The following is a 142066-nucleotide window of genomic DNA, read 5'->3' on the forward strand; positions in this document are numbered from 1 at the left end:
CCCCTCCATCACTTTCCCTCTCCTTCTCTTACCCCCCCCCTCTCTTCCCCCTCCCTCTCTCTCCCTCTCTCTCTTCCTCCACCCTCTCTCTCTGTTCCCCACCACATTCCTCTTCCCCATCCGCTCTTCTACCGCCCTCACTCTCTCTTCCCCCATCCCTCTCCTCCTCTCCCTCTCTCACCTCTCCCTTTCTCTCCACTCCCTCCCTCTCATTTCCCCCACCCGCTCCTCTCTTTCCACTGCCTCTCTACCCCATCCCTCTTTGCCCCCCCTTCATTTCCTCCCGCTCAACTCTCTTTCCCCTCCCTCCCTCTCGTCCCGTCCCCACGCCTCTCTTCCCCCTCCCCACTCTGTTTCTCCCACCCCTCTCTTCCCCCTCTCTTTCCCCTCCCTTCATTTCCTCCCGCTCCCTCTCTTTCGCCTCCCTCCCTCACTTCCCCTCCACCTACTCTCCCACCTCCCTCTCTTTTCCCTCTTACCTCTCTTTCACCCTTACCTCTCTTAGCCTCCTCTCTTCCTCTCCTCTCTTCCTCCTCACTTCCACCCTCCCTCTCTTCACCTGCCCTCGCACTCTCTCTCGTCCCCCACTTTCCCTCTCTTCACCCCCTCTCTCTTTCTTGCACCCCTTCTCTCCCTCTTCCCCACGCTCTCTCTCTCTCTTCCCCCTTTCTCTCTCTTCATCCTCTCTCTCTTTCTTTCCCCATCTCTCTTCCCCCCTCTCTCTCCCCTCTCTCTCTCACTTCCCCCTCTCTCTCACTGTCCCTCTCTTTTTTGCTTCTCTCTCTTCCCCTCTCTCTCATCCCCTCTCTTCCCCCTTTATTCTCCCTCTCTTCTCTCTTCCCCCTCTCTTCTCCCCTCCCTTTTCTCTTCCCCCTCTTTCCTTCCCCTCCCTCTCTCTCCTCCCCTCCCCCCAACTCTCTCTCTCTCTTCCCCCTCTCTATTTCTTTCTTCCCCCCTATCTCCCTTCCCCCCACTCTCTCTCTTCCTCCCCCTCGCTCTCCCCTACCTCTCTCCCCACCCACTTCCTCTCTTTTCCCCCTCCATCTCTTTTCCCCCACCCCCTCCCTCTCATTTCCCCCACCCATTCCCTCTCTTTCCACCACCCAGTGCCTCTCTTCTGCATCCCTCTCTTTCCCTCTCACTCCATTTCCTACCACTCCCTCTCTTTCCCCTCCCTCTCGCTCATCCCTCTCTTCCCCCCACTCCCTTTCTCACACACCTCTCTTCCCTCTCTCTTCCCCTTCCTCTATTTCCTCCCGCTCCCTCTCTTTCCCCTCCCTCTCTCTCTTCCCCTCCCTCCACTCTCTTCCCCCTCCCTCTCTTTCCCCTCCGACCTTTCTTTCACCCTCCCTCTCTTCCCCCCCTCTTTCCCCCTCACTCCCTCTCTAAGCCTCCTCTCTTCCCCCTCCTCTCTTCCCCTCCTCACTTCCACCCTCCATCTCTTTACCCACTCTCTTTCTCTCTCTTCCCCCACTCTCTCCCTCTTCACGCCTCTCTCTCTTCACCCCCTCTGTTTTTCTTACACCCCTTCTCACCCTCTTCCCCCCATGCTCTCTCTTCCCCCTCTCTCTCTCTTCACCCTCACTCTCTCTCTTTACCCATCTCTCTTACCTCTCTCTCTTCCCCTCTCTCTCTCCCTTCCCCTCCTCTCTCTCACCCTCCATCTCTCTTCCCCTCTCTCTCACCCACCTCTCCTCTCCCTTTTTTCTCTATTCCCCCTCTCTTCCCTCTTCCGCCCTGTCTTCTCCCCCCCTCTCTCTTCCACCCTCTCTTTCTTCCCCTATCCTCTCCTCCCCTTCCTCTCTTCTCCCCCTCTCTCTCCTCCCCTCCCCCTCCCCCTCCCCCTCTCTATTTCTTTCTTATCCCTTCTCTCTATTTCCCCCACTCTCTTCCCTCCTCCACCTCTCCCTCTTCCCACCCTCTCTCTCGCTCCCCTCTCTCTATTACCCCTCTCCCTCTCTTCCACCCTCCCTCTCTTCCCCCCATCCTCCCACTCTCCCCCTCTGTTCTTCCATCTCTCTTCCCCATCCATCCTCTCTTCCCCCCTCATTCTCTTCCCCCTCCCTTTCTCTCTCTTGCCCCACCCTCTCTCTCTCTTCCTCCCATTCCTTTCCCCTCTCTTCCTCTTCCCCCTCTTTCCCCCTCTCTTTCCCTCTCCCTCGCTTTCCCCACCCCTCCCTCTCTTCCCCTTCCTCCCTTCCCCCTCTCACTCTTCCCCCTCCCTCCCTTCTTCCTCCTACCTCCCTTCCCACCCTCCTCGCTTCTCCCCTCCCTCACTTCCCCCTCTCTCTCTACCCCTCTCTCTCTTCCCCATTTCTCTCTTCCCCTTCTCTCTCTCTCTTCTCCCCTCACCCACATCTCACTCACCCTCCCCCTCCCTCTTCCCCCCCCTCTCTCTTCCACCCCCTTCTCTCACTCTTCCCCTGTGCTCCTTCTCTCTTCCCCCTTTCTCTTCGCCCCTCCAACACTGTTCCCCCTCTCTTCTCCCTTCCTCCTCTCTTCACCCCCTCTTTTCACACCCTCCTCACTTCTCCTCCCTTCCTCTTTTCCCCCTTCCTCTCTCCAAACCCCCTCTCTCACTTCTCCTGCCCTCTCTCTCTCTCCTCCCAGCCCACTCTCTCTCCCTTCCTGCTTATCTCTCTTCCCCATCGTCTCTCTTTCCCTTTAGCTCTCTTCCCTCATCTCTCTCTCTTCCCCACATCTCTCTCCTCATCTCTCTTTCCCCCACGCTCCCCCTCTCTCTCCCCACCCCTCTCTCTCATCCCCCTCTCTTCTCTCGTTCCCCCCTCTTCTCCCTCCCTCCTCTCTTCTCCCGCTCCCCCTCTTCTCCCCTCCCCCTCTTCTCCCCTCCCCCTCCTCTCTTCTCCCCTCCCTCCTCTATCTCTTCCCCTATCTCTCTCTCTCTCTCTCTCCTCGCTCACACTCTCTCTCTTCCCCCTCTCTCACTTCCTCCCCCCTCTCTCCTCTCTCTCTCCTCCCTTTCTTCTCTCCCACACCCACTCTATTCTCTCCTGCACCTCTCCCTTCTCCCTGCCCCTCTCTTTCCCCCTCTCTCTCCTCACTCTCTCCCCCTCCTTCTTCCTCTTTCTCCCTCTTTCTTCCCCTCCTCTCTTCCCCCTCCTTTCTCCCCCCTCTTTCCCCCCTCTCTTCCCTTCCCTCTTCTCCTCCTTCTATTGTTCCACCCTCTTCCCCCCTCCCATTCTTCCTGCTCTCCCCCTCTCTTCACCCCATCCCTTCCTCTCTTCCCCTTCCTCTCTTTCCTCCTCCCTCTTTTCCCCCATCTCTTCCCCCTCCCTATCTGCCCCCCTCTCTTCCCCCCATCTCTCTTCACCCCCTCCTCTGTTCCCCTCCATCTCTTCCCCGCTCCATCTCTTCCCCCTCCCTCTCTTCCTCCTCCCTCTCTCTCCCCTCTCTCTCCCCCCCTCTCTCGCTTCCTCCACCCTCTGTTCCCAACCACATTCCTCTTCCCCATCCGCTCTTCTACCGCCCTCACTCTCTCTTCCCCCATCCCTCTCCTCCTCTCCCTCTCTCTCCCCTCCTTTTCTCCCCACCCCCTCCCTCTCATTTCCCCCACCCGCTCCCTCTCTTTGCACCGCCCACTGCCTCTGTACCCCATCCTTCTCTTCCACCCCACCTTCATTTCGTCCCGTTTAACTCTCTTTCCCCTCCCTTCCTCTCGTCCCGTCCCCTCCCCTCTCTTCCCCCTCCCCACTCTCTTTCTCCCACCCCTCTCTTCCCCCTCTCTTTCCCCTCCCCCCACTCTCTTCCCCCTCCCTCTCTTTCCCCTCCTACCTCTCTTTCACCCTTACCTCTCTACCCCCTCTTCTCCCTCGCTCCCTCTCTTAGTCTCCTCTCTTCCCCCTCCTCTCTTCCCCCTCACTTCCACCCTCCCTCTCTTCACCCGCCCTCGCTCTCTCTCTTGCCCCCCACTCTCCCTCTCTTCACCCCCTCTCTCTTTCTTACACCCCTTCTCTCCCTCTTCCCCCCATGCTCTCTCTCTCTCTCTTCCCCCCTCTCTCTCTCTTCACCCTCTCTCTCTCTCTCTTTCCCCATCTCTCTTCCCCCCTCTCTCTCCCCCTCTCTCTCTCCCTTCTCCCTCTCTCTCACCGTCTGTCTCTTTTCCGCTTCTCTCTCTTCCCCTCTCTCTCAAATCCTCTCTTCCCCCTTTATTCTCCCTCTTCCCCCTCTCTTCTCCCCTCCCTCTTTCTCTTTCCCCCTCTTTCTTCTCCTCCTCCTCCCTCTCTCTCCTCTCCCCCTCTCTCTCTTCCCCCTCTCTATTTCTTTCTTCCTCCCTCTCTCCCTTACCCCCACTCTCTCTCCTCCTCCCCCTCTCTCTCCCCTACCTCTCACCCCACCCCTTCCTCTATTTCCCCCTCCATCTCTATTCCCCCACCCCCTCCCTCTCATGTCCCCCACCCATTCCCTCTCTTTCCACCACCCAGTGCCTCTCTTCCGCATCCCCCCATCTCTCTTCACCCCCTCCTCTGTTCCCCCTCCATCTCTTCTCCCCTCCATCTCTTCCCCCTCCCTCTCTTCCCCCTCCCTCTCTCCCCCTCTCTCTCCCCCCCCACCTCTCTCTCTTCTTCCACCCTCTCTCTCTATTCCCCACCACATTCCTCTTCCCCATCCGCTCTTCTACCACCCTCTCTCTCTTCCTCCATCCCTCTCCTCCTCTCCCTCTCTCTCCCCTCTCTTTCTCCCCACCCCCTCCCTCTCATTTCCCCCATCCACTCCCTCTCTTCCACCGCCCACCATCCCTCTCTTTCCCCCCGCCTTCATTTCCTCCCGCTCAACTCTCTTTCCCTTCCCTCCCTCTTGTCCCGTCCCGTCCCCTCTCTTCCCCCTCCCCACTCTCTTTCTCCCACCCCTCACTTCCCCCTCTCTTTCCCCTCCCTCCATTTCTTCCCGCTCCCTCTCTTTCGCCTCCCTCCCTCTCTTCCCCTCCCCCCACTCTCTTCCCCCTCCCTCCTATCTCTCTTTCACCCTCCCTCTCTTCCCCCCTCTTCTCCCTCGCTCCCTCTCTTAGCCTCCCCTCTTCCCCGTCCTCTCTTTTCCCTCACTTCCACCCTCCTTCTCTTCACCTGGCCTCGCTCTCTCTCTCGTCCCCCACTCTCCCTCTCTTCACCCCCTCTCTCTTTCTTACACCCCTTCTCTCCCTCTTCCCCCCACACTCTCTCTCTCTTCCCCCTTCTCTCTCTCTTCACCCTCTCTATCTCTTTCCCCATCTCTCTTCCGCCTTCTCTCGCCCCTTCTCTCTCTCCCTTCCCCCGCTCTCTCACCGTCTGTCTCTTTTCTGCTTCTCTCTCCTCCTCTCTCTCAACCCCTCTCTTCCCCCTTTATTCTCCCTCTCTTCTCCCCTCCCCCTTTCTCTTCCCCCCTCTTTCTTCCCCCTATCCTCTCCTCCCCCTCCCTCTCTCTCCTCTCCTCCTCCCCTCTCTCTCTTCCCACTCTCTATTTCTTTCTTCCCCCCTCTCTCCCTTCCCCCCACTCTCTCTCCTCCTCCCTCTCTCTCTCCCCTACCTCTCTACCCACCCCTTCCTCTCTTTCCCCCTCCATCTCATTTCCCCCACCCACTCCCTCTCTTTCCACCACCCACTGCCACTCTTCCCTATCCGTCTCTTTCCCCCCATCCATTTCCTCCCGCTCAACTCTCTTTCCCGTCCCTCCCCCTCATCCCATCCCCTCCCCTCTCCCCCCCCGCCAACTGTCTTTCTCCCACCCCTCTCTTCCCCCTCTCTTTCCCCTCCCTCCATTTCCTCCCACTCCCTCTCTTTCCCCTCCCTCCATTTCCTCCCACTCCCTCTCTTTCACACTCCCTCTCTACCCCCTCTTTCCCCCTCACTCCCTCTCTTAGCCTCCTCTCTTCCCCCTCCTCGCTTCCCCTCCTCTCTTCCCCCTCACTCCACCCTCCCTTTATTCACCCGACCTCTCTCTCTTCCCCTACTCTCTCTCTCTTCACGCCCCTCTCTCTTTCTTATACCCCTTCTCTCCCTCTTCCCCCCATGCTCTCTTTCTTCACCCCCATTCTCTCTGTTTCCCCATCTCTCTTCCCCCTCTCTCTCCATGTGCTAGTCAGAGTAGGAATCGCAGAATAGCGCAGATGAATACATGGCTTGAGCAGTGGTGCAGCAGGGAGGGATTCAAATTCCTGGGGTATTGGGACCAGTACAAACCGGATGGTCTGCACCTGGGCAGGACTGGAACCAATGTCCTAGGGGGAGTGTTTGCTAGTGCTGTTGGGGAGGAGTTAAACTAATATGGCAGGGGGATGGGAACCAATGCAGGGAGACAGAGGGAAACAAAAAGGAGACAAAAGCAAAAGACAGAAAGGAGATGAGGAAAAGTGGAGGGCAGAGAAACCCAAGGCAAAGAACAAAATGAGCCACTGTACAGCAAAATTCTAAAAGGACAAAGGGTGTTAAAAAAACAAGCCTGAAGGCTTTGTGTCTTAATGCAAGGAGTATCCGTAATAAGGTGGATGAATTAACTGTGCAAATGGATGTTAACAAATAAGATGTGATTGGGATTACAGAGACATGGCTCCAGGATGATCAGGGCTGGGAACTCAACATCCAGGGGTATTCAACATTCAGGAAGGATAGAATAAAAAGAAAAAGAGGTGGGGTAGCATTGCTGGTTAAAGAGGAGATTAATGCAATAGTTAGGAAGGACATTAGCTTGGATGATGTGGAATCTATATGGGTAGAGCTGCAGAACACTAAAGGGCAAAAAACGTTAGTGGGAGTAGTGTACAGACCTCCAAACAGTAGTAGTGATGTTGGGGAGGGCATCAAACAGGAAATTAGGGGTGCATGCAATAAGGTTGCAGCAGTTATAATGGGTGACTTTAATATGCATATAGATTGGGCTAACCAAACTGGAAGCAATACGGTGGAGGAAGATTTCCTGGAGTGCATAAGGGATGGTTTTCTAGACCAATATGTCGAGGAACCAACTAGGGGGGAGGCCATCTTAGAGTGGGTGTTGTGTAATGAGAGAGGATTAATTAGCAATCTCGTTGTGCGAGGCCAATTGGGGAAGAGTGACCATAATATGGTGGAATTCTGCATTAGGATGGAGAATGAAACAGTTAATTCAGAGACCATGGTCCAGAACTTAAGGAAGGGTAACTTTGAAGGTATGAGGCGTGAATTGGCTAGGATAGATTGGCGAATGATACTTAAGGGGTTGACTGTGGATGGGCAATGGCAGACATTTAGTGACCGCATGGATGAACTACAACAATTGTACATTCCTGTCTGGCGTAAAAATAAAAAAGGGAAGGTGGCTCAACCGTGGCTATCAAGGGAAATCAGGGATAGTATTAAAGCCAAGGAAGTGGCATACAAATTGGCCAGAAATAGCAGCGAACCCGGGGACTGGGAGAAATTTAGATCTCAGCAGAGGAGGACAAAGGGTTTGATTAGGGCAGGGAAAATGGAGTACGAGAAGAAGCTTGCAGGGAACATGAAGACGGATTGCAAAAGTTTCTATAGATATGTAAAGAGAAAAAGGTTAGTAAAGACAAACGTAGGTCCACTGCAGTCAGAATCAGGGGAAGTCATAACGGGGAACAAAGAAATGGCGGACCAATTGAACAAGTACTTTGGTTCGGTATTCACTAAGGAGGACACCAACAACCTTCCGGATATAAAAGGGGTCAGAGGGTCTTGTAAGGAGGAGGAACTGAGGGAAATCCTTATTAGTCGGGAAATTGTGTTGGGGAAATTGATGGGATTGAAGGCCGATAAATCCCCAGGGCCTGATGGACTGCATCCCAGAGTACTTAAGGAGGTGGCCTTGGAAATAGAGGATGCATTGACAGTCATTTTCCAACATTCCATTGACTCTGGATCAGTTCCTATCGAGTGGAGGGTAGCCAATGTAACCTCACTTTTTAAAAAAGGAGGGAGAGAGAAAACAGGAAATTATAGACCGATCAGCCTGACATCGGTAGTGGGTAAAATGATGGAATCAATTATTAAGGATGCCATAGCAGCGCATTTGGAAAGAGGTGACATGATAGGTCCAAGTCAGCATGGATTTGTGAAAGGGAAATCATGCTTGACAAATCTTCTGGAATTTTTTGAGGATGTTTCCAGTAGAGTGGACAAGGGAGAACCAGTTGATGTGGTATATTTGGACTTTCAGAAGGCTTTCGACAAGGTTCCACTCAAGAGATTAATGTGCAACGTTAAAGCACATGGGATTGGGGGTAGTGTGCTGACATGGATTGAGAACAGTTGTCAGACAGAAAGCAAAGAGTAGGAGTAAATGGGTACTTGTCAGAATGGCAGGCAGTGACTAGTGGGGTACCGCAAGGTTCTGTGCTGGGGCCCCAGCTGTTTACACTGTACATTAATGATTTAGACGAGGGGATTAAATGTAGTATCTCCAAATTTGCGGATGACACTAAGTTGGGTGGCAGTGTGAGCTGCGAGGAGGATGCTATGAGGCTGCAGAGTGACTTGGATAGGTTAGGTGAGTGGGCAAATGCATGGCAGATGAAGTATAATGTGGATAAATGTGAGGTTATCCACTTGGGTGGTAAAAACAGAGAGACAGACTATTATCTGAATAGTGACAGATTTAGAAAAGGGGAGGTGCAACGAGACCTGGGTATCATAGTATATCAGTCATTGAAGGTTGGCATGCAGGTACAGCAGGCAGTTAAGAAAGCAAATGGCATGTTGGCCTTCATAGCGAGGGGATTTGAGTACAGGGGCAGGGAGGTGTTTCTACAGTTGTACAGGGCCTTGGTGAGGCCACACCTGGAGTATTGTGTACAGTTTTGGTCTCCTAACCTGAGGAAGGACATTCTTGCTATTGAGGAAGTGCAGCGAAGGTTCACCAGACTGATTCCCGGGATGGCGGGACTGACCTATCAAGAAAGACTGGATCAACTGGGCTTCTATTCACTGGAGTTCAGAAGAATGAGAGGGGACCTCATAGAAACGTTTAAAATTTTGATGGGTTTAGACAGGTTAGATGCAGGAAGAATGTTCCCAATGTTGGGGAAGTCCAGAACCAGGGGTCACAGTCTAAGGATAATGGCTAAGCCATTTAGGACCGAGATGAGGAGAAACATCTTCACCCAGAGAGTGGTGAACCTGTGGAATTCTCTACCACAGAAAGTTGTTGAGGCCAATTCACTAAGTATTTTCAAAAAGGAGTTCGGTGAAGTCCTTACTACTAGGGGGATCAAGGGATATGGCGAGAAAGCAGGAATGGGGTACTGAAGTTGCATGTTCAGCCATGAACTCATTGAATGGCGGTGCAGGCTAGAAGGGCCGAATGGCCTACTCCTGCACCTATTTTCTATGTTTCTATATTTTTATGTTTCCCCCTCTCTCTCTCCCTTCCCCCCCTCTCTCTCACCCTCCATCTCTCTTCCCCCTCTCCTCTCCCCTCCCTTTATTCTCTATTCCCCCTCTCTTCCCTCTTACCCCTATCTTCTCCCCTCCCCCTCTCTTCCCCCCTCTCTTTCTTCCCCCATCCTCTCCTCCCCTCCCTCTCTTCTCCCCCTCTCTCTCCTCCCCTCCCCTCTCTCGCTCTCTCTTCCCCCTCTCTATTTCTTTCTTGCCCCCTCTCTCTATTCCCCCCACTCTCTCCCCTCCTCCACCTCTCTCTCTTCCCACCCTTTCTCTCTCTCCCCTCTCTCTATTGCCCCTCTCCCTCTCTTCCACCCTCCCTCGCTTCCCCCCATCCTCCCACTCTCCCCCTCTGTTCTTCCACCTCTCTTCCCCATCCATCCTCTCTTCCCCCCTCATTCTCTTCCCCCCTCCCTTTCTCTCTCTTCCCTAACCCTCTCTCTCTCTTTCCCCCATTCCTTCCCCCCTCTTCCTCTTCCAGCTCTCTCCCCTCTCTTTCCCTCTCCCTCGCTTTCCCCACCCCTCCCTCTCTTCCCACCCTCCTCTCTTCTCCACTCCCTCACATCCCCCTCTCTCTCTTCCCGTCTCTCTCTTCCCCCTCTCTCTCTTCCCCTTCTCTCTCTCTCTTCTCCCCTCACCCCATCTCACTCTCCCTCCCCCCACCCTCTTCCCCCCTCTCTCTGTTCAACCCCCTTCTCTCACTCTTCCCCCGCGCTCCCTCTCTCTTCCCCCTCTCTCTTTGCCCCTCCAACACTGTTCCCCCCTCTCTTCTCCCTTCCTCCTCTCTTCACCCCCTCTCTTCAAACCCTCCTTATTTTTCCTCCCTTCCTCCTTTCCCCCTTCCTCTCTTCAAACTTCCTCTCTCACTTCTCCTGCCCTCTCTTTCTCTCTCCTCCCAGCCCGCTCTCTCTCTCTCCCATCCCGCTTATCTCTCTTCCCCCATCCTCTCTCTTCCCCTTTAGATCTCTTCCCTCATATCTCTCTCTCTTCCCCACATCTCTCTCCCCCTCTCTCTTTCCCCCACGCTCCCCCTCTCTCTCCCCACCCCTCTTTCTAATACCCCTCTCTTCTCCCATTCCCCCCTCTTCTCCCATCCCTCCTCTCTTCTCCCGCTCCTCCTCTTGTCCCTTCCGACTCCTCTCTTCTCCCCTCCCTCCTCTATCTCTTCCCCATCTCTCCCTCTCCCTGCCCTCTCTCTCTCTCTCCTCGCTCACCCTCTCTCTCTTCCCCCTCTCTCACTTCCTCCCCTCAATCTCCTCTCCCTCTCCTCCCTTTCTTCTCTCCCACCCCACCTCTATTCTCTCCTGCATCTCTCCCTTCTCCCCGCCCCTCTCTTTCCCCCCTCTCTCTCCTCCTTCTCTCCCCCTCCTTCTTCCTCTTTCTCCCTCTTTCTCCCTCTCCTCTCTTCCCCCTCCTTTCTCCCCCCTCTTTCCCCCCTCTCTTCCCTTCCCTCTTCTCCTCCCATTATTATTCCCCCTCTTCTCCCATCCCAGTCTTCCTCCTGTCCCCCTGTCTTCACCCCACCCCTCTCTCTCTTCCCCTCCCTTTCTTCCCCATCTCTTCCCCTTCCTCTCTGCCGCCTCCTCTCTTCCTCCCATCTCTTTTCCCCCTCCATCTCTTCCCCCTCCCTCTCTCTCTTCCACCACCCTCTCTCTATGTTCCCCACCATAGTCCTCTTCCCCCTCTGCTCTTCCACCGCCCTCTCTCTCCCTTCCCCCATCCCTCTCCCCCTCTCCTCCTTCTCCCTCTCTCTCTCTCCCCTCTCTCTCTCCCACCCCTTCCCCTCTTTCCCCCTCCATCTCTTTTCCCCCACCTACTCCCTCTTTTTCCACTACCTCCTGCCTCTCTTCCCCATCCCTCTCTTTCGCCCCTCACTCCATTTCCTCCCGCTCCCTCTCTTTCCACGCTTTCCCTCTCTTCCCCCTCACTCTCTTTCCCTCCTCTCTTCCCCCTCCTCTCTTTCCTTCTCCCTCCCTTTCCTCCCACTCCCTCTCTTTCCCCTCCCTCCCTCTCTTCCCCTCCCCTTCCCTCACTTCCCCCCAATCTCTGCCCCCCTCCCTCTCTTTCTCCTCCTCCCTCTCTTTCCCCTTGCTCTCTTTCTCCCTCTCTTACCCCCTCACTCCCACTCTTCCCCTCCTCTCTTCCCCCTCACTTCCCCCCTCTCTCTCTCCACCCACCCTTTCTCTCTCTCTTCCCCTGCTCTCTCTCTCTTCATCCCTCTTTCTGTTCCCCCCTCTTGCTCTTCACCCCCTCTCTCCTCCTCTCTATCCTACCCCCCTCTCTCACACTCCCTCTCTCTTCCTCGCCTCTCTCTTCCCCCACTCTCTCACCCTCCCTCTCTCTTCCTCACCTCTCTCTTCCCCTCTTTCTCTTCCCCCTCTCTCACCCCACTCTCTTCCCCCCTCTATTCTCCCTCTCTTCTCTCTTCCCCCTCTCTTTCTCTCTTCCCCCTTTCACTCCTCTCTTTCTTCCCCATCCTCTCCTCCCCCTCTGTCTCTACTCCCCCTTCATCTCCTCCCCCCTTCCGCTGTCTCTCTTCCCCCTCTCTCTTTCTCTGTTCCCCCACTCTCTCCCTTCCTCAACCTCTCTCTCTTCCCGCCCTCTCTCTCTGCCCCTCTCTATATTACCCCCTCTCTCTCTTCCCCCTCTCTTCCACCCTCCTTCCCTTCCCCCTCCCTCTCTTGCCCCTCTCTTCTCCCTCCCTCCCTATCTTCCCCCTTATCTCTTCTCCCCTCCTCTCTTCCCTCTCACTCTCTTTCCACCCTCCTCTCTTCTCCCCTCTTTCTCTTGCCCCCTCTCTTCTCTCATCCCCCTCTCATCCCCCTTGCTCTCTTCCCCCTCCCTCTATCTCCCCGCTCTTTCCCCCTCTCTTTCTTCCCCACCCTCCTCTCTTCCCCCTTCTCTCTTTCCACCTCTCTTTCCCCCCTCTCTTTCCCCCTCTCTTTCCCCATCTCCAACCACTCTAGTACCCCCGCTGCTTGTTCCTCCCTCTTCTCCCCTCACAGTCTTGGCCTGCAATGTCTGTAAGCTTGTAATGTTTGTAGCTCCACAATGTGGATGTGGATGTATTGTGTACTGCAAGTGTAGGGTTAATAATAAACAGAACGAGGCAGATTTCCGGAGACTTCCGAGAGTGCTGCCTGCCATGCTAAGAAGCTGTGTGTACTTGTGCTCTGTGAATATATCACATTTGGCGATGGAAGATGGGATTTTTGTGGATGATTAAAGCTTAAATTTTGTTGGTGAAGGATTCAGCCAGCGGACAGAGAGACTTTGGAAGTTTCTGACTTTGAAAAAAGCTACAAAAATCCGAGGTAAAATACAGCACATGGTGTGAATAGCTAGAGATTAAAATGACAGGTGTATTGGGATATTTGAATAAATATAGACTCAACAAGGAACGTTTTAAAGCGTATGTGGATCGGCTAGAATTGTATTTCATTGCAAATGATATAATCGAAGTCCCAGCCAATGCAGTCCAGAACCGGGCTGTGTTGGAACGTAAGAAAGCGATCTTCTTATTGGAGGCAGGTCCGACATTATACAAGACTCTTGTAAATCTGCTTGTGCCTGACGAGCCAAAGGACACAACGCTTAAAGAGATTTTAATGAAGCTGGAGCAGCACTATAACCCCAAACCATTAGAAATTGCTGAAAGCTATTGTTTCAGGATTCGGAAGCAAAAGGCTGATGAAAGTATCACTGATTACATCATAGCATTAAAAAAGCTATCGATGCACTGTAAATTTGGAAACTTTCAAACCCGAGCATTACGGGATCGTTTTGTTTGTGGGGTGAAAAGTGATGTGATCAGAAGGAAGTTATTGACGACAGATGGCTTGACTTTTGAGATTGCTTGTCAGACAGCGAGGTCGATGGGCATGGCCGAACATTATTCCCGAGAATTAAATAATGATTACAGTCGTCAGTCAACCGAGGTAAATCACCTGGAGATTCAAAGTAAAAGACAGGCATTGCCGAAAGTCTCAGAAACTAGAAATTCTAACAGAGCGTTGAAGTCGTGCTATAGGTGCCTGGAACAACACATTGCTCAAAGTTCTCCATATATGAAGGCAGAGTGTTTCTTCTGCAGAAAGACTGGGCATCTTGCGAGAGCATGCCGACTGAAGAATAAACCAGTTTTTAAAGCTATGAGTCCAGTGTTCAAAGCTATGAGTAGAAATTCAAAGAGACTACATAGCATGGAAGAACAACAACAGGACGAGGAGATGTTAGAGTTACACGTCATCAGGAGCACGAGGTTAACGGACAGCGATTCAGAAAGCATCAACATCCACATAGATGTTGCGGGATTCAAGATACCAATGGAAATTGACACGGGTGCATCCGTGAGTGTAGTACCGGAGCCGCTGTACCTCGACAAATTGCATAATTTCCAACTGGAGAAATCCAAGATGGAACTACGAGGCTACTTGGGAGAGAAAATTCCTGTGGTAGGTCGTATCACCGTACCGGTGAAATATAAAAATCAATTTCAGAACTTGCCTCTAATAGTAGTGAAAGGAGACAAGTACGACTTACTCGGAAGAAATTGGTTGAGCTCACTGAAGCTGGATTGGAGTAAGATTTTCTATGTGGAAGCGAGATTTCCATCAATGGATGAGGTTATAAAGAAGTATCCGAAGGTGTTCTGTGAAACGTGCAGTCCGATCCAAGGCTTCAAGGTGAGTGTCAGTCTACACAAGGACGCTAGATTGGTTAACTACAAGCCATGTTCTGTACCATATGCACTCAAGGAGAAAGTTGAGCAAGAACTTAAAAGACTAGAGACTGAGAACATTATTTGTAAGATAGATTGATGTAATTGGGCCACACCCATTTTTGTTGTACCTAAGTCCGATGGTAAGGTAAGATTGTGTGGTGATTATAAACTAACCATAAACCAGGTTCCAGAGGGTAATCCCCCCAATACTTTGCAAAATATAGAAGATTTTTTCACAACACTGACAGGTGGTCAGATCTTCTCAAAGTTGGATCTTACGAATGCCTACTTACAGCTTGAACTAGATGAGGAGTCCAAGTCATGCTTGACTATAAATACTCATGGCCATGCCAATATCAATTTAATAGGCTACTGTTTGGAGTGTCTTCCGTCTCTGTCATATTCCAAGGGGTGATGAACCAGATTTTGCAAGGTATTGAAGGGGTAGTATGTTATTTGGATGACATACTAATTTCAGCACCAAATAGGCAAATCCATAACAACAAATTGAATGAAGTCCTCAAACGGCTGGAGAAGCACAGAGTATGAGTGTCTGCTCATAAGTGTGAATTATTTCAAAACTCAGTGGAGTACTTAGGGTACAGATTAGACAAAGATGGTTTGCATCCAACCAAAGAAAAATTGGATGCAATTAGAAAGGCACCCACTCCCAGGAATGCCACTGAACTTCGTTCATTCTTGGATGTTTTGAACTATTATGGGAAGTTCCTACCAAATTTGGCTGCAGTATTACATCCACTGAATGAACTTTTGAACAAACAGGTCCATTGGAAGTGGTCAAAAGAATGCGATACAGCATTCAAGCAGTGTAAAAGCAAATTGGTAGAGAGCACCATGTTAGTTCACGATGACATATCTAAGGAGATTAAGCTGGCATGTTATGGATTTCCGTATGGAGTTGGGGCAGTAATCTCTCATGTATTAAGTAGTGAGGAGGAGAGACCAATTGCTTTTGCTTCATGCACTCTCAGTGCCAGTGAGAGAAATTATGTGCAAATTGAAAGGGAAGCTTTGGCATTAATTTTTGGAGTCAAGAAACATAGAAACATAGAAACATAGAAAATAGCTGCAGGAGAAGGCCATTCAGCCCTTCTAGCCTGCACCGCCAATCAATGAGTTCGTGGCTGAACATGAAACTTCAGTACCCCCTTCCTGCTTTCTCGCCATACCCCTTGATCCCCCGAGTAGTAAGGACTTCATCGAACTCCCTTTTGAATATATTTAGTGAATTGGCCCCAACCACTCTCTGTGGCAGAGAATTCCACAGGTTCACCAGTCTCTGGGTGAAGAAGTCTCTCCTCATCTCGGTCCTAAATGGCTTCCCCCTTATCCTTAGACTGTGACCCCTGGTTCTGGACTTCCCCAACATTGGGAACATTCTTCCTGCATCTAACCTGTCTAAACCCGTCAGGATTTTAAATGTTTCTATGAGGTCCACACTCATTCTTCTGAACTCCAGTGAATACAAGCCCAGTTGATCCAGTCTTTCTTGATAGGTCAGTCCCACCATCCCGGGAATCAGTCTGGTGAATCTTCGCTGCACTCCCTCAATAGCAAGAATGTCCTTCCTCAAGTTAGGAGACCAAAATTGGACACAATACTCCAGGTGTGGCCGCACCAAGGCCCTGTACAACTGCAGCAACACCTCCCTGCCCCTGTACTCAAATCCCCTCGCTATGAAGGCCAACATGCCATTTGCTTTCTTAACCGCCTGCTGTACCTGCATGCCAACCTTCAATGACTGATGTACCATGACACCCAGGTCTCGTTGCACCTTCCCTTTTCCTAATCTGTCACCATTCAGATAATAGTCTGTCTCTCTGTTTTTACCACCAAAGTGGATAACCTCACATTTATCCACATTATACTTCATCTGCCATGCATTTGCCCACTCACCTAACCTATCCAAGTCACTCTGCAGCCTCATAGCATCCTCCTCGCAGCTCACACTGCCACCCAACTTAGTGTCATCCGCAAATTTGGAGATACTACATTTAATCCCCTCGTCTAAATCATTAATGTACAATGTAAACAGCTGGGGCCCCAGCACAGAACCTTGCGGTACCCCACTAGTCACTGCCTGCCATTCTGAAAAGTACCCATTTACTCCTACTCTTTGCTTCCTGTCTGACAACCAGTTCTTAATCCACGTCAGCACACTACCCCCAATCCCATGTGCTTTAACTTTGCATATTAATCTTTTGTGTGGGACCTTATCGAAAGCCTTCTGAAAGTTCAAATATACCACATCAACTGGTTCTCCTTTGTCCACTTTACTGGAAACATCCTCAAAAAATTCCAGAAGATTTGTCAAACATGATTTCCCCTTCACAAATCCATGCTGACTTGGACCTATCATGTCACCATTTTCCAAATGCGCTGCTATGACATCGTTAATAATTGATTCCATCATTTTACCCACTACTGAGGTCAGGCTGACCGGTCTATAATTCCCTATTTTCTCTCTCCCTCCTTTTTTAAAAAGTGGGGTTACATTGGCTATCCTCCACTCGATAGGAACTGATCCAGAATCAATGGAATGTTGGAAAATGACTGTCAATGCATCCGCTATTTCCAAGGCCACCTCCTTAAGTACTCTGGGATGCAGTCCATCAGGCCCTGGGGATTTATCGGCCTTCAATCCCATCAATTTCTCCAACATAATTTCCCGACTAATAAAGATTTCCCTCAGTTCCTCCTCCCTACTAGACCCTCTGACCCCTTTTATATCCGGAAGGTTGCTTGTGTCCTCCTTAGTGAATACTGAACCAAAGTATTTGTTCAATTGGTCTGCCATTTCTTTGTTCCCCGTTATGACTTCCCCTGATTCTGACTGCAGGGGACCAACGTTTGTCTTTACTAACCTTTTTCTCTTTACATACCTACAGAAACTTTTGCAATCCGCCTTAATGTTCCCTGCAAGCTTCTTCTCGTACTCCATTTTCCCTGCCCTAATCAAACCCTTTGTCCTCCTCTGCTGAGTTCTAAATTTCTCCCAGTCCCCAGGTTCGCTGCTATTTCTGACCAAATTGTATGCCACTTCCTTGGCTTTAATACTATCCCAGATTTTCCTAGATAGCCACGGTTGAGCCACCTTCCCTTTTTTTTTTACCCCAGACAGGAATGTACAATTGTTGTAATTCATCCATGCGGTCTCTAAATGTCTGCCATTGCCCATCCACAGTCAACCCCTTAAGTATCATTCGCCAATCTATCCTAGTCAATTCACGCCACATACCTTCAAAGTTACCCTTCTTGAAGTTCTGGACCATGGTCTCTGAATTAACTGTATCATTCTCCATCCTAATGCAGAATTCCACCATATTATGGTCACTCTTCCCCAAGGGGCCTCGCACAATGAGATTGCTAATTAATCCTCTCTCATTACACAACATCCAGTCTAAGATGGCCTCCCCCCTAGTTGGTTCCTCAACATATTGGTCTAGAAAACCATCCCTTATGCACTCCAGGAAATCCTCCTCCACCGTATTGCTTCCAGTTTGGCTAGCCCAATCTATGTGCATATTAAAGTCACCCATTATAACTGCTGCACCTTTATTGCATGCACCCCTAATTTCCTGTTTGATGCCCTCCCCAACATCACTACTACTGTTTGGAGGTCTGTACACAACTCCCACTAACGTTTTTTGCCCTTTGGTGTTCTGCAGCTCTACCCATACAGATTCCACATCATCCAAGCTAATGTCTTTCCTAACTATTGCATTAATCTCCTCTTTAACCAGCAATGCTACCCCACCTCCTTTTCCTTTTATTCTATCCTTCCTGAATGTTGAATACCCCTGGATGTTGAGTTCCCAGCCCTGATCATCCTGGAGCCACGTCTCCGTAATCCCAATCACATCATATTTGTTAACATCTAGTTTCACAAATACTTGTATGGTCATAAGTTTACCATCGTTACGGACCATAAGCCCCTAACAGCAATCCTCCATCCAAAGTCCCCAGTTCCAACATTAGCTGCAGCCCGAATGCAGAGATGGGCTTTGATTTTGTCAGCATTTACATATGATATTGAATACAGACGATCAGCTGATCACAGTAATGATGATGCAATGTCTAGATTGCCTTCCCCATCACAAGTTACACCCGACAGGGATGAAGTGTTTTATTTTTCATACTTTGATGAACTGCCAGTCACAGCTGAAAAGATTGGTGGAGCAACCAAAAGTGACCCAGTGATGTCAAAGGTGTTTGATTATATTGCAAATGGATGGCCAAACCAGGTAACAGACAAAGATATACATCCATTCTTCATTCATAGGAATGAATTATCAGTAGATAAAGATTGTATCATGTGGGGTGCAAGAGTGGTTATACCAAATAAATTCAGGTCCAAATTATTAGGAGACCTCCATGACCTGTACCTGGGAAATTGCTTGATGAAGAGTTTTGCACGCAGTTTTTTATGGTGGCCAGGTCTTGATAAAGATATAGAGTAGATCGTGAGTCAGTGTACGACATGTCAATCGCTAAGCAAGCAACCACCACCAGTACCATTACAGTCATGGAAATGGCCTCCCAGGGTGTGGCAAAGGCTACATATTGATTTTGCTGAGGTGGAAGGACAACAATTGTTCATTGTGATTGATAGCCATTCGAAGTGGATTGAGGTGTTTCTATTGTGGAAAATAACAACGTAAAACATTGGACATTTTACAAAAATTGTTTTCTGCAATTGGCCTCGCTGAAGAAATTGTTTCAGATAATGGACCACAATTTCCTTCAGAAGAATTTGCACAATTCACGATCAAAAATGGTGTGAAACATACCAAGGTTCCACCATGCCATCCTGCTTCGAATGGTGCAGCAGAGCGCACTGTACAAATTGTGAAACGTGCCCTCATAGAACAAATGTTAGATCCAAATCCAAGGAAACGACAGTTGTCATTGGATCACAAATGGGTTAATTTTTTGATTACATATCGAAATACTCCTCATACAACTACTGGTAGAACACCAGCAGAGTTGTTTCTCAAACGTCAGCCACGAACCAGATTCTCGTTCTTAAAGCCAAATTTGGCACAGTCCGTAGAAGAGACACAATTAAGACAGAAAGAGAATCATGATAAAGGTAGAGTAAAAGAGAGAAGTGTGAAATTAAATCAGAAGTTGAGAGTGAAGAACCATCACCATAAATGGTTAAAGTGGTTACCAGGAAGAGTGGTGAAGATATGTGGTCCTCGCACATATTTGGTAAAGATGTTTGATAATGGACAGGTTAGGTTTGTTCATATTGATCATATTTTACCTACAGACATGGAAGGAGTTGAAGGTGGGAATGATTCAATTATTTCTGACTCACCAGATGGTTTTGATATACCAGTAGCAAATCCTAAATCCAATGTACTGGAAACAAATCCAGGAGAGAATCAGAATGAAAGTCTGAGTCCGAGTCAGGAAAACAAAGAGCCTGAAGTTAGAGTGAGATCAAAAGAAAATCAAGGAAATTCGGTAGAGGAAAACGTTCCTCAGGATGAGCCTTGAATGAGTTTAGATTCGACACCATGTTTGGAAGGTTCTGTTTGAGAGTGAAGGTATCCTCTTTGAAACAGAAAACAAGTGGTGAAGTTAAATTTGTAAATATGGGAAAAAAATAAGTTTATATCCTGTGTTATGGATAAACATGAAAGTTATGTATGATTCTTGTTATGATGGCTTCTTCATTAAGGAGGGAGAAGTGCAATGTCTGAAAGCTTGTAATGTTTGTAGCTCCACACTGTGGATGTGGACGTATTGTGTACTGCAAGTGCAGGGTGAATAACAAACGGAACTCGGCAGATTTCCGGAGACTTCCGAGAGAGCTGCCTGCCATGTTGGAAAGCTGTGTGTGCTTGTGCCCTATGAATATATCACACCCCCTCTCCCCCCTCGCTTCCCCCCACCACTCCCTCTCTTCACCTCCTCAATCTCTTCCCCTTCCTCTCTTCGCCCTTCTCTTCTCCCCATCCTTCCGCTCTCCCCCTCTGTTCCCCCATCTCTCTTCCCCATCCCTCCTCCCTTCTCCACCCTCCTCCTTTCCCCCTCCCTCTCTTCACCACCCTTACCTCTCTTCCCCACATCTCTCTTCCCCTTCTCTCCCCCTCTCTCTCTCCACCCCTCTCTTCTCTCTTCCCCCCTTTTCTCCAACCCCTCCCCTCTTCTCCTCCCGCTATTATTCCCCACTCTTCTCCCCTCCCAGTCTCCACCCTCTCTTCCACCTCACCCCTCCCTCTCTTCTCCCATCTCTTCCCCCTCCATCTCTACCCCCTCCTCTCTTCCCACCATCTCTCTTCCCTCTCCTTCCATTTTTACCTTCCATCTCTTTCCCCCTCGCTCTCTTCCCTCCACCACTCCCTCTCTTCTCCCCCTCCCTCTCTTCCCCCTCCCTCTCTTCCCCCTCTCTTTCCCCTTTTTGTTCCCCCCTCTCTTCCCCTTCTCGCTCTCTTCTCCCCCCTCTCTTCCCCCTCCTCTCTTCTTCCCTCACCTCTCTCTCTCTCCCCCTCTCTCTTCCCTCCTCTCTCTTCTCCCCCCCTCCCACACTGTTCCCCCCTCTCTTCTCCCTTCCTCCTTTCTTCCCCCCATCTCTTCACACCCTCCTCCCTTCTCCTCCCTCCCTCCTTTCCCCCTCCCTCTCTTCACCACCCCTTTCTCTCTTCCCCACATCTCTCTTCCCCCTCTCTCACCCCCCTCTCTCTACACCCATCTCTCTCCTCTCTCTATCTCTCCACCCCCCTCTCTTCTCTCTTCCCCCCTCTTCTCCCATTCCTCCTCTCGTCTCCCGTTGCCCCCTATTCTCCGCTTCCCCTCCTCTCTTCTCCCCTCCCCCCTCTATCTCTTCCCCCATATCTCCCTCTCCCGCACTCTCTCTCCTCCCTCACACTCTCTCTCTCTTTTCCCCCTCTCTCTTTTCTCCCCTCTCACTTCCTCCCCTCGCTCTCCTGCCTCCCTTTCTTCTCTCTTCCCTCCCTCTATTCTCTCCTGCATCTCTCCCTTCTCCCCTGCTCATCTCTCTCCCCCCTCTCTCCCCCTCTTTCTTCCTCTTCCCCCTCTTTCTTCCTCCTCTCTTCCCCTTCCTCTCTTTCCCTCACTTCCCCCAACTCTTCTCCTCCCGCTATACTTCCCCCCTCTTCTCCCCTCCCAGTCTTCCCCCTCAACCCCCTCTCTTTCCCCAACCCTCTGTCTCTTCCCCCTCCCTCTCTTGCCCCCTCCCTCTCTTCACCCCCTCTCTCTCTGCCCCCTCCTCACTATCCCAAATCTCTCTTCCCCTTTCCACTCTCTTCTCCCCTCCCTCTCTTCACCCCTCCCTCTCTCTCCTCCAAACCACTCTCTCTCTCTTCCCCACCACCTTCCTCTTCCCCCTCTGTTCTTCCACCACGCTCACTCTCTCTCTCTTCCCCATCCCTCTCACCTTCACTCCTTCTCCCCATCTCTCTCCCCTCCCTCTCTGCCCACCCCCTTCCTCTCCTTCCCATTACATCTCTTTTCCCCCATCCCCTCCCTCTCATTTCCCCCACACTCTTCCCCCTCCCACTCTTTCCCCCCTCCCACTCTTTCCACCCGCCCCTTCTCTTTCCACTCCCTCCCTCTCTTCCCTGTCCCTCTCTTCACCCCTCCCTCTCTCTCCCCCACTGCCCTCTCTCTCTCTTTCCCACCACATTCCTCTTCCCCCTCTGTTCTTCCACCGCGCGCTCTCTCTCTCTTCCCCCATCCCTCTCCCCCTCACTCCTTCTCCCCATCTCTCTCCCCTCCCTCTCTTTCCTCCCACTCCCTCTCTTTCCTCCCACTCCCTCTCTTCCCGTTCCTCCCTCCTTGCTTCCCCCTCCATCTCATCATCCGCTCTCTCTCACTCTTCCACTGCTCTCTCTCTTCAAACCTCTCTCTCTTCCCCCCTCTCTCTCTCTCTTCCACCCCTTCTCTCTCTCTCTTCCTCCCACGCTCTCTCTCTCCACCCTCTCTCTCTTTGCCCCTTCTCTCTCTTTTTCCCCATCTCTCTTCTCCCCTCTCTCTCCTGCGCTCTCTCTCTGTTTTGCCATCTCTCTCTCCCCCCTCTTTTCCCCTCTCTCTTTTCTTTTCCCCATCTTTTCTCCCCTCCTCCTCTCTCTTCCCCCCCTTTGACACTCTCTTTTTTCCCCCTCTCCTCCCCCTCCCTCTCCTTCCCTCCCTCTCTTCCCCCTCCCTCCTCACTTCCCCTCCCTCTCTTCCCCCTCCCTCCTCACTTCCCCCTCCCTCCTCACTTACCCCTCTCTCTCTTCCCCGCTCTCTCTTCAACCCTCTCTCTCTTCCACAGCCTTTTCTCTTCCTTTCCCATCCCTCTTCCCCCTCCCTCTCTTCGCCCCTTTCTCTCCCTTCCTCTGCCTCGCTCTCTTCCCACCCTCTCTCTCTCCCCCTCTCTCTTTACCCCCTCTCTCTTCCCCAACTCCTCCATCTCTTCCATCCTCCCTCTCTACCCCTCCCTCTCTTCCCCACCCTTGCTTTCCTCCCTTATCTCTTCCCCGTCCTCTCCTCCCCTCCCTCTCTTCCCATCTTTCTCTCTCTTTCCCCCCTCTCTTCTCTTTCCCCCACTCTTCTCCCCTTCTCTTCTCTCTTCCCTCTCCCCCTCTTTCTTCCCTGCCTTCCTCTCTTCCCCATCCTCTCTTTCCCCCTCTCTTTTCCCCTCTTTCCCACTTCTCTTCCCCACTTTCCTCCATCTCTCTTGTTCCCCTGCTCTGGTTCCCCCCTCTTCTCCCCTCACAGTCTTCCCCCTCCCCCCCTCTTCCCCACCACTCCCTCTCTTCACCTCCTCCCTACCTTCCCCTTCACTCTCTTCCCCACTGTCTTTGTCCCTCCCTCCCTTTCTCCCCCTCCTCTCTTCCCCATCTCTCTTCCCCATCCCTCCTCTCTTCACCCTCTCCCTCTCTTCCCCGCTCCATTTCTATCTCTTCCCTGCCCTCTCTCTCTTTCCCCCACCTCCATTCCTCTTCCCCCTCTCTCTCTCTTAACCCCTCTATACCTCTTCCCCCTCTCTCTCTTCCTCTCCTCTCTCTCTTTTTCCCCCTAAATCTCTCTTCCTCCTCCTCTCTTCTCCCTTCATCCCCTCACTCTCTTCCCCCCTTCTCACTCTCTTCTCCCCATCTGACTCTCTTCCCCCTCCTCTCTTCTCCCCTCACCTCCCTCTCTTTCTTTCCCCCTCTCTCTTCCCCCCTCTCTCTTCCACCCCTCCTCTCACGCTTCCCCCGTGCTCCATCTCTCTTCCCCCTCCCTCACTGTTCACTCCCTCTCTTCCCTCCCTCCCTCCTCTCTTACCCCCCTTTTTTCACACCCTCCTCTCTTCTCCTCCCTCTCTCCTTTCCCCCCTCCCTCTCTTCACCCCCTCTCTCACTCTTCCCCTGCCCTCTCTCTCTCCTCCCGACCCTCTCTGTCTCTCTTCCCCACTCTCTCTCTTCCCCCATCTATCTCACTCCCCCCTCCCTCTCTTCCCTCTTCTTTCTCTTCCCCACATCTCTCTTCCCCCATCTCTTTTCCCCCTCTCTCTAACCCCCTCTCTTCCCCTTCTCTTTTCCCCCGTCTCTATCTCCTCTCTCTTCCCCCCTCTCTCGTCCCCCTTATCTCTCTTCCCCCATCTCTTTCACTTCCCCTTCCCTCTCTTCTCCCCTCTCTCTTCCCCCTCTCTCTCTCTTCTTCGCCCTCTGTCTCTCTTCCCCCTCCTCTCTTCTCCACTCACCCTCTCTCTCACTTCCCCCTCTCTCGCTTCCCCCTTCGCTCTCTTCCCCACATCTGTCTTCTCCCCCATCTCTATTCCACCTCTCTTTAACCTCTCTCTCTCTTTCCCCCTCTCTCACCCTCTCTCTCTCCAACCCTCTCTCTCCCCCCTCTCTGTCTCCCCTTCTCTTCTCTCTTCTGCCACCTCTCATCTCTCTTCCGCCCATCTCCTCCCATCCCTCCTCTCTTCTCACATCCGCCCTCTTCTTCCCTCCCCCTCCTCTCTTCTCCGCTCCCCCTCTCTTTCTTCGCTCATCTCTCCCTCTCCATGCCCTCTCTCTCTCCTCCCCGTACTCTCGCTCTCTCTTCCCCGCCTCTCTCCCCTCTTTCTTCTCTCTTCACCCCCCATTCTCTCTTCCACCCTCGCTTCTCGCCTCCCCCCCTCTCTACCCCACTCTCTCCCCCACCCTCTTTCCCCCTCTTTCTTCCCCCTCCTCACTTCCCCCTCCTCTCTCCCCCCTCATTTTCCCCCCTCACTTTCCCCCCTCTCTCTCCCCTCTCTCTCCCTCCACTCTTTTCCTCCCACTATTCTTTCCACCTCTTCTACCCTCCCAGTCTTCTCCCTCTCTCCCCTCTCTTCCCCACCCCTTTCTCTCTTCCCCCTCCCTCTCTTTCCCCCCCATCTCTTGCCCCCTCCCTCTCTGCTCTCTCCTCTCTTTCCCTCATCTGCCTTCCCCCTCCCTCCTCGCTTCCCCTATCCATGTCTTCCCCTTCCTCTCTTCCCCCACCCTCTCTCTTCCACCACCCTCTCTCTCTGTTCCCCACCACATTCCTCTTCTCCCGCCGCTCTTCCACTGCCCTTTCTCTCTCTCTTCCCCCATCCCTCTCTCCCTCCCCTCCTTCTCCCCCTCTCTCTCCCCTCCCTCTCTCCCCACCCCCCCCTCTCATTTTCCCCACCCCCTCCCTCTATTCCCACCACCCCCGCCTTTCTTCCCCCATCCCTCTCTTTCCCACCTCCCTACATTTCCTCCCGCTCACTCTCTTTCACCTCAGGCACAGTGGGTGGCTCTGCTGCACAGGAGGGCAGGAAAAAGAGTGGGAGAGTTATAGTGATGGGGATTCGATTGTAAGGGGAATAGATAGGCGTTTCTGCGGCCGCAGCCGAGACTCCAGGATGGTATGTTGCCTCCCTGGTGCAAGGGTCAAGGATATCTCGGAGCAGGTGCAGGACATTCTGAAAAGGGAGGGTGAACAGCCAGTTGTTGTGGTGCACATAGGTACCAACGATATCGGTAAAAAAACGGGATGAGGTCCTACGAGACGAATTTAGGGAGCTAGGAGCTAAATTAAAAAGTAGGACCTCAAAAGTAGTAATCTCAAGATTGCTACTAGTGCCATGTGCTAGTCAGAGGAGGAATCGGAGGATAGTCCAGATGAATACGTGGCTTGAGGGGTGGTGCAAAAGGGAGCGATTCAAATTCCTGGAACTGGTTCTGGGGGAGGTGGGACCAGTACAAACCGGACAGTCTGCACCTGGGCAGGACCGGAACCAATGTCCAAAGCGGAGTGTTTGCTAGTGCTGTTGGGGAGGAGTTAAACTAACATGGCAGAGGAATGGAACCTATGCAGCGAGACAGATGGAAATAAAATGGAGTCAGAAGCAAAAGATAGAAAGGAGAACAGTAAAGGTGGAGGGCAGAGAAACCCAAGGCAAAAAACATAAAGGGCCACATTACAGCAAAATTATAAAGGGGCAAAGTGAGTTGAAAGACAAGCCTGAAGGCTCTGTGCCTCAATGCGAGGAGTATTCGGAATAAGGTGGACGAATTAACTGCACAGACAGCAGTTAATGGATATGATGTAATTGGCATCACGGAGACATGGTTCCAGGGTGACCAAAGGCTGGGAACTCAACATCCAGGGGTATTCAACATTAAGGAAGGATAGGCAGAGAGGAAAAGGAGGCCGGGTGGCATTGTTGGTTAAAGAGGAAATTAATGCAATAGTAAGGAGGGACAGTAGCCTGGATGATGTAGAATAGGTATGGATGGAGCTGTGGAATACCAAAGTGCAGAAAACGCGAATGGGAGTTGTGTACAGACCACCAAACAGTAGTAGTGAGGTTGGGGACAACATCAAACAAGAAATAAGGGATGTGTGCAATAAAGGTACAGCAGTTATCATGGCCGACTTTAATCTACATATTGATTGGGCTAACCAAACTGGTAGCAATGCGGTGGAGGAGGATTTCCTGGAGTGTATTAGGGATGGTTTTCTAGACCAATATGTCGAAGAACCAACTGGAGGGCTCGCCATCCTCGACTGGGTGATGTGTAATGAGAAGAGACTAATTAGCAATCTTGTTGTGCGAGGCCCCTTGGGGAAGCATGACCATAATATGGTAGAATTCATTATTAAGATGGAGAGTGACACAGTTAATTCAGAAACTAGGGTCCTGAACTTAAAGAAAGGTAACTTCGACGGTATGAGGTGTGAATTGGCTAGATTAGACTGACAAAGGATACTTAAAGGATTGACGGTGGATAAGCAATGGCAAACATTTGAAGATCACATGGATGAACTTCAGCAATTGTACATCCCTGTCTGGAGTTAAAATTAAATGGGGATGATGGCTCAACTGTGGTTAACAAGGCAAATTAAGGATAATGTTAAAACCAAGGAAGAGGCATATAAATTGGCTAGAAAAAGCAACAAACCTGAGGACTGGGAGAAATTTAGAATTCAACAGCGGAGAACTAAAGGTTTAATTAAGAGGGGGAAAATAGATTATGAGAGGAAGCTTGCAGGGAACATAAAAACTGACAGCAAAAGCTTCTATAAATATGTGAAAAGAAAAAGATTAGTGAACACAAATGTCGGTCCCTTGCAGTCAGATTCAGGTGAATTTATAATGGGGAACAAAGAAATGGCAGACCAATTGAACAAATACTTTGGTTCTGTCTTCACGAAGGAAGACACAGATAACCTTCCGAATGTACTAGGGGACAGTGGGTCTAGTGAGAAGGAGGAACTGAAGGATATCCTCATTAGGCGGGAAATTGTGTTAGGGAAATTGATGGGATTGAAGGCCGATAAATCCCCGGGGCCTGATAGTTTGCATCCCAGAGTACTTAAGGAAGTGGCCCCAGAAATAGTGGATTCATTGGAGATCATTTTCCAACAGTCTATTGACTCTGGATCAGTTCCTATGGACTGGAGGGTAGCTAATGTAACACCACTTTTTAAAAAAAGAGGGAGAGAGAAAACGGGTCATTATAGACCAATTAGCCTGACATCAGTAGTGGGGAAAATGTTGGAATCAATCGTTAAGGATGAAATAGCAGTGCATTTGGAAAGCAGTGACAGGATTGATCCAAGTCAGCATGGATTTATGAAAGCGAAATCATGCTTGACGAACCTTCTGGAATTTTTTGAGGATGTAACCAGCAGAGTGTTCAAGGGAGAACCAGTGGATGTGGTGTATTTGGACTTTCAAAAGGCTTTTGACAAGGTCCCGCACAAGAGATTGGTGTGCAAAATCAAAGCGCATGGTATTGGGGGTAATGTACTGACGTGGATAGAGAACTGGTTGGTGGACAGGAAGCAAAGAGTTGGATAAACGTTTCCTTTTCAGAATGGCAGGCAATGACTAGTGGAGTGCCGCAGGGCTCAGTGCTGGGACCCCAGCTCTTTACAATATACATTAAAAATTTGGATGAAGGAATTGAGTGCAATGTCTCCAAGTTTGCAGATGACACTAAACTGGTTGGCAGTGTGAGTTGTGAGGGGGACGCTAAGTGGCTGCAAGGTGACTTGGACAGGTTAGGTGAGTGGGCAAATGCATGGCAGATGCAGTATAATGTGGATAAATTTTGCCGGCAAAAACACGAAGGCAGAATATTATCTGAATGGCGGGGTGTCATTGTTCATCACTCATTGAAGGTTGGCATGCAGGTACAGCAGGCGGTGAAGAAGGCAAATGGTATGTTGGCCTTCATAGCTAGGGGATTTGAGTATAGGAGCAGGGAGGTCTTACTGCAGTTGTACAGGGCCTTAGTGAGGCCTCACCTGGAATATTGTGTTCAGTTTTGGTCTCCTAATCTGAGGAAGGAGGTTCTTGCTATTGAGGGAGTGCAGCGGAGGTTCACCATGCTAATTCCAGGGATGGCTGGACTGTCATATGAGGAGAGACTAGATCAACTGGGCCTTTATTCACTGGAGTTCAGAAGGATGAGAGGGGATCTCATAGAAACATATAAGATTCTGATGGGACTGGACAGGTTAGACGCGGGAAGAATGTTCCAAATCTTGAGGAAGTCCAGATCCAGAGGACATAGTCTTAGGATAAGGGGTAGGCCATTTAGGACTGAGATGAGGAGAAACCTCTTCACTCAGAGAGTTGTTAACCTGTGAAATTCCCTGTCGCAGAGAGTTGTTGATGCCAGTTCATTGGGAGTTCGATGTGGCCCTTACGGCTAGGGGGATCAAGGGGTATGGAGAGAAAGCAGGAAATGGTTACTGAGGGAGTGATCAGCCATGATCTTATTGAATGGTGGTGCAGGCTCGAATGGACGAATGGCCTATTCCTGCACTATTTTCTATGTTTCTATGTTTCGATGTTTCCCCCTCTCCTTCTTCCCCAACCTCCTCTCTTTCCCCCTCTCTTTCCCCCTCTCTTCCCCCTCTCTTTCCCCTTCTCCTCCCCCTCTTGTTCCCCCACTCTTGTTCCCCCTCTTCTCCCCTCACAGTCTTCCCCCTCTCTCCCCTCTCTTCCTCCCAACCACGCCATCTCCTCATCTCTTCCCTCTCTTCCCCCTCTCTCTCTTCGACCCTCTCTTCGCCCCATCCTCCCTCTCTCCCCCTCCTCTGTTCCCCGATCTCTTTTCCAGATCCCTCCTCTCTTCCCCTTCCTCTCTTCCCCCTTCCCTTTGTCTCTCTTCCCCCACGCTCTCTCTCTTTGCCCCCCATTCCTCTTCCCCCTCTCTCTCTTCCCCACTCTCTCTCCCTCCCTCTCTCTCTCCCCACTCCGTCACCCCCTCTCTTTCTCCAGCATTCCCTTCTTCGCCCCTCCTACTCATCCCCCTCCCACCTCTCTTCCCTCATCCCTCTCTTCCCACCCTCCCCTCGTTTCCCCTCCCTCACTTCCGCTTCTCTCTCTTCCCCCTCTCTCTTCCCCCCTCTCTTCCCCCATCTCTCTTCCCCTTCCCTCTCTCTCCCCCTCCTCCCTTCTCACCTCGCCTCCCTCTCTCTCCCATTCTCTCTCTTCCCCCCTCTCTCTCTTTCACCCCTTCTCTCACTCTTCCCCCACGTTCCCTCTCCCTTCCCCCTCTCTCTTCTCCCCTTCCGCACTGTTACCCCCCTCTCTTCTCCTTCTTCCTCTCTTCTCCCCCTCTCTTCACACCCTCCTCTCATCTCCTCCCTCCCTTCTTTTCACCCACCCGCTCTTCACCCCGCTCTCTCTTCCCCTGCCCTCTCTCTCTCTCCTCCACGCCCTCTCTGTCTCTCTTCGCTCCTCTCTTTCTCTCTCTTCCCCACATCTCTACTCCCCCTCTCTCTCCCCCTCTCTCCTTCCCTCTCTCTCCACCCCTCACTTTCCCCCTCTCTCTCTCCAACCACCTGTTCTCTCTTCCCCCCTCTTCTCCCATCCCTCCTCTCTTCTCCCATCCCTCCCTGTTCTCCCCTCCCCGACTCTCTTCTCCCCTCCCCGCTCTATCTCTTCCCCCATCTATCCCTCTTCCCACCCTCTCTCTCTCTCCTCCCTCGACCTCTCTCTCACTTCCCCCTCTCTCACATCCTCCCCTCTCTCTGCCCCTCCTCCTCCCTTTCTTCTCTCTTCCCTCCTCTATTCCCTCCTGCATTTCTCTCTTCTCCGCTGCCCATCTCAACCCCCTCTTTCCCCCCTCTTCTCCTCCTACTATTCTTCCCCCCTCTTCTCCCCTCCCAGTCTTCCCCCTCACCCCCTATCTTCCCCCTCCCTCTCTTTCCCCATCCCTCTCTTCGCCCCCTCGCTCTCTCCCCTCCTCACTTCCCCACATCTCTCTTCCCCCTCCCTCCTCTCTTCCCCCCTCCCTCTCTTCCCCTTTCCCTCTCTTCGCCCCTTTCTCTCTCTCTTCCAGCACCCTCTCTCTCTCTTCCCCACCACATTCCTCTTCCTCCTCTGCTCTTCCACCACGCTCTCTCTCTCTATTCCCCCATCCCTCTCCCCCTCCTTCCTTCTCCCCATCTCTCTCCCCTCCCTCTCTCCCCACCCTGTTCCTCTCTTTCCCCCCTCCATCTCATTTCCCCCACACACTCCCTCTCTTTCCACCACCTCCTCCAAAACTTTCCTCCCTCCCTCCCTTTCCTCCCGCTCCCTCTCTTTCCCCTCCCTCCCTCTCTTCCCCTCACCTCTCCTATCTTCCCCCCTCTCTACCCCCTCGCTCCCTCTCTTCCCCCCTCCTTTCTTCCACCTCCCTCCTCACTTCCCCCCTTCCTCTCTTCACGCGTCCTCTCTCTTCTCCCGCCCTCTCTCTCTTCCACCCCTTTTCTCTCTCTTCCCCCCACAATCTCTCTCTCTTCGCCCCCTCTCTCTTTCCCCAGCTCTTTCCCCCCCTCTCTCCCACCCTCTCTCTCTCTAATCCCCTCTCTCTCCGCCTCTCTTTTGTACCTCTCTCGCTCCCCCCTCTTTCCCCACCTCTCTTCTTCCCTTCCCCTCGCTCTAACCCCTCTTTGCCATTCTCTTTCTTTGATCCTCCTCTCTTCCCCCCTCTCCTCCCCTCCCTCTTTTCCCCCTCCCTCTCTCTCTCTCTCCACATCTCTCTCTTTCACAGGCCTTTCTCTCCCTTCCCCATCTCTCTTCCCACCCTCTCTCTGTTCCCCCCACTCTCTCCCTTCCTCCACCACTCTCTCTTCCCGCCCTCTCTCTCCCCCCCTCTATATTACCCCCCTCTCTCTCTTCCCTCCACTCCTCCCTCTCTTCCACCCTCCATCTCTTCCTCCCTCTCTTCCCCCTCCCTCCCGCCCTCTCTTTCTCCTCTTCCCTCTTCCCTCTCCCTCCTCACTTCCCCTCCCTCTCCTCCCAGCTTTCTCTTTTCCCCCCTCCCTTCTACCCCTCTCTTTTCTCTTCCCCCTCCACTCTCTCTCTCTCTTCCCCCTTCCTCTCTCTCCACCCTCGTTCCCCCTCTCTTTCTTCCCTGTCCACCTCTCTTCCCCATCCTCACTTTCCCCCCTCTCTTTCGCCTTCTCTTTCCCCCTTTCCTCGCCCCCCCACTCTTGATCCCCCATTCTTCTCCCCTCAGTCTTCACCTTCTCCTCTCTTTCCCTCCACCACTCCTTCTCTTGTCCTAATCCCTCTCTTCTCCCTCACTCTCTTCCCCACTCACTTCCACCCTCCCTCCCTCTCTCCCCATCCTCTGTTCTCCTATCACTCTTCCCCATCCCTCCTCTCTTCCCCCCATCCTCTCTTCCCCCTCCTTTTCTATCTCTTCTCCTGCCCTCTCTCTCTCTTCCCCCACCACCATTCCACTTCCCCCTCTCTCTCTTCCCCCTCTCTCTCTTCCCCCTCTATCCCTCTACCTGTTCTTTTTTCCTTCCCACTTCCTCCCCCTCTACCTCTCCCCCTCTCACTCTTCCCCTCCCTCTTCTCTTCCCCTTCCCTCTCTTCCCACCCTCACCTCTTCTCCCCTTCCCTCAATTCCCCCATCCCGCTCTTTCCCCCTCTCTCTCTCTTCACCACTTCTCTCTCTCTCTTCCTCTTCTCTCTCTCTTCTTCCCCCTCTGTCTCTCTTTCCCCTCCTCTCTTCTCCCCTCACCCTCTCTCTCTCTTCCCCCTCCCCTCTCTCTCTTCCCCCTTGTTGTGTGTCTGTAAAGCATGCACACCAATGTTCCGCCACCAGGGAGTGTATCCCCTGAAGTCCCAAGGGATCCCAGCATCCCTTGGTAGCACTGTATATAAGCCAGGCCCTAAGGCCTGTTCCTCACTTTGGAGTGTCTTATTAAAGACTGAGGTCACTGTTACTTTAACCTCCCTGTGTGCAGCCTCATCTGTGTTAGCAACACAATAACTGGTGATGAGAATACGAATCCAACGCAAAGATGCAGCAAACTGTGGGCATCCTGGAGAAGTTTTCGGAGGGTGAGGACTGGGAAGCCTATGTCAAATGGCTAGACCAGTACTTTGTAGCCAACGAGCTGGATGGAGAAGGAAGCGCTGCAAAAAGGAGAGCGGTCCTCCTCACGGTCTGCGGGGCACCGACCTACAGCCTCATGAAGAATCTTCTGGCTCCAGTGAAACCCACAGATAAGTCGTATGAGGAGGTGTGTACAATGGTTCGGGAGCATCTTAACCCGAGGTAGAGCGTGCTGACGGCGAGGTATCAGTTCGACATGTGCCAGCGATCTGAAGGTCAGGAAGTGGCGAGCTACCTCACCGAGCTAAGATGACTTGCAGGACAATGTGAGTTTGATGGTTACCTGGAGCAGATGCTCAGAGAGTTTTTTGTACTGGGCATTGGCCACGAGACCATCCTACGAAAACTTTTGACTGTAGAGACACCGACCCTCAGTAAGGCCATTACAATAGCACAGGCGTTAATGTCCACCAGTGATAACACCAAACAAATCTCTCAGCACACAAGTGCTAGTAATGTTCATAAATTAACTGGAACTGTCTTTGCGAGCAGAAATGTACAGGGCAGAAACCACGAGTCTGCAACTGCCAGCAGGCCTCAGGTAACCCAGATGACTCAGAATTCCCCTCTATTCTCTCTTCCACCCCTCCCTTCTCCATTCCCCCTCTGTCTCCCCGCTCTCTCACCCCCATTCTTTCACCATCTTTCTTCCTCTTTTCCCGTCTTTCTTCCACCATCCTCTCTTCCCCCTCCTCTCTTCCCTCCCTCTTCCCCCCTATCTTTCCTCCCTCTCTTCTCTCCCCTCGTTTCCTCCCACTATTCTTCCCCCTCTTCTCCCCTCCTAGTCTTCCCCCCTCCTTCCTTCCATCAACCCCACGGCTCGCCCCTCCCTCTCTTTCCCCTCCCTCTCTTGCCCGCTCCATATCTTCCCCCTCCCTCTCTCTCTTCCACCGCCCTCGCTGTCTCTTCCTCCCATCCCTTTCCCCCTCCCCTCCTTTTGCCCCTCTCCCTCCCCTCCCTCTCTCCCCACCCCCTTCCTCTCTTTCCCCCTCCATCTCTCTCTTCCCCTGCCCCCCTCTCTCTTCACCACTCTCTCTCTACCCCCTCTATCTCTCTCTTCATCCCCCCTCGCTCTCTTTCCCCATCTCTCTTACCCTCTCTCTACCCTCCCACTCTTTTCCGTGCCTCTCTCTTCCCTCTCTCTCTCTTCCCCCATCTTATTCATTAACCCCTCTCTCTCTTCCCCCTTATCTCTCTTCCTTCATCTCTCTCTCCCCCCCTCTCCCCCTCTCTCTCTCTCTCCATTCCTCTCTCTCCCCCACTGTGTCTCCTCCCCTCTCTTCTCTCTTCCCCTTCTCTTCAGCCCCCCTTCTTCTCCCCTCCCCTTCTCTCTTCTCCCCTCCCCCCTCTAGCTCTTCCCCCATCTCTCCCTCTCCCTGCCCTCTCTCTCTCCTCTCCACCCTCTCTCTCTCTCTTCCTCCTCTCTCTCTTCCCCCTCTCTCTCTCCCCCCCACCCATTCTTCTTTCTCACCCCCTATTCTCTCGTGTGCCTCTCCCTTCTCCCCTCCCCCCTCTCTCTCCCCCCTTGCCCCCTCTTTCTTCCTCTATCCCCCCTCTTTCCCCCTCTCTTTCTTCCCCTCTCTTTCCCCCCTCTCTTCTCCTCCCGTTATATTCCGCGCCTCTTCTCCCCTCCCAGTCTTTCCCCTCACACCTCTCTCTTTCCCCTCCACTGCCATCTCTCTTCCCCACCACATTCCTCTTCCCCCTCTGCTCTTCCACCGCACTCTCTCTATTCCCCTCATCCCTCTCCCCCTCCCTCCTTCTCCCCATCTCTCTCCACTCCCTTCATCTCTTTCCCGCACCATCTCTTTTCCCCCAACCCTCCCTCTCACTGCCTCCACCTACTTCCTCTCTTTCCCCTCCCTCCCTCTCGTCCCCTCCCCTTCATCTCTTCCCCTCTCAATCTCTTCCACATCTCTTTCCCCCTCCCTCACTTTTACCCCCTCTCTTTCCCCCTCTCTTCCCCCTTGCTCCCTCTCTTCCTCCTCCTCTCTTCCCCCTTCCTCACTTTCCCCCTTCCCTCTCTTCACCCGACCTCTCTCTCTCTTCCCCCACCCTCTTTCTTCACCTCTCTCCCTTCCCCCCTTCCAATAAGAACATAAGAACATAAAAATTAGGAGCAGGAGTATGCCATCTAGCCCCTCCAGCCTGCTTCGCCAGTCAATAAGATCATGGCTGATCTGGCCGTGGACTCAGCTCCACTTACCCGCCCGCTCCCCGTAACCCTTAATTCCCTTATTGGTTAAAAATCCATCTATCTGTGACTTGAATACATTCAATGAGCTAGCCTCAACTGCTTCCTTGGGCAGAGAATTCCACAGATTCACAACCCTCTGGGAGAAGAAATTCCTTCTCAACTCGGTTTTAAATTGGCTCCCCTGTATTTTGAAGCTGTGCCCCCTAGTTCTAGTCTCCCCGACCAGTGGAAACAACCTCTCTGCCTCTATCTTGTCTATCCCTTTCATTATTTTAAATGTTTCTATGAGATCACCCCTCATCCTTCTGAACTCCAACGAGTAAAGACCCAGTCTACTCAATCTATCATCATAAGTTAACCCCCTCATCTCCGGAATCAGCCTAGTGAATCGTCTTTGTACCCCCTCCAAAGCCAGTAAATCCTTCCTTAAATAAGGTGACCGAAACTGCACGCAGTACTCCAGGTGCGGCCTTACCAATACCCTATACAGTTGAATCAGGACCTCCTGCTTTTGTACTCCCTCCCTCTCGCAATGAAGGCCAACATTTCATTCGCCTTCCTGATTACCTGCTGCACCTGCAAACTAGGAGATCGTTTATTATTCCTGTCTATTACACAGGACCAGATCTAAGATAGCTTGCTTCCTTGTAGGTTCTGTAACATACTGTTCTAAGAAACAATCCCATATGCATTCTATGAATTCCTCCTCCAGGCTACCCCGTGCGATTTGAGTTGACCAATCGATATGTAGGTTAAAATCCCCCATGACTACTGCCGTTCCTTTTTCACATGCCTCCATTATCCCCTTGATTATTGCCCACCCCACCATAAAGTTATTATTTGGGGGCCTATAAACTATGCCCACCAGTGACTTTTTCCCTTTACTATCTCTAATCTCCACCCACAATGATTCAACATTTTGTTCATTTGAGCCAATATCGTCTCTCACAACTGCCCTGATATCATCCTTTATTAACAGAGCTACCCCACCTCCTTTCCCTTCTTGTCTATCTTTCCGAATCATCAGATACCCCTGTATGTTTAATTCCCAGTCTTGGCCACCCTGCAACCATGTTTCTGTAATGGCCACCAAATCATACCCATTTGTAATGATTTGTGTCGTCAACTCATTTACTTTATTTCGAATGCTGCGTGTGTTTAGGTAGAGTGTTTTAATACTAGTTTTTAAACCATGATTTCTAGTATTGACCCCTCCTGCAGCCCCTTTATATTCAGTGGCTCTTTTTGTTTTTTGCCTTGGGTTTCTCTGCCCTCCACTTTTACTCATCTCCTTTCTGTCATTTGCTTTTGTCTCCTTTTTGTTTCCCTCTGTCTCCCTGCATTGGTTCCCATCCCCCTGCCATATTAGTTTAACTCCTCCCCAACAGCACTAGCAAACACTCCCCCGAGGACATTGGTTCTGGTCCTGCCCAAGTGCAGACCATCCGGTTTGGACTGGTCCCACCTCCCCCAGAACCTGTTCCAATGCCCCAGGAATTTGAATCCCTCCCTGCTGCACCACTGCTCAAGCCACGTATTCATCTGCGCTATCCTGCGATTCCTACTTTGACTAGCACATGGCACTGGTAGCAATCCTGAGATTGCTACTTTTGAGGTCCTACTTTTTAATTTAGCTCCTCGCTCCTTTAATTCGTCTCATAGGACCTCATCCCTTTTTTTACCTAAGTCATTGGCACCAATGTGCACCACAACAACTGGCTGTTCTCCCTCCCTTTTTAGAATGTCCTGCACCCTCTCCGAGACATCCTTGACCCTTGCATCAGGGAGGCAACATATCACCCTGGAGTTTCGGTTGCGGCCACAGAAACGCCTATCTATTCCCCTTACAATTGAATCCACTATCACTATCGCTCTCCCACTTTTTTTCCTGCCCTCCTGTGCAACAGAGCCAGCCATGGTGCCATGAACTTGGCTGCTGCCCTCCCCTGATGAGCCATCCCCCTCAACAGTACTCAAAGCAGTGCATCTGTTTTGCAGGGGGATGTCCGCAGGGGAGCCCTGCACTACCTTCCTTGCACTGCCCTTCCTGCTGGTCTTCCATTCCCTATCTTATCTCTTCCCCCCATGCTCTCTCTCTCTGTTCACCACCTCTCTCTCTCTCTTCGACCCCCTCTCTCTTTCCCCATTTCTCTTCTCCCTCTCTCTCCCCCTCTCTCTCTCTTTGCCCCCTCTTTCCCCACCTCTCTCTTCCCCCCTTTCTCTCTTCCCCCTCTCTCTCTTCACCCCTCTCTCTCCTACCCCTTCTCTCTCTCCTCCCCTCTCACTTCTCTCTTCTCCCCTCTCTTCTCTCTTCACCCCCTCTATTCTCCCTTCCCCTCTCTCTTCCCCCTCTCTTTCTTCCCCCATCCTCTCCTCCACTCCCTCTCTTCCCTCTCCCTTTCTCTCTCTTCCCCATCCGTCTTCCCCTCTCTCTCCTTTCCTCCGCCTCTCTCGCTTCCCGCCCTTTCTCTCTCCCCCACCTCTCTATTACTCCCCTCCCTCTCTTCCCCCTTCCTTCCCTCTCCCCCCTCACTCCCTTCCCATCCCCCTCTCTTCTCCCTCACCCCTCTTTCCCCTCCCCTCTCTCTCCCCGCTCTTTCCCCTCTCTTTCTTCCCCTGTTCCCCATGCTCTCATTCCCTCCTCTCTTTCACCCTCGCTTTCTCCCTTCTCTTTCCCCCCTTTCCTCGCCCCTCGTTTCCCCGCTCTTATTCCCTCCTCTTTCCCCCACCCTCTCTTCCCCCTCCCTTTCTCTCTCTTCCCCCTCTCTTATTCTTACCCCCTCTATCTCTTCCCCTTCTCACTCTCTTCTTCCCTCTCTCTCTCTCTTCCCCCTCCTCTCTTCCACACTCACCCCACTTTCTCACTTCCCACTTCTCTCTATTCCCCACATCTCTCTTCACTTCTCTCTCTCCAGCCCTCTCTCTCTCGCATCGCCCTCTCTCTACACCCTCTCTCTTCCACCCTCTCTCTCCCCCTCTCTCTTCACCACTCTTTCTCTCTCTCCCCCTCTCTTACCCCCAAGTCTTCTCTCTTCCCCCTCTCTTCTCCCATCCCTTCTCTCTTCTCCAGTCCCTCGTCCTCCCCTCCCCTCCTCTCTTCTCCCCTCCCCCTCTCTTTCTTCCCCATCTCCCTCCCTCCCCGCTCCCTCTCTCACTTCCTCCCCACTCTCACTTTCTCCCCTCTCTCTCCCGCTTCTCTCCCCCCTTTCTTCTCTCTTCTCCCCTCTATTGTCTCTTCCACCCCTCCTTTCTCCATTCCCCCTCTGTCTCCCCGCTCTCTCTCCCCCATTATTTCACCCTCTATATTCCTCATTCCCATCTTTCTTCCACCATCCTCTCTTCCCCCCTCCTCCCTTCCCTCCCTCTTTCCCCTCTCTCTTTCCTCCCTCTCTTCCCTCCCCTCTTTTCCTCCCACTATTCTTCCCCTTCTTCTCCCCTCCCAGTCTTCCCCCTCTCCCTCCTTCCATCCACCCCACCGCTCACCACTCCCTCTCTTTCCCCCTCCCTCTCTTGCCCCCTCTGTTCCCGCTTCCATCTCTTCCCCCTCCTCTCATCCCCATCCCTCTCTCCCCCCTCCATATCTTCCCCCCTCCCCCTCTCTCTCCCACCACCCTCGCTCTCTCTTCCCCATCCCTTTTCCTCCTCCCCTCATTATGCCCCTCTCTCTCCCCTCCCTCTCTCCCCATCCCCCTTCCTCTCTTCCCCGCCCTCTCTCTCTCTTCACCACTCTCTCTCTACCCCTCTCTCGCTCTCTTCATCCCCTCTCTCTCTCTTTCCCCATATCTCTTTCCCCCCTCTCTACCCTCCCGCTCTTTTCCCTGCCTCTTTCTCTTCCCCCCATCTCTTTCATTACCCCCTCTCTCTCTTCCCCCTTATCTCTCTTCCTTCATCTCTCTCTTCCCCCCTCTCTCTCGCCCCCCCTCTCTCTCTCCATTCCTCTCCCTCCCCCACTCTGTCTCTTCCCCTCTCTTCTCTCTTCCCCCTTCTCTTCAGCACATCCCCCCCTCTTCTCCCCTCCCCTCCCCTCTTCTCCCTTCCCACTCTAGCTCTTCCCCATCTCTCCATCTCCCCGCCCTCTCTCTCTCCTCCCCACCCTCTCTCTCTCTCTCTCTTCCTCCCCTCTCTCTTCCCCCCCACCCCCTATTCTCTCTTGCGCCTCTCCCTTCTCCCCTCCCCATCTCTCCCCCCTCTCTCTCCCCCTCCACCCCTCTCTCCCACTTTCCCCCTCTTTCTTCCTCTTTCCCCCTCTTTCTTCCCCCTCCTCTCTTCCCCCCTCTCTTTCTCCCCCTCTCTTTCCCCCCCTCTCTTCTCCTCCCGTTACACTCCCTGCCTCTTCTCCCCTCCCAGTCTTTCCCCTCACATCTCTCTCTTTCTCCACCACATCTCCCTCTCTTCCCCCTCCCTCTCTTTCCCCCTACCTCTCTTCACCCCTCCCTCTCTCTCCACCTCCTCACTTCCCCACCTCTCTTTCCCCCTCCCTCTCGTCCCCTTCCTCCCTCTCTTCCACTGCCCTCTCTTTTCCCCACCACATTCCTCTTCCCCCTCTGCTCTTCCACTCTCTCTATTCCCCCATCAATTTCCCCCTCCCTCCTTCTCCCCATCTCTCTCCCCTCCCTTCCTCTCTTTCCCACGCCATCTCTTTATCCCCAACCCTCCCACTCATTTCCACCACCCCTCCCTCTCTTCCCCCTCCCACTTTTTCCCCCACCCTCCCTTTCCTCCCGCTCCCTCTCTTTCCCCTCCCTCCTTCTCGTCCACTCCCTTTCCCTCTCTTCGACCCTCAATCTCTTCCCCCCTCTCTTTCCCCCTCCCTCTCTTTCACCCCCTCTCTTTCCCCCTCTCTTCCCCCTTGCTCCCTCTCGTTCTCCTCCTCTCTTCCCCCTTCCTCCCTTTTCCCCACCTCTCTCTTCCTCTCTCTCTCCCCTCGCTCTTTCTTCCCTGTCGTCCTCTCTTCCCACTCCTCTCTTTCCCCCCTCTCTTTATCCCTCTTGTTCTCCCCTCTCCTCCCTCTCTTGTTCCCCCCTCTTCTCCGCTCCCATTCTTTCCCCTCTCCACCCTCTCTTCCCCCAACCACCCCCAACTCTTGCCCTCCCTCTTTTCCCTCTCCCTCTCTTCCCCCTCCCTCCCTCTCTCCTCTCCTCTGTTCCCCGATCTCTCATCCCCACACCTCCTCTCTTTATCTCCCTCCCTCTCTTGTCCCTCCCTTTCTCTCTCTTCCTGGCCCTCTCTCTCTCTTCCCCCCATTTCTCTTGCCCGCTCCCATTCTTCCACCTCCCTCCTCTCTTCTCCCTTCCCCTCTCTCCTTTCCCGCTCTCTCTTCTCCCCTCTCTCACTGCCACCCCCTTCTCTAACTCTTCCCCTGCACTCCCTCCTTCTTCCCCTGCGCTCTTCTCCCCCTCCCTGTCTCTCTCTTCTTCTATCTCTGCCAATCTTCCCCTCCTCTCTTCTCCCTCCCCCCATCTCTCTTCCCCCTCCCTCCCTCTCTCCCCCTCCTCTACCCCCCATCTCTCTTTCCCCCTCCCTCTCTTTCACCCCCTCTCTTTCACCCTCTCTTCCCCCTTGCTCCCTCTCTTCCTCCTCCTCCCTTCCCCCTTCCTCACTTTCCCCCTTCCCTCTCTTCACCCGACCTCTCTCTCTCTTCCCCCGCCCTCTTTCTTCACCTCTCTCCCTTCTCCCCTTCCAATCTTCTCTCTTCCCTCCGTGCTCTCTCTCTGTTCACCACCTCTCTCACTCACTTCGCCCCCCTCTCTTTCCCCATCTCTCTTCTCCCTCTCTCTCCCCCTCGCTCTCTTCACCCATCTCTCTCCCACCCCTTCTCTTTCTCTCCTCCCCTCTCACTTCTCTCTTCTCCCCTCTCTTTTCTCTTCACCCCCTCTATTCTCCCTTCCCCTTTCTCTTCCCCCTCTCTTTCTTACCCCCCTCCTCTCCTCCCCCTCCCTCTCTTCCCTCTCCCTTTCTCTCTCTTCCCCATCCGTCTTCCCCCCTCTCTCCCTTCCTCCGCCTCTCTCTCTTCCCGCCCTTTCTCTCTCCCCCGCCCTCTATTACTCCCCACCCTCTCTTCTCCCCTCCCTTCTATCTCCACCTTCCCTCTCTTCCCATTCTCCCCTCATCTCTCTTGCCCCTCCCTTCTCTCTCCCCCCTCTTTCCCCCTCTCTTTCTTCCCCGCCCTCCTCTGTTCCCCATGCTCTCCTTACCCCCTCCTTCCCCCTTCTCTTTACCCCTTTCCTTCCCCTCTCGTTCCTCCGCTCTTGTTTCCTCCTCTTCCCCCACCCTCTCTTCCTCCTCCCTTTCTCTCTCTTCCCCCTCTCTCATTCTTCCCCCCTCTATCTCTTCCCCTTCTCTCTCTCTTCTTCCCTCTCTCTCTTCCCCCTCCTCTCGTCTACACTCACCCCACTCTCTCACTTCCCACTTCTCTCCCTTCCCCACATCTCTCTTCCCTTCTCTCTCTCCACTACTCTCTCTCTCGCTCCTCTCTTCCCCCCAAGTCTTCTCCCTTCCCCCTATCTCTCCCACCCATCTCTCTCTTCCACCCCATCACTCTTGCCCCCCATCACTCACCCTATCCCTCTCTCTTCCACCTTCTCTCACTCTGCCCTCTCTCTCTCTCCCGCTCTCTTCCACCCCATTTCTGTTCCACCCCAAATCTCTCCCCCACCCCTCTCTCTTCCCCCATCTCACTTCCCCACCTCTATCTCCCCCATTCTTTTCTCTTCACCCCTCGCTTCTCTCTACACCCTCTCTTCTCTCTTCCCCCCATCTTGTCTCTCTCCCCCTTCTCTTCTGCCATCCCCCTCTCTTCTACCCTCCCCCTCTCTCCTCCCCTCCCCCCTCTTTTCTCCCCTCCCCCTCTCTTCTCCCCTCCCCCTCTCTCTCTCCCCCCCTCCATCTCTCTTCTCTGTACTCTGTCTACCCCCCACTCTCCCCCTCTCTTCTCTTCTCCCAACCTCTCTTCTCTCTTCCCACCCTCGCTTCTCGCCTCCCCCTCTCTCTCTCTCTTTTCCTCTCTCTCTTCCCTCCACCCGCCTTTCTCTTTTATACCCCCCTCTCTCCCCCCTTTCTTTCTTCCCCCTCTTCTGTTTCCCCCTCCTCTCCCCTCTTCACCCCCCTCTTGTTTCTATCTTCTCCCCTTCCACCCTTCACCCCCTCCTTCTCTTCCCCCTCCTCTATTCCCCAGCCCCCCATCACTTCACCCCCTATCTGGCTCATCGCCCGCCTCTCTCTCTTGCCCTCTCTCTCACTCTACACCCCCCGCATCTCTCTCTCTCTTGCTCTCTCGCTCTTCCTTCCCATCTCTCTTCCCCTACCTCATGTCCACCCCATCTCTCTCTCTTCCCCCTCTCTCTCTCACCCCCATCTCTCTCCCCCTCTCACCCCCTCTTTCTCTTCCCCCTCTCTACTCTCTACCCCACCTCTTCTCTCTCCCCACACTCTCTCCCTCCCTCTCTCCCCCTCTCTCTCCCCCCTCACTCTTCCCCCCCCTTCTCTCCCCCCACCTCTTCCTGTCACCTCTATCTCTCCCCTCTCCAATTCTCCCCCTCTTTACCCCCTTCTCTCTTCCCCCTCTCTCTCTATCCCCCCTCTCTCTCCCCCTTTCTTTATTCCTTCTCCTCTGTTCCCCCGCTCTTTCGCCCCTCTCTTCCCTCCCCTCCCAAACTTACCCCCTTCTCGTCCCTTCTCTCTCTTCCCCCCTACTCCGCTTATCGCCCCTTCTCTCTCCCTTCTCCCCGCACTCCATCACTCTTCCCCATCTCATGTCCCTCCATCTCTCAGTCAGTCGAGGAGGCGGGAGCTCGGAGCAGCGCGAGTCCGGGGTCGGCGAGAGGCCTATAAAGGCCAGCGGGAGTCGAGCAGTTCGAGCAGTCAGTCGAGGAGGTGGGAGCTCGGAGCAGCGCGAGTCCGGGGTCGGCGAGAGGCCTATAAAGGCCAGCGGGAGTCGAGCAGTTCGAGCAGTTAGTCGAGGAGGCGGGAGCTCGGAGCAGCGCGAGTCCGGGGTCGGCGAGAGGCCTATAAAGGCCAGCGGGAGTCGAGCAGTTCGAGCAGTCAGTCGAGGAGGTGGGAGCTCGGAGCAGCGCGAGTCCGGGGTCGGCGAGAGGCCTATAAAGGCCAGCGGGAGTCGAGCAGTTCGAGCAGTCAGTCGAGGAGGCGGGAGCTCGGAGCAGCGCGAGTCCGGGGTCGGCGAGAGGCGTACCGGTGCAGCTACAGGGAGAAGGCAAAGATACAAAGGTGACGTCACAGCCTAGGGGGTAAGTGATTGGCTGGTGATTGGTGAGTAGTTTTTCTTTTTCTTCTTATATTGGTCAGTAACTTTAGCACTGTTATTACCAGTTTAAGTGTATCTAAGGGTTAAGACATGGCAGGAGAGCTCGGTCGGGTGTTATGCTCCTCCTGTACCATGTGGGAACTCAGGGACACTTCCGGTGTCCCTGACGACTACGTGTGCGGGAAGTGTGTCCACCTCCGGCTCCTGACGATCCGCGTTACGGAATTGGAGCTGAGGGTGGATTTACTCTGGAGCATCCACGATGCTGAGAATGACGTGAGTATCACGTGTAGTGAGTTGGTCTTACCGCAGGGAAAGGGTCCACAGCCAGATAGGGAATGGAAGACCAGCAGGAAGAGTAGTGCAAGGAAGGTAGTGCAGGGGTCCCCTGTGGTCATCCCCCTGCAAAACAGATACACCGCTTTGGGTACTGTTGAGGGGAATGACTCATCAGGGGAGGGCAGCAGCAGCCAAGTTCATGGCACCGTGGCTGGCTCTGCTGCACAGGAGGGCAAGAAAAAGAGTGGGAGAGCGATAGTGATAGGGGATTTGATTGTGAGGGGAATAGATAGGCGTTTCTGCGGCCGCAACCGAGACTCCAGGATGGTATGTTGCCTCCCTGGTGCAAGGGTCAAGGATGTCTCGGAGCGGGTGCAGGACATTCTGAAATGGGAGGGAGAACAGCCAGTTGTCGTGGTGCACATTGGTACCAACGACATAGGTAAAAAAAGGGATGAGGTCCTACGAAACGAATTTAAGGAGCTAGGAGCTAAATTAAAAAGTAGGACCTCAAAAGTAGTAATCTCGGGATTGCTACCAGTGCCACGTGATAGTCAGAGTAGGAATCGCAGGATAGCGCAGATGAATACGTGGCTTGAGCAGTGGTGCAGCAGGTAGGGATTCAAATTCCTGGGGCATTGGGACCGGTTCTGGGGGAGGTGGGACCAGTACAAACCTGACGGTCTGCACCTGGGCAGGACCGGAACCAATGTCCGAGGGGGAGTGTTTGCTAGTGCTGTTGGGGAGGATTTAAACTAATATGGCAGGGGGATGGGAACCAATGCAGGGAGACAGAGGGAAACAAAAAGGAGACAAAAGCAAAAGACAGAAAGGAGATGAGGAAAAGTGGAGGGCAGAGAAACCCAAGGCAAAGAACAAAAAGGGCCACTGTACAGCAAAATTCTAAAAGGACAAAGGGTGTTAATAAAACAAGCCTGAAGGCTTTGTGTCTTAATGCAAGGAGTATCCGCAATAAGGTGGATGAATTAATTGTGCAAATAGATGTTAACAAATATGATGTGATTGGGATTACGGAGACGTGGCTCCAGGATGATCAGGGCTGGGAACTCAACATTCAGGGGTATTCAACATTCAGGAAGGATAGAATAAAAGGAAAAGGAGGTGGGGTAGCATTGCTGGTTAAAGAGGAGATTAATGCAATAGTTAGGAAAGACAGTAGCTTGGATGATGTGGAATCTATATGGGTAGAGCTGCAGAACACCAAAGGGCAAAAAACGTTAGTAGGAGTTGTGTACAGACCTCCAAACAGTAATAGGGATGTTGGAGAGGGCATCAAACAGGAAATTAGGGGTGCATGCAATAAAGGTGTAGCAGTTATAATGGGTGACTTTAATATGCACATAGATTGGGCTAGCCAAACTGGAAGCAATACGGTGGAGGAGGATTTCCTGGAGTGCATAAGGGATGGTTTTCTAGACCAATATGTTGAGGAACCAACTAGGGGGGAGGCCATCTTAGACTGGGTGTTGTGTAATGAGAGAGGATTAATTAGCAATCTCATTGTGCGAGGGCCCTTGGGGAAGAGTGACCATAATAAGGTGGAATTCTGCATTAGGATGGAGAATGAAACAGTAATTTCAGAGACCATGGTCCAGAACTTAAAGAAGGGTAACTTTGAAGGTATGAGGCGTGAATTGGCTCGGATAGATTGGCGAATGATACTTAGGGGGTTGACTGTGGATGGGCAATGGCAGACATTTAGAGACCGCATGGATGAATTACAACAATTGTACATTCCTGTCTGGCGTAAAAATAAAAAAGGGAAGGTGGCTCAACCGTGGCTATCTAGGGAAATCAGGGATAGTATTAAAGCCAAGGAAGTGGCATACAAATTGGCCAGAAATAGCAGCGAACCTGGGGACTGGGAGAAATTTAGAACTCAGCAGAGGAGGACAAAGGGTTTGATTAGGGCAGGGAAAATGGAGTACGAGAAGAAGCTTGCAGGGAACATTAAGGCGGATTGCAAAAGTTTCTATAGGTATGTAAAGAGAAAAAGGTTGGTGAAGACAAACGTAGGTCCCCTGCAGTCAGAATCAGGGGAAGTCATAACGGGGAACAAAGAAATGGCAGACCAATTGAACAAGTACTTTGGTTCGGTATTCACTAAGGAGGATACAAACAACCTTCCGGATATAAAAGGGGTCAGAGGGTCTAGTAAGGAGGGGGAACTGAGGGAAATCTTTATTAGTCGGGAAATTGTGTTGGGGAAATTGATGGGATTGAAGGCCGATAAATCCCCAGGGCCTGATGGACTGCATCCTAGAGTACTTAAGGAGGTGGCCTTGGAAATAGCGGATGCATTGACAGTCATTTTCCAACATTCCATTGACTCTGGATCAGTTCCTATGGAGTGGAGGGTAGCCAATGTAACCCCACTTTTTAAAAAAGGAGGGAGAGAGAAAACAGGGAATTATAGACCGGTCAGCCTGACCTCAGTAGAGGGTAAAATGATGGAATCAATTATTAAGGATGTCATAGCAGTGCATCTGGAAAATGGTGACATGATAGGTCCAAGTCAGCATGGATTTGTGAAAGGGAAATCATGCTTGACAAATCTTCTGGAATTTTTTGAGGATGTTTCCAGTAAAGTGGACAAAGGAGAACCAGTTGATGTGGTATATTTGGACTTTCAGAAGGCTTTCGACAAGGTCCCACACAAGAGATTAATGTGCAAAGTTAAAGCATATGGGATTGGGGGTAGTGTGCTGACGTGGATTAAGAACTGGTTGTCAGACAGGAAGCAAAGAGTAGGAGTAAACGGATACTTTTCAGAATGGCAGGCAGTGACTAGTGGAGTGCCGCAAGGTTCTGTGCTGGGGCCCCAGCTGTTTACATTGTACATTAATGATTTAGACGAGGGGATTAAATGCAGTATCTCCAAATTTGCGGATGATACTAAGTTGGGTGGCAGTGTGAGCTGCGAGGAGGATGCTATTAGGCTGCAGAGTGACTTGGATAGGTTAGGTGAGTGGGCAAATGCATGGCAGATGAAGTATAATGTGGATAAATGTGAGGTTATCCACTTTGGTGGTAAAAACAGAGACAGACTATTATCTGAATGGTAACAGATTAGGAAAAGGGAAGGTGCAACGAGACCTGGGTGTCATGGTACATCAGTCATTGAAGGTTAGCATGCAGGTACAGCAGGCGGTTAAGAAAGCAAATGGCATGTTGGCCTTCATAGCGAGGGGATTTGAATACAGGGGCAGGGAGGTGTTGCTACAGTTGTACAGGGCCTTGGTGAGGCCACACCTGGAGTATTGTGTACAGTTTTGGTCTCCTAACTTGAGGAAGGACATTCTTGCTATTGAGGGAGTGCAGCGAAGGTTCACCAGACTGATTCACGGGATGGCGGGACTGACCTATCAAGAAAGATTGGATCAACTGGGCTTGTATTCACTGGAGTTCAGAAGAATGAGAGGGGACCTCATAGAAACGTTTAAAATTCTGACGGGTTTAGACAGGTTAGCTGCAGAAAGAATGTTCCCAATGTTGGGGAAGTCCAGAACCAGGGGTCACAGTCTGAGGATAAGGGGTAAGCCATTTAGGACCGAGATGAGGAGAAACTTCTTCACCCAGAGAGTGGTGAACCTGTGGAATTCTCTACCACAGAAAGTAGTTGAGGCCAATTCAGTAAATATATTCAAAAGGGAGTTAGATGAAGTCCTTACTACGCGGGGGATCAAGGGTTATGGCGAGAAAGCAGGAAGGGGGTACTGAAGTTTCATGTTCAGCCATGAACTCATTGAATGGCGGTGCAGGCTAGAAGGGCTGAATGGCCTGCTCCTGCACCTATTTTCTATGTTTCTATGTTTCTCTTCCCCCTTCTCTCTCTCTCCCCCCCACTCCCTCTCTCTCTCTCTCCCCCCCCACTCTCTCTCTCTTTCCCCTCTCTCTCTCTCCCACCCTCTCCTCTGCTCCCCACTCTCTACCCCCTCTCTTCTCTCTTCCCCCAATCTCTTCTCTCTCGCCCCCACTCTTCCCCCCTCCGTCCTCTTATCCGCACTCTCTGTCTACCCCCTCTCTCTCTCCCCCCCTCTCCTCTCCTCTTCTCTCCACTCCTCACATCCCCCCTCTCTTCCCATTCTCTTCTCTCCATCTTCTTCCCTCCTCTTCCCCCTCCCTTTCTCCCCCCTCTCTCTCCCTTCATCCCTCTCTCTCCCGCCTCTCTCACTCCCCTCTCTCACTCTCTTCCACCTCTCACTCTCTTCCCCCCTCAGTCTTCCCCTCACTTCCTGCTCACTTCTCTCCTCCCCCCCTTTCTCTCTCCCCACCCTATCTCGCTCTTCCCCCGCCTCTTTCTCGCTCCACCCCTCGCTTCTCTACTCCCTTTCCTCCCTTCTTTCTTACCCCCTCTCCTCTCCCCCTTCTCTCTCTTCCCCACTCTCTTCTCTCTTCCCCCTCTTTCTCCCATCCCTCTCTCTCCCCGTCTTTCTCTCTTACCCCTTCTCTCTCCCCTTTCTTTCTTCCCACCTCCTCTGTTCCCCCTCTCTTTCCCTGTCTCTTCCCTTCCCTCTTCTCCCCCCTCTTCTCCCCTCCCATTCTTCACCGTCTCCTTTTCTTCCCCTTTCTCTCTTCCCCCATCCCATCGCTCTTCACCTTTCTTTCTTCCCACCATCTCTCTCTTCCCCCCTCTATCTCTCTTCCCCCTCTATCCCTCTTACCTCCTCCTCTCTTCTCCTCTCCCCCTCTCTTCTCTCCTCCCACTCTCTTCTCCACTCCCCCCCGCTCTCCTTCACTCCGCCCTCTTCCAGCTCCCTCTCTTCCCCAGCTCTCTGTCTTACCCCTCTCTCTTCACACCCCTCGCTCTCTTTCCGCACCCCACCTCGCTTCCGCCCTCTCTCTCTTCCCCTATCTCTATTCCCCCTACTCTTCTCTCTTCCCCCCTCACTTCTCTCTTCACCCTTTGTTCACTCCTCTCCTGCCATCCCACCTCTTTCTCTCTACCCCCTCTTTTCTCACTTACCCCTCGCTTCTCCCCCACTCTCTTCTCTTCTCCCCCTCCTCCCTCCCCCCCTCGCTCTCCCCTCTCTCTTTTCCCCTCTCTTTCTTCCCCCTCTTTCTATCTTTCCCCTTTCTCCCCCCACTCTTCTCACTTCCCCTCTCACTTCTCTCTTCCCCCTCTATTCACCCCTCTCCTGCCATCCCACCTCTCTCTCTCTCCTTCTCTCTTCCCACGCCTCTCTCTCTCTCCCCCTACTCTTCTCCCTTACCTCTTTTCTCCCTCCCACCTCTCTTCTCCCGCCTTCTCTCTCTTCCCCCCCTCCCTTCTTCTCTCTTTGCCCCTCTCACTTCTCCCCTCCCCCACCCATGCCCCCTCTCTCTCTCTTCCCCGCCTCTCTATCTCTCTCCCCCTTTCTCCCCATTCTATCTCTTCTCTCTCTCTCTCTCGCCCACCTCTCTTCTGCTTCTCGTCTGCCCCTCTCTCTCTCTACACCCTCTCTTCTCTCTTCCCCCACCCTCTCTCTTTCTTCCCCGCCCACACTCTCTCTTCTCCCCCATCGCTCTCCCAACCCCTCTCTCTTCTCCCATCTCTCATCCCCTCTCTCTCTGCGTCCTCTCTCGCTCTCTTTCCCCCTCCCCCTTTCCCCTCCCTCACTTCCCCCTCCCTCAATTCCCCCTCCCTCTCTTCCCCCACCCACCCTCCCTCTCTACCCACTCCTGTCTTCCCCCTCTCTCTTCCCACTTTTATCTCTCTCTCTACCCCCTCTCTTTTACCCCCCTCTCTCCCCGCCTCGCTCTCTTCCCCCTCTCTCTCCCTCTCTCTCTTCCCCCCTCTCTTTCTCTTCCACCTCTCTCTCTCTGCTCCCCTGTCTCTCCCTTCATTCTTCCCCCTTCTCTCCCCACTCTTTTCCCCCCACACGACACCTCTGTCCTCCCCTTATCCCTCACTCGCCCTCTCTTTCTCTCTTCCTCCCTCTTCCCCTCTCGCTCTTCCCCGCCTCACTCTCTCTGTCTCCCTCCCTCTCTTCTCTTCTCCCCCAGTTCTCTTCTCCTCCAGTTCTCTCTCTTCCCCCTCTCTGCCCGCACTTTCTTCTCTCCTCGCCCCCTCTATTCTCACCTGCCCCTCCCTTTTCTCCCCTCCCCTACCCACCCTCTCTCTTCCCCCCGCTTCTCTCTCTTGCCCTCTCTCTCTACACCCCCCGCCTCTCTCTCTCTCCTCCTCTCTTCACTTCTCCCCTTTCTTTCTCTTCCCCCTCTCTCCCTTTTTCCCCCTCCTCTTCTCTCTTCCTCCCTCTCTTCCCCTCTCTTCTCTCCTCCCTCTGCCCTCTCTCTCTCTCGCCCTCTCTCCCTTCCATCCCATCTCTCTTCCCCCATCTCTCTCCCCACCACCCTCTCTTCCCCATCTCTTACCCCCACTCACTCTTCCCTCCTCTCTCTCTTCCCCCTCTCGCTCTCTTCCTCCCTCTCATTTACCCACTCCTCGCTTCTCGCCTCTCCACCACTCTTTTCTCACCTCCCTCTCTCTTCTCCCCTTCCTCTCTTCTCCCGCCCTTTCTTCACCCATTCCCCCTCCCTCTCTTCCCCTCTCTCTCTTCCCCCTCTCGCTCTCTTCCTCCCTCTCACTTACCCACTCCTCTCTTCTCCATTCACCCCCGCTCTCTTCTCCCCTCCCTCTCGTCCCCCCTCTCTCTTTCCCCACTCTTTCTCTCATTCCCCATCTCTCTTCTACCCCATCTCTCTTCCCACCTGCCCTCTCGCTTCCCTCCCCCCATCTCTCCCTCTCCCCTTCTCTCTCCCTCTCCCTCTCCCCCTCTCTGCTCTCTGCCCACTCTTGTTCCCCTTCTTCTTCCCCCGTCTTGTCCTCTTCCACTCTTCCCCCCTCTCTCCCCCTCCTTCTCTACTTCCTCCCTCTCTGCGCCGCTCCCTCTCTTCCACCCTCCCTCACTCTTCCCCCTGCCCTACCTCTATCTACCCCCGTCCTTTCTCCCGCCCCTCTCTCTCTTCCACCCCCATCTCTCATCCTCCATCTCACTTACTGCACTCTCTCTTCCCCTCTCTCTCTTCACCTCTCTCTTCTCTCTTCCCCCATCTTAACTCTCTTCCCCCCCCGCTCTCTTCCACTCCTCTCTTTTCCCCTCGTCCTCTTCTCCCCTCCCGCTCTCTCTCCCACCTCTCTCTCTCTTCCCTCGCGCTCTTTCCCCTCTCTACCCCACTCTCTCTCTTCCCACCCTTGCTCTCTTATCCCCCCTCTCTCTACCTCCCTCCTTTCTATCCCACATCTTCTGCTCCGCCTCTCTTACCCTCCTCCCTTCACGCCGCCCTCTCGTCCCTCCCCTCTCTTCCCCCTCCTTTTCTTACACTCCCTCTCTTCCCCTCCCTCTTTACACCCCTCTCCTCTCTTCTCCCTCTCCCGCTCATCTCCCCTACTCTCTCTTCCCACCGCGCTCTCTCTCATCCCCTGCTCTATCTCTCTCTTACCTCCTCCCCCTCCCCATCCCATCTCTCTCTCCCCATCTCTCTTCCCACTCTTTCTTACTCCCCACTCTCTCTCCCCCTCTCTCTCTTCCCCATCGCTCTCTTCCCTCTCTCTTCCCCCCTACACCTACCTCTCTTCCCCCTCCCTCTTGTCCCCCTCTCTTCCCTCCCTCCCTCCCTCTCTTCCCCCTCCTCGCTTCCCCCTCCCTCCTCTCTTCCCCCTCCCTCCTCGCTTTCGCCCCTTCCTCGCATCCCCCTTCCCTCTCTCTCTCTCTCTCTCTCTCTTCCCTCGCCCTCTCTCTCTTCCCCTGCTCTCTCTCTCTTCCCCCCATCTCTCTTCCCCCTCTCTCTTTCCCCGCGCTCTCTCTCTTCCCCCCTCTCTCTTTCACCTTCTCTCTTTCTCTACCTCCTCTCTCTTATCCCCGTCTCTCTCCCCCTTACTCTATTCCCCTCTCTCTCTCTCCCTCCTCTCTCTCTTCCCCCTTCTATTTCTCTTCCACCGCTCTCACTCTCTCCCCTCTCTCTCCCCGTTCTCTCTTCCATCCACTCTTCTCTCGCCACCCTCTCTTCCCATCCCTCCTCTCTTCAACCCTCTCCTCCCCTCCCCCTATCTCAACCCTATCTCTCTCTTCCTCCGCCTGCCTCTCTTCTCCCTCACCCCTCTCTCTTCTCCCCTTCTCTCTCTTCCCCCTCTCTTCTCTCTTCCCCTGCTTTCTTCTCTCTTCGCCCCCTTTTTCTCCCCTCCCACTCTCCCCTCTCTCTTCTCTCCTGCTCCCTCTGTCTCTTCCCCACCTCTCTTGCTCTCTCCCCGCTGCTCTCTCTTCCCCCCACCTCTCTCTCTCTCTCCGCCCTCTCTTCTCTTCTCCCCGATCTCTCTCTCTCGCCCCCCTCTCTTCTCTTCTTCCCCCCTCTCTTCTCTTTCCCTCTCTATTCCCCTTCTCTCCCTCCCCCTCTCTCTCTTCCACCCCATCTCTCTTCCCCCATTTCTTCCTCCTCTCCCTCTCTTCCCCTCCTTCTCGATGCCCCCCTCGCTTCCTCCCCTCCCTCTTTCCTCCCTCCATCATTCTTCTCCTGCCCTACCTCTCTCTACCCCTGCCCTCTCTCCTGCCCCTCTCTCTCTCTCTTGCACCTCCATTTCTCATCCCCCCCTCTCTTCCCCCCACCCCTCTCTCCCCCCTCTCTCTCTCTCTCTTCCCTCTCACCCCCCACTCTCTCTCCTCCCCTCGCTCTCTTCTGCCCTTGCTCTCTCTTCCCCTCTTTCTTTATTCCACTCTCTCTCTCTTCCCGACCCCCTCTCCCTCCTCCCACTTCCTCTCTTCTTTCTTCCCCCCTCTCTGTTCTCTTCCACCCCTCTCTTCTCCCTTCCCCCCTCTACTCCCCTCCCCCTCTCTCTCTTCCCTCGCTCTCATCCCCCCTCTCTCTCCTCTGATCTCTCTCTTCCCCCTCTCTCTCTTCCTCACCACCTTGCTCTCTAACTCCCCTCTCTCTCCCCCCTTCTTTCTACACCCATCTCTGTTCCCCCTCTCTTTCCCGCCTCTCTTCACCCCGCTCTAGTCCCTCCCCTCTTCTTCCCCACCACCTCTTGTTCCCCCTCTTCTCCCCTCCCACTCTTCACCTCCCTCTCTTCCCCTGCTTCTCTTCCCCTCCCTCTCTTCTGCTCTCCCTCTTCCAAAGCCCCCTCCTCTCTTCCCCCCTCTCCAGCTCATCCCCCATTTCTCTCTCTTCCCACCGCATGTTCTCTCTCATCCCCTGCTCTCTCTCTCTCTTCCCCATCTCTCTTCCCCCCCTCTCTTTCATTCCCCATCCCTCTTCCCGCTCGCTCCCTTCTCTAGCTCTCTCTCTCTCTCTCGTCCCCCCCCCTCTCTCTGTTCCCCACTCTGTTCTCCTCTCTCTCCCTCTCTTCCCCCTCCTCTCTTCACCCCCATCCTCACTTCACCCTCCCTACTCTCTTTCACCCTCCTTCATTGCCCCCTTCCCCACTCTCTCTCCCTCTTACCCCACACTCTCTCTTCCCCCCTCTCCCCCTCTCTCTCTGACCCCCTCCTCTCTTCTCCCCTCTTCCTACTCCCACCCCTTTCTTATTCCCTCCTCCCCTCTCCTCCCCTCCACTCCTCTCTTCTCCCTCTCACCTCCCCCCATTCTCTTCTCCCCGTCTCTTCTCCCCTCCCCCTCTCTCTCCCCCCTCTCTCTCTTCCTACCATCTCGTCCCCCCCTCTCTCTCTTCTACTGCCCTCTCTCTCTCATTCCCCCCATCTATCTTCCCGCTCTCGCACTCTTCCCCAGCTCTCTCTCTCTCTTCCCCTCTCTCTCCCCCCTCTTGCTCTTCCATCCCCATCTCTCTAACCCACCCCATTTCTCTCTCGTACCCCTGTCTCTTCCCTCTCTCTCTCTTCCCCACTCTCTCTCTTCCCCCCTCTCTCTCACCCTTCCCCTCTCCCTCTCTCCCTCCACCCTCCCCTTCTTCTCTCTTCGCCCTCTCTGTCTCTTCGCCCCCCCTTTCTTTCTTCCCACCTCACTTCTCTTTTTCCCATCACCTTGCCCCTCCCCCTCTCTCCCCCCTATCTCTCTTCATCCTCTTTCTCTCTCATCTCTCTCTCTCTTCCCCGCCTCTCACTCTCTTCCCAACTCTCATCTCTTCTCCCTCTCAGTTCTCTCTTCCCCCTCTCTCTCTCTCTCGGCCCCCTCTCTTCACTTCTCCCCCCTCTTTTCTCTCTTGCTCTCTCACTTCTCACCCTCTCTCTCTCTTCACGCCCTCTCTTTTTCCTTCCCCCTACCCTCTCTTTCTCTTCCCCGTCCTCTCTCTCTCTCTCCCCCCCTCTCTCTCTCTCTCCCCCCTCTCTCTCTTCCATTCCATCTTTCTCCCCACCCATCTCTTTCCCCCTCATCTCTTCCACCCTCTCTCTCTTCCCACTCTCTCTCTTGCCCCCTCTCTTTCTTCCCCCAGTCGCTCTCGCCCCCCTCTCTCTTACCCCCCCTCCTCTCCTCTCCCTTCCCCCCCTCTTCTCCCCTCCCCCACCCCCACATTCTTAACATAGAAACATAGAAACATAGAAAATAGGTGTAGGAGTAGCCATTCGGCCCTTCAAGCCTGCTCCGCCATACAATAAGATCATGGTTGATCACTCCCTCAGTACCCCTTTCCTGCTTTCTCTCCATACCCCTTGATCCCCTTAGCCGTAAGGGCCATATCTAACTCCCTCTTCAATATATCTAATGAACTGGCATCAACAACTCTCTGCGGCAGGAAATTCCACAGATTGACAACTTTCTGAGTGAAGAAGTTTCTCTTCATTTCAGTCCTAAATGGCCTACCCCTTATCCTAAGACTGTGTCCCTTGGTTCTGAACTTCCCCAACATCGGGAACATTCTTCCCGCATCTAACCTGTCCAGTCCCGTCAGAATCTTATACGTTTCTATGAGATCCCCTCTCATCCTTCTAAACTCCAGTGAATAAAGGCCCAGTTGATCCAGTCTCTCCTCATATGTCAGTCCAGCCATCCCTGGAATCAGTCTGGTGAACCTTCGCTGCACTCCCTCAATAGCAATGATGTCCTTCCTCAGATTAGGAGACCAAAACTGAACACAATATTCGAGGTGAGGCCTCACTAAGGCCCTGTTCAATTGCAGTAAGACCTCCCTGCTCCTATACTCAAATCCCCTAGCTATGAAGGCCAACTTACCATTTGCCTTCTTCACCGCCTGCTGTACCTGCATGCCAACTTTCAATGACTGATGAACCATGACACCCAGGTCTCGTTGCACCTCCACTTTTCCTAATCTGAGCCATTCAGATAATATTCTGCCTTCATGTTTTTGCCCCCAAAATGGATAACCTCACATTTATCCACATTGTACTGCATCAGCCATGTATTTGCCCACTCACCTAACCTGTCCAAGTTACCCTGCAGCCTCTTCGTGTCCTCCTCACAGCTCACAGCGCCACCCAGTTTCGTGTCATCTGCAAACTTGGAGATATTACACTCAATTCTTTCATCTAAATCGTTAATGTATATTGTAAAGAGCTGGGATCCCAGCACTGAGCCCTGTGGCACTCCACTAGTCGCTGCCTGCCATTCTGAAAAGGACCCGTTTATCCCGACTCTCTGCTTCCTGTCTGCCAACCAGTTCTCTATCCACGTCAGTACATTACCCTCAATACCATGCGCTTTGATTTTGCACACCAATCTTTTGTGCGGGACCTTGTCAAAAGCCTTTTGAAAGTCCAAATACACCACATCCACTGGTTCTCCCTTGTCCACTCTGCTGGTTACATCCTCAAAAAATTTCAGAAGATTCGTCAAGCATGATTTCCCTTTCATAAATACATGCTGACTTGGACCGATCATGTCACTGCTTTCCAAATGCGCTGCTATTTCATCCTTCATGATTGATTCCAATTGTTATGATGTGTGTATCGTCCCAGTACCTTAAATGTAATGTAAGTACTATGCCACACCACAGAGGGCGCTGTGGTGGGAAACCCTGGCAGTACCTGTAACAAGGGCGAGATAAGGCTGACCACCACACCTGGGAGGCACTCTGGAGCTGAACAATAAAGGACGAAGGTCACAGCAGTTAGACTTACACCAGACCGTGTGGAGTCAGTGATTTGTGTGCTACATACACCACATTGGCAACGAGGAAGTGGACGAACTCCACGCAACCATGGCTACTCTGGGCTCACTAAAGGATTTTACCGTGGGCAATGATTGGGAGGCCTTTACGGAAAGGCTCGAGTACTACTTCACAGCAAATGACCTGACGGAGAACACATATGCAATGAGAGAGAAGCGTAAGGCGATATTTTTCTCCAGTTGTGGAGATGAGGTTTACCGTCTCGTCAGGGATTTGCTGGCACCTGGGAGCGCCAGGGACAAGTCATAGGATGAGCTGACTGAACTCATTCGTGACCAGTTGAAACCGAAGGAGAGCATCCTCATGGAGTACTTTTGATAAACTGTGGATTAACCGAGCTGCACGACCCAAGCTGGTCCCGGTCACGGTGAAGCTGCGTACCTACACCAGGGAACTAATACCTGTTCTCAGCAGAGCGATGGTGCAGGTATCCCACGGGGACGAGACGCACGCTTTACCTTTGTGGGTCGTTGCAGGCGATGGGCCGACACTTCTCGGCCGGAGGTGGATGGGGACGGTCCGTGGGAGCTGGGAAGACTTCATCACTCCACAGGCTGCTGCTCCCCGGGGTGCTGCCGTGCCCCGGGTCCCCAGAAAGCAGCGCCGACCGAGCTGGAACTGCAGCCTCAATCCACCCACAAGCAAGCCCCAGGCCTGGACCTCGCACAGAGACCCTGCAGCCTCAATCCCCATAGGCAAGTCCCAGGCCCGGATCTCACACAGAGACCCTGCAGCCCCAGCCCCCACAGGCAAGCAGCCCTACACAGAGTACCTGTAAAAAGGACTATATAAGGCTGACCACCACACCTGGGAGGCACTCTGGAGCTGAACAATAAAGGACGAAGGTCACAGCAGTTAGACTTAAACCAGACCGTGTGGAGTCAGTGATTTGTGTGCTACAAACGCCACACCAACATTTTCCCCACTACTGATGTCAGGCTAACCGGTCTATAATTACCTGTTTTCTCTCTCCCTCCTTTTTAAAAAAGTGGTGTTACATTAGCTACCCACCAATCCATAGGAACTGATCCAGAGTCGATAGACTGTTGGAAAATGATCACCAATGCATCCACTATTTCGAGGGCCACTTCCTTAAGTACTCTGGGATGCAGACTATCAGGCCCCGGGGATTTATCGGCCGTCAATCTCATCAATTTCCCTAACACAATTTCCTGTCTAATAAGGATATCCTTCAGTTTCTCCTTGTCACTAGACCCACTGCCCCCTAGTACATTCGGAAGGTTATTTGTGTCTTCCCTCGTGAAGACAGCACCGAAATATTTGTTAAATTAGTCTGCTATTTGTTTGTTCCCCATTATAAATTCACCTGAATCCGACTGCAAGGGACCTACGTTTGTCTTCACTAATCTTTTTATCCTCACATATTTATAGAAGCTTTTCAGTCAGTTTTTATGTTCCCTGCAAGCTTCCTTTCGTACTCTATTTTCCCGCTCTTAATTAAAGCCTTAGTCCTCCTCTGTTGAACTCTAAATTTCTCCCAGTCCTCAGGTTTGTTGCTTTTTCTAGTGAATTTATATGCTTCTTCCTTGGTTTTAACATTATCCTTAATTTCCCTTGTTAGCCACGGTTGAGCCACCTTCCCCGTTTTATTTTTACTTCAGACAGGGATGTACAATTGCTGAAGTTCATCCATGTGATCTTTAAATGTTTGCCATTGTTTATCCACCGTCAACCTTTTAAGTATCCTTTGCCAGTCTATTCTAGCCAATTCATGCCTCATACCATCGAAGTTACCTTTCCTTAAATTCAGGACCCTATTTTCCGAATTAACTGTGTCGCTCTCCATCTTAATAAAGAATTCTACCATATTATGGTCACTCTTCCCCAAGGGGCCTCGCACAACAAGATTGCTAATTAATCCCTTCTCATTGCACATCACCCTGTCTAGGATGGCCAACTCTCTTGTTGGTTCCTCGACATATTGGTCTAGAAAACCATCCCTAATACACTCCAGGAAATCCTCCTCCACAGCATTGCTACCAGTTTGGTTAGCCCAATCTTTATGTAGATTAAAGTCGCTCTTCTCTCCTCCCCTACTCTTCTCCCCTCCCTCTCTTCCCTCCTCCCTCTCTACCCTCACTCACCCCTCCCTCTCTTCCCCCTCCTCACTTGCCCCCTCTCTCTTCCCCCCTTCTCATTCTCTCTCTTCCCCATCTCGCTATCGCCCCATCTCTCTTAATGCCCTCCCTCTCTCTTCCTTTCTCTTCCCTCTCCCTTCTCTCTCTCTCCCCCCTTCCCCCCTTTCTCTCTCTCCTCCTCTCCCTTCCCCTCCCCCTCTCTTCTCTCTTCCCCCTCTCTCTCTTCCCTCCCTCTCTCTTTCCCCCCAACCTCACTCTCCGCCCTCTCTTCTCTTCTCCCCGCTCGTTATTCACCCACCTCCTCTTTCCCCCCTCTTGTCCCCTCCCAATTCCCCCCCTCTTTCCCCCCTCCTTCTCTTCACCCCTCCCTCTATTCCAGCCCTGGCTCGTTCTTCCCCCTGCCCTCTCTCTTCCCCTTGCCATCCCTCTCTCTTCCCCCCACCCTCTCTCCCTCCCCTCTCTCTCTGACACTCCCATCTCACTTCCTCCCATCTCTCCACCCCACCTCTCTCTTCCCCCTCTCTCACTCCCCCCTTGCTCTCTCCCTCTCACTCTCTTCCCCCCCTTGCTCTCTTCCCCCTCTATCCTTTCCCCCTCTCTCTCTTCCCCCTCTTTTACTCTCCCCACCCCTCTCTCTCTCCCCCCCGCTCTCTCTTCCCCCTCGCTCTCTCTTGCCCCCTCTCTCTCTCGCTTCCACCCTCCTTGCTCTCTTACCTCTCTCTTCCCCTTTCTATGTTCCCCCCTCTCTTTCCTCCACTCTTCACCCCCCTCTCATCACTCCCCTCTTCTCCTCCCTCTTGTTCCCCCCTCTTCTCCCCTCCCTCTCTTCCCCCTCCCTCTCTTCCTCCCATATTTTTCCCCCTCTCTCTTTTCCCCCCTCTCTCTCGTCCCCCTCTCTTCCAACCCACACCTCCCTCTCTTCCCCCTCCTTTTCTTCCCCCTTTCTTCCCCCCACCCTGCCTCTCTTCCCCCTCCTCTCTTCACCCCCTCCTCTCTTTCCACTTCCTCCTCTCTTCCCCCATCCCTTGCTTCCCCATCCCCTTCCCTCTCTCTTCCCCTGCCCTCTCTCTCTCGCTTCCCTTTCCCTCTCTCTCTCTTCCCCCACACTTTCTCTCTCTCTTGCCCCTCTCTCTCTCTCTTTCCCCCCTCTCTCTTCCCCGATAATGCTCTCTTCACTCCTCTCTCTCTCTTAATCCCTCTATCTTCTCCCCTCCCCATCCTTCACCCCTCCCCTCTTCTCTTTCCCCCTCTCTTCTCCCCTATCGCTCTCTTCCACCCCATTTTTTTCCCACACTCTTCTCCCCATCTCTCCCTCCCCCCTCCTTCCCCTTCTCCCCTCTCTTCTCTCCTCCTCTCTTCTCCTCTCACACTCCCTCACCCTTCCTCTCTCTCTCTCCCCCTCTCTCTCTCTCTCTTCCACCCCACCGCTCTCTCCCCCTCTCTTCTGCCTCCTCTTCTCACCCCTCTTTTTCTTCACACCTTCCTCTCTTCCCCCTCGCTTTCCCCCTCTCCCCACCCTCTTCTCCCACCGCTTGTTCTCCTCTCTTGTTCCCCCCTCTTCTCCCCTCCCTCTCTTCCCCCTTCTTCTCTTCCCTCTCCCTCTCTTCCCCTCCTTCTCTTCCTGCTCCCTCTCCTCCCGCTCGCTCTCTTCCCCCCCTTCCTCTCTCATCCGCCTTCTCTCTCACTGTCTTCCCCACGCCCTGCCTCTCTGTTCCCACTACCCTCTCTCTTCCAACCCCATCTCTCTAATCCCCCATCTCTCTCCCCCACCCTTCTCTCTTACCCCTCTCTCTCTTCCCCCTCTCTCTCTTCCCCCTCTCTCTCTTCACCCACTCGCTCTACCCCCACTCTCTCTCCCACCTCTCTCTCGGTAATGTCCTTACACACTACTATAAATTCACACGAGGCACATTCTGCAGAAAAGGTCACTCTGTGACCTGAACCTGTAGTCACAGGACCAAGAAGTGATGACCTCCCTTTATAAACCTGGATGACCAGGTGAGGAGTGTCTCTCACAAGTTCACCCGCTGTGGTCAAGATGTGCATTTCTTAGGTGTATACATTATGCAGTGTTGTTATGAAGTTTATAGTTACATGAAGGTTACCTACATGACATCACCTGCCCCCCAACATCTTATGGGCTCAAGGATTAAGTCTTTCAGGCGGTTGACGCTCTCTCATGGAGCGCTGCAGTTGGGGCTCTGGTTGTTGAGCGTTGGCATGCATCTTTGTCATCTGTGGTGATTCTAGCTTGTCCGGACTGGCTGCAGGGACTGTGCATGCGACTGAATGTTCTTGTTGCTCGTTCACTGGCGGTGGTGTGGGCAACATCTCATGGTCTTCCTCAGGTTCCTCAGTATCCATGCTGAACCTTTTTTTTACTTGGTCCAGATGCTTGCGGCATATCTGTCCATTGTTAAGTCTGACCACTATGGCCCTATTCACCTCTTTGCGAATTACAGTACCCTCAAGCCACTTTGGTCCCAAAGCGTGATTAAAAACAAATACAGAGTCATCAATTTCGATACATCTCCCCTTTGAGTTACGTTCATGGCACACATTTTGGGACTGACGTTTGCCCTCAACAATGTCTAACAGGACAGGACAGGACAGCCAAGTTTTAAGTGGACGTTTCATGAGTAGTTCCGCTGGCGGGACTCCCGTGTACGAATGCAGTCGGGACCTATAGGCCAGCAGGAGGCGCAATAAGTGGCATTGAAGGGAGGGTCCTTGAATCTGGAGCATGCCCTGTTTTATGATTTGGACCGCATGTTCCGCATGGCCATTGGAAGCCGGCTTGAACGGTGCTGTCCTGACATGATTGATGCCATTACGAGACATGAATTTCCGGAATTGATAGCTAGTAAAATACGGGCCGTTGTTGCGAACCAGGATGTCCGGCAAGCCGTGGGTCCCAAAGACCGCACGCAGACTCTCCACAGTGGTGGATGTCATGCACGAATTCAATATGATGCACTCGATCCATTTCGAGTACGCATCAACAACAATGAGGAACATTTTTCCCATGAACGGGCCCGCGTAGTCGACGTGAATACGTGACCATGGTCTTGTGGGCCAGGGCCACGGGCTGAGTGGGGCCTCCCTGGGAGCATTGCCCACCTGTGAACACAGTGTTCCAGGTCTGAGTCAATTCCCGCCCACCATACAAGTGACTAGGCAATGGCTTTCATTAACATGGTGCTCGCTGTGGAGTTCCCTGATGAATGCTTCTGGGGCATGACGACCCGGCTGCCCCATAGTAGGCAGTCGGCTTGGATGGAGAGCTCATCCATCCGTCTGTGAAACGGTCTGACCTTCTCCGGGCATCCTCCGTGTGCGGGCGCCCAATCCCCAGTCAGGACATGTTTCTTAATCAAGGACAGGAGGGGATCTCTGTTTGTCCAAATTTTGATCTGGCGGGCTGTGATGGGGGAGCCTGTGCTGTCAAAGGCTTCAACCGCCATGACCATCTCAGCGCTTTGCTCCGCTGCCCCATCAGTGGTGGCCAGTGGAAGCCTGTTGAACGCGTCAGAGCAATTTTCGGTGTCTGGTCGGTGACGTATGTATAGTCATACGCAGCCAGCGTGAGAGCCCGTCGCTGTATGCAAGCTGACGTATTGGCATTGCCAGCTTTGCTGTCTGACAACAGGGAAGTTAATGGCTTGTGGTCCGTTTCTAACTCAAAACTTCTGCCCAAAAAGATACTGGTGCATCTTTTTCATCCTTAGACACATGTGAGTGCTTCCTTTTCAACCATCCCATATCCCCGTTCTGCTTGGGAGAGCAACCTGGAGGCATAAGCCACAGGTTGGAGTTGGCCCTCATCATTACTCTGCTGCAACACGCACCCAACCCCATAGGATGATGCATCACATGTCAAAACCAATTTCTTACAGTGGTTGTACAGAGTCAACAGCTTCTTAGAACAAAGCAGGTTCCGCGCCCGATTGAAAGCCCGTTCCTGACAGTCCCCCCAAAACCATTCGCAACCCTTATGCAGGAGCACGTGTAGCAGCTCCAACAATGTGCTTAAGTTCGGCAGAAAGTTCCTGAAATAGTTCAAGAGTCCCAGAAATGAACGCAACTCCGACGTGTTGCCAGGCCTGGGTGCACGACGAATCGCCTCCGTTTTGGATTCGGTAGGCCGGATCCCGTCTGCAGCAATCCTCCTGCCCAAAAATTCGACCTCTGGGGCCAAAAACACACACTTGGACTTCTTTAGTCACAGGCCTACCCGGTCCAGTCGGCGTAGCACCACCTCCAGGTTGTGGAGGTGTTCCTCGGTGTCTCAACCCGTGATAAGGATGTCGTCCTGAAATACGATTGTTCCCGGGATGGATTTGAGCAGGCTTTCCATGTTCCTTTGAAAGATAGCGGCCGCTGATCGAATGCCAAACGGACACCTGTTGTAGACAAACAGCCCCTTGTGCGTGGTGATGGTGGTCAGTAGCTTGGATTCTTCGGCCAGTTCCTGGGTCATGTAGGCTGAAGTGAGGTCCAACTTGGTGAACAGCTTGCCGCCTGCCAGTGTGTCAAAAAGATCCTCCGCTCTCGGACGCGGATATTGGTCTTGTAGTGACACTTGGTTAATAGTGGCCTTGTATTCGCCACAGATCCTGACTGAGCCATCGTTTTGAGGACAGGGACGATGGGGCTTGCCCAGTCGCTGAATTCAATGGGCGAAATTATGCCCTCTCTTAGCAACCTGTCCAACTCACTCTCAATTTTCTCCCGCATCACATACGGCACAGCTCTGTCTTTGTGGTGCACTGGTCTGGCGTCCGTGGTGATGCGTATCACTACTTTTGTACCTTTGAAAGTCCCGACACCAGGTTGAAATAGTGACTCAAATTTCTGTAGGACCTGTGAGCATGAACTTCGCTCCACAGATGAAATGGCGTGCACATCCCCCCATTTCCAGTTCATCTCGGCTAGCCAGCTCCTCCCCAAAAGCGCGGAACCATTTTCCGTGACAATCCAGAGTGGCAGCCGGTTCTCTGATCCATTATAGAAACATAGAAACATAGAAAATAGGTGCAGGAGTAGGCCATTCGGCCCTTCTAGCCTGCACCGCCATTCAATGAGTTCATGGCTGAACATGCAACTTCAGTACCCCATTCCTGCTTTCTCACCATACCCCTTGATTCCCCTAGTAGTAAGGACTTCATCTAACTCCTTTTTGAATATATTTAGTGAATTGGCCTCAACAACTTTCTGTGGTAGAGAATTCCACAGGTTCACCACTCTCTGGGTGAAGAAATTCCTCCTCATCTCGGTCCTAAATGGCTTCCCCCTTATCCTTAGACTGTGTCCCCTGGTTCTGGACTTCCCCAACATTGGGAACATTCTTCCTGCATCTAACCTGTCTAATCCCGTCAGAATTTTAAACGTTTCTATGAGGTCCCCTCTCATTCTTCTGAACTCCAGTGAATACAAGCCCAGTTGATCCAGTCTTTCTTGATAGGTCAGTCCCGCCATCCCAGGAATCAGTCTGGTGAACCTTCGCTGCACTCTCTCAATAGCAAGAATGTCCTTCCTCAGGTTAGGAGACCAAAACTGTACACAATACTCCAGGTGTGGCCTCACCAAGGCCCTGTACAATTGTAGCAACACCTCCCTGCCCTTGTACTCAAATCCCCTCGCTATGAAGGCCAACATGCCATTTGCTTTCTTAACCGCCTGCTGTAATGACTGATGTACCATGACACCCAGGTCTCTTTGCACCTGCCCTTTTCCTAATCTGTCACCATTCAGATAATAGTTTGTCTCTCTGTTTTTACCACCAAAGTGGATAACCTCACATTTATCCACATTATACTTCATCTGCCATGCATTTGCCCACTCACCTAACCTATCCAAGTCGCTCTGCAGCCTCATAGAATCCTCCTTGCAGCTCACACTGCCACCCAACTTAGTGTCATCCGCAAATTTGGAGATACTACATTTAATCCCCTCGTCTAAATCATTAATGTACAGTGTAAACAGCTGGGGCCCCAGCACAGAACCTTGCGGTACTCCACTAGTCACTGCCTGCCATTCTGAAAAGTCCCCATTTACTCCTACTCTTTGCTTCCTGTCTGACAACCAGTTCTCAATCCATGTCAGCACACTACCCCCAATCCCATGTGCTTTAACTTTGCACATTAATCTCTTGTGTGGGACCTTGTCGAAAGCCTTCTGAAAGTCCAAATATACCACATCAACTGGTTCTCCCTTGTCCACTCTACTGGAAACATCCTCAAAAAATTCCAGAAGATTTGTCAAGCATGATTTCCCTTTCACAAATCCATGCTGACTTGGACCTATCATATTACCTCTTTCCAAATGCACTGCGATGACATCCTTAATAATTGATTCCATCATTTTACCCACTACCGATGTCAGGCTGACCGGTCTGTAATTCCCTGTTTTCTCTCTCCCTCCTTTTTTAAAAAGTGGGGTTACATTGGCTACCCTCCACTCCATAGGAACTGATCCAGAGTCAATGGAATGTTGGAAAATGACTGTGAATGCATCCACTATTTCCAAGGCCACCTCCTTAAGTACTCTGGGATGCAGTCCATCAGGCCCTGGGGATTTATCGGCCTTCAATCCCATCAATTTCCCCAACACAATTTCCCGACTAATAAGGATTTCCCTCAGTTCCTCCTCCTTACTAGACCCTCCGACCCCTTTTATATCCGGAAGGTTGTTTGTGTCCTCCTCAGTGACCACCAACGTTGCACTGCCTAGCACTAGGATGATCTCTTTGATGTACGTCCGTAATTGCGTGTCAATGCATTCTAGTTTGGGTCTGCTAGCTCTGAGTGGCCATAGTTTCTCGAATTATTGGACACTCATAAGTGACTGGCTGGCCCCTGTGTCCAGCTCCATGCATACCGGGATGTCGTTTAATCGGACTTTTATCATCGTAGGTGGCGTTTTGGTATATGAGCTGTGGATGTTTGCCACATGAACCCCCTGAACTTCAACATCCATTGCTTTGTCCCAAGCATCAACCTGACTTGCAGGCCCCTCTTCTGGTTCATCTGCCTCATAAATTAGCCTCGCTGCAGGCTTCCTGCACATTCTGGCTAAATGTCCACTGAAGTTACAATTTCTACAGATAAATTGTTGAAACCTACAGGTTTTTGCAGCATGTCTGCCCCCGCACCTCCAGCATGAGCTGAGATTGTTGTGAACAAAAGGGTTGTTACCAGGCATTCCTCTTACTCTTGGGTGTCAATGGTCCCATCCCGGGACGCATTTTTCACCGTGATGGCGTAAATGTCCGTTCAACCTGCCGTTGTCTCTGTTGAGGACCCACTCTAGAGTCTGTTGCTGCCTGGGTGGTGTCGAATTGCCCTTGCCTGCCTGCGGGGTTCTGAGTCGCGTTTACAATGTTAACTCCCTGATCCATCGCCACATTGGAAGCAGAGTTGCGCGCGTATATTATCTTGGTTTCCTCCTCCCCTGCCATGAAGGTCTGAGCCATCAATGCCGCCGCTTCCAAGGTCAAGTCCTTGGTCTCGATTAGCTTTCTGAAAATCCCGGCATGACCAATGCCCTCAATAAAGAAATCCCTTAGCTACTCCCCCCTGCAGGCGTCTGTGAACTTACAGCAGCTGGCCAAGCGCCGAAGGTCCGCAACGAAGTCTGGTATGCTCTGTCCTTCCCGACGTCGGTGTGTATAGAATCAGTGTCGGGCCATGTGTATACTGCTCGCCGGTTTGAGGTGCTCATCGATCAGTTTGCTGAGCTCTTCAAAGGTTTTGTTTGCCGGCTCCTTGGGTGCGAGCAGGTCTTTCATCAGCGCGTACGTCTTAGGTCCACAGCTGGTCAGTAGATGCTTCCTTCATTTGTCAGCCGCTGCATCTCCCAGCCAGTCCTTTGTGACAAAACTCTACTGGAGCCTCTCAACGAAATCGTCCCAGTCCTCACCAACACAGTACCGTTCCTCTGTGCTACCGGTGGCCATTCTCGTGAGTCGTTGATTCCCTTTTCTCGTCGCCAAATGTAATGTCCTTACACACTACTATAAATTCACACAAGGCACATTCTGCAGACAAGGTCACTCTGTGACCTGAACCTTTTTTCACAGGACCAAGAAGTGATGACCCTGCGTGGGACCTCCCTTTATATACCTGGATGACCAAGTGAGGAGTGTCTCCCACAAGTTCACCCCCTGTGGTCAAGGTGTGCATTTCTTATGTGCATACAGTGTACAGTGTTGTTATGAAGGTTACAGCTACATGAAGGTTACATACATGACACTCTCTCTCCCTGCTCTCTCTCCCCGCACTCTCTCTCTCTCTCTTTCCCCCATCTCTCTTCCTCCCACTCTCTCTTCCCCCTTTCTCTGCCTCTTGCACCCCTCTCTCCCCGCTCTCTTCTCTATTCATCCCTCTCTTCTCTCTCCCCCTCTCTTCTCCCCCCACTCTCTCTTCCCCCTCTCTTCTCCCCTCCCCCTCCCCCTCCCTTCTCCAGCCCCTTATCCTCTCCCCCCTCTTTTCTCCCCTCCCACCCCACTCTTCTCCCCTCGCCCTCTCTCTTCTCCCCTCCACCCTCTTCTTCCCTCCCCTCCCCCCATCTTCTCCCCTCCCTCCCTCTCTTCCCGCTCTCCCCTCCCTCTCTTCCCCGTCCCCCTCTCGCCCATTCTCTCTCTCTTCCCTCTGTCTTATCTCTCTCTTCCCTCTCCCCTCTCTCTTCTGCCCCTCTCTCTCCCTCTTCCCATCTCTCTTCCCTTTCTCTCATCCCCCCTTCTCTCTTCCCCCTCTCTTCACCCCACTCTCTCTCCTCCCCTCTTCCCTCGCTCTCTTCCCGCCGCCCTCGCTCTCTTCCCCCATCTGTCTTCTCACCCTATCTCTCTTCCCCCATCTCTTTTCCTCACATCTCTTTTCCCCCACTTTCTCTTCCCCCACACTCTCTCCCCCCACTCTCTCTCTTCCCCTTGCCACTCTCTCTCTTCGCCCTCTCTCGCTTTTCCCCTTGCTTTCACCACCTCTCTCTTTCTTCCTCCCTCTCTCTCTTCCCCCTCTCTCTCTTACCCCCTCTCTCTTTCCTCTTTCTCTCTCCCCCGCCTTTCTCCCTTACCCCCTCTACTCTCCCCTGTCTTTCTTCCCCTCTTCACTCCCCTCTCCTTCCCCTCTTGTTCCCTCCCTCACTTCTCCCCATTGTCTCTTCCTTTCTCCCTCAATCCACTCCACTCTTCCCTCTCCATCTCCCACCCCTCTTTTCCCCCATCCTCCCTCCCTCCCTTCCCCCTCCTCTCTTCCCCCTTCTCTCTCTCTTCCCTACCCTCTCTCTCTCGTCCCCATCTCTCTCTTCACCCCCCCTCTCTTCCCCCTCTCTTCTCCCCCGCCTCGCTTCTCTTCTTCCCGCTCTCTACTTCCCTCCCCCTCCCTCGTACCCTCCTCTCTTCCCCCTCCCTCTTCTCCCCCCCACTCTTCTCCGCTCCAATCTTCTCCCCCCCCCCCCCCCGCACTATCTTCTCCCCTTTGTTCTCTTTTCTGCAAATGCAGGACACCGCACGAATTCTGCCTCATTCTGCCTTCGGGATGACTGTAGCATGTTCAGTGCCTGGAGAATTGGTGGAGGAAACCCGCCACAAGCCACAGGATCATCATAAAAGGGAGAGGTTCCGCATTCCTCCTCAGGATTGTTATCTTTAATCCGCTTCGCCTCTGCCGATAATGTCATTATCTGTTGGGAGTGTCCAATGTTCGCTGCTGCAAGTAAATGAACCTCCTGGAGCTGTGTGACCAGATGCTGAACATGTGCCTCTTTTGTTAGAGCCTTATTTTGTGATTCAGACAAAGTGTTTCCTGAATGTAAAACAAATGACTGCTGCACTAGCCATCCCTACACGCAGCACAAACTCTCGGGGTCATAACTTCAACAGGTGGGTGACAACTTTTAAAATCCTTCCTTTGTAGCATTATTAGGATTTTCTTGTCATATTGGAAACAGTTTTAGCTGTGTCACATCCCACTGTTTCCTTTTACACTATTAACCAGAGAGTAGTATTTAGAATAATACAAAATAGACATGTTCAGCACAGGTGAAAAGATTTCTGCATCCTCAGTCCTGTCTCAACTTGTTTTTTCAGTGTTTCTCAGATATCAATCGTGAAGCAATCGGACTAATCTGCACTAATTATAAAATAATATTTTATGTTGAAGCTCAGTGAAATAAAGTTTGTATTTTGTAACTACTGAAGGCGTGGATATGTGGTCAGAAGCTCATCTCAGGGCCAAATATAACAGCAAGGTTGCGAACAGTCTTTTTCAGCCTCAGACAGCTGTCAGGGAGAGGGATGGAGTCGGTGGCCAGGGAAAGGAGTTTGTGGCAGGAACCGAAGGTAATGCCTTCGATCTTCCCAATATTTAGTTGAAAGTAATTTCTGCTCATCCAGTACTGGTTGTCAGACAAATGGTTTGACAATTTAAGGACAGTGGAGGGGTCCGGAGAGGTGGTGGTGAGGTGGATCTGGGAGTAGTCAGCTGTGTTTTCATGTGATGTCACCGAGGGGCAACATGTAGATGAGAAATATGAGGGGGGCCAGGGATAGATCCTTGTGGGACACCAGAGGTAACGGGAAGAGAAGCCAGTGCAGGTGATTCTCTGGCTATGACTGGATAGATAAGAATAGAACCAGGTGAGTGCAGTCCCACTAGTTATGGTGAATGGTGTGAGCAACTGTCAAAGGCTGCAGACAGGTCGAGAAGGACGAGAAATACACAGACTTTTGGGAGAGTTCCATATTTCCACAACACTTTTTGTGAAAAAGTGCTTCCTGATTTCCCTCCTAAATGGCCTCGCCCCCCTCTCTGCCCCCTCACTCTTTCCCTCTCCCTCTCACTGTTTACCTCTCACTCGTTCTCTCCGTCTCTCCCGCTCTATCACAGATTCCCTCTCATCCTTCCAATTCCCTCTCTCCCTCCCTCTCCCCCCTCTCTCTCTCTCCCCCTCCCCCTCTCTCACCCCTCCCCCTCTCTGTTCCCCCTCCCTCTCTCCCCCTCCTTCTCCCGCCTCCTCTCTCTCTCCTCCTCCCCTCTCTTCCCGACTCTCCCTCCCCACCTTCCTCACTCTTTCATCTCCCTCACTCTCTCTCCACCTCTCTCCCCCTCCCACTCCCATTTCTCCACCCTCTCCTCCTTCATTCACTCTCTACTCCCTCACTCTCTCCTCCCTCACTCTCTCTCACCCACCTTCCTTGTCTCCTCCCCCACTCCCTGTCTTCCCCCTCTCTCTTTACAGCACCCCCCACTCTTTGCTCCCCCTTCCAGTCTTCCCCCTCTCCCCTCTCCCTCCCTCTCTTCTCCATCTCCCTCTCTTCCCCCTCCCTCCCTCTCGTCCCCCACCTCCCTGCCTCTCTTCCCCCTCCCTCCCTCTCTTCCCCCACCTCCCTCCCTCCCTCCCTCTCTTTCCCCCCATCCTTCCCTCTCTTCCCCCCTCTTCCCCCCTCCCCTTCGCTCCCTCTCTTTCCCCATACTCTCTTCTGCTTCTCGCGCTTCTCCCTTCCCCCTCTCTTCTCCCCTTCCCTCTCTCTTCTCCGCGCTCCACCCCGCCACCGCGCACCCCACCGGCCCATTCTCTTCTCCCCTTTGTTTTCTTTTCCGCAAATCCAAGTCACCTCACGAATTCCGTCTCATCCTGCCTTTGAGATGACTGTACCAGGTTCAGTGCGTGCGGAACTGATGGAGGAACTCCGCCACACCCCGCCCGCACCCCCGCCACAGGTGGAGGATGAGTCACAGGATATTTTTCATCATATAATAGAGAGAGGTTCCACATTCCCCCCCAGAGCTTTTTATCCTTAATCCGCTTTGCCACCGCTCACAAGTCAAATTAAATTAATTATTTGTTGGGAGCCAATGTTCGCTGCAGCAAGCAAATGAACCTCCTGGAGCTGTGTGACCAGTTGCTGAACATGAGCCTCTTTTGTTAGAGTCTTATTTTGTGATTCAGGCACAGTGTTTCCTGAATGTAAAACAAATGATTGCTGCACCAGCCATCCCTACACGCAGCACAAGCTCTCGGGATCGTAACTTCAACAGCTGGGTGACAACAACTTTTAAAATCCTGCCTTTGTAGCATTATTAGGATTTTCTTGTCATATTGGAAACAGTTTTAGCTATGGCACATAGAAACATAGAAACATAGAAAATAGATGCAGGAGTAGGCCATTCGGCCCTTTGAGCCTGCACCACCATTCAATAAGATCATGGCTGATCATTCACCTCAGTACCCTTTCCTGCTTTCTCTCCATACCCCTTGATCCCTTTAACCGTAAGGGCCATATATAACTCCCTCTTGAATATATCCAATGAACTGGCATCAACAACTCTCTGCGGTTGGGAATTCCACAGGTTAACAACTCTCTGAGTAAGAAGTTTCTCCTTATCTCAGTCCTAAATGGCTTACCCCTTGTCCTTAGACTGTGTCCCCTGGTTCTGGACTTCCCCAACATAAGGAACATTTTTTCAGCATGTAACCTGTCCAGTCCTGTCAGAATTTTATGTTTCTATGAGATCCTCTCTCATCCTTCTCATCTCACCCTTCTAACCTCCAGTGAATACAAGCCCAGTTGATCTGGTCTCTCCTCATATGCCAGTCCTGCCATCCCGGGAATCAGTCTGGTGAACCTTCGTTGCACTCCCTTAATAGCAAGAACGTCCTTCTTCAGAATAGGAGACCAAAGCTGAAAACAATTTTCCAGGTGAGCCCTCACATCCCAATGTTTCCTTTTACAATATTAACCGGATAGCAGTATATAGAATAATACAAAATAGACATGTTCAGCACAGGTGAAAAGATTCCTGCTCCCTCAGTCCTGTCTCAACTTGTTCTTTCAGTGTTTCTCAGATATCAACAGTGAAGCAATTGGACTGGTCTGCACTAATCATAAAATAATATTTATGTTGAAATTCAGTGAAATAAAGTTAGTAATTTGTAACTACTGAAAGGCATAGAGATGTGGTCAGAAGCTCATCTCATGGCCAAATATAACAGCAAGGTTGTGAACAGTCTTTTTCAGCCTCAGACAGCTGTCAGGGAGAGGGATGGAGTCGGTGGCCAGGGAAAGGAGTTTGTGGCAGGGACCGAAGGCAATGACTTCGATCTTCCCAATATTTAGTTGGAAGAAATTTCTGCTCATCCAGTACTGGTTGTCAGACAAATGGTTTGACAATTTAGGGACAGTGGAGGGGTCCGGAGAGGTGGTGGTGAGGTGGAGCTGGGAGTAATCAGCTGTGTTTTTATGTGATGTCACCGAGGGGCAACATGTCGATGAGAAATATGAGGGGGCCAGGGATAGATCCTTGTGGGACACCAGAGGTAACGGGAAGAGAAGCCAGTGCAGGTAATTCTCTGGCTACGACTGGATATATAAGAATAGAACCAGGTGAGTGCAGTCCCACTAGTTATGGTGAATGGTGTGAGCAACTGTCAAAGGCTGCAGACAGGTCGAGAAGGACGAGAAGTACACAGACTTTTGGGAGAGTTCCACATTTCCACAACTCTTTTTGTGAAAAACTGCTTCCTGATTTCCCTTCTAAATGGCCTCGCTCCCCACCCCTCTCTGCCCCTCTCTCTCTCTGCCCCTCTCTCTCTCTGATCCTCTCGCTCTCTGACCCTCTCTCTGCCCCTCTCTCACTCTCTGCGCCTCTCTCTCTCTGCCCCTCTCTCTCTCTCTGACCGTCTCTCTCTCTGACCCTCTCTCTATGCCCCTTTTTCTCTCTCTGCCCATCTCTCTCTCTCTGACCGTCTCTCTCTCTGACCCTCTCTCTATGCCGCTTTTTCTCTCTCTGCCCATCTCTCTCTCTCTCTGCCCCCTCTCTCTCTGCCCGACCACTCTCTCTCTCGGCCCCCTCTCTCTATGCCCCTCTCTCACTGCCCCTCTCTCTTTCCCTCTCCCTCTCTCCCCGCTCCCTCTCTCCTCCCTCCTCTCTCTCCCCGCAGCCCCTCTCCCCCTCCCCTCTTTCCCCCTACATCACTCCCCCTCCCCTCTCTCTCCTCCACCCTCTCTCCCCCTCCCTCTCTCCCCCTCCCTCTCTCCTTCCCTCCCTCTCTGCCCCCTCCCTCTCAATCCCCCCTCCCTCTCTCTCCCTCCCTCACCACCCTCCCTCTCCCTGCTCCCTCACCCCCACCCTCTTTCTTCTCACTCCCCTCCCTCTCTCTTCTCAGTCCTCTCTCCTTTTCTCTTCTCCCGCATCCCCCTTTCTTGCCCCTCTCTTCCCCTCCCTCTCTCACTCCCCCTCTCCGTTCCCCCCTCCCTCTCTCTTTCCCCCCTCTGCCCTCTCTCTCCTGTTCCGTCCCTCTCTCTCTCCCTATCCCTCTCTTCCCCCTCTCTCTCTCCCCCTCTCCTTATCCCTCTCTCTCCTCCCCTCCTCTCTTCCCCCTCTCTCCCCTCCACCCTCTCTCTGCCCTCTCTCTCTCTTTCCCCCCCTCTCTACACCCCCACTCTCTTGCTCTCTCCTCCTCTCTCTCTCTCCCTCTCTCCTCCCTCTCTCTACCACTCTCTCTAATACACTCACCCCTCTCGTTCCTTGTCCTCTCTCCTTCCGATTTCTTCAATCGCCCCCCTCTCTCCCCCACAACTTTTCTCTCTCCAGTGTTCTCTTTCCACCATGCTCTTTTCATCACCCTCTCCTCTTCGCCCTCTCTCTCCACTCCCCCTCCAATTACCCCCCCTCTCTTCCTCCACTTGTTTACTTCTCCACTTTCTCTCTCTTTCCCCTCTCCTTCTGATTCCCCTCTCTCTCACCCCCTCCGCTCTCTCTCCCCTTCTTTCTCTCACTCTCTCCTCCCTCTCATTCTCCCTCTGATTACCCCTCTACCCCCGCCCGCTCCATTTGATTGCCTCCTGATTCCTCCTCTCTCCCCCTCTCAGTGTCCTCAGTCGCCCCGCTCTCCTCTCTCACTGCTCCCTTTCGCTCACTGTCTCCGATTCCCTTTTTCCCTCTCTCTCTTTGCTCTGTCCTTCTGATTCCATCACTCCCTCCGATTCATCCTCTCTCTCCATCTCTCTGTCTCCCTCTCATTCCCTCTTTCCCTCTCTCCCCTCTCCTTCCCTCTCTCCCCACACTGCCTACCTCTCTCTTCAATACCCTCATACCTCTCTCTGTCCTACCTATTACCTCAAACTCCCCCTTCTCCCCCATACTGACTCAACCTCTCTCTCTCCAACTCTCTTTCCATCACGTTGTCTCCATCATCCTCTCGCTCCTCCTCATCCTTTCTCTCTCCCCCCTCAACATCTATCCCCTCAGCATTTAACCCCCTCAGCCTCTCCCCCCTCAGTCTCCCCCCCCTCAGCCTCTCCACCCCACTCCCCCACAACCTCCCCCCCACCACAGTCTCTCCCCCTATCCCCTCAGTCTCTCTCCTCACCCCTCAGTCTCTCCCCCACAATCCCTCAATCTCTCCCCCCAAGTCTCTCCTCTCACTCAGTCTCTTCCCCCCGTGAGTCTCTCCCCCCCAACTCCTCAGTCTCTCCCCCCCTCAGTCTCTCCCCCCCTCAGACTCTCCCCCCACCAGTCTCTCCAGCACCCCCTCACTCTCAAACCCCCAACCCCTCAATCTCTCCCCCCCGAGTCTCTCCTCTCATTCAGTCTCTTCCCGGCATCAGTCTCTCCCCCGCAACCCCTCAGTCTCTCCCCCCCAAAGTCTCTCCCCCTCAGTCTCTCCTCTCACTCAGTCTCTTCCCCCCACAGTCTCTCCCCACCACCCAGTCTCTCTCCCGCCAATCCCCAAGTCTCTCTCTCCCCCAACTCCTCAGTCTCTCCCCCCTTCAATCTCTCCCCCCCACTCAGTCTCTCCCCCCACAGTCTCTTCCCCCCCCACCAAGTCTCTCTCTCCCCTCCCAGTCTCTCTCTCCAACTCAGTCTTTCTGTCCAACCCCAGTCTCTCTCCCCCCTCAGTCTCTCCCCCGCCTCTGTCTCTCTCTCCTCAGTCTCTCCACCCCTCAGTCTCTCCCCCCTCGGTCTCTTTCTCTCTCTCCTCCGCAGTCTATCTCTATCCCCAGTCTACCGCCAGTCACGCTCTCCCCTCCCAGTCTTTCTCCCCCCACCCCAGTCTCTCTCCCCCCTCCCCTCTACCTCAGTATCTCTCTTCCTCCTGAGTCTCTCTCTTCCCCCTGAGTCTCTCTCCCCGGCCCTCAGTGTCCTCCCCACCCCGCCTCAGTCTCCTTCCCCCCAGTCTCCTTCTCCCCCCAGTCTCCTTCCCCCCCCAGTCTCCTCCCCCCCGCCAGTCTCGTTTCCACCCTCAGTCTCCTTCCCCACAGTCTCCTCCCCCGCCATAGTCTTCTTCCCCCCCCCAGTCTCCTTCCCACCCCAGTCTCCTCCCCCCCCAGTTTCCTCTCCCCCCCCAATTTCCTCCCCCCCAGTCTCCTTCCCCCCTCAGTCTCCTTCCACCCCAGTATCCTTCTTCCCAGTCTCCTTCCCCCCAGTCTCCTTCCCCCCCAGTCTCCTTGCCCCCCCCAGTCTCCTTCCCCCCCCAGTATCCTCCCCCCTCAGTCTCCTCCCCCCCGCCAGTCTCGTTCCCCCCCCAGTCTCCTCCCCCCCACCAGTCTCGTTCCCCCCCTCAGTCTCCTTCCCCCCAGTCTCCTCCCCCACCAGAGTCCTTCCCCCCCCAATCCCCTTCCACCCCAGTCTCCTTCCCCCCCACAGTCTCCTTCCCCCCCGTCTCCTATCCCCCCCAGTCTCCTTCCCCCCAGTCTCCTCCCCCCCCAGTCTCCTTCCCCCCAGTCTCCTTCCCCCCAAGTCTCCTTCCCCCCTCATTTGCCTTCCCCCCTCAGTCTCCTTCCCCCTCTCAGTTTCCTTCCCCCTATTAGTCTCCTTCCCCCTTCAGTCTCCTTTTTCCCCTCAGTCTCCGCCCCCAACCAGTCTCCTTCCCTCCGCCCCTCAGTCTCTTTCCATCCTTTCAGCTCTCAGTCTCTTTCGCCTCCCCCACCAGTCTCTTCCCCTCCACAACCTCTCTTCAGTCTCTACCCACCCACCCCCCGGCCCCCGGCGACTGCCACCCCCCTCAGTCTTGCTGTTAGCCTGATGATATGTATCTCTTCATGCTGTTGCTTTTCTTCCATGCTATGTGGTCTCTGGGGATTTTGTTGGTTTACTCTTCAGTCGGCATGCTTTCGCAAGATACCCAGTTTTCCTGCAGAAGAAACATTTCCCCCTCCCATCCCCCACTCTCTTCTCTCCCTTACTCTTCTCCCCTCCCTCTCTTCCCTCCTCCCTCTCTTCCCCCACTCATCCCTCCTTCTCTTCTCCCTCCTCACTTTTCCCTCTCTTCCTCCTCTCATTCTCTCTCTTCCTCATCTCTCTATCACCCATCTCTCTTACCACCCTTCCTCTCTCTTCCTCCATCTCTCTCCCCTCCCACTCTCTCTTTCCCCCTTTCTCTCTCACCCTCTCCCTTCCCCTCCCCCTCTCTTTTCTCTCCCCCTCTCTTTTCCCCTCCCCTTCTCTGCTCCCCGTCCCCTCTCTCTCTTCCCTCTCTCTCTTTTTCCCACCACCCTCACTCTCCATCCTCTCTTCTCTTCTACCCACTCGTTCTTCACCCCCTATCCTCTCTTCCCCCCTCTTGTACGCCCCCTCTTGTCCTCGCCCAATTCCCACTCCATCTCTTTCCCCTCCTTCTCGTCCCCTTCCCTCTCTTCCTCCTCCCTCTCTTCCCGTCCTCACTCGTTCTTCCCCCTGCCCTCTCTCTTCCCCCTGCCCTCTCTCTTCCCCTTGACCTCCCTCTCTCTTCCCCGCTCTATCTTTCCCAACCTCTATCTTCCCCCGCTCTTTCTCACCTCCTCCTCTCTTCTCCCCCCTCCGCTTTTCTCCCTTCTGCCTCGTTTTTCCCCTCCCCCTTACACAGATAAAATGGGAGAACAGGCTCTCGACAGCAGGCAGAAGCCATCAAGGGCCAAAGGAATGGCCGTTCACACCTCATCAACCCACAATGCGAGCAATCAACGACAAACTGAGAGAATCTCAAGAGAGATCAGCCAAACGCAGCTCATTCTTTGGAAACTCTTTGAACAATGGAACAGGTCTGTGCTGGAGGTGTGGGGGTGGGCACTCGTCAAGGGGATGTCGATTTCAGCAGGCTGTTTGCAGAAATTGTGAATATACAGGGCATTTGGCCCACATGTTCAAAAAAATGGCAGCTCGGCTGGTATACAAATCGGATGGGTTGGAAAGCGGACCAGAAGATGGTGGGGACAGTACCCGGGACACCGATGTACAGCGGGTCAACACGATCAATGGCCGCTGCTCCTACAACAGGATGCCTCGTATAATGATGAGGGTCCTACTCAACAGAATATCTGTCAACATGGAGCTGGATATGGGAGCGAATCAATCTCTCATGGGCGCTCAACAATTTGAACAACTGTGGCCGCATAAAAGAGACAGACCAAAACTCACAAGGGTCGACACCAAACTAAGAACCTATACCAAAGAAATCGTACCAGTCCTCGGCAGCGCCATGCTCTCTGTCACACACAAAGGGACAGTAAACCGACTTCCCCTGTGGATTGTCCCCGGAGATCCCCCAGCACTGCTGGGGAGAAGCTGGCTGGCAAAACTAAACTGGAAATGGGATGATGTCCATGCCATGTCATTAGAGGAACGGACCTCCTGCTCAACAGTTATAAATCGATTTGAACATCTCTTTCAGCCAGGTGTGGGCACTTTCAAAGGGGCCAAAGTCAAAATCTACATCACACAGGATGCTAGACTGGTCCATCACAAGGCCAGAGCTGTACCCTATGTGATGAGGGAAATGATTGAACACGAACTAGACAGGCTTCTGCTGGAAGTCATTATATCACCTGTGGAATTTAGCGACTGGGCAAGTCCCATCGTCCCAGTCATGAAGCCTGATGGATCCGTACGAATCTGTGGGGACTACAAATCTACCATAAACAGAGTCTCCCTACAGGACCAGTACCCGCTGCCCAGAGCGGAGGACTTATTTGCCACATTGGCTGGAGGTAAACTTTTCTGAGAATTAGACCTCACATCTGCGTATATGATGCAAGAATTGACCGAGGAATCCAAGCTACTCACCACCATCAACACACATCGAGGCCTTTTCATGTACAATCGATGCCCATTCGGCATCAGGTCGGCAGCTGCCATATTCCAGCGCAACATGGAGAGTCTGCTCAAGTCCATCCCGGGGACGGTTGTATTTCAAGACGACATACTTATCACGGGCAGGGACACCGACTCCCATCTCCGTAATTTGGAGGAAGTACTAAAGCGGTTGGATCTGGTAGGCCTACAAGTCAAGAAATCCAAGTGCCTGTTTCTCACACCTGAGGTTGAATTTTTGGGCAGAAGGATTGCCACTGATGGAATCCACCCAACAGAGTCCAAAACAGAAGCAATTTGCCTGGCACAAAGGCCCCGGAATGTCTCAGAACTGCGCGCCCTTCTCGGGCTACTCAATTACTTTGGGAACTTTATGCAGAATTAAACACGCTGCTGGAGCCTCTCCACATGCTACTCAGGAAGGGGTGCGATTGGTTTTGGGGACACACCCAGGAACGCGCCTTCAATAAGGCACGCAACCTTCTGTGTTCCAACAGTGTTTTGACTTTCTTTGACCCAGGTAAAAAGCTAGTTCTCACATGCGATGCGTCAGCGTATGGGGTCGGGTGCATTTTGCAACATGTCAAATTACAACCCATAGCTTATGCCTCCAGATCACTTTCGCGGGCAGAGCGTGGGTACGGAATGGTAGAGAAGGAGACACTCGCATGCGTGTACGGTGTCAAAAAGATGCACCAATACCTTTTCGGGCCAAGTTCGCGTTAGAAACCGACCACAAGTCCCTCACATCCCTCCTATCCGAGAACAAGGTAATAAACGCCAACGCCTCGGCGCGAATTCAACGGTGGGCACTCATGCTGGCGTCCTATGACTATACCATAAGGCACAGACCAGGCACAGACAACTGTGCCGAAGCGCTCAGCAGGCTACCCCTGGTGACTACGGAAGGGTCTGACGAACAGGACTGTGAGATAGTCATGGCAATCAATGCCTTTGAGTCCACAGGTTCGCCCATGACGGCTAGCCAAATCAGAGCCTGGACGGCCAGCGACCCCACGTTATCCTTAGTAAAATTATGTGTCCTAACCGGTGACTGGGCAGAGGCTCGCGATGCCTATCCCGCGGAATTAAAACCCTTTCACAGGCGCATGCATGAGCTATCACTACAAGCAGACTGCCTGATGTGGGGCAGCCGAATAGTCATGCCTCTACGAGGCAGAGAGGCATTTGTCCGGGAGCTCCACCGCGAGCACCCGAGGATCGTTCTCATGAAGGCCATAGCCAGATCCCAAGTCTGGTGGCTTAGTATTGACGCGGACTTGGAGCTCTGCATCCGAAGGTGCACCATTTGTGCCCAACTCAGCAATCTCCCCAGGGAGGCTCCACTGAGCCCCTGGCCCTGGCCTACCAAACCGTGGTCACGGGTGCACGTAGACTATGTGGGCCCATTCATGGGCAAAATGTTCCTCGTAGTTGTCGATGCATTTTCAAAGTGGAATAAATGCACCATTTTAAACTCGAGCACAATCTTCACTACTGTGGAGAGCCTCGCAACAATGTTTGCAATGCACGGAATCCCTGACATATTAGTCAGTGACAATGGTCCATGCTTCACCAGCGCAGAATTCCAAGACTTTATAATTGACCACGGCATAAATCACGTCAAGACAGCACCGTTCAAGCCGACCTCAAACGGAATGGCGGAGAGAGCAGTGCAAATCATTAAACAAGGCATGCTTAAAATCCAAGGTCCCACGCTGCAGGGTCGCCTGTCGTGACTGCTGCTGGCATACAGATCTCGTCCGCACTCATTGACTGGGATCCCCCCCGCGCAACTGTTGATGAAAAGGACTTTAAAAACAAGGTTCTCATTAATTCTCCCAGACATGCACGAAATCATTGAGGCAAAGCCTCATAAGCTGACTGAGTACCATGACAGAAATTCGAGGGGGAGATGGAATGAGATAGGGGACAAAGTACTAAACTATGGCAGGGGTCCCAAATGGCTTGCAGGGACAGTAACGGGCAAGGAAGGAAACAAGCTACTGGTAGTACAAATGGACATGTAGACCAAGTCAAAAGCAGATTTACCAACAACACTGCGGAACCAGAGGCAGACTACAATGTGGAACTCGCACCACACCTCGTGGACAGACAGAGGGAACAACCTGAGGAAAGGGCAATCCCAACAGACAGCCCAGTCGAGTCAACAACAATCACACCAATCGAAACAGACAGCCCAGGCGAGATACCAGCAACCACACCCAAAGAAAAACAGACACCAAGGCAAACAACTGAACCACAACTCAGACGCTCCACGCGAGAGCGTAGACCACCTGAGAGACTGAACCTATAAAGACAATAAGACCTTGGGGGAGGGTGATGTCATGTAGCTTACATTATTACATATAACTGTATCCTAACAGGCTATACATGACTGTAATAAGATATGACCTGTAACCACCAGCATACCTTACCACCAGGGGTGCACTTGCAAGAAACGGGTATATAAGGAGAGGTCTCAGGCAAGGGCAGCATTCCAGAGCTGTGAAATAAAGGTGCAGGTCCAGAGTGACCTTGACTTCACTAGATGCCTCGTGTGAATCTGTACTGAGGGGACAGGACTATACACTTCCCCCTCCCTCTGTTCCCCCCACCCACCCCTCATCTCGCTCTTCCCATTTAAACTCTTCCCCGCTCCTCTCTTCCCCCTACCCCTCTCTCTCTCTTCCCCCTCTCTCTCTCACCACCCTCTCTCTCCCCCCTCTCTGTTCCCCCCTCTTTCACTCACCCTCAACCCTCTCTCTCTCTCCCCCACTCTCTCCCCTCTCTCTTCTCCCTTACCTCTCACATCCCATCTCTCTCTTCCCTCTCTCTCTTCCGCCTCTCTCTCTCCCCCTCTCTCTCTTCCCCTCACCTCTTGCCCCCTCTCTACTTTCTATCCCCTCTTTCAACCCCCCTCTCTATTGTACCCCATCTCTCACCCCATCTCTCTCCCCACCCATCTCTCTTCCCCCATCTCTTCCCCCTCTCGCTCTCTTCCACCACCCTCTCTCTCTTATTCCACCATCTCTCTTCCCGCTCTTTCTCTTCACCCACTCTCACTCTTTCCCCTCTCTCTTCCCCCTCCCTTTCTTCCCCCTCTCGCTCTTCGATCCCCATCTCTCTAACCCCCCATATCTCACCCCAACCCACTCTCTTCCCACTCTCCCTCTTCCACCCCTCTCTCTCCCCCCTCTCTCTCTTTCCCATCTCCCTCTCCCCCCTCTCTCTCTGCCCCTCCTCTCTGCCCTTCTTCACTTTTCGCCCTCTCTCTCTCTTCTCCCCCCTCTTTCTCTTCCCCCCTCACTTCTCGCTTCCCCATCACTTCCCCCTCCCCCTCTCTCCACCCTCTCTCTCTTTCCCCACCTCTTGCTCTCTCCCCAACTTTCATCTCTTCTCCCCCTCATTTCTCTCTTCCCCCTCTCTTCTCTCTTAGCCCCTCTCTTCTCTTCTCCCCCTCGTTCTCTCTTTCCCCTTCTCTTCTCCCCCTCTCTCTCTCTTCCTGCCCTCCCTTCTGTCTTCCCCCTGCGCTCACTCTCTCTCTCCACCCTCTCTCTCTTCCACCCCATCTCTCTCCCCACCCCTCTCTTTTCTCCTCTTCTCTTCCCCTCTCTCTCTCTTCCCACTCTCTCTCTTCCCCCTCTCTTTCTTCCCCCCTGTCACTCTCTTGCCTCCCTCTCTCTTACCTCCTCTTCTCCTCTCTCTTTCCCCCCTCCGCCCTCTCTCTCCTGTTCCGTCCCTCTCTCTCTCCCTATCCCTCTCTTCCCCCCTCTCTCTCTCCCCCTCTCCTTATCCCTCTCTCTCCTCCCCTCCTTCTCTCTTCCGCCTCTCTCCCCCCACCCTCTCTCTGCACTCTCTCTCTCTCTCTCCCCTCTCTCTTTTCCCCCTCTCTCTACACCCCCACTCTCTCGCTCTCTCCTCCTCTCCCTCCGATTCCTCCTCTCGCTCCCTCTCTCCTCCACTCTCTCTAATACACTCTACCCTCTCGTTCTTTGTCCTTTCTCCTTCCGATTTCTTCAATCGCCCCCCCTCTCTCCCCCACAACTTTTCTCTCTCCAACGTTCTCTTTCCACCATGCTCTTTTCATCACCCTCTCCTCCTCGCCCTCTCTCTCCACACTCCCTCCAATTACCACCCCTTCTTTCTCCACTTGTTTCCCTCACTCTATCTCTGATTACTTCTCCGCTTTCTCTCTTTCCCCTCTTCTTCTGATTCCCCTCTCTCTCACCCCCTCCACTCTCTCTCTCCCCTTCTTTCTTTCACTCTCCCATCCCTCTCATTCTCCCTCTGATTACCCCTCTCCCTCCTCCCCGCTCCATTTGATTGCCTCCAGATTCCTCCTCTCTCCCCCTCTCAGTGTCCTCAGTCGCCCCGCTCTCCTCTCTCACTGCTCCCTTTCGCTCGCTGTCTCCGATTCCCTTTTTCCCTCTCTCTCTTTGCTCTGTCCTTCTGATTCCATCAATCCCTCTGATTCATACTCTCTCTCCCTCTCTCTGTCTCCCTCTCATTCCCTCTCTCCCTCTCTCCCCTTTCCTTCCCTCTCTCCCCACAATGCCTACCTCTCTCTTCAATACCCTCATACCTCTCTCTGTCCTACCTATTACCTCAAACTCCCCCTTCTCCCCACACTGACTCAACCTCTCTCTCTCCAACTCTCTTTCCATCACGTTGTCTCCATCATCCTCTCGCTCGTCATCATCCTTTCTCTTTCCCCCCTCAGCATCTACCCCGTCAGCATTTAACCTCTTCAGCCTCTCCACCCCAATCCCCCGCAACCTCTCCCCCACCTCAGTCTCTCCCCTCACCCCTCAGTCTCTTCCCCCCACCCCCTCAGGCTTTCACTGCCCCCCCTCAGTCTCTCCCCCACCCCCTCAGTCTCTCCCCCCAACCCCTCAATCTCTCCCCCCCGAATCTCTCCTCTCACTCAGTCTCTTCCCCCATCAGTCTCTTCCCTGCAACCCCTCAGTCTCACCTCCCCCCAAGTCTCTCCCCTTCAGTTTCTCCTCTCACTCAGTCTCTTCCCCCCACAGTCTCTCCCCCACCCCCCAGTCTTTCTCCCACCAACCCCCCCAGTCTCTCTCTCCCCCAACTCCTCAGTCTCTCCCCCCCTCTCAGTCTCTCCCCCCCAGTCTCTTCCCCCCCCGCCATGTCTCTCTCTCCCCGACAGTCACTCTCTCCCCTCCCAGTCTTTCTCCCCCCACACCAGTCTCTCTCCCACCCCCCCACCTCAGTTTCTCTCTCCCCCCTGGGTCTCTCTCTTCCCCCGAGTCTCTCTCCCTGGCCCTCAGTGTCCACCCTGTCCCCCCCAGTCTCCTTCCCCCCCCAGTCTCCTCCCCCCCAGTCTCCTTCCCCCCCACTCTCCTTCCGCCCCGTCTCCTTTCCCTCCCAGTCTCCTCCCCACCCCAGTCTCCTTTCCCCCTCAGTCTCCTCCTCCCCCAGTATCCTCCCCCTCCCAGTCTCCTTCCCCCCCAGTCTCCTTCCCCCCATCAGTCTCCTTCCCTCTTCAGTCTCCTTTTCCCCCTCAGTCTCCACCCCCAACAAGTCTCATTCCCTCCGCCCCTCAGTCTCTTTCCACCCTTGCAGCTCTCAGTCTCTTTCACCCCCCCTCCCCCCCATCAGTCTCTTCCCCTCCACAAACCCCTTCAGTCTCTCGCCAACACCCCCCCCCCCCCACACCCCGGTGACTCCCACCCCCCTCAGTCTTGCTGTTAGCCACATTCGTGCTCCTGATGATATATATCTCTTCATTCTGTTGCTTTTCTTCCATGCTATGTGGTCTCTGGGGATTTCATTGGTTTACTCTTCAGTCGGCATGCTTTCGCAAGATACCCAGTTTTCCTGCAGAAGAAACATTCTGCCTTCACATGGACAACATTGAGCAATTTGTTGTCCCAGGCACCGATAACACAACTTCAATGTGCTGTTACCTTGGCCAGTTGCTGAGGCCATGGGGCCCAACTGCCTTTTACGTTTAATCTTCGGTTGTCTGATGACTGGAAATGGTGCAAAATTGTCAGGAATATTGGTCGGCCATATCCAGCGACATTGCTGCCTGACAAGTTAAATCAAAATTCAAGTTAGGGGTTGTCAACAACTTTCTTCTGATCGCTTCATTTTTCATCCCACAAATAACGCGGTCACGCAATGCTCTGTCCTGAAAGTTTCTTAAATGACAATGAATGGTTAGCTTTTTTAATGCTACAATGTACTCATTGATACTCTCGACAGGTAATTGATTTTGTATTCCGAAACAATAACTTTCAGCAATTTCCAGGGGCTCAGGATTGTAGTGCTGTTAGAATCTCCATCAGTGTTGTGTCCTTTGGCTTGATGGGAACAAATATATTTTTCAGGGTTTCATACAACTCAGGGCCTGCTTCAGTCAGGAAAATAGTCCGTTTTCTTACCAACGCCACCATTATTAGGGATTTTGATTGTACAATTTTTGGTGTAAAACATTTCTCGTCGCTCCACATACAATCCGAAAGGCTCTCGCTCACGTTGAAACATTCTATTATTCCCATAAGCATGGCCATTTGGACTCTTTAGATCAGCCAAGTGTGCTTGAAATTTACCTTGGATTTTTAGCCGTTCTGCAAAAAACGAAGCTCTCAAAGTCTCTCTGTCGGTTGGCGTAATCATTCACCAATAAAAATTTCAGCGAGGATATCCAGAAACCCGATCCTACATCGCCAATGTGGTATCTTCCTTACGACAACACAACAGACTCAGACTACACGATGGCTCTTAACACAGGAACTTGTCAGGTGACCTGACCTTTTTATTCTTGTAAACAGCAATGACTGCATTACCACAGTAGTCCACTAGGTGAAACTATATTACACCTCTGTCCTTCCGATTTCCTCTCTCTCCCTCCGATTCATCTTCCCTTTCCCTCTGTTTCCCCATTTCTCACTCCCCGCTCTTTCTACTGCCCTCTCCAATTCCCTCTCCCCTCTCTCTCTCTGTCCTCTCTCCTTCCGATTACCTCAAACTGCCCCCTCTCCATCTCAACCTCTCTCTTTCCACTGCACTCTCTCCTCCACCTCTGTCCCCTCCTCATTCTCTCGCTCCCCGCTCTCCCTCCAATTCCCCCTTCTCTCTTTCCACCTCCACTCAAGCTCTCTGATTCCCTCTCGCCTTTCTCTCTTTTCTCTCTGCTTCTGATTCCCTCTCACACTCAAACCCTCTCTCCAATTTCCACTCCTTCTCTCTGACTCTTCCCTCTCCCTCCGATTCCCCCATCTCTCTCTCCCCGCTATCCACATCTCTCCCGCTCTCTCCGATTCCCTCGCTTCCCCTCTGTCTCACTTATCTCTGTCCTTCCGATTCTCTCTCTCTTATTCTGCTTTCTCCTCTGTCTCCCCCTCTCTGTCTCCTCCTGCTCCCTCTGATTCCCACCTTCTCTCTCTCTCCTTCCCACTCTCTCTACCTCTCTCTCCGATTCCCTCTCCCCCTCTCTCTCTTTTTCCTCGGTCCTTTCGATTTGCTCTCACTCCCCCCTCTTCCTCTCTCCCACTTTCTCCTACCCCTCACTCTCCTCCTACTCCTCTCTCTCTCCGCGCTCTCCTTCCAATTCCCCCCTCTCTCCCTTCCTCCACTCAATCTCCTCCCTCTCTCTGATTCCCCCTTCCCTTTGTTCTTCTTCTCCACTCGCTCTCTCGCACTCTCTCCCTCCCTCTCCCCTTACTCTCACTATTTCTCTTCCTCTCTCCCCTCCCTTTCTCCTTTCCCCTCTCACTCCCTCTCTCCCCTCCTCACTCTTCTACTCTCTGCAGTTCCCCCTTACTCTCTCTCATGCTTTCTCACATTCTCTCCCTCTCTTTCTCTCACTCTCACTCTCTATCTTCCTGCTCCCTCCAATTCATTTTCTCTCTCTCCCCCTCTCCTCCTCATTCTTCCACTCTCTCTCTAGTACTCCCCCTCTCTCCCTTCTCCCTGCCCCCTTCTCTCTCTTTCCCGCTCTCTCTCTCCCCTCTCTCTCTCCCTCTCTCTCGCTCCACCTCTCCCTCTCCACCTCGCTCTCTCTCCCTGATTCCCTCTCCCACCAAATCCTCCTCTCTCCCCCTCTCTGTCTCCTCCTGTCTCTCCGATTCCCCCTCTCTCTCTCCCTGCTCTCTCTACCTTTTCCGATCCTCTCTGTCCTTTCTCCTTCCAATACCCTCTCACTCCCCCACTCTCTCCTCGCTCACCTCCCCATCTTTCCCCTCTCTCTCTTCTCCTCCCCCCTCTCACCTAACTCTCTCCACACTCACCCTCCTCTCTCTCCCGCAACTTTCTCTCCTCCTCTCTCATCACCTCTCTCACCCCTCCTCCGATCCTCCCTCTCCCCCCGGCCAGCACATATCCCAGGAGCTGAAAAATGCATGGCTCATGCTGCACTACAGCCATAACCATGGGGCATTGCGCTTGTGGGGCCGATGAGAGCACGCATATACAGAAGTACATAAAATGTTTGTGCAGGTAACTTTGTTTTCGTTTCTGCACATACATGACATCACATGCATTCTGTTGTGTATCTGTAAAGCATTCACTCCCATGTTCCGCCACCATGGAGCGCATTCCCTGAAGTCCCAAGGGATCCCAGCATCCCTTGGGAGCACTGTATATAAGCCAGGCCCTAAGGCCTGTTCTTCACTTTGGAGTATCTTAATAAAGACTGAGGTCACTGTTACTATAATCTCCCTGTGTGCAGTCTCATCTGTGTTAGGAACACAATAACTAGCGACGAATATACAAATCCAACGCAAAGATGCAGCAAACTGTGGGCATCCTGGAGAAGTTCTCGGAGGGTGAGGACTGGGAAGCCTATGTCGAACAAGACCAGTACTTTGTAGCCAACGAGCTGGATGGAGAAGGAAGCGCTGCAAAAAAGAGAGTGGCCCTCCTCAAGTTCTGCAGGGCACTGACCTACAGCCTCATGAAGAATCTTCTGGCTCTGGGGAAACCCACAAATAAGTCATATGAGGAGGTGTGTACAATGGTTCGGGAGCATCTTAACCCAAGGGAGAGCGTGCTGATGGCGAGGTATCGGTTCTACACGTACCAGCGGTCTGAAGGTCAGGAAGTGGCGAGCTACCTCACCGAGCTAAGGCGACTTGCAGGACAATGTGAGTTTGATAGCTACCTGCAGCAGATGCTCAGAGACTTTTTTGTACTGGGCATTGGCCACGAGACCATCCAACGAAAACTGAGACACCGACCCTCAGTAAGGTCATTGTGATAGCACAAGCGTTTATGTTCACCAGTGATAACACCAAACAAATCTCTCGGCACACAAGTGCAAGCAATGTTCAAAAATTAACTGGAACTGTGTTTGTGAGCAGAAATGTACAGGGCAGAAACCTTGAGTCTGCAACTGCCAGCAGGCCTCAGGTGACCCAGATGAAACAGAGTCCGCAACAAAGGATGAATGCAAGGCAATTCACACCTTGTTGTCATTGTGGAGGCTTGCATTCAGCCTATTCATACTACTTCAAAGGGTATGTTTGCAAGAGCTGTGGAACAATGGGGCACCTCCAACGAGCTTGCAGACAAGCTGCAAGCTCTGTAAAACCTGCTAACCACCACATGGTAGAGGAAGATCGGTCCATGGAGGATCGAAGTAATTTCGCGCCTCAGAGAGAGGAGGCAGATGCTGAAGTACACCGGGTGCACACATTTTCGACGAAATGTCCACCTATCATGCTAAATGTAAAATTGAATGGCTTAGCCGTAGCCATGGAACTAGACACTGGTGCTAGCCAATCCATCATGAGTAAAAATATGTTTGAGAGACTGTGGTGCAACAAGGCACTCAGACCAGCCCTGAGCCCCATCCACACGAAACTGAGAACGTACACCAAAGAGCTCATCACTGTCCTCGTCAGCGCCATGTCAAGGTCACCTATGAGGGCACGGTGCACGAACTGCCACTCTGGATTGTCCTGGGCGATGGCCCCACACTGCTTGGAAGGATCTGGCTGGGCAAAATCCACTGGAACTGGGATGACATCCGAACGCTATCACATGTCGATGAGACCTCATGTACCCAGGTTCTGAACAAATTTCCTTTTTCGGTCGGCTGCAGCGATCTTCCAGAGAAACATGGAGCGCCTACTCAAGTCGGTACCATGCAGTGTGGTTTTTCAGGACGACATATTGGTCACGGGTCGGGACACCGTCGAGCACCTACAAAACCTGGAGGCATTCCTCCAGCGACTGGATCATGTAGGACTGCGGCTGAAGGGGTCGAAATGCGTCTTCATGGCAACAGAAGTAGTGTTTTTGGGGAGAAAGATCGTGGCGGATGGCATTCGGCCCACAGATGCCAAGACAGAGGCCACAGAACGTCATGGAGCTGCGGTCGTTCCTTGGACTCCTCAACTATTTTGGTAACTTCCTACCGGGGTTAAGCACCCTCTTAGAGCCCCTACATGTGTTATTGCGTAAAGGTGAGAACTGGGTATGGGAAAAACACACGTAATTGCTTTTGAGAAAGCCAGAAACATTTTATGCTCCAACAAGCTGCTTGTATTGCATGACCCATGTAAAAGACGTGTGCTAACATGTGATGCGTTGCCGTACAGAGTGTATTACAACAAGCTAACGTTGCGGGGAAGTTGCAACCTGTCGCCTATGCCTCCAGGAGCTTGTCTAAGGCCGAGAGGGCCGACAGCATGATTGAGAAAGAGGCATTAGCGTGTGTGTTCGCGGTAAAGAAAATGCATCAGCACCTGTTTGGCCTCAAATTTGAGCTGGAAACCAATCAGAAACCCCTCATATCCCTGTTCACTGAAAACAAGAGTTAAATACTAATGCCTCAGCCCGCTTGCAAAGGTGGGCACTCGCGCTATCAGCGTATAACTATACCATCTGCCACAGGCCAGGCACCGAGAACTGTGCGGATGCTCTCAGTCGGCTACCATTGCCCACTACGGGGGTGGAAATGGCGCAGCCTGCAAACTTGTTGATGGTGTTGCAGCCCGCAGACTTGTTGATAGTCATGGAAGCGTTTGAAAATGATAAATCACCTGCCACGGCCCGCAGATTAGGACCAGCCAAAATCCTCTGCTGTCCCCAGTACTGCATGGGAGCTGTGCCAGAATCTCCGTTGAAATGCAAGAGCCAATCAAGCCGTTCCAGCGGCGAAAGGACGAGCTGTCCATTCAGGCAGACTGCCTGTTGTGGGGTAACCGCGTAGTGCTACCCGAAAAGGGTAGGGAGACTTTCATCTCGGATCTCCACAGCACACACCCGGGTCTCGTAATGATGAAAGCGATAGCCAGATCCCACGTGTGATGGCCTGGTATCGACTCTGACAGGTATCGAGTCCTGTGTACGGCAATGCAGCGTGTGTGCTCAGTTGAGCAACGCGCTCAGAGAGGCACCGCTAAGTTTGTGGTCCTGGCCCTCCCGACCATGGTCGAGCATCCATGTCGACTATGCGGGCCTGTTTCTCGGGAAAATATTCCTGGTGGTGGTGGATGCTTTTTCAAAATGGATTGAATGTGAAATAATGTCGGGAAGCACTGCCACCGCCACCATTGAAAGCCTGAGGGCCATGTTTGCCACCCACAGCCTGCCTGACATACTGGTCAGTGGCAACGGGCCATGTTTCACCAGCATTCATGACCCACAATGGGATCAAACATGTCACCTCGGCCCCGTTTAAACCAGCCTCCAATGGGCAGGCAGAGCGGGCAGTACAAACAATCAAACAGAGCCTTAAACGAATCACAGATGGCTCACTCCAAACCCGCCTGTCCCGAGTACTGCTCAGCTACCACACGAGACCCCACTCACTCACAGGGCTGAGCTACTCATGAAAAGGACACTTAAAACCAGACTCTTGATGGTTCACCCCAACATGCATGATCAGGTAGAGATTAGGCGGCAGCAACAAAATGTAAACAATGGTCGTGCCACTGTATCACGGGAAATTGATCTGAATGACCCTGTATATGTGCTAATCTATGGACATGGTCCCAAGTGGATCGCGGGCACGGTGATAGCTAAAGAAGGGAGTAGGGTGTTTGTCGTCAAACTAGACAATAGACAAATTTGCAGAATACATCTGGACCAAACGAGGCTGCGGTTCACAGATCGCCCTGAACAAACCACAGCAGACACCACCTTTTTCGAGCCCACAACACATGCCCAAAGGACCACCCCGGACCAGGAGATCGAACCCATCACGCCCAACAGCCCAGCAAGACCAGGCTCACCTAGCAGCCCTGCAGGGCCAACAACATGCCAGCTCAGCGAGGGCACAGCCAACACACCAGAACAGACATTTGTACCGAGGCGGTCCACCAAGGAAAGAAAGGCTCCCGACCGCCTCACCTTGTAAATAGTTTTCACTTTGACTTTGACGGGGGCAGTGATGTTGTGTATCTGTAAAGCATGCACTCCCATGTTCCGCCACCAGGGAGTGCATCCCCTGAAGTCCCAAGGGATCCCAGCATCCCTTGGTAGCACTGTATATAAGCCGGCCTCTATGGCCTGTTCCTCACTCTGGAGTGTCTTAATAAAGACTGAGGTCACTGTTACTTTAACCTCCCTGTGTGCAGTCTCATCTGTGTTAGGAACACAATACTCTTCCCCCCTCTCTCTCTCTCCCGAACTCACTCTCTCTCTCATTCCTCCTTCTCTCTACCTCTCTCTCCAATACCATCAGCCCCTCTCTCTTTGTCTTCTCTCCTTCCGATTATTTCAAACGCTCCCCTCTCCCCCACAACTTCTCTCTCTCCAACTCTTTTTTTCCACCGCGCTGTCTTCATCACCATCTCTCTCCTCCTTGCCCTCTCTCTCTCCCCACTCTCCCTCCAATCCCCCTCCTCCTCCACTCGCTTCCCTCACTCTCTCTCATTCCTTCTCCGCTTTCTCTCTCTTTCCTCTCTCCTTCCGATTGCTCTCTCTCACCCCCTCTGCTCTTTCCCCACTCTCTCCCTTACTTTCGCTCACACTCACCTCCCCCTCCCTGATTTCCCCCTCTCTCCCCTTTTGATTCCCTCCTGATTCCTCCTCTCTCTCCCTATCTCTGTCTCCTCTCTCTCACTGCTCCCTTTTTCTCGCTGTCTCCGATTCCCTTTTTCATTCTCTCTGCTCTGTCCTTCTGATTGCCTGTCTTCCTCCGATTTATCCTCTCTCTGCCCCTCTCTGTCTCCCTCTCATTCCCCCTTACCCTCTCTCCCCATGCTGTCTACCTCTCTCTTCAATATGCTCACCCCTCTCTCTATCCTTCTGATTACCTCAAACTCGCCCCTCTCCCCTACACTCTCTCCCCACCACGCTCTCTCCTCCCTCTCGCCTTCCGATTACCTCAATCTCCCCCTTCTCCCCCACACTCACTCAATCTCTCTCGCTCCAACTCTCCACCGCGCTCTCTCCATCACCCTCTTCCACCTCTTCGCCCTTTCTCTCTCCAACCCTCAGTATCTCCACCCCTTAGTCTCTCCACCCCTCTGTGTCTCCCCCCTCAGTCTCTACCCCCTCCTCAGTCTCTTCCCCCCACCCCCACAGTCGCTCCCCCATTCCCTGTCTCTCCCCACCCTCTCAATCTCTCGCCCCCATGCGCTCAGTCTCTCCGCCCCTCCCCCTCAGTCTCTCTCCACCCCCTCAGTCTCTCCACTCCCCCTCAGTCTCTCTCCACTTCCCCCAGTCTCTCTCTCTCTCTCCCCCACACTCTCTCCCACCTCAGTCGCTTTTTCCCCCCTCAGTCTCTCTCTACCCACCACACTCTCTCTGCCCCCTCAGTCCTTTCCCCCCTCAGTCTCTTCCCCTCCCTCAGTCTCCTTCCCCCCCCCACTCAGTCTCCATCCCCCACTCAGTCTCCATCCCCCCTCAATCTCCTCCCCCCGCTCAGTCTCCTTCTCCCCCCCGTCTCCTTCCCCCCCATCAGTCTCCTTCCCCCCACTCAGTATCCATCCCCCCTCAATCTCCTTTACCCCTCAGTCTCTCTCCCCCCTCAGTCTCCTTCCCACCCCCTCAGTCTCCTCAATCTCCTTCCCACCCCTCTCAGTCTCCCTCCCATGTCCCTCAGCCTCCTTCCCACCCCCCTCAGTCTCTCCCCCCACCTCGCAGTCTCCTTCCCACCCCCCTCATCTCCTTCCCTCCCCCCTCGGTCTCTCCCTCCCCTGCCCCTCCCACAACCCCACCTCAGTCTCGCTGTTCGGTACCTTCGTGCTCCTGATGATATATACCTCTTCATGCTCTTGCTTTTCTTCCACGCTATGTGGTCTCTGGGGATTGCTACTTATAACCTTGAAAGTTGGTTTACTCTTCAGTCGGCATGCTTTCGCAAGATACCAAGTTTTCCTGCAGAAGAAACACTCGGCCTTCACATGGACAACTTTGAGCAATGTGTTGCCCCAGACACCGATAACACAACTTCAATGTGCTGTTACCTTGGCCAGTTGCTGAGGCCATGGGGCCCAACTGCCTTTTACTTTTAACCTTCACTTGTCTGATAACTGGAAATGGTACAAAATTGTTGGGAATATTGGCCGGTCATATCCATTGACATTGCTGCCTGACAAGCTAAATCAAAAGACAAGTTAGGGGTTGTCAACAACTTTCTTCAGATCACTTCATTTTTCATCCCACAAATAACGCGATCACGCAATGCTTGGTCCTGAAAGTTTCCGAAATGACAATGAATGGATAGCTTTTTAAATGCTACAATGTACTCACTGATACTCTCGTCAGGTAATTGATTTTGTCTTCCAAAACGATAACTTTCAGCAATTGCCAGGGTCTCAGGATTGTAGTACTGTTCTAACTTACTTAGAATCTCCATCAGTGATGTGTCCTTTGGCTTGATGGGAACAAGCACATTTTGCAGGGTTTTATACACCTCAGGGCCTGCTTCAGTCACGAAAATAGCCCGTTTTCTTTCCAACACCATCTGGTTACGGTTTTAACTATTGGGGGACAATGATACAATTTGCGGTGAAAAACATTTCTTGCTGCTCCACATATGATCTGAAAGTCTCTCAGTCGTGTTAAAACTCATCCAAGTGCTCTATTATTCTCATAAGCACGGCCATCTGAACTCTTTAGATCAGCCAAGTGTGCTTGAAATTTACCTTGGATTTTTAGCTGTTCTGCAAACAAAGAAGCTCTCAAAATCTCTCTGTCGGTTGGCAGAATCATTCACCAACAAACCTTTCAGCTAGGGTATCCGTAAATCTGATCCAATGTCGCCAATGTGGTATCTTCCTTACGACAACACAACACACTCAGACTACAAGATGGCTCTTAACTCAGGAACTTTCAGGTGACCTGACCTTTTTATTCTTGAAAACAGCAATGACTGCATTACTACAGTAGTCTACTAGATGAAATAATATTACACCTCTGACCTTCTGATTTCCGCTCTCTCACTCCGATTCATCTTCCCTCTCCCTCTGATTCCCCATTTCTCTCTCCCTGCTTGCTCTACCACTCTCTCCAATTCCCTCTCCCCTCTCTCTGTGTCCTCTCTCCTTCCAATTACCTGAAACTCCCCCTCTCCATCTCAACCTCTCTCTCTCCACTGCGCTCTCTCCTTCACCTCTGTCTCCTCCTCACCCTCTCTCCCCCCGCTCTCCCTCCAATTCCCACCCTCTCGCTCCACCTCCGCTCACTCCTCTCACTCTCTCTGATTCCCTCTCTCCTTTCTCTCTCTCTTTCCTCTCTCCTTCTGATACCCTCTCTCACTCAACCCCTCTCTCCAATTTCCACTCCTTCCCTGTTTCCTCCCTCCCATTCTCCCCTCGCTCTCTCCTCGCTTTCCTCCTCTCTCTCCCTCACTCTCTCGAATTCCCTCTCTCCCCCTTTCTGTTTCTTCTGTCCTTCTGATTCCCTCCCTCTCCTTCGATTCCTCCTCTCTCTCCCTTTTCCTTCAATTCCCCCTTTCTGCCTCTCTCCCCATTCTCTCCAATTCCCTCTAGCCCTTTCTCTCCCTCTCTCTCAGCTCCTCACCCTCTCTCTATCCCCGCTCTCTCTACCTCTTCTCCAATACCCTCTCCTGCTGTCCTCTCTCCTTCCGATTACCTCAAACTCCCCCCTCTCCCCCACATTCTCTCTCCACCACATTCCCTCCTTACCCGCTCTCCTCATCCTCACTCTCTTTCCCTCTCCTTCCCTCTCTCTCCCTCCCATTCTCTATTTCTCTCTCCTCCTCTGTTATCTCTCCCTTTCTTTCTCTTTCTCCCTCTCCTTCTAATTATCTTTCTCTCTCTCCCCTTCACTCACCGACTCTCTCCCCGATACCCCTCTGTCTCTGCTCCTCCTTTCTCTTTCTCTATCTCTGCTCTCTCTCCCTCTCTCTCTCTGATTCCATCTCTCCCATTCCTCTGTCCTTCTGATTCTCTCTCTCTCACTCTGCTTCCTCCTCTCTCTCCCCCTCTCTGTCTCCTCCCTCTCCCTCCGATTCCCGCTTTCATTCTCTTCCTGTCTTCACGCTCTCTCTTCCTCTCGCTCTCCGATTCCCTCTCCACCTCTCTCTCTGTCCTTCTCCTTCCGATTCCCTCGCACTCCCACTCTTCCCCTCTCTCTCTCCATGCTCTCTTTCCATTTCCCCACTCGCTCTCCTCCTCCACTCAGTCTCCTCCCTTTCTCTGATTCCCTCTTCACTTTTGCTCTTCTTCCCCTCTCTCTCTCCCCCTCCCTCTCCCATTACTCCCTCTCTCTCTTTCCCCCTCTCTCCCCTCGTCACTCTCCAGAACCCCCTCTCTCTTCAGTTCCCCGTCACTCTCTCTCACACTCTCTCTCCCTATTTTCTCTCTCTATCCTCCCGCTCCCTCCAATTCCTTCTCTCTCCTTCTCCTCGCTCTCACCTGCATCTCCACCCCTCCCTCTCTCTCCCCCGCTCCTCTCTCTCCCCTCTCTCTCTGCCCCACTCCCCTCTCTCCCCATCCTCTCTCACCTCCATCCCTCTCCCTCCCCCTCCCTGTCTCTTCTCCCCCCTCTCCCTTTCTCCCCCTCTCTCTCTCCCTCTCTCCCCTTCTCTCTCCTCCCTCTCTCTCCAATACACTCTCCCCTCTCTCTTTGTCCTCTCTTCTGATTACTTCAAACTCCCCCCTCTCCCCCACAATTGCTCTCTCTCCACCTCTCTCTTTCCACTACGCTCTCTTCATCACACTCTCTCTCCTCCTCGCCCTCTCTCTCCCCACTCTCCCTCCAATTCCCCCCCTCTCCTCCTCCACTCGCTTTCCTCACTCTCTCTCTGATTCCTTCTCTGCTTTCTCTCTCCTTCCTCTCTCCTTCCGATTGCTCTCTCTCGTCCCTTCTGCTCTCTCCCCACACTCTCCTTTTCTTTCTCTCACTCTCTGCTCCCTTTCCCTGATTTGCCCCGCCTCGCTCTTTTTGATTCCCTTACAATTCATCCTCTCTCCACTCTCTGTCTCCTCAGCCTTTCACTGCTCCCTTTCCCTCGCTGTCCCTTTATCCCTCTCTCTCTTTGCTCTGTCTTTCTGATTCCCTCCCTCCGATTCAAAATCTCTCTCCTGCTCGCTGTCTCCCACTCATTCCCCCTTACCCTCTCTCCCTCTCTCTTCCCACATTGTCCACCTCTTCAATACGCTCACCCCTCTCTCTGTCCATACAATTACCTCAAACACCCCCTTCTCTCACAAACTCACTCAACCTCTCTCTCTCCAACTCTCTTTCCTCCGCGCTCTCTCCATACCCTCTCTCTCCTCCTCGCTCTTTCTCTCTCCACACCTCAGTTTCTCCACCCCTCAGACTTCTTCCCCCCTCAGTCTCTTCCCCCCTCAGTCTCTTCCTACCCCCTCAGTCTCATCCACCCCCTCAGTCTCATTCCCCCCCTCAGTCCTTTCCCGCACCCTCAGTCTCCCTCCACCCCCATCAGACACTCTCTGCCTCCCCATCGCTCTCCCCTCGCTCAGTCTCCTGAACCCAGTCAATCTCTCTCCATCCCCCTCAGTCCCCTTCCCTCACACCCCCACTGTGTCTTTCCCCTCTGCTCAGTCTCACTGTTAGGCACCTTCATGCTCCTGATGATATATATCTCTCCATGCTGTTGCTTTTCTTCCATGCTATGTAATCTCTGGGGATTTCTACTGAAAACCTTGAACGTTGGTTTACTCTTCAGTCGGCATGCTTTCGCAAGATACCCAGTTTTCCTGCAGAAGAAACACTCTGCCTTCACATGGACAACTTTGAGCAATGTGTTGTCCCAGGCACCGATAACACAACCTCAATGTGCTGTTACCTTGGCCAGTTGCTGAGACCGTGGGGCCCAACTGCCTTTTACTTTTAAACGTCAGTTGCCTGACTACTGGAAAGGGTATGAAATTGTCAGGAATATTGGTCAGCCATATCCATCGACAAGCTAAATCAAAAGTCAAGTTAGGGGTTGTCAACAACTTTCTTCTGATCGCTTCATTTCTCATCCCACAAACAATGCGGTCACGCAATGCTCTATTCTGAAAGTTTCCGAAATGACAATGAATGGTTAGCTTTTTTAATGCTACAATGTACTCACTGATACCCTCGACAAGTAATTGATTTTGTATTACAAAACGATAACTTTCAGCAATTTCCAGGGGCTCAGGATTGGAGTGCTGTTAGAATCTCCATCAGTGTTGTGTCCTTTGGCTTGATGGAAACAAACACATTTTTCAGGGTTTCATACACCTCAGGGCCTGCTTCAGTCAGGAAAATAGTCCATTTTCTTTCCAACACCACCCGGTTACGATTTTCATTATAGGGGATTTCGATTGTACAATTTGCGGTGTAAAATAATTCTAGCCACTTCACATATGATCCAAAAGTCTCTCGGTCATGTTGAAACTCACCCAAGCGTTCTATCCTTCCCATAAGCATGGCCACCTGGACTGTTTAGATCAGTCAAGTGTGCTTGAAATTTACCTTGGATTTTTAGCCGTTCTGCAAACAAAGAAGCTCTCAAAGTCTCCCTGTCGGTTGGCGGAATCATTCACCAACAATAATTTCAGCTGAGTATCCAGAAATACGATCCTATGTCGCCAACATGGTATCTTCGTTATGACAACACAACACACTCAGACTACAAGATGGCTGTTAACACAGGAAGTTGTCAGGTGACCTGACCTTTTTATTTGTGTAAACAGCATTCCCACAGTAGTCCACTAGGTGAAAATATATTACACCTCTGTCCTTCTGATTTCCTCCAATTCATCTTCCCTCTCCTTCTGTTTCCCATTTCTCTCTCCCCGCGCTCTCTACCGCTTTTTCCAATTCCCCCTCCCCCTCTCTCTCTTTCCACACCCCTTCCAATTACCTCAAACTCCTCCTCTCCATCGCAACCTCTCTCTCTCCACTGCACTCTCTCCTCTACCTGTCTCCTCCTCATCCTCTCTTTCTCGGTTCTTCTTCCAATTCCGCCTCTCTCTTTCTACCTTCACTCACTCCCCTCACTCTCTCTGATTCACTCTCTCCTTCCTCTCCTACTGATTGGCTCTCTCACTCATCCCCACTCTCCAATTTCCACTCCTTACCTCTATCTCCTCCTTCTCCCTCCATTTCCCCTTACCTCTCTCTCCACGCTATCCTCCTCTCTCTCCCTCACTCTCTCCAATTCCCTCTCTCGCCTCTCTCTCTTTCCTCTGTCCTTCTGAAACCCTCTTTCTCTCTCTCTGATACTTCCTCTCTCTCCACCTCTCTGTCTCCTACCTCTCTCTCTCTGCTCCCCTCTCTTCTTTGTCTCTTTCCTCTCTCCTTTTGATTCCATCTCACTCACACCCCCTCTCTCTCTCCAATTCCAAATCCCACCCTCCCTCTCTTCCTCTACACCCCACTGCTCTTTCTCACCACTCTCCTTTTCTTCCTCTCTCACTTCCCGCTCCCTCTGATTCTACCCCTCTTTCTCTCTCTCCTCCTCACTCACCCACTCTCTCTCCGATTCCACCTCTGGTTCTGCTCCTCCTTTCACTCCCTCTCTCCCCCTCTGTTTCTTCTTTCCTTCTGATTCCCTCTTTCTCCCTCCAATTCCTCCTCTCTCTCCCTCTCTCTCCAATTGCCCCCTTCTGCCTCTCTCCCTGCTCTCTCTGATTCACTCTAGCCCTTTCTCTCTCTCTCCCTCATTCTCAGCTCCGCACCCTCACTCTCTCCCCGCTCTTTCCAATACCCTCTTCTGTTGTCCTGATTACCTCAAACTCCTCCCTCTCCCCCGCATTCTCTCCACCTCACCCTTTCCATCATGCTCCCTCCTTACACTCTCTCCTCCTCCTCTATTTCTATCTCTTTCCTCGCTCTCGAATTCCCTCTCCTCGATTCCCTCTCTCTTACACCGGTTCATCCTCTCTCCCACCTCTCTGTCTTCTCCCTCACCCTCCGATTTCAACTTTCTCTCACTCTCTATCTTCCAGCTCTCTCTATCCAATTCCCTCTCCCCCTCTCTCTCTGCCCTCGCTCCTGACAATTCCAGCTCACTCTCCCCTTTTCCTGCAGAAGAAACACTCTGCCTTCACATTGACAACTTTGAGCAATGTGTTGTCCCAGGCACCGATAACACATCCTCAATGTGCTGTTACCTTGGCCAGTTGCTGAGACTGTGGGGCCCAACTGCCTTTAACTTTTAAACTTCAGTTGCCTGACGACTGGAAATGGTATGAAATTATCAGGAATATTGGTCAGCCATATCCATCGACATTGCTGCCTGACAAGCTAAATCTAAAGTCAAGTTAGGGGTTGTCAACAACTTTCTTCTGATCGCTTCATTTCTCATCCCACAAGCAATGCGGTCATGCAATGCTCTATTCTGAAAGTTTCCGAAATGAAAATGAATGGTTAGCTTTTTTACTCACTGATACCCTCGACAAGTAATTGATTTTGTATTACAAAACGATAACTTTCAGCAATTTCCAGGGGCTCAGGATTGTAGTGCTGTTAGAATCTCCATCAGTGTTGTGTCCTTTGGCTTGATGGAAACAAACACATTTTTCAGGGTTTCATACACCTCGGGGCCTGCTTCAGTCAGGAAAATAGTCCATTTTCTTTCCAACACCACCCGGTTACGATTTTCATTATAGGGGATTTCGATTATACAATTTGCGGTGTAAAATAATTCTAGCCACTTCACATATGATCCAAAAGTCTCTCGGTCACGTTGAAGCTCACCCAAGCGTTCTATTCTTCCCATAAGCATGGCCACCTGGACTCTTTCGATCAGTCAAGTGTGCTTGAAATTTACCTTGGATTTTTAGCCGTTCTGCAAACAAAGAAGCTCTTAAAGTCTCCCTGTCGGTTGGCGGAATCATTCACCAACAACAATTTCAGCTGGGTATCCAGAAATACGATCCTATGTCGCCAACATGGTATCTTCGTTATGACAACACAACACACTCAGACTACAAGATGGCTGTTAACACAGGAACTTGTCAGGTGACCTGACCTTTTTATTTTTGTAAACAGCATTCCCACAGTAGTCCACTAGGTGAAAATATATTACACCTCTGTCCTTCTGATTTCCTCCAATTCATCTTCCCTCTCCTTCTGATTCCCATTTCTCTCTCCCCGCGCTCTCTACCGCTCTTTCCAATTCCCTCTCCCCCTCTCTCTCTTTCCACACTCCTTCCAATTACCTCAAACTCCCCCTCTCCATCACAACCTCTCTCTCTCCACTGCACTCTCTCCTCTATCTGTCTCCTCCTCATTCTCTCTTTCTCGGTTCTTCTTCCAATTCCGCCTCTCTCTTTCTAACTTCACTCACTCCCCTCACTCTCTCTGATTCACTCTCTCCATCCTTTCCTACTGATTGGCTCTCTCACTCACCCCCACTCTCCAATTTCCACTCCTTACCTCTATCTCCTCCTTCTCCCTCCGTTTCCCCCTATCTCTCTCACCACGCTATCCTCCTCACTCTCCCTCACTCTCTCCAATTCCCTCTCTCCCCTCTCTCTCTTTCCTCTGTCCTTCTGAAACCCTCTTTCTCTCCCTCTGATACTTCCTCTCTCTCCCCGTCTCTGTCTCCTACCTCTCTCTCTCGCTGCTCCCCTCTCTTCTTTGTCTCTTTCCTCTCTCCTTTTGATTCCATCTCACTCACACCCCCTCTCTCTCTCCAATTCCAAATCCCACCCTCCCTCTCTTCCTCTCCACCCCACTGCTCTTTCTCACCACTCTCCCTTTCTTCCTCTCTCACTTCCCGCTCCCTCTGATTCTCCCCCTCTTTCTCTCTCTCCTCCTCACTCACCCACTCTCTCTCCGATTCCACCTCTGGTTCTGCTCCTCCTTTCACTCCCTCTCTCCCCCTCTGTTTCTTCTTTCCTTCTGATTCCCTCTTTCTCCCTCCAATTCCTCCTCTCTCTCCCTCTCTCTCCAATTGCCCCCTTCTGCCTCTCTCCCTGCTCTCTCTGATTCCCTCTAGCCCTTTCTCTCTCTCTCCCTCATTCTCAGCTCCTCGCCCTCACTCTCTCCCCGCTCTTTCCAATACCCTCTTCTGCTGTCCTGATTACCTCAAACACCTCCCTCTCCCCCGCATTCTCTCCACCTCGCCCTGTCCATCACGCTCCCTCCTTACACTCTCTCCTCCTCCTCTATTTCTCTCTCTTTCCTCGCTCTCGAATTCACTCTCCTCGATTCCCTCTCTCTTACACCGGTTCATCCTCTCTCCCACCTCTCTGTCTTCTCCCTCACCCTCCGATTTCAACTTTCTCTCACTTTCTATCTTCCAGCTCTCTCAATCCAATTCCCTCTCCCCCTCTCTCTCTGCCCTCACTCCTGACAATTCCAGCTCACTCTCCCCTTTTCCTGCAGAAGAAACACTCTGCCTTCACATAGACAACTTTGAGCAATGTGTTGTCCCAGGCACCGATAACACAACCTCAATGTGCTGTTACCTTGGCCAGTTGCTGAGACCGTGGGTCCCAACTGCCTTTTACTTTTAAACTTCGGTTGCCTGACGACTGGAAATGGTATGAAATTGTCAGGAATATTGGTCAGCCATATCCATCGACATTGCTGACTTAGAAGCTAAATCTAAAGTCAAGTTAGGGGTTGTCAACAACTTTCTTCTGATCGCTTCATTTCTCATCCCACAAGCAATGCGGTCATGCAATGCTCTATTCTGAAAGTTTCCGAAATGAAAATGAATGGTTAGCTTTTTTAATGCTACAATGTACTCACTGATACCCTCGACAAGTAATTGATTTTGTATTACAAAACGATAACTTTCAGCAATTTCCAGAGGCTCAGGATTGTAGTGCTGTTAGAATCTCCATCAGTGTTGTGTCGTTTGGCTTGATGGAAACAAACACATTTTTCAGGATTTCATACACCTCGGGGCCTGCTTCAGTCAGGAAAATAGTCCATTTTCTTTCCAACACCACCCGGTTAAGATTTTCATTATAGAGGATTTCAATTATACAATTTGCGGTGTAAAATAATTCTAGCCACTTCACATATGATCCAAAAGCCTCTCGGTCACGTTGAAACTCACCCAAGCGTTCTATGCTTCCCATAAGCATGGCCACCTGGACTGTTTAGATCAGTCAAGTGTGCTTGAAATTTACCTTGGATTTTTAGCCGTTCTGCAAACAAAGAAGCTCTCAAAGTCTCCCTGTCGGTTGGCGGAATCATTCACCAACAATAATTTCAGCTGGGTAACCAGAAATACGATCCTATGTCGCCAACATGGTATCTTCGTTATGACAACACAACACACTCAGACTACAAGATGGCTGTTAACACAGGAAGTTGTCAGGTGACCTGACCTTTTTATTTTTGTAAACAGCATTCCCACAGTAGTCCACTAGGTGAAAATATATTACACCTCTGTACTTCTGATTTCCTCCAATTCATCTTCCCTCTCCTTCTGTTTCCCATTTCTCTCTCCCCGCGCTCTCTACCGCTCTTTCCAATTCCCTCTCCCCCTCTCTCTCTTTCCACACCCCTTCCAATTACCTCAAACTCCTCCTCTCCATCGCAACCTCTCTCTCTCCACTGCACTCTCTCCTCTACCTGTCTCCTCCTCATCCTCTCTTGCTCGGTTCTTCTTCCAATTCTGCCTCTCTCTTTCTACCTTCACTCACTCCCCTCACTCTCTCTGATTCACTCTCTCCTTCCTCTCCTACTGATTGGCTCTCTCACTCACCCCCTCTCTCCAATTTCCACTCCTTACCTCTATCTCCTCCTTCTCCCTCCGTTTCCCCCGATCTCTCTCTCCACGCTATCCTCCTCTCTCTCCCTCACTCTCTCCAATTCCCTCTCTTCCCTCTCTCTCTTTCCTCTGTCCTTCTGAAACCCTCTTTCTCTCCCTCTGATACTTCCTCTCTCTCCCCCTCTCTGTCTCCTCCCTCTCTCTCTGCTCCCCTCCCTTCTTTGTCCCTTTCCTCTCTCCTTCTGATTCCATCTCACTCACACCCTCTCTCTCTCTTCAATTACAAATCCAACCCTCCCTTTCTTCCTCTCCACCCCACTGCTCTTTCTCACCACCCTCCCTTTCTTCCTCTCTCACTTCCTGCTCCCTCTGATTCTCCCCCTCTTTCTCTCTCCCCTCCTCACTCACCCACTCTCTCTCCGATTTCACCTCTGATTCTGCTCCTCCTTTCACTCCCTCTCTCCCCCTCTGTTTCTTCTTTCCTTCTGATTCCCTCTTTCTCCCTCCAATTCCTCCTCTCTCTCCCTCTCTCTCCAATTGCCCCCTTCTGCCTCTCTCCCTGCTCTCTCTGATTCCCTCTAGCCCTTTCTCTCTCTCTCCCTCACTCTCAGCTCCTCGCCCTCACTCTCTCCCCGCTCTTTCCAATACCCTCTTCTGCTGTCCTGATTACCTCAAACTCCTCCTTCTCCCCCGCATTCTCTCCACCTCGCCCTCTCCATCACGTTCCCTCCTTACACTCTCTCCTCCTCCTCTATTTCTCTCTCTTTCCTCACTCTCGAATTCCCTCTCCTCGATTCCCTCTCTCTTACATCGCTTCATCCTCTCTCCCACCTCTCTGTCTTCTCCCTCACCCTCTGATTTCAACTTTCTTTCACTCTCTAGCTTCCAGCTCTCTCTATCCAATTCCCCCTCCCCATCTCTCTCTGCCCTCGCTCCTGACAATTCCATATCACTCTCCCCTTTTCCTGCAGAAGAAACACTCTGCCTTCACATTGACAACTTTGAGCAATGTGATGTCCCAGTCACCGGTAACACAACCTCAATGTGCTGTTAACTTGGCCAGTTGCTGAGACCGTGGGGCCCAACTGCCTTTTAGTTTTCGGTTGCCTGACGACTGGAACTGATATGAAATTGTCAGGAATATTGGTCAGCCATATCCATCGACATTGCTGCCTGACAATCTAAATCAAAAGTCAAGTTAGGGGTTGTCAACAACTTTCTTCTGATCGCTTCATTTCTCATCCCACAAACAATGCAGTAACGCAATGCTCTATTCTGAAAGTTTCCGAAATGACAATGAATGGTTAGCTTTTTTAATGCTACAATGTACTCACTGATACCCTCGACAAGTAATTGATTTTGTATTACAAAACGACAACTTTCATCAATTTCCAGGGGCTCAGGATTGTAGTGCTGTTAGAATCTCCATCAGTGATGTGTCCTTTGGCTTGATGGAAACAAGCACATTTTTCAGGGTTTCATACACCTCGGGGCCTGCTTCAGTCAGGAAAATAGTCCATTTTCTTTCCAACACCACTCGGTTAAGATTTTCATGACAGGGGATTTCGATTATACAATTTGCGGTGTAAAATAATTCTAGCCACTTCACATATGATCCAAAAGTCTCTCGGTCGTGTTGAAACTCACCCAAGCGTTCTATTCTTTCCATAAGCATGGCCATCTGGACTCTTTAGATCAGCCAAGTGTGCTTGAAATTTACCTTGGATTTTTAGCCGTTCTGCAAACAAAGAAGCTTTCAAAGTCTCCCTGTCGGTTGGGGGAATCATTCACCAACAACAATTTCAGCTGGGTATCCAGAAATACGATCCTATGTCGCCAACATGGTATCTTCGTTATGACAACACAACACACTCAGACTACAAGATGGCTGTTAATACAGGAACTTGTCAGGTGACCTGACCTTTTTATTTGTGTAAACAGCATTCCCACAGTAGTCCACTAGGTGAAAATATATTACACCTCTGTCCTTCTGATTTCCTCCAATTCATCTTCCCTCTCCTTCTGATTCCCATTTCTCTCTCCCCGCGCTCTCTACCGCTCTTTCCAATTCGCTCTCCCCTCTCTCTCTCTGTCCACTCTCGTTCCAATTAGCTCAAACTCCCCCTCTCAATCGCAACCTCTCTCTCTCTCCACTGCAGTCTCTCCTCTACCTGTCACCTCCTCATCCTCTCTCTCCCGGTTCTTCTTCCAATTCCTCCTCTCTCTTTCTACATTTACTCACTCCGCTCACTCTCTCTGATTCAGTCTCTCCTTCCTCTCATACTGATTGGCTCTCTCACTCACCCCCTCTCTCCAATTTCCACTCCTTACCTCTATCTCCTCCTTCTCCCTCCATTTCCCCCTACCTCTCTCTCCATGCTATCCTCCTCTCTCTCCCTCACTCTCTCCAATTCCCTCTCTCCCCTCTCTCTCTTTCCTCTGTCCTTCTGAAACCCTCTTTCTCTCCCTCTGATACTTCCTCTCTCTCCCCCTCTCTGTCTCCTCCCTCTCTCTCTGCTCCCCTCTCTTCTTTGTCCATTTCCTCTCTCCTTCTGATTCCATCTCAATCACACCCCCTCTCTCTCTCCAATTCCAAATCCCACCCTCCCTCTCTTCCTCTCCACCCAACTGCTCTTTCTCACCACTCTCCCTTTCTCCCTCTCTCACTTGCTGCTCCCTCTGATTCTCCCCCTCTTTTTCTCTCTCCTCCTCACTCACCCACTCTCTCTCTGATTCCACCTCTGATTCTGCTCCTCCTTTCACTCCCTCTCTCCCCCTCTGTTTCTTCTTTCCTTCTGATTCCCTCTTTCTCCCTCCAATTACTCCTCTCTCTCCCTCTCTCTCCAATTGCCTCTCTCCCTGCTCTCTCTGATTCCCTCTAGTCCTTTCTCGCTCTCTCCCTCACTCTCAGCTCCTTGCCCTCACTCTCTCCCCGCTCTTTCCAATACCTTCTTCTGCTGTCCTGATTACCTCAAACTCCTCCTTCTCCCCCGCATTCTCTCCACCTCGCCCTCTCCATCACGCTCCCTCCTTACACTCTCTCCTCCACCTCTAATTCTCTCTCTTTCCTCACTCTTGAATTCCCTCTCCTTGATTCCCTCTCTCTTACACCGCTTCATCCTCTCTCCCACCTCTCTGTCTTCTCCCTCACCCTCCGATTTCAACTTTCTCTCACTCTCTATCTTCCAGCTCTCTCTATCCAATTCCCTCTCCCCCTCTCTCTCTCTGCCCTCGCTCCTGACAATTCCATCTCACTCTCCCCTTTTCCTGCAGAAGAAACACTCTGCCTTCACATTGACAACTTTGAGCAATGTGTTGTCCCAGGCACCGATAACACAACCTCAATATGCTGTTACCTTGGCCAGTTGCTGAGATCGTGGGGCCCAACTGCCTTTTACTTTGAAACTTCGGTTACCTGACGACTGGAAATGGTATGAAATTGTCAAGAATATTGGTCAGCCATATCCATCGATATTGCTGCCTGACAAGCTAAATCAAAAGTCAAGTTAGGGGTTGTCAACAACTTTCTTCTGATCGCTTCATTTCTCATCCCACAAACAATGCGGTCACGCAATGCTCTATTCTGAAAGTTTCTGAAATGACAATGAATGGTTAGCTTTTTTAATGCTACAATGTACTCACTGATACCCTCGTCAAGTAATTGATTTTGTATTACAAAACGATAACGTTCAGCAATTTCCAGGGGCTCAGGATTGTAGTGCTGTTAGAATCTCCATCAGTGTTGTGTCCTTTGGCTTGGTGGAAACAAGCACATTTGTCAGGGTTTCATACACCACGGGGCCTGCTTCAGTCAGGAAAATAGTCCATTTTCTTTCCAACACCACCCGGTTACGATTTTCATGATAGGGGATTTCGATGATACAATTTGCGGTGTAAAATAATACTAGCCACTTCACATATGATCCAAAAGTCTCTCGGTCGCGTTGAAACTCACCAAAGCATTCTATTCTTCCCATAAGCATGGCCACCTGGACTCTTCAGATCAGCCAAGTGTGCTTGAAATTTACCTTGGATTTTTAGCCGTTCTGCAAACAAAGAAGCTCTCAAAGTCTTTCTGTCGGTTGGCGGAATCATTCACTAACAACAATTTCAGCTGGGTATCCAGAAATACGATCCTATGTCGCCAACATGGTATCTTCGTTATGACAACACAACACACTCAGACTACAAGATGGTTGTTAACACAGGAACTTGTCAGGTGACCTGACCTTTTTATTTGTGTAAACAGCATTCCCACAGTAGTCCACTAGGTGAAAATATATGACATCTCTATCCTTCTGATTTCCTCCAATTCATCTTCCCTCTCCTTCTGATTCCCATTTCTCTCTCCCCGCGCTCTCTACCGCTCTTTCCAATTCCCTCTCCCCTCTCTCTCTCTGTCCAATCTCCTTCCAATTACCTCAAACTCCCCCTCTCCATCGCAACCTCTCTCTCTCCACTGCACTCTCTCCTCTACCTGTCTCCTCCTCATCCTCTCTCTCTCGGTTCTTCTTCCAATTCCCCCTCTCTCTTTCTACCTACACTCACTCCCCTCACTCTTTCTGATTCACTCTCTCCTTCCTCTCCTACTGATTGGCTCTCTCACTCACCCCCTCTCTCCAATTTCCACTCCTTACCTCTATCTCCTCCTTCTCCCTCCGTTTCCCCCTATCTCTCTCTCCACGCTATCCTCCTCTCTCTCCCTCACTCTCTCCAATTCCCTCTCTCCCCTCTCTCTCTTTCCTCTGTCCTTCTGAAACCCTCTTTCTCTCCCTCTGATACTTCCTCTCTCTCCCCCTCTCTGTCTCCTACCTCTCTCTCTGTTACCCTCCCTTCTTTGTCCCTTTCCTCTCTCCTTCTGATTCCATCTCACTCACACCCCCTCTCTCTCTTCAATTCCAAATCCCACCCTCCCTCTCTTCCTCTCCACCCCACTGCTCTTTCTCACCACCCTCCCTTTCTTCCTCTCTCACTTCCTGCTCCCTCTGATTCTCCCCCTCTTTCTCTCTCCCCTCCTCACTCACCCACTCTCTCTCCGATTCCACCTCTGATTCTGCTCCTCCTTTCACTCCCTCTCTCCCCCTCTGTTTCTTCTTTCCTTCTGATTCCCTCTTTCTCCCTCCAATTCCTCCTCTCTCTCCCTCTCTCTCCAATTGCCCCCTTCTGCCTCTCTCACTGCTCTCTCTGATTCCCTCTAGCCCTTTCTCTCTCTCTCCCTCACTCTCAGCTCCTCGCCCTCACTCTCTCCTCGCTCTTTCCAATACCCTCTTCTGCTGTCCTGATTACCTCAAACTCCTCCTTCTCCCCCGCATTCTCTCCACCTCGCCCTCTCCATCACACTCCCTCCTTACACTCTCTCCTCCTCCTCTATTTCTCTCTCTTTCCTCACTCTCGAATTCCCTCTCCTCGATTCCCTCTCTCTTACACCGCTTCATCCTCTCTCCCACCTCTCTGTCTTCTCCCTCACCCTCTGATTTCAACTTTCTCTCACTCTCTAGCTTCCAGCTCTCTCTATCCAATTCCCCCTCCCCATCTCTCTCTGCCCTCGCTCCTGACAATTCCATCTCACTCTCCCCTTTTCCTGCAGAAGAAACACTCTGCCTTCACATTGACAACTTTGAGCAATGTGTTGTCCCAGTCACCGGTAACACAACCTCAATGTGCTGTTAACTTGGCCAGTTGCTGAGACCGTGGGGCCCAACTGCCTTTTAGTTTTCGGTTGCCTGACGACTGGAACTGATATGAAATTGTCAGGAATATTGGTCAGCCATATCCATCGACATTGCTGCCTGACAATCTAAATCAAAAGTCAAGTTAGGGGTTGTCAACAACTTTCTTCTGATCACTTTATTTCTCATCCCACAAACAATGCGGTCACGCAATGCTCTATTCTGAAAGTTTCCGAAATGACAATGAATGGTTAGCTTTTTTAATGCTACAATGTACTCACTGATACCCTCGACAAGTAATTGATTTTGTATTACAAAACGACAACTTTCAGCAATTTCCAGGGGTTCAGGATTGTAGTGCTGTTAGAATCTCCATCAGTGTTGTGTGCTTTGGCTTGATGGAAACAAGCACATTTTTCAGGGTTTCATGCACCTCGGGGCCTGCTTCAGTCAGGAAAATAGTCCATTTTCTTTCCCAACACCACCTGGTTAAGATTTTCATGATAGGGGATTTCGATTATACAATTTGCGGTGTAAAATAATTCTAGCCACTTCACATATGATCCAAAAGTCTCTCGGTCGTGTTGAAACTCACCCAAGCGTTCTATTCTTCCCATAAGCATGGCCATCTGGACTCTTTAGATCAGCCAAGTGTGCTTGAAATTTACCTTGGATTTTTAGCCGTTCTGCAAACAAAGAAGCTCTCAAAGTCTCCCTGTCGGTTGGCGGAATCATTCACCAACAACAATTTCAGCTGGGTATCCAGAAATACGATCCTATGTCGCCAACATGGTATCTTCGTTATGACAACACAACACACTCAGACTACAAGATGGCTGTTAACACAGGAACCTGTCAGGTGATCTGACCTTTTTATTTGTGTAAACAGCATTCCCACAGTAGTCCACTAGGTGAAAATATATTACACCTCTTTCCTTCTGATTTCCTCCAATTCATCTTCCCTCTCCTTCTGATTCCCATTTCTCTCTCCCCGCGCTCTCTACCGCTCTTTCCAATTCCCTCTCCCCTCTCTCTCTCTGTCCACTCTCCTTCCAATTAGCTCAAACTCCCCCTCTCCATCGCAACCTCTCTCTCTCCACTGCACTCTCTCTTCTCTCCTTGTCTCCTCCTCATCCTCTCTCTCTCGGTTCTTCTTCCAGTTCCCCCTCTCTTTTTCTACCTTCACTCACTCCCCTCACTCTCTCTGATTCACTCTCTCCTTCCTCTCTGACTGATTGGCTCTCTCACTCACCCCCTCTCTCCAATTTCCACTCCTTACCTCTATCTCCTCCTTCTACCCTCCGTTTCCCCCTATCTCTCTCTCCACGCTATCCTCCTCACTCTACCTCTCTCTCTCCAATTCCCTCTCTCCCCTCTCTCTCTTTCCTCTGTCCTTCTGAAACCCTCTTTCTCTCCCTCTGATACTTCCTCCCTCTCCCCCTCTCTGTCTCCTACCTCTCTCTCTGCTCCCCTCTCTTCTTTGTCTCTTCCTCTCTCCTTCTGATTCCATCTCACTCACACCCCCCTCTCTGTCCAATTCCAAATCCGACCCTCACTCTCTTCCTCTCCACCCCACTGCTCTTTCTCACCACTCTTCCTTTCTCCCTCCCTCACTTCCTGCTCCCTCTGATTCTCCCCCTCTTTCTCTCTCTCCTCCTCAGTCACCCACTCTCTCTCCGATTCCACCTCTGATTCTGCTCCTCCTTTCACTCCCTCTCTCCCCCTCTGTTTCTTCTTTCCTTCTGATTCCCTCTTTCTCCCTCTAATTCCTCCTCTCTCTCCCTCTCTCTCCAATTGCCCCCTTCTGCCTCTCTCCCTGCTCTCTCTGATTCCCTCTAGCCCTTTCTCTCTCTCTCCCTCACTCTCAGCTCCTCACCCTCACTCTCTCCCCGCTCTTTCCAATACCCTCTTCTGCTGTCCTGATTACCTCAAACTCCTCCTTCTCCCCCGCATTCTCTCCACCTCGCCCTCTCCATCACGCTCCCTCCTTACACTCTCTCCTCCTCCTCTATTTCTCTCTCTTTCCTCACTCTCGAATTCCCTCTCCTCGATTCCCTCTCTCTACACCGCTTCATCCTCTCTCCCACCTCTCTGTCTTCTCCCTCACTCTCCGATTTCAACTTTCTCTCACTCTCTATCTTCCAGCTCTCTCTATCCAATTCCCTCTCCCCCTCTCTCTCTGTCCTCGCTCCTGCCAATTCCATCTCACTCTACACTTTTCCTGCAGAAAAAACACTCTGCCTTCACATTGACAACTTTGAGCAATGTGTTGTCCCAGGCACCGATAACACAACCTCAATGTGCTGTTACCTTGGCCAGTTGCTGAGACCGTGGGGCTCAACTGCCTTTTACTTTGAAACTTCGGTTACCTGACGACTGGAAATGGTATGAAATTGTCAAGAATATTGGTCAGCCATATCCATCGATATTGCTGCCTGACAAGCTAAATCAAAAGTTAAGTTAGGGGTTGTCAACAACTTTCTTCTGATCGCTTCATTTCTCATCCCACAAACAATGCGGTCACGCAATGCTCTATTCTGAAAGTTTCCGAAATGACAATGAATGGTTAGCTTTTTTAATGCTACAATGTACTCACTGATACCCTCGTCAAGTAATTGATTTTGTATTACAAAACGATAACTTTCAGCAATTTCCAGGGGCTCAGGATTGTAGTGCTGTTAGAATCTCCATCAGTGTCGTGTCCTTTGGCTTGGTGGAAACAAGCACATTTGTCAGGGTTTCATACACCTCGGGGCCTGCTTCAGTCAGGAAAATAGTCCATTTTCTTTCCAACACCATCCGGTTACGATTTTCATGATAGGGGATTTCGATGATACAATTTGCAGTGTAAAATAATACTAGCCACTTCACATATGATCCAAAAGTCTCTCGGTCGCGTTGAAACTCACCAAAGCATTCTATTCTTCCCATAAGCATGGCCACCTGGACTCTTCAGATCAGCCAAGTGTGCTTGAAATTTACCTTGGATTTTTAGCCGTTCTGCAAACAAAGAAGCTCTCAAAGTCTCCCTGTCGGTTGGCGGAATCATTCACCAACAACAATTTCAGCTGGGTATCCAGAAATACGATCCTATGTCGCCAACATGGTATCTTCGTTGTGACAACACAACACACTCAGACTACAAGATGGCTGTTAACACAGGAACTTGTCAGGTGACCTGACCTTTTTATTTGTGTAAACAGCATTCCCACAGTAGTCCACTAGGTGAAAATATATTACACCTCTTTCCTTCTGATTTCCTCCAATTCATCTTCCCTCTCCTTCTGAATCCCATTTCTCTCTCCCCGCGCTCTCTACCGCTCTTTCCAATTCGCTCTCCCCTCTCTCTCTCTGTCCACTCTCCTTCCAATTAGCTCAAACTCCCCCTCTCCATCGCAACCTCTCTCTCTCCACTGCACTCTCTCTTCTCTCCTTATCTCCTCCTCATCCTCTCTCTCTCGGTTCTTCTTCCAATTCCCCCTCTCTCTTTCTACCTTCACTCACTCCCCTCACTCTCTCTGATTCACTCTCTCCTTCCTCTCCTACTGATTGGCTCTCTCACTCACCCCCTCTCTCCAATTTCCACTCCTTACCTCTATCTCCTCCTTCTCCCTCCGTTTCCCCCTATCTCTCTCTCCACGCTATCCTCCCCTCTCTCCCTCACTCTCTCCAATTCCCTCTCTCCCCTCTCTCTCTTTCCTCTGTCCTTCTGAAACCCTCTTTCTCTCCCTCTGATACTTCCTCCCTCTCCCCCTCTCTGTCTCCTACCTCTCTCTCTGCTCCCCTCTCTTCTTTGTCTCTTTCCTCTCTCCTTCTGATTCCATCTCACTCACACCCCCTCTCTCTCTCCAATTCCAAATCTGACCCTCACTCTCTTCCTCTCCACTCCACTGCTCTTTCTCACCACTCTTCCTTTCTCCCTCCCTCACTTCCTGCTCCCTCTGATTCTCCCCCTCTTTCTCTCTCTCCTCCTCAGTCACCCACTCTCTCTCCGATTCCACCTCTGATTCTGCTCCTCCTTTCACTCCCTCTCGCCCCCTCTGTTTCTTCTTTCCTTCTGATTCCCTCTTTCTCCCTCCAATTCCTCCTCTCTCTCCCTCTCTCTCCAATTGCCCCCTTCTGCCTCTCTCCCTGCTCTCTCTGATTCCCTCTAGCCCTTTCTCTCTCTCTCCCTCACTCTCAGCTCCTCGCCCTCACTCTCTCCCCGCTCTTTCCAATACCCTCTTCTGCTGTTCTGATTACCTCAAACTCCTCCCTCTCCCCCGCATTCTCTCCACCTCGCCCTCTCCATCAAGCTCCTTCCTTACACTCTCTCCTCCTCCTCCTCTATTTCTCTCTCTTTCCTCACTCTCGAATTCCCTCTCCTCGATTCCCTCTCTCTACACCGCTTCATCCTCTCTCCCACCTCTCTGTCTTCTCCCTCACCCTCCGATTTCAACTTTCTCTCACTCTCTATCTTCCAGCTCTCTCTATCCAATTCCCTCTCCCCCTCTCTCTCTGTCCTCGCTCTTGCCAATTCCATCTCACTCTCCCCTTTTCCTGCAGAAGAAACACTCTGCCTTCACATTGACAACTTTGAGCAATGTGTTGTCCCAGGCACCGATAACACAACTTCAATGTTACCTTGGCCGGTAATTGATGCCTTGGGGCCCAACTGCCTTTTACTTTTAACCTTTGAGTGTCTGACAACTGGAAATGGTACAAAATTGTCGGGAATATTGGTCGGCCATATCCATTGACATGGCTGCCTGACAAGCTAAATCAAAAGTAAAGTTAGGTGTTGTCAATAACTTTCTTCTGATCGCTTCATTTTTCATCCCAGAAACAACGCGGTCATGCAAAACTTGGTCCTGAAAGTTTCTGAAATGACAGTGAATGGATAGCTTTTTTAATGCTACAATGAACTCACTGATACTCTCGACAGGTAATTGATTTTTTATTCCAAAACGATAACTTTCAGCAATTTCCAGGGGCTCAGGATTGTAGTGCTGTTCTAACTTGCTTAGAATCTCCATCAGTGATGTGACCTTTGGCTTTTGGGAGCAACCACATTTTTCAGGGTTTCATACACCTCGGGGCCTGCTTCAGTCAGGAAAGTAGCCCGTTTTCTTTCCAACACAACCCGGTTACGATTTTCATTATCAGAGATTTCAATGATACAATTTGCAGTGTAAAACATTTCTAGCTGCTCCAAATATGATCCGAATGTCTCTCAGTTGCGTTGAAACTCATCCAAGTGCTCAGTTATTCTCATAAGCACAACCATCTGGTCTCTTTAGATCTGCCAAGTGTGCTTGAAATTTACCTTGGATTTTTAGCCGTTCTGCAAAGAAAGAAGCTCTCAAATTCTCTCTGTCGGTTGGCAGAATCATTCACCAACAAAAATTTCAGCTCGGGTTTCCAGAAATCTGATCCAATGTGGTATCTTCCTTACGACAACACAACACACTCAGACGACAAGATGGCTCTTAACATAGGAACTTGTCACGTGACCTGACCTTTTTATTCTTTTTAAACAGCAATGAATGCATTACCACAGTAGTCCACTAGGTGAAACTATATTACACCTCTGTCCTTCGGAATTCCTCCCTCACTCCGATTCAACTTCCCTCTTCCTCTGATTCCCCATTTCTCTCTCCCCGCCCTCTCCAATTCGCTCACCTTTCCTCTCTCCTTCCGATTATCTCAAACTCCCCTCTCTCTATCTCAACCTTTCTCTCTCCACCGCTGTCTGCCCCTTGTCTTTTCCCCTTCTATCCTTCCAATTCTGCCCCCCTCTCTCTCCACTTCCACTCACTCCCCTCGCTCTCTCTCATTTCCCCTCTCCTTTCACTCTCTTTTTCCTCTCTCCTTCTGATTCCCTCTCTCACTCACCCCATCACCAATTTCTACTCCTTCCCTCTCTCCTCCCTCTCTCTCCCATTCCCCCCTCTCTCTCTCTCCCCGCTATTCTTCTCTCCCCCACTCTTTCCGATTCCCTCACTCTCTTTCCTCTGTCCTTCTGATTTCCTCTCTCTCCCTCCAATTCTTCCTCTCTTTCCCCCTCTCTGGCTCCTACATCTCCCTCTGATTCCCCCTTTTTCTCTCTCTCTCTGCCTCCCTTTCCTTTTTCTCTCTTTCCTCTCTTCTCTGATTCCTTCTCACTCACATCCTTTCTCTCTCCAATTCCCTCTCCCTCCCTCTCTCTCATTTCTCTCTCCATCTGATTCGCCACTTCACTCCTTCTCGCTCACCCACTCTCTCCGATTCCACCTTTCTCTCCCTCCCTCTCTCCCCCTCTGTTTCTTCTGTCCTTCTGATTCCCTCTCCTCCTTCCGATTCCTCCTCTCTCTCCCTCTCCCTCCAATTTCCCCTTTCTGTTTCCCCGCTCTCTCTCCGATTCCCTCTAGCCCTTTCTTTCGCTCCCCTTCTCTCTCAGCTCCTCACCCTCTCTCTTTCCCCGCTCTCTCTCCAATACCATCTCCTGCTGTCCTCTCTCCTGATTTCCTCAAACTTCCCCCTCTCCACCATGCTCCCTCCTTACCCTCTCTCCTCCTCCACTCTCTCTCTCTTTCCCCTCTCTCGAATTCGCTCTCCTTCCCTCTCTGTCTCCCATTCTCTCTCTCTCTCTCTCCCTCTCCTCCCTCTGATTCCTTCTCTCTCTCTCTCTCTCCCCTTCACTCACTGACTCGCTCCCCGATTCCCTCTCTGTCTTTGCTCCTCCTTTCTCTCCCTCTCTCCCTGCTCTCTCTCTCTCTGATTCCCTCTCTCCCTTTCCTCTGTCCTTCTGATTCCCTCTCTCTTACTCTGCTTCCTCCTCCCTCTCCCCCTTAATGTCTCCTTCCTCTCCCTCTGATTCCCACTTTCTCAATCTCCTGGTCTTCCTGCTCCCTCTACGCCTCTCTCTCCAATTCACTCTCCCTCTCTCTCTCGGTCCTAGCTCCTTCCGATTCCCTCTCACTCACCCCTCTTCCTCTCTCCCTCTTTCTCCTACCCCTCTCTCTCTTTCTCCTACCCCTCTCTCTCTTCCTACACCTCTCTCTCTCCGCGCTCTTCTTCCAATTCTCCCCCTCTCTCGTCCTCCACTCAATCTCATCCCTCTCTCTGATTCCCTCTTCCCTCTGCTCTTCTTCCCCTCTATCTCTCCCCTCCCTCTCCTCTTACTCTCCCTCTCTCCCCTCCTCACTCTTCCACTCGCCCTGCAGTTTCCCCCCTCTCTCACTCCAGTCCCCCCCTCACTCTCCCTTTCTTTCTTTCTCTCACTCTCTATCAGTCCTCTCCCTCCGATTCATTCTCTCTCTCTCACCCTCTCTCCTCTCCACTTTCTCTACAGTTCTCCCTCTCTCCCCCTCCTCTCTGCTCCTTTCCTCTCCACCTCTCTCTCTCCCTAATTCCCTCTCACTGCAATTCCTCCTCCTCTCTCCCCCATCTCCTCCCTGTACCTCCAATTCCCCCTCTCTCGCTCCATGCTCTCTCTACCTCCCAATCCTCTCTGTCCTCTCTCCTTCCGATTCCCTCTCACAGCCTCACTCTCTCCCCCTCACTCACCCCTCGCTCTCCTCCCATCTCTCCCGTCTCTCTTCTCCTCCCCCCCTCCCCTCTCTCCACACTCACCCCCTCTCTCTCCCGCTTCTCTCTCTCTCCCTTCTCTCTCGTCACCTCTCTCACACCCCCTCCTATGCTCCTCCCTCTCCATCCGGCCAGCACATATCCCCGAAGCTGAACAATGCATGACTCATGCTGCACTACAGCTGTAACCATGGAGCATTGCGTTTGTGGGGCCAATGAAACCGCACATGTGCACAAGTATACAAAATGTTCGTGCAGTTAACTTTGTTTTAGTTTCTGCACATACACGACATCACAAGCATTCCACCTCATTCTGCCATCGGGATGACTGCACTGGTCTCAGTGCCTGCGGAACTGGTGGAGGAACTCCAACACACCACGCCCCGCACCCCCTCCACATGTGCCACAAGATCTTTATCATTCCATAAAAGGGAGAGCTTCCACAATCCTCTTCAGGACCTCTGACCATAACCTGCTGCACCACGGTCCACGAGAGTCAAAGTACATTTTATTTCCCCGTTGGGTGGTTTCCAATGTTCGTTGCAGCAAATAAATTAACCTGCTGGAGTTGTTTGACCTCCTTTGTTTGAGCCTAATATTGTGGTTCAGACACAGTGGGGCCGAAATTGCCCCTTTCGATAAGGCCTCTGACCGCTGGAAAGCGGCAGCCAAGGGGCGGTGCAGAATGGCTGCCGATTCTCTGTGGGGGGGGCCTCCATTTTAGAAATTGTCCTTCCTCAGGAGCGGAGCAGTGTCCGGGACCCCTGTGTCCATTTTGCAGCCACGGCATTACCGTCTGGCGGGGACCCCCTTGTAAAATTGCCCCTTACCCGCAATTGCCCCACCTCCGATGGCCGGTGCCCCCGACACCTTTTGCTGTGTGAAATGACGGCATGGCCGCCCTTAAAGGGGAGGGCGTAGTGCTGCGGCCGTCATGTTATTTTTTAGTCAGCCGACTGCCAGGTCAGCCCAACAATTCCCGGGTTTGTAGCTTGCAATGCCCTCTTGGGTGCCAGGCTGTTAGCCTGGCCGAATTCCCTTCCTGGTGACCCAGTAGACCTAATTGAAAACTCTGCAGAGTTCACAGTGGCCCTCTCCTTTAACTGCCAGCGCAATGACATCATCAACGCGGTTTTGAGGACTGATAGCTGCGGACACCCAGTCCTGTCTCCCCCTCCGCCCCGCTAGTGACGTCCACTCCGCTCCGCCCCCATGACGATCCACTTCCCACCCGCTGGAAATAAAACCCAGAAGAGTTGAATTTTGCGGATAGGCCGCTGCATCCATTGAAGCAGCCAGAACACTTCAAAAACAGGAGATGTGCCTCTTTTTCTGTGTAATAACAAATGATTCCTACACCAGCCATCCCTACACGCAGCACAGGCTCTCTGTTTCCTGAGCTGAAGCCGCCTCTAACTCGCCCGTTTCCGGTTTTAACGGAGGCAGGACGAGGGTTGCACAGCCAATCCACTGCCAGCAGGCAGGTCGTCTATTTAAATATTATAATGAGGCTGGAAGCCTCTTCTTTAACCTCCATCATGTCTTTAACTTTAGTTTGGCTTTTGCACACCTTGTGAAACCCACCAGCGAATGCAAGGTGAGGACTGCTGCATCCAGAAAGTGCAAGTAACTTACGATGAGTCCAGCGACCCTGCCTAACCCACGCCCCACGATCGGAGACACCCCCAGGAGGCCTCCGAGCACCTCCCCCATGATTTTGATTTCCCCCTTCCCAAGACTACCCACCAGTCCTCCAATTCCCTCACAGGCTTCCTGACAGCCCTCTGACCCCCCCTCCCCCCAATTTTCCATCACCCGAAGCCCACTGTGCTGCTCCTCCGGCCCCGATCCCTCCTCCATTGTTGTTCGCAGCCCCAATCCTCACTTGTTTCCACATACCACCCTAACCCCCTTGCCATCAACCCTCCCACACCCCCTGTGATGGTCCTGGCCTGTGATTGCAATCGTGATGTTCTGGACCTCCCTCCCCACCCCATGGCTGGCCCAAGCCCCCACACGATCCCTCCCTCGCTCCTCTCAATCTGGCTGGCTGTTGGTAGGAAACAGAGGCTTCCCATTCAAATCAAGCCCCGATCCGCTAAACTGGACAGGGGCCTGCAGAAAACTCACTCTCCCAGGTTTCTCGAACGCCTTGGAAACCATCTCCCCACCTACACCCGACCCGTCTTTCTCATTAAAATTTAGCCCAAAGTGTAGGTATAATGTGTACGTACACAAATTGGAAGGAAGTGATTAGTGGTGACCCACAGAATCTGTGCAATTTTATGGTGTCCCACAAGGACCTGAAAAACAGATGTTAGACTACCAGGTCTATAATTTCCTGGTTTCTCTCTCTCACCCATCTCATGTGCTGGAAGAATATGATTTGTCAGCATTTTTGCTGCCGTCAATGACATGATTGTTATATGCATTTTATGCAATTAAACAAATGCTGATTGACTTCAGTACAAGCATCAATAGTAATGTGCTTCGTTACTAAAAAAACATCCTTCAATTTTATGTTTCACAGGAGCCTGTTAAGAAACATCTCAGCTCCACACCATGGTTTCCCTGCATAAAGTGTTTCTCTTTATCCTCACGATTACAATTTGTGGCGTGCTGTACAAATACTGGAAGATGGACACCGATCAGTCTATTCTGAGCTACATATGGAAAATATCCCAGAAGAAAGATAAAGCTGACATAAATCTTTCAATCCCCACCATAAAACCTGGGATTATATTTGTGGAGACGACTGACAAAGTGGAGCCGACACCATTGGCGGTGTGTTCAGTGGAGTCTGCTGCTCGTTTAAACCCAGACAAACATATCTATTACTTCATGAAGGGATTCAGTGGCAACTTAACACATTATCCACACCCTGAGTATGCAGGCATCCCTTTGCTTTCCTCAATAAGTAACGTCGTCCTTCTATCCTTGAATCTCACTGAACTGTTTGAAGACACTCCTTTGAATGCCTGGTATCAAAAGGTAAACCATTATTAGAAATTATTCTGATGAGTGAATTAGCCAATTGACTGTAAATTTTATTTTTTAAAGTACGCGAATGCTGCCAATGAAATGAAATAGTTGCGTATGCACAGTTCCAGTGGTTATTTGGCTGCTCACTAACTGAAAATAAAATATTGTCGCCATCACATGGAAAACATTTCCAGCAATTGACTGAATACATCAAGCTAACTTTTATCGGCTCTGGGTGGGGCGGGGGAGGGGGGAGAGAGATCGCCGCTGCCGAACTGAGCCGCGTCAGGAAGAGAAAATAAAAATTAAACGTTGAATTCGTGTTCCTTCGGCTTATGAAAGCTTACATTTAAAATGAAGGGGGCGAAATTGCCCTTTTTTATAGCCCCATTAGCACGACCTATTCTAATACTCGTCCGCAGTGTGTCCCCTGTGGCTGCAGCATGGCTGGTGGAAGGCTGCTGTGTCAGGGACAGAGACTACAGATGGCCTTGTAGCACACCCTCGACCACCTCTGGGCCTGGAAGGCCCGGCTGTAGACTGCACCATCTCAGGCCGGGTGGCAGCAATCTGGGCTGGTTGGATGACAGGCAGTGACAAGTGCAATGGCAGAGTGGCAGTGGTAGGATCAGTAATGCTGTCATCCTGAGAGAGGACAGCAGGTTCCTGCTCCACTGACCCACTGTCACTCCCTGGGGCAGCACCTCAGCATCCCCACCAATCTGCTGCAGGATAGATTCCTGGGCTGCTGCGACACCGTGTGATCCCCGATCCACTGTGGTGGACCCAGCGGTGAAGGCATAAAGCTGACGCTGCATGAGAGCAGTATGAGCTTCCATTCGAGCAACCACTGACTCCATTACAGCACCAAGATGTTGCGTTGTTTCCACCTGTGCCACAATGGAAGATGCCACATTGCTGATGACACACCTCTTGAGCTCTGGATCTGCACAGTCTCTCTGGGAGTCCACCATCATCTGCACACTGGCAATGATGGGCTCCATGCTGTGCACAGTTCTGTGTATAATGCAGGAGGCGGACTCCTGCATGCTCCTTACCACTTCCGACAGGCTCTCGGGCACCCTGGCCATTGCACCTATCATGTTGGAGTGTATAGCCATCACACTTTGTGTTAACGCCTCCCCATCGAGGTCCTCATGAGTCCTGTGCAGCAGAACTCAGGTGTGAACGTGCCCTCCGGGGAGATGGCTCCCGAGGTTTCCTTTCCCCTTGGCATTGCTGCAGTCCACTAGGCCCCAGTGCATCACTCAGTGCAGACCCCTACACCGAGCTAACCCCTAAGCACCTTGTAGTGCCAGTATCTGAGCTGGTATCTGCAGGTTAGAGAAGCAGTAAGGCAGTGCTTGGCTCCTACTCCCCCAATCATCCTCATCCCTTTCTTCTTCCCCCTCGTGACTCGGTTGGGGGCGCTCAAGGACAGGCTTCTCATCTGCTGCATGGTTATGAAAGCATCAATGGGATTAAGGTGAGGGCGGGGTCAGGACTGGAGCAAGGAAGGCAGATAGTATGAGGAGCTGGAAAGTGATAAGGCCTTCTGGTGGGATGAGAAGAGGGGATAAAGCTACCATTGGTGCCCCCAGTGGGCTCGACGTCTCCACCGGACACACCTCCACCACCAGTGGGCCGATGAGCCGCAGCACTCGCTCCTCGAGGTCAGTCAGCTAGCACAGTTCAGCTTCCCCCCCTCCAGTACATTGCTGCTCCATTCTATTGTGTGCCATCTTGGCCTGCAAAAGAAAGGAACCTGTGTGAGTAAGAGTCCAGTTATGTATGTGGAACATATGCCTGCCGTGGTTAAATATCTGTGAATGTGGGCATGGCAGGAAATGAGAATGTGACTGTGAGTAGGTTCAGATCATTGGTGGTTGCCTGCTGGGTTCAGTGATGTTTTGCAGTGTGTGCACAGACAGAGGCTCAGAGGCTGGTATGTAAGTATTGTGCAGACATGCACTCACCTTGACCACCCAACGGAGGTTGTTGAATTTCTTGTGGCACTGTTTTGGGCTTCTGCATGCAGTGCTGGCTGACATCTCCACGTCCACCTCTGCCCACAAGGCCCTAAAAACCTGTGGCGTTGGACTTCTCTCAGATGGAGGGAACATTGCATTCCTCCTTCTCTCCACTGCCACCAATGTTTCCAATGACAGGTCATTGAACCGAGTGGCCCTTCTGAAAGGTATTGGAGCAGCGATCGCAGATCTTCCTTGCAGCTCTCAGTCAACTCCAGCAATGATGAAAATGACCAGGTACTATCTGAAACAATGTCCCCTTTAAGAACTGGAATGAGCAGCAGGCGGATTATCAACTGAATGAAAGTCCGGGGGGGTCCCAGGGTTCGGGATGGCCGTGGGCGGGAGGAGGGGGGGCGGGGTCAGCGATCAGGATTATGATATTTTTCCAATGAGTGAAACTGACTGGTCATTTTCAGTTGTGGCACGAGGGTTTCATGATATGGGTCATTGACAATTAATGAAGGGAACAATAACAGGAGAAGCAGAATGTTCTCGGCTGGCACATGTCCTACTTCCAATTCCCAGCATCCTCTCAATGGCTAAGCTCTTTCCTTCCAGACTTGCTTGACAACATGTTTGATACGTTGTGCCATGTAGTGCAAGGGTGCAGCTTCAGGCCCATCATTCTGCAGGGAGAGATCATTGGGGAGAAAACCAATTCAAACACTCTCTTACAATCCTGGTTGTAGAGTGATTTCCAATGATACCTGGAGCCCCTGCAAACTGGGTTTGGTGGCAGAGAATGGTTTTTAGGTTAAGGAGGAGCCCTAAAGATTGGAGAAGAAATATTTAAATATGGTGTAAATGATCATGATGGATTACATTTTACTCTGTCCATTATACCACAGGTAAATCCAGATTTAGAAAGATATTGGATCCATGTGCTGGCTGACGGCTGCAGGTTAGCACTGCTATGGAAATACGGTGGCATCTACCTGGATACCGACATTATATCAATGAAGCCTTTGCCATTTGCCAATTTTATCTGTACAGAAGGAGGAGCAGTTTTCAGTAATGGAGCAATGGGATTTCATTACAGCCACCATTATTTTACGTGGGACTGCATGGAAGATTTTGTGGCGCATTATGTTGGAGACATTTGGGGTCAACAAGGCCCTCGACTGGTAACCCGTGTTCTGCAGCGTTGGTGCAAGTCTAATAACCTAGCCAGCCTCGCTGGGAAGGAATGCAATGGCATCTCTTTATGGATCACAAGGCGGTTCTATCCAATCCCATATCCAAGCTGGGAAAAGTATTATGGTCCCTGGAAAAAGGAGGATATAGAGAATTTCTTCTCAGGTACATATGGAGCACATGTCTGGAACTATATGAATTCCATGAAGAAAAGAAAAATAATTGCTGGAAGTGGATCATTAATGGAATATTTCTTTCAGATGTATTGTCCAACTACATACAGAAATTTAATTCAATCTGGAAATAGTTCTGAGTCACTTAGTAGGTTGAAATCTTGGGGCTAGTGAGGACATATTGCCTAAAATGGGTGGCGGGGGTGGGGGGGGGGTGGTGCGGGGGGGGCATAATTTGGGACAGAACATGGAAATTCCACTCTTTACACCTTCATTAGGGCCGACAGAACTCTCAGCAGCTATGAGCTGGACTGAGTTCCGTTATAAATGTAACAAAGGCTTAAAGGGCCAAACTTGTGGCAACATTCCGCCCGATTACCACCCATTTTTAGGTTTTTAGTCCAATACTGCCCATTATTCATTTCTAGAGGAAACTAGCGACCATTTACTGCCCATATACTGCCGGCGGTAATTTTGACAGCCTATTACTGCCGGCAGTAAACTGAACAGCCCGCCCATCAGCTCGAGGTGATTTTCCATGCACATCGATGTATACCGCCCATAATACCGACTGCCGCTAATTTCGGCATTTCACTGAAATACTGCCCAAATTACCACCGGCATTTTCTACCGTCCTGAAAAAGCTGCACTTTTCTGATCGTAACCCAGCGGTATGGATGCCATTTTCTAAACGGATGTATTTGAAGAAAAGGCTGCTTTTACTTGTAGGTAGCATTTAAATTATTTTTGGGTGTACTTTAGGGGTGTTTCAAATCAATACTTATAATTTAAGAGTATAGTAGAGTAACTGCTTTAATTTAATGCTTGTTGAAGGAAAATTTAATCATTTTTGACAGTTTTGAGGCCTTTTAAAGGAACGGGGCCTGCAATTTCTCAGTCAGTACTGTTAACTAATTACGTGCTGCAGAATACAGCTGGAAGAAGGTGTATTGAAGAGCGTTATGTGCCCAAAGTGGTAGAACTGCTGAGGAGGAGGAGACCTTATACCCAACGCATTTACAGGGATAAGTGGTCATACCTGGACCTGTCCGATAAAGCAGGCGTTAGAAGGCTGCGCTTCCAAAAGGAGGCCATCAATGAGATATGCCAACGAATTAATGGAGACCTGCAGCCTACCAGCACCATCAGGACAGCACTGCCCGTTGAGGTTAAGGTGACTGCAGCAATTTCATTCTATGCATCGGGCTCCTTTCAGGCATCAGCTGGTGACATTTGCTGCATCTCTCAGCACGCCACACATTGCTGCTTTCAGCAGGTGAAAGAAATGCTTCACACACAAAGGTTTGACTTTATAAACTTCCCAATGACCAGGGAGGCACAAAGTGAGAGAGTTTTGGGTTTCTCAAGAATAGCAAACTTCCCTAAGGTCCAGGGTGCTATAGACTGCACGCACATCGCCGTAAGCACCTTTAGAGGATGCAGAGGTGCTTCAGAACTGAAAGGGGCTCCACTCCCTGAATGTGCAGCTCGTTGTTGACCACAAGCCAATAATCATGGCAGTAAATGCCAATTTTCCAGGGAGCATTGATGTGCACATCTTGCGTGAGAGCACTCTCTTTAAGAGTCAGCCACAAGGTCAATGCTGGATGCTTGGTTACAAAGGATACGGCCTCGTTACTTGGCTCTTGACCCCCCTCCATAAGCCCCAGACAGATGCCTACAATAACAGCCACATAGCCACATGCAATATCATCGAAGACAATTGGAGTGCTGAAGCAGCGCTTCAGATGCCTGGACCACTTTGGAGGCAACCTACAGGTTGCGGAGTTCATTGTTGCACAACTTGGCAATCAGAAGGGGACAGGAAATGCCACAGGGACTGCAGGACCTCCTCAGAATAGAGTAAACGAGGCAGAGGGAGAAGCGGAAGAGGAAGGGAAGGATGAGGAGGAGTCTGGTGATGAAACCATGATACCCACCCACTCCTACAATGCAGGAGAAGCCCTGTGGTAGTTACGCAGCAGCAAAACTGTTACGTCAGCAGCTCATAAATGAACGTTTTGCTTGAACAGTTAAGAGTTAAGTTTAAACCTTAAAATGTCCATTGTTTGCAACCCTTGTATTGATTGTTGACCCCTCATTTAGTAAAAGTGAGTGAGACATTGCACAATATTTAAGTTCAGTAAAATTTTATAAATTTTGAAAAACGTTTTTGACAAGTAAATTAATAAATAATAAATTATTCTTTTTAAAGTAAATTTGAAACAAATTTTTTAAAATGTACAAGATTGAAAAAATTAAACATTAGACTTTAAACATTAAACCCACAACACCCCAAACAGTAAACAATTTTTCATTACAAAAGACCCACAACGTCCTGCCGCACCACTCCCCCCAAAAAACAGTAAACAAAACAAAAAACATTTCCTCATTAAAACAACACCCACAACAGTAAACAAAATAGTAATCAATCTTTAATTGGCATTTTGTTCATAAACAACCCCTCTGCCCGCACCCCCCCTCCTCCCGACCCCACCCCACCCACCAACAAATCTACCTGCGACACTAAAATGGCCATTTGCTGCCTTAGGAGCATTTGAAAATCTGTACAACATTTTGTTGGAGTTCTATTGTGGTAGAGTTACTTTGAACTAATTCTGGGTTTTTAAGGCATATTTTGGGGTTCTGTTATTTTGTACATTATCAATCTTATCTTGGAACGTTTGATGCTAATCTAAAACTGAGAGCCAAAAGTGGAAACATGTTTTAATCCCAAACACATAGTTTTGGGATTTATACGCTAGATATTTTCTCGGGATAACTAAACTGAAACACAATGAAATTGAAGCAATTCTGAAGTTGGGAACGATTCACAAAACCTTGAAATAATTAAGTAGTGCCATTTAGAAGCTTCCTGGGCATAGTTGTGAAACCAGAATAAAGTGTTAATGCAAATGTTTAAAGGTTGTGACTAACCTGGGGAAATTAGAGTCACTCACGAGGGAGCTACTGATTGAAGAAACTACAAAGATTTCAGCAGTGCTGGGAAATACTCAGAAAATATGTGAAGCCTATAGGAAATAATATCAATGATGATATCGCACACTGGGAAATGGGTATTACTTTATGATTTTGAAGAACTTTTGTAATGGGCTCAGCCATTAATGATAGCTTTTTCATAACTTGTGTAGGACCAAATTTATGATGATTACTTTACGAACCATTGGGGTAGATTTTAACTTTCATCGTCAGGTGGAAACTGGCTGTAGCGGTTCAGCATTTTCTACCCTAATGAAGTCAAACAGTGTAAAATCTACCTCATTTCTTCTTCAACTGTGCAGAAGTAACAAATAAAATAGTCTTTATTGATACCGTTGTCAGTTGTCATCACTTCTTAATATCTTTGATCAGCCAAGAGTTAAATGGTGCTACACAAATGCTGCACTTTAATCATGAAGAATGGTTTCTTAATTAATGTGAATTGACTCGGTTTATATTGGGCAATTTGAACCAAAGTAATTAGTGCATAAAGAGGTAAATCCTGATATTTCCTACCAAATGGTGGTCTTATTGTGGGATTTTAGAGAGATATTTTTGACATGTCTATTAAATAATATTTCTAATTTATGTGTCATTTGTTGAATCATAGAACCATAGAAATTTACGGCAGAGAAGGGGGCCATTTCAGCTCACCATGTCTGTGCCGACCGAAAAAGAGCTATTCAGCTTAATCCCACTTTCCAGCTCATGGTCCGTGCACTTCAAGTGCATATCCAAGTACTTTCTAAATGTGTTGAGGGTTTCTGCCTCTACCACCCAGAGGACAGTGAGTTCCCAACCCCCACCACCCTCTGGGTGAAAAAGGTTTTCCTCAACTCCCCTCTAATCCTTCTACTAATTACTTTTAAATCTATGACCCCTGTTTATTGACCTCTCTGCTAAGGGAAATAGGTCCTTTCTATCCACTCGATCTAGGCCTCAATTATATACATCTCAATTAACTCTCCCCTCAGTCTCCCTGTTCCAAAGAATAAAACCCAGCCTATCTAATCTTTCGTCATAGTCCCGGTAACATCCTCGTAAATCTCCTCTGTACCGTCTCTAGCGAAATTATATCTTTCCTGCAATGTGGGTGATCAGAACTGTATGCAGTACTCTAGCTGTGGACTAACTAGTGTTTTATACATTTCAAAGGATAATCTCCCTGCTCTTAATAAAGGAAAGTATCCCATATGCCTTCTTAACTACCTCATCTACCTATCATGCTACCTTCAGGGATCTGTGGACATGCACTCCAAAATCTCTCTGTTCCTTGACATTTCTCAGTATCCTGCCATTTATTCTGTATTCCCTTGCCTTGTTAGCCCTCCCCAAATGTATTACTTCACACTTCTCCGAATTGAATTCCATTTTGCCACTTTTCAGCGCACTTGACCAGTCCCATTGATATCTTCCTGCAGACTGCAGCTTTCTTTATCATTACTCACTACATAGAGGCAGAGGGGTTTAGGGAGGGATTTCCAGAGCTTAGGGCCCAGGCAGCTGAATGCACAGCCACCGATGGTAGAGCGGTTATAATGAGGTTGCTGAAGAGGGCAGAATTTGAGGAGTGCAGATATCTCGGGGGGCGGGGTGGGCGTTGTGAGGCTGGAGGATATTATAAAGATAGGGAGGGGTGAGGCCATGGAGCGATTTGTTAACAAAGATGAGAAATGTGAAATCGAGGCATTGCTTAACCAGGAGCCAATGTTGATCAGCGAGCACAGGGGTGATGTGTGAACGAGACTTGGTGTGAGTTAGGACACGGGCTGCCGCGTATTGGTTGACTTCAAGTTTATGTTGGGTAGACTGTGGGAGGCCAGCCAGCTGTGCGTTGGTGTAGTCTGGTCTAGAGGTAACATGGATGAGGGTTTCAGCAGCAGATGAGCTGAGGCAGGGGAGCAGATGGGCAATGTTACAGAGGTAGAAATAGGTGGATTTAGGTATGTCACGGACATGTGGCCGTAAGCTCATTTCAGAGTCAAATATGACATCTAGGTTGCAGACAGTCTGGTTCAACCTCAGACAGATGCTAGGGAGAGGGATGGAGTCAATGGCTAGGGATTGGAATTTCTGGCGGGGTCCTATGACAACGACTTCGATCTTCCCAATATTTAATTGGAGAAAATTGCTGTTCGTTCAATACTGGATGTCGGACAAGCAGTTTGACAATTTAGAGACCGTAGTGGGGTCTGTGGTGTCCCTGCACCTTACTACAAATTCACACGAGGCATGTATTGCAGACACAGTCACTCTGTGACCTTAACCTTTATTCCCAGGACCAAGGAGTGCTAACCCTGGGTGGGACCTCCCCTTTTATACCTGGAAACCCAGGTGAGGAATGTCTCCCACAAGTTCACCCCCTGTGGTCAGGGTGTGCATTTCTAGGGTATAAGTCCAGTGTACAGAAATTGCATGAAGGTTGCAGTTACATGAAGATTACCGTTGCATGATGGTTACATACATGACATCACCTCCCCCCTTACGTCTTTTTGTGTCAAAGATTGAGTCTTTCAGGTGGTCGATGCTCTCTCATGGAGCGCCGCAGTTGTGGCTCTGGTGGCTGAGCCTCGGCATGCGCCTCTGTCACCTGAGGTGATTCCGGCCTGTCCGGGCTGGCTGCAGGGACTGTGCATGCTGTGGTCTGTCCTTGTTGCTCATCCACTGGCAATGGTGTGGGTGACATCTCAAGCTCTTCTTCAGGTTCTGCCATGTATATACTGAGCCTTTTCTTAACTTGGTCCAAGTGTTTGCGGCATATCTGCCCATCTGACCACTATGACCCTATTCCCTTCTTTGCCAATTACAGTGCCTTCAAGCCACTTGGGTCCAAAGCATGGTTAAGAACAAATACTGGGTCATCCATTTTTATAAACCTCCCCCTTGAGTTTCGATCATGGAACTTGGTTTGGGACTGGCGCTTGCCCTCAGCAATGTCTGCCAGGACTCCCGTGAGCAAGTGCGGGCGGGACCTGTAGGCCAGCAGGAGGTGCAGTAGGCGGTACTGAAGGGAGGATCCGTGGATACGTAGCATGCCCTGTTTTATGACTTGGACCGCACGTTCCGCCTGGCCATTGGAAGCCGGCTTGAACAGCGCTGTCCGGACGTGTTTGATACCATTGCCCGACATAAACTCCTGGAATTCATGGCTGGTGAAACACGGGCCATTGTCGCTGACCAGGATGTCTGGCAAGCCGTGGGTCACGAAAACCGTACGCAGACGCTCCACGGTGATGGATGTCGTGCACGAGTTTAATATGATGCACTCGATCCATTTCGAGTATGCATCGACAACGATCAGGAACATTTTCCCCATGAACAGGCCCGCATAGTCTACGTGAATACGTGGCCATGGCCTGGTGGGCTAGGGCCACAGGCTGAGTGGGGCCTCCTTGGGGGCATTGCCCAGCTGGGCACATGTCGTGCACCTGCGAACCCAGTGTTCCAGGGCTGAGTCAATCCCTGGCCACCATACATGTGACCGGGCAATGGCCTTCATTAACACGATGCCAGGGTGCTCGCTGTGGAGTTCCCTGATGAACGCTTCCCTTCCTTTCTGGGGCATGACTACCTGGCTGCCCCATAGCAGGCAGTCAGCTTGGATGGAGAGCTCGTCCATCCGTCTCTGAAACGTTCTGACCTCCTCGGGGCACGGCCTGTGTGCGGGCGCCCAATCCCCAGTCAGGACACATTTCTTTATCATGGATAGGAGGGGGTTACTGTTGGTCCAGAGTTTGATCTGGTGGGCTGTGATGGGGGAGCCTGCGGTGTCAAAACCCTCAACAGCCATGACCATCTCAGCGCTCTGCTCTAATGCCCCCTCGGTGGTGGCTAGTGGGAGCCTGCTGAGCGCGTCAGCGCAATTTTTGGTGCCTGGCCGGTGACGTATGGTGTAGTCATACGCAGCCAGTGTGAGGGCCCATCGCTGTATGCGAGCTGACGCATTGGCATTGACAGCCTTGCTATCGGACAACAGGGATGTTAACAGCTCGAACCGCCTACCGAAAAGGTACTGGTGCATCTTTTTCACACCGTAAACACAAGCGAGTGCTTCCTTTTCGACCATGCCGTATCCACGCTCTGCCTGGGAGAGTGACCTGGAGGCATAAGCCACCAGTTGAAGTCGGCCTTCATCATTACCCTGCTGCAACACACACCCAACCCCGTAGGATGATGCATCGCATGTTAAAACCAGTTTTTTTACAAGGGTCATACAAAGTCAACAGTTTGTTAGAACACAGCAGGTTCTTCGCCTTATTGAAAGCCCGTTCTTGACAGTCCCCCCAAAGCCATTCACAACCTTTATGCAGGAGCATGTGTAACGGCTCCAACATTGTGCTTAATTTTGGCAGAAAGTTCCCGAAATAGTTCAAAAGTCCCAGGAATGATCACAACTCCGACGTGTTGCCGGGCCTGGGCGCCCGGCGGATCGCCTCCGTTTTTGATTCAGTGAGCCGGATCCCGTCTGCGGCAACCCTCCTGCCCAAAAACTTGACTTCTGGGGCCAAAAACACACACTTGGCCTTTTTCAGCCGCAAGCCTACCCGATCCAGTTGGGCGTAGCACCTCCTCCAGGTTGTGGAGGTGTTCCTTGGTGTCTTGACCCTTTATAAGAATGTCGTCTTGGAATACGATTGTTCCAGGAATGGATTTGAGCAGGCTTTCCATATTCCGCTGAAAGATAGCTGCCGCCGAACGAATGCCAAATGGACACCTGTTGTAGATAAATAATCCCTTGTGCATCGTGATTGTGGTCAGAAGCTTGGATTCTTCAGCCAGTTCCTGAGTCATGTAGGCCAAAGTGAGGTCCAGCTTCGTGAACAGCTTGCCACCTGCCAGCGCAGCAAAAAGGTCCTCCGCTCTCAGGAGCGGGTATTGGTCTTGCAGCGACACTCGGTTGATGGTGGCTTTGTAGTCGCCACAAATCCTGACCAAACCATCCGCTTTGAGAACAGGAACGATGCGGGCTTGCCCTGTCACTGAATTCAATGGCTGAAATTATGCCTGTCCAATTCACTTTCAATTTTCTCACGCATCACATACGGCACCGCTCTGGCTTTGTGGTGCACTGGTCTGGCGTCCGGAGTGATGCGTATCACTACTTTAGTGCCCTTGAACGTTCTGACACCGGGTTGAAACAGTGATCTGAATTTTTGTAGGGCCTGTGAGCATGAACTTCGCTCCACAGATGAAATGGCATGCTCATCCCCCCATTTCCACTTCATCTCAGCTAGCCAACTCCTCTCCAAGAGTGCGGGGCCATTTCCCAGGATGATCCAGAGTGGCAGCCAATTCTGTGATCTATTATGTGTTAGCACCAAGTTTGCACTGCCGAGCACTGGGATGATCTCTTTGGTGTACGTCCGTAGCTGCGTCTCAATGCGTTCCAGTTTGGGCCTGCTAGCTCTGTGTGGCCATAGTCTCTCAAATTGTTGGGCGCTCATAAGTGACTGGCTAGCTCCCGTATCCAGCTCTATGTGCACCGGGATGCCATTCAATAAAACTTTCATCATCATGGGTGGCGTTTTAGTGTATGAGCTGTGGACATCAGCCACATGAACTTGCTGAATTTCAGCATCCATGGCTTCTCCCCAGGCATCATCCTGCATTGCAGACCCCTCATCTGGTTCCTCTGTCTCGCAGATTAGCCTCGCTACAGCCTTTTTGCACATCCTGGTCAAGTGTCCACAGACATTACAAATCCTACAGGTATATTGCTGAAACCTGCAGCTTTTCGCAGTACGTCTACCCCCGCACCTCCAGCATGAGCTGAGATGGTTGTTAACAAAGGGACTGTTATCAGGCATTCCTCTCTGATTGCCCATTTGGTTGTTTCTAAGCACTCTGATGGCGGGTGTTAATGGTCCCATCGCGGGATGCATTGTTCCTCGTGATGGAGTGAATTACAGATCCCCTTTCCATTGTCCCTGTTGCGGGCCCATCCTAGAGTCTGTTGCTGCCTGGGCGGTTTCGAAATACCCTTGCCTGCCTGCGTGGTCCCGAGCCGCGTTCACCATGTTAACTCCCTGGTCCATCGCCACGTTGGGACCAGGGCTGCGCGCATAAATTAGCTTGGTCTCCTCTTCCCCTGCCATGAAGGTCTGAGCTATCAACGCCGCCCTTTCTAAAGTCAAGTCCTTGGTCTTTATGAGCTTCCTGAAATTCCCAGCATGATTAATGCCCTCAATGAAGAAATCCCTTAACGTCTCCCCGCTGCAGGCGACTGTGAACTTAGAGAGACTGGCCAAGCGCCGCAGGTCCACAACGGAGTCCGAGATGTTTTGTCCCTCCCGACGCCGGTGTGTGTAGAACCGGTGCCGGACCATGGGTACGCTACTCGCTGGCTTGAGATACTCACTGATCAGCTGGCTGAGCTCTTCAAAGGACTTGTCCACTGGCTTTTGGGGTGCAAGCAGGTCTTTCAACTGCACATACGTCTGGTCCGCAGCTGGTCAGTAGATGCGCCCTCTGCTTGTCAGCCACAGTCGCTCCCAGCCAGTCCTTCATGACAAAGCTCTGCTGGAGTCTTTCCATGAAGTCGTCCCAGTCCTCACCCACACAGTAATGGTCCTCAGTGCGACCTGTGGCCATCCTCATGGTTCGGTGATTCCCGTTTCTCGTCGCCAAATGTAGTGTCCCTGCACCTTACTACAAATTCACGCGAGGCATGTATTGCAGACACAGTCACTCTGTGACCTTAACCTTTATTCCCAGGACCAAGGAGTGCTGACCCTGGGTGGGACCTCCCCTTTTACACCTGAAACCCAGGTGAGGAGTGTCTCCAACAAGTTCACGAGTAAAGACCCAGTCTACTCAATCTATCATCATAAGGTAACCCCCTCATCTCCGGAATCAGCCCAGTGAATCGTCTCTGTACCCCCTCCAAAGCTAGTACATCCTTCCTGAAGTAAGGCGACCAAAACTGCACGCAGCACTCCAGGTGCGGCCTCACCAATACCCTATACAGTTGCAGCAGGACGTCGCTGCTTTTGTACTCCATCCTTCTCGCAATGAAGGCCAACATTCCATTCGCCTTCCTGATTACCTGCTGCACCTGCAAACTAACCTTTTGGGTGGAAGCCGGTTCACGGGCTCCCAGGCCGCCTGCATTTCCTGCGGTCTGGAAGAGTCCGTGTTCCATGTTTTTATGGAATGCACGAGGTTGCAGCCCCTGTTTTATTATTTAAAGGGGCTGCTCCTGAAATTCTGGCTGCACTTCAGTCCCACACTCCTGATCTTCGGGCACCCTGTGCGGAGGGGAGCGGGTAGGTCCGAGAGCCTCCTCGTAGGACTGCTCCTGGGCACGGCCAAGGGTGCCATCAGCCGGTCCAGGCAGCGGGCGGTCGAGGGGGTCGTTCAACCTGACTGCCTGCCTCTCTTCTGCGCGTACATCCGTGCCAGGGTGTCCTTGGAGATGGAGCACGCGGTGTCCACTGGTACGCTCGAGGCCTTCCGCGAGAGGTGGGCACCGGAGGGACTGGAGTGCATCATCATGCCCGGCAACCAAATTTTAATTTGATTTTACATTTTAAAGTTTAATTTGTTTTAATTGCCGGTGCTTTTAGTGTCCCCCTCCCCTTTTATAGGGGGGCACTGGAGAAAAAAATGTGATTTTAGTGCCCAAAAAAAAACCCAAAAAAAAGAAAAACAAAAAAAAAAACCACAAAAAAGAAAAAAAGGGCCTTGTAAATGTCTGGTGTGTCATCCAGGTCGGGTGGCACGGATTAATATTTTATGTTTTCAGATAAACTCCAAAAAGAGTTTCATGCACAAGGACCAATGGTAGAGCTTTGGAGGCGTGGCCTGATCAGTTGGAGCCTGGAGCAGTGAGAGAAGGAGCTGCTGCTTTTGCTCCTGCCTGGAAGGCCTGGAGTTAGCCCTAAGACCAGCCCAGGAAGAGAAGGAAGGAAGGGGCTTCAATTCTAATCCATCTCGAGTGAGAGGAGGAGAGCAGAAGATGGCAACACCTTCATTATTTCAACAAAGAGTTGGAGAGAGGGGGGAAAAAAAAGAACAACTTACCAGTGTGGAAGGAGGGAAAGACTTCTTCAGCCAAAGGTGGGTGTGTTTTGGTGCATTCCCCTAAAAAGACTTTGTTGTATCGGTGGGGGGAGGAAAGAAGACCAATCGAGGGCCGGAACATCGTGGGGGGTGTGTGTGTGTGTGTGGAAGTGTGTGTGGGGGTCTTGCCTACAGCTAGGCCCACACACCACTGAAGCACCCCTCCCCCATTGCCTAGCCTGGGATAGCTGGAGCTACCAGGCTGAAGAAACTCAATTACCCTAATTAACATCGTTGGGAGTGTGTACCTGTGTGGCTCCAGCTGCCCCAGGTGAAGACATCTTCTCCCCCCACCCGAAGACCACCCCAAAGACTGTTTTGTTTGCCATCTGGGGAGTGCACCCACCCATTGCTGTGAGGGGAGACCTGCCCTCGCAGTTTCCCTCTTTCCCACACACCCTCACTCTATCTCTCTCTCTCTGTCTCTCCCCTCTCTCTCTGAGAGCTCTTCCTCCCAATTGAAAAAAGAAAAAAAAACAATTAAGACAACTGAGCAGAGGGAGCAAGGCCCCTCCCCAATTGCCAACTAGGAGAGAGGAGTGCCTCTTTCAGAGCTCCCTCTGTTAAATACTTAAACGAGGCCACTTAAGACCATTAAGGCCTGTGACTTTGGGGTGGGTGTAGCCCTTAAAGGGACCCCGTGATGGCGACCCCATCTACGCCGGTGGCAGGGCCAGCGAGGACATATGCGCAGGTGGCGTCCACATCCACGGCACCTCCTGCGCCACCTGCTGCCCTGCCACCATTCAGACTGATAACTAAAAAATAATGGGTCAAGAGCTACACTCATCCCACAATGAGCATTGAGGAGTGCGTGCGGGCGATGGCTGGGGTAGTCAGCCCCTCGGCCATTGTCGCAGCCTCCAAGATGTCTGGGAAGGCCGTGTTCTTCCTGGGGTCGGAGCGGGCGGTGTCCCTGGCCCTCGAAAAGGGTCTCACGGTGGGCGGGACGTTCCTGCCGGTGGACCCTCTCGAGGCCACCGCGCAGAGGGTCACCATTTCAAACGTCCCGCCCTTTGTTCCCGCTGAGCTCCTCCTCCCTCACCTACACCAACTGGGGGAGGTAAGGTCGGGGATCAACCCCATACCGCTCGGCCTCAGGGAGAACAGCCTGCGCCACGTGACGACGGAGGGCTATTTTAATGTGGTGCACGAGGGGACTGCCTACCGCGTCTTCCGCGTGCGGTGCCATGCCTGCAGGGAGGTGGGGCACGTTCGCAAGAACTGCCCCGCCTCCAAGGCCGCCAAACCACCGAGGGCAGCCAAGGCTGGCACCGCCGCCACCCCTCCCCCTAGTAGCGTCCGCGTGCCGGGAGCCGTAGGTGCACAGGCATCGTCGGAGGCCTTTGTTTTCACGGCCTCCGGCGGGGGGGAGGGAGAGCGTCCGGCCGGAAAGAAGGCGCGGAAGAAGGCGAAACATCTAGAGGTGGGTCCCCTCGGTGCGCCAAACAACTTGTTTACCGCGCTCGGCCCAAAGTCGTCACCGGCGAGCGCGGGGTGCCCTGAGCCCGTGCCCGAGCCCTTGACTAGTATCACAGAGGGGCTCGGGCGCGGGCAAGACAAGAAAAAGGGGGGAGTGGAGCGGGAGGCCTCGGCAGACATGGGGGTCTCCCTGCCTCCGCGCACCCCCAGGAACAAAAGGAGGCGCCGCTCCAATGAGGTTGAGGGGGAACAACATCCCTCCGCGGAGGAGTCGGTGCCCGCCGCGTGTCCCGCGTCCCCCACCAGCGCCCCCAAATTGCGCTGTAGCCGCGAGGAATCTGTCCCCGGGGAGGATGAGGCAGTCGAGGCTGCCCAGCCGCTGCCTCCCGGGGATAGCGTGAAAGATCTGCCTGTCGTGGGGGGTGTGGGGCCAGCGGAAGAATGCGTAGCCGCCGGGTCGAGCGTCCCGGGGACCGAGGCGGGCGGGGCCGAAAAGGCCGAACCTGAGCCCGCCCAGCCAATACCCAACTTCTCCCGGGATTTGCTCGACTCAGCAGAAACTGACACTGCAGACAACTGTAATATACATCCACACGCTGGGCCGGTGGGTGGCGGCGGGGAGGGGGAAGAACAACAACCCTCGCCCCCTACTTTGGAGCTGAGGGACTTGGTGGACCTGGAGAATTTCCTAAACCAGGTCTCTCCGTGTTCCCCGGCTCCTGGGGCGGGGGAGGACCCCCTTCCGCTGTCGCTTCCCGACCCAACACCACTTTTAAAAGAGCCCAGTGGGGACTCCTCTGCCGACGATCCTGGGGGTGGGATCGGGGCAGAGCCAGGGCCGGATGGAGCGGCCGGGCCGTTTGCCGTACCTCGTGCGGTCGATGGGCCGGCTGCTGGCGGCCACCTCCCGGAGGAGGACGGGGATTCGGTGGGGGACGCGGGAGAAGAACTAGAGACCATCGCCAGTGAGGCGATGGATCTGCTCGCGTCCGCCGCTGAGACCCTCCTCATTCCTGCAAAGGAACTCCGGGACTTTTTGGTCCAGTGCCGGGGTCGCCGCGACCAAGCCCGTCTGGCCCTGGAAAGATGGTCCGAGCCGGGGCTGCTCGTCGCGTCCGTCCGCGCCGCCGCTAAAACCATGGCCGCGGGCGGGCCCTTATCAAGGGCGCAAGGCCTTGAGCTGCGCAGGCTCAAAAAGTTCCTCGCTGGGCTGCTGAAGGAGTGGAGTTCAACAAACGACTCCACTCCCCCCCCCACAATAGGTTAGGTAGAGGTTGCACTATGCTCTAGTCATGAAGATAACCATAGCCAGCCTCAACATCAACGGCGGCAGAGAGGCACGCCGTAGATTTAACAATTTTTTGCTCCTGCGGGAGGGGAAATATGCGGTGTGCTTCCTGCAAGAAACCCACACCGTTCCGGGAGACGAAGCCACGTGGCTCCTGGAATGGCAAGGAGAGGTCCGCATGAGCCACCTCACCGCCACTTCTAGTGGGGTAGCCATCTTGCTGGCCCCGCATTTTCAGCCGGAGATCTTGGGGGTCGAGGAGCCCGTGCCAGGCCGCTTGCTGCATGTAACGGTTCGCCTGGGGGACGTGCTGCTCCATCTCGTGAACGTGTACGCCCCTCAGCCCGGCCCGCAGCAAACGCGCTTCTTCTAAGAGGTGTCCGCTCTTCTTGGCTCCGTCGACGTCGGCGACTGCATTGTCCTCGGGGGGGATTTTAACTGCACCCTCGAGGCGAGGGACCGCTCCGGTGCCCCGCAGTGCATGACGGCGATGGAGAAGTTGAGGGACCTGGTTGGGCGTACGTTTCCTGCGTCCCGGCGGCCTCCATGCGGCCGGTGCCGTGTTCGGACCACCACCTGGTGTGGGCGGAGCTCGCTTCACTCCGCGCGAGGACGGGGTCCGCGTACTGGCACTTTAACAACCGGCTGCTGGAGGACGTGCGGTTCCAGGACTCGTTCCGTCGTTTCTGGGCCGACTGGAGAAGGAAGCAGGGGGGCTTCCCCTCCTTGAGGCTATGCTGGGACGTGGGCAATGCTCACTTCCGTGTCTTCTGTCAAGAGTACGCGAGGGGGTCGACCAAGAGGCGGGCGGCCAGGGTCGGGCGCCTAGAAAAAGAGGTGCTCGACCTGGAGTCCCGTCTCGGTCAAGTCGTCCAGGACCCGGCCCTGCGGACGGTGTACGAAGCGAAGAAGGCCGCGCTGAAGGACCTGCAGCTCGTCGGGTCCCGAGGCGCGTTCTTGAGGTCGCGGATCCGGTTCCTGCGGGATCTGGACCGCGGCTCCCCCTTCTTCTACTTGCTGGAAAAAAGACAGGGTGTCCGTAAGCAGCTCTTGACGCTGCTGGCCAATGACGGCTCTCTCGTCTCGGATCCGGAGGGCGTCAACAACAGGGCCCGTGAATATTACGGGGCTCTGTTCTCTCCGGAGCCGTCCAGCGAGGAAGCGCGTAGAGTTTTGTGGGAGGACCTGCCGAAGGTCAGCCCGGAGGGCGCCAAAAATCTGGAAGCTCCGCTAAGCCTGGCGGAGCTGACCGGCGCCCTCGACCGGCTCTCGAGGGGAAAAGCCCCGGGGCTGGACGGGCTGACCGTGGAGTTCCACAGGGCGTTCTGGGACGTCCTGGGGGGCGACTACGCGCGGGTCCTGGGGGAAAGTCTGGCGACCGGGGAGATGCCCCTCTCTTGGCGCAGGGCAGTCATCATCCTGCTGCCTAAGAAGGGCGATCTCCGCCTCCTTAAGAACTGGCGCCCGGTCTCCCTCCTCAGCACGGACTACAAAATCTTCGCCAGGGCGATGTCTGCTCGCCTTGGTGCCGTACTGGACCACATGATCCACCCCGACCAGTCCTACACAGTCCCAGGCCGGACAATCCACGATAACATCCATCTGGTCCGGGACCTCATCAATTATTCCCAGGAGGCTGGTCTGTCGGTCGCCTTCCTATCACTCGACCAAGAGAAGGCGTTCGACAGGGTGGATCACGACTATCTGCTCGGAACTCTGCGCGCTTTCGGGTTCGGGACGCATTTCGTCGCCCAGATCCGACTTTTGTATGCCGCCGCAGAGTGTCTGATTAAGGTTAACGGGTCCTTGACGGCGCCCCTTCGCTTTGGGAGAGGGGTGCGCCAGGGATGCCCCATGTCCGGCCAGTTATACGCCGTTTGCGTGCAGCCTTTCCTGCGCCTCTTGCGGACGAGGTTGACGGGACTGGCTCTGCAAGGGCCGGGCGTGGAGGTCGTTCTCTCGGCGTACGCCGATGACGTGCTCCTCGCGATAGAGGATCCCGCTGACCTGCGGAGGATGCGTGAGTGCGAGGAGATTTACTCGGCCGCGTCCTCCGCCAGGATCAACGGGGAGAAATGTTCCGGACTCCTGGTGGGTCAGTGGCGGGTGGACTCCCTGCCAGAGGAGCTCAGGCCTTTTGCCTGGAGCACGACCCATCTCCTCTATCTGGGAGTCTACCTTAGCCCCGACGAGGAAGCCTGGCCGGCGAACTGGCAGGAGCTGGAGGCCAAGGTCGCCGCTCGCCTAGGGCGCTGGACAGGACTGCTCTGAGTGCTGTCCTACAGGGGTCGAGCGCTAGTCATAAACCAGCTGGTGGCCGCCATGTTGTGGTACCGGCTGGTCACTTTGACCCCTCCCCCTGCGTTTATCGCCAAGATACAGAAGAAGCTGGTGGACTTCTTCTGGAACAACAGGAAGCACTGGGTCTCTGCCACGGTCTTGAGTCTCCCGCTTGGGGAGGGTGGTCAGTCGTTGGTGTGCGTCAGCGCCCAGCTCGCGACTTTCCGTCTTCAGACCCTGCAGAGATACCTTTACGTCGAACCCCCTCCTAGGTGGCGTGCTCTGGCGATGTATTTCTTCCGCCAGCAGCACGGCCTCAACTACGCCACGCAGCTCCTGTTTGTGAGTGTGGGGGGCGTCAGGACCGCCCTCCGGGAGCTGCCTGTCTTTTACAAGGAACTCATCAGGGTCTGGAACAAAGTCTCCACCAAGCGCAGCTCTCCACCGGCTGAAGTGGCGGCGGTCCTTCAGGAGCTGCTGCTCGGGAATCCGTACCTCCACGACCGAGGTTTTTTGTGGCGGTCGGACGAGAGGGCTGTGGCTGGTGAGGTGACCAGGGTCAGGGACCTGCTCGATGGCGGAGAAGCGGGCTGGATGGCGCCAGACACGCTGGCGCGGCGCCTAAATTCTGCCAACGTCCGCCACGCGGCCGATGCCATCGAGTCGCTAAAAAGAGCTCTGGGCCCCGACTCCGTTAGGTGCATCGAGGAGGCTCAAGCACGTGGGGAGATCCCGTCCGAACTGACCCCCGTCCGGACGGAATTCCTCATCGGCGCCAAACCCCGGAACCTCCCTCGGGGGCCGGTGCCTCACAACTTGAGCCGCCTCGGGGAAATCCCCTCCGTGCCTTTCAGTTCCACGCGGAGGGGTTTCCTGTACGGGCTGCTCCTGCACACTCTCAACTTTGCCATCCTCGCCTGCCGTCCGGACACGCCATGGCGTACCATCTTGCCGTCCGGAGGAGGCTGGGATCCCCGATGGAGGGCACTCTATGCAGGGGTCCTCCCACTATTTGTCGGGGACTTGGCCTGGAGGGTGGTGCACGGAACAGTGCCGTGCAATAAACTTTTAAGCCGGTTCACGGGCTCCCAGGCCGCCTGCAATTTCTGCGGTCTGGAAGAGTCCGTGTTCCATGTTTTTATTGAGTGCACGAGTTTGCAGCCCCTGTTTTGCTATCTAAAGGGGCTGCTCCTGAAATTCTGGCTGCACTTCAGTCCCACACTCCTGATCTTCGGGCACCCTGTGCGGAGGGGAACGGGTAGGTCCGAGGGCCTCCTCGTAGGACTGCTCCTCGGCACGGCCAAGGGTGCCATCAGCCGGTCCAGGCAGTGGGTGGTCGAGGGGGTCGTTCAGCCAGACTGCCTGCCTCTCTTCAGCGCCTACATCCTGTCCAGGGTGTCCCTGGAGATGGAGCACGCGGTGTCCACCGGTACGCTCGTGGCCTTCCGCGAGAGGTGGGCACCGGAGGGACTGGAGTGCATCATCACGCCCGGCAACCAAATTTTAATTTGATTCTATGTTTTTAAGTTAATTTGTTTTCATTGCCGGTGCTTTTAGTGTCCCCCTCCCCTTTTATATGGGGCACTTGGAGAAAAAATATGTTTTTGTGCCCAAAAAAAAAACAAAAAATACCACAAAAAAAATAAAAGGGCCTGTAAATGTTTGGTGTTTCCCCCAGATCGGGGGGGGGGGGCACGGTTTAATGTTTTTTGTTTACTCCCAAAAAGAGTTTCATGCACAAGGACCCCCAGATCCCTCTGCACCGCAACATGTTGTAATTTCTCCCCATTCAAAAAATATCCCCTTTTACTGTTTTTTTATCCAAGGTGGATGATCTCACACTTTCCGACATTGTATTCCATCTGCCACACCTGAGCCCATTCGCTTAACCTATCGAAATCTCTTTGCAGCCTCTCTGTGTCCTCTACACCACTTGCTTTCCCACTAATCTTTGTGTCATCTGCAAATTTTATTACACTACACTCTGTCCCCTCTTCCAGGTCATCGATGTATATTGTAAACAGCACCGATCCCTGTGGCACACCACTAACCACCGATTTCCAACCCGAAAAGACCCATTTATCCCGACTCTCTGCTTTCTGTTAGCCAGCCAATTCTCTATCCATGCTAATACATTTCTTCTGACTCCGCGTACCTTTATCTTCTGCAGTAACCTTTTGTGTGGCACCATATCAAATGCCTTTTGGAAATCTAAATACACCACATCCATCGGTACACCTCTATCCACCATGCTCGTTATATCCTCAAATAATTCCAGTAAATTAGTTAAACATGATTTCCCCTTCATGAATCCATGTTGCGTCTGCTTGATTGCACTATTCCTATCTAGATGTCCCGCTATTTCTTCCTTAATGATAGCTTCAAGCTAACCGGCCTATAGTTACCTGCCTTTTGTCTGCCCCCTTTTTTAAACAGAGGTGTTACATTAGCTGCTTTCCAATCCGTTGGTACCTCCCCAGAGTCCAGAGAATTTTGGTAGATTATAACGAATGCATCTGCGATAACTTCCGTCATCACTTTTAATACCCTGGGATGCATTTCATCAGGACCAGGGGACTTGTCAACCTTGAGTCCCATTAGCCTGTCCAGCACTACCCCCCTTGTGATAGTGATTGTCTCAAGGTCCTCTCTTCCCACATTCCTGTGACCAGCAATTTTTGGCATGGTTTTTGTGTCTTCCACTGTGAAGACCGAAGCAAAATAATTGTTTACGGCCTCAGCCATTTCCACATTTCCCATTACTAAATCCCCCTTCTCATCTTCTAAGGGACCAACATTTACTTAAGTCACTCTTTTCTGTTTTATATATCTGTAAAAGCTTTTACTATCTGTCTTTATGTTTTGCGCAAGTTTACTTCGTAATCTATCTTTCCTTTCTTTCTTGCTTTCTTAGTCATTCTTTGCTGTCGTTTAAAATTTTCCCAATCTTCTAGTTTCTCATTAACCTTGGCCACCTTATACGCATTGGTTTTTAATTTGATACCCTCCTTTATTTCCTTGGTTATCCATGGCTGGTTATCCCTTCTCTTACCGTCCTTCTTTTTCACTGGAATATATTTTTGTTGAGCACTATGAAAGAGCTCCTTAAAAGTCCTCCAATGTTCCTCAATTGTGCCACTGTTTAGTCTGTATTTCCAGTCTACTTTAGCCAACTCTTCCCTCAACCCATTGTAGTCCCCTTTGTTTAAGCATAGTACACTTGTTTGAGACACTACTTCCTCACCCTCAATCTGTATTACAAATTCAACCATACTGTGATCACTCATTCCGAGAGGATCTTTTACTAGGAGATCGTTTATTATTCCTGTCTCATTACACAGGACCAGATCTAAGATAGCTTGCTCCCTTGTAGGTTCTGTAACTTTCTATTCAAAGAAACAAACCCGTATGCATTCTATGAATTCCTCCTCCAGGCTACCCGTGCGATTTGATTTGACCAATCGATATGTAGGTTAAAATCCCCCATGATTACTGCCGTTCCTTTTTCACATGCCTCCATTATTCCCTTGATTATTGCCCGCCCCAACGTGAAGTTATTATTTGGGGGCCTATAAACTACGCCCACCAGTGACTTTTTCCCCTTACTATCTCTAATCTCCACCCAAATGATTCAACATTTTGTTCATTAGAGCCATATCATCTCTCGCAACTGCCCTGATATCATCCTTTATTAACAGAGCTACCCACCTCCTTTCCCTTCTTGTCTATCTTTCCGAATCGTCAGATACCCCTGTATGTTTAATTCCCAGTCTTGGCCACCCTGCAACCATGTTTCTGTAATGGCCACCAAATCATACCCATTTGTAATGATTTGTGCCGTCAACTCATTTACTTTATTTCAAATGCTGCGTGCGTTTAGGTAGAGTGTTTTAATACTAGTTTTTAAATCATGATTTTTAGTTTTGACCCCTCCTGCAGCCCCTTTATATTCATACATATTGTCCCTTCCTATCACCTTGTGGTTTACACTTACCCCAGTGCTACTCTGCTCTGTTGCCTCCTGCCTTTTGCATTCTTTCTTGGGATTCTGTTCATCTGAGCTCTCAACCATTCTAACTAGCTCAGAGCCCTCTCCTGTGTTCCGAATACTCCTTGCATTGAGGCACCGAGCTTTCATGCTTGCCTTTTTATTACACTTTGACCCTTTAGAATTTTGCTGTACAGTGGCCCTTTTTGTTTTTTGCCTTGGGTTTCTCTGCCCTCCACTTTTACTCATCTCCTTTCTGCCCTTTGCTTTTGTCTCCTTTTTGTTTCCCTGTCTCCCTGCATTGGTTCCCATCCCCCTGCCATATTAGTTTAACTCCTCCCCAACAGCACTAGCAAACACTCCCCCTAGGACATTGGTTCCAGTCCTGCCTCGGTGCAGACCGTCCGGTTTGTACTGGTCCCACCTCCCCCAGAATCGGTTCCAATGCCCCAGGAATTTGAATCCCTCCCTGCTGCACCACTGCTCAAGCCACGTATTCACCTGAGCTATCCTGCGATTCCTACTCTGACTTGCACGTGGCAATGGTAGCAATCCCAAGATTACTACTTTTGAGGTCCTACGTTTTCATTTAGCTCCTAGCTCCTTAAATTCATCTCGTAGGACCTCATCCTTTTTTTACCTATATCGTTGGTACCAATGTGCACCACGATAACTGGCTGTTCACCCTCCCTTTTCAGAATGTCCTGCACCCACTCCGAGACATCCTTGACCCTTGCACTCGGGAGGCAACATACCATCCTGGATTCTCGGTTGCGGCCGCAGAAACGCCTATCTCTTCCCCTTATAATCGAATCCCCTATCACTATCACTCTCCCATTCTTTTTCCTGCCCTCCTGTGCAGCAGAGCCAGCCACGGTGCCATGAACTTGGCTGCTGCTGCCCTCCCCTGATGAGTCATCCCCCTCAACAGTACTCAAAACGGTCTATCTGTTTTGCAGGGGGATAACCGCAGGGGACCCCTGCACTACCTTCCTTGCACTGCTCTTCCTGCTGGTCTTCCATTCCCTAGCTGGCTGTGGACCCTTCACCTGCAGTACGACCAACTCGCTAGACGTGCTACTCACGTCATTCTCAGCATCGTGGATGCTCCAGAGTGAATCCACCCTCAGCTCCAATTCCGCAACGCGGACCGTCAGGAGCTGGAGGCGGATACACTTCCCGCACACGTAGTCGTCAGGGACACCGAAAGTGTCCCTGAGTTCCCACATGGTACAGGAGGAGTATATCACGTGACCAAGCTCTCCTGCCATGACTTAACCCTTAGATACACTTAAATTGGCAACAATAATGCTAAAGTTTACTCACTGATATCGAAGAGAAAAAAGAAAAACTACTCACCAATCACCAGCCAATCACTTACCCCCTCGGCTGTGACATCACCTTTCTTTTTTTTTTGCCTTCTCCCTGTAGCTGCACAAGCCTCTCACCGAACTCGCGCTGCTCCTGGTCTCACTGGCCTTTTGTAGGCCTCTCCGATCCCCGGAACTCCCGCCTCTCGCCGAATAAGAACAGGGGAAGGTCATCTGGCCAACTGTCCCCTTCTCTGTGCGCTCCCCATAAACCCCTGTGTTCATCTGCGACTTGATGGAGCCGCGGCAGGTTTTCTGGGGCAGTTAAATCCACATAATACATGAATATGTAAAGTTTGGTCAGTAATGTGTACCCTTCTGTTCTAATAAGCTCAATAGGCTCAATTGTGCTTTGAAGGTCAACCAGAGGCACAAGTGGAGGCCGCACAGGAGGAGGAGGAAGATACGACCGAGCCAGAGGAGGAGGAGGAGGAGGAAGAAATGGAGGAAGCCACAGAGGGGGATGAACCTACGGCCACCGTGGAAGTTGCCATTGCGACTGAAGAGGCACTGGGACCAAGCGGGTCGGGTCAGCGAGCTCAGCACTCACCTGCAGTGGACGATCGGATAGAGGGCTTGATCTCCCTGTGCAAGGAGACGGTTGCGATAAATCGCGAGCATCTCCAGCGGTTCGCGCGGGAATTTTCCCGGGTGTCTGCTGGCGCAAGCAGAGGCAATGCAGCAGACGCTGGAGGAGATGTGTGCACAGACCGCCGCCACCAATGCCTTGTGGTATACATTGCTGGCTGAGCTCAGCGCTGCACCCCAAGGTGCCGTGATCGATCGAAGCACAACCCCCAGCACACAAGCGAGTCAGGAGGAAGCACTTACTTCTGACTTGAAAGACGCTGCCCCTGCCCGTGCTTCATCTTCCCCTCCAACCTCCCCACAACAGCCGATCGTGCCACCATCACCCGCACCATGGCAGGAAGTCTTGCTGTTGCCCGCTGCACGCCCGCATCATCTCGGTACTGGGGGACCAAAACGAGCGGGTGGGGCTAGAATACGGAGGGGGACCAGGATCTGGAGGGAAAGGTGGCCGCAGGTAGGGAGGGGGGTGTTATTGTTGTTCATGTTTATCTTGTTGTTGTTCTTGTTACTGTTGCTGC

The 142066-nt window shown here is 51.8% G+C and overlaps 1 protein-coding gene across 1 annotated transcript; it reads left to right on the plus strand.

Annotated features, from left to right (window-relative positions):
- Positions 1-115788: 115788 nt before the first annotated feature.
- LOC139266202 (alpha-1,4-N-acetylglucosaminyltransferase-like) lies at positions 115789-119719 on the plus strand. The gene is made up of 2 exons (XM_070884033.1): positions 115789-116217; positions 119090-119719. Exons 1-2 carry the CDS (start codon positions 115789-115791, stop codon positions 119717-119719), a joined length of 1059 nt encoding a protein of 352 aa, XP_070740134.1.
- Positions 119720-142066: the final 22347 nt, after the last annotated feature.

Source organism: Pristiophorus japonicus, chromosome 6, assembly GCF_044704955.1.
Source record: "Pristiophorus japonicus isolate sPriJap1 chromosome 6, sPriJap1.hap1, whole genome shotgun sequence".
Lineage (NCBI taxonomy): Eukaryota > Metazoa > Chordata > Chondrichthyes > Pristiophoridae > Pristiophorus > Pristiophorus japonicus.

What these genes read in the sequence shown, in the direction of transcription:
- LOC139266202 (XM_070884033.1), top strand. Translation starts at nt 115,789, where the DNA reads ATGGTTTCCCTGCATAAAGTGTTTCTCTTTATCCTCACGATTACAATT. An exon ending in TGAATGCCTGGTATCAAAAG is followed by an intron (nt 116,218 to 119,089) that starts GTAAACCATTAT and finishes ATTATACCACAG; the next exon opens with GTAAATCCAGATTTAGAAAG.